The 117,767-nt window shown below is 38.8% G+C and overlaps 1 protein-coding gene and 2 pseudogenes across 2 annotated transcripts; 2 read left to right on the plus strand and 1 right to left on the minus strand.

Moving 5' to 3' along the window:
* The first annotated feature begins 13,540 nt into the window (after positions 1 to 13,540).
* On the plus strand, positions 13,541 to 109,245 carry CUL5 (cullin 5). Of its 2 annotated transcripts, none has more exons than XM_066371601.1 (19): positions 13,541 to 14,009; positions 39,144 to 39,253; positions 53,720 to 53,819; positions 58,014 to 58,190; positions 64,011 to 64,152; positions 65,937 to 66,082; positions 66,164 to 66,244; positions 77,217 to 77,310; positions 79,048 to 79,178; positions 79,431 to 79,538; positions 82,390 to 82,454; positions 96,356 to 96,488; positions 97,314 to 97,445; positions 102,076 to 102,199; positions 102,875 to 103,050; positions 103,595 to 103,756; positions 104,462 to 104,580; positions 105,466 to 105,589; positions 108,306 to 109,245. In XM_066371601.1, the coding sequence occupies exons 1-19, from the start codon at positions 13,986 to 13,988 to the stop codon at positions 108,498 to 108,500; spliced, it is 2,343 nt and encodes a 780-aa protein (XP_066227698.1). In that variant the 5' UTR covers positions 13,541 to 13,985; the 3' UTR covers positions 108,501 to 109,245. The 2 variants fall into 2 exon arrangements, with proteins under 2 accessions (XP_066227698.1, XP_066227699.1); XM_066371602.1 differs by lacking the exon at positions 13,541 to 14,009 and adding an exon at positions 14,052 to 14,390.
* Positions 52,510 to 52,876, plus strand: LOC136388956 (small ribosomal subunit protein bS6m pseudogene; annotated as a pseudogene).
* LOC136389709 (heterogeneous nuclear ribonucleoprotein A1-like) lies at positions 61,528 to 62,948 on the minus strand (annotated as a pseudogene).
* Positions 109,246 to 117,767: the final 8,522 nt, after the last annotated feature.

Consider the following 117,767-nt stretch of genomic DNA (forward strand, 5'->3'; position numbering starts at 1 on the left):
CACTGCGCCACCGCCTGGCCAGGCCCAAAATTTCATTTTATAATCACTCCTTTATTGAAACCCTTCTGGTAACAAACTGTTAAAGGACGGAATTTTCAGGAGGGTGACTCTGGGACAAAGTTTGGCTGAGACGGCCAGGCCTTGATTCCTTTCTGTTGTCAGAGATGAGCCTTCCAGAAGCGCTGTGGCACTGCGCGAGGTGGCTTTTTGTAGCTGAAGCAGTCCCCGAGGGAACTGATGGCCGAATCAGCGTGGGTACCCCAGTGCCTGCCAGAATGGCTTGTAAAAGAGACTTAAGGGAGACAGCAAGTATATGTGTTGTGCTAGTAATATGATCCTGGTTCAACTATAAAAAATATTATGTAAGTCAGGGAAAACTAAATACTACACAATGAAATTTAGACATGCTGATTTTTTAGGTGTAATAATGATATACAGTCATATTTTTTAAATGAGCTCCTTCTTACCTTTTAGAGATACACACTCAAATGTTTATGAATGAAATGATAGGCAAGCTTGGATTTGCTTCAAAGTAATAGGTTGAAGCAAGTGAGAGTATACACGGGACAAGAGTGACAAATGAGTTGTCGGTATGGACAGAAGGCAAAATGATGCCTCGCCCCCCCCCACCCGACACACAGAGATGGCCATACTCTCATCTCTAGAACCTGTGACTATGTTAGCTCACATGGCAAAAAGGATTTTGCAAGTATGATTAAGTTAAGGATCTTTAGAGGGGTAGACTATGCCGAATTTTTCCAGGTGAGCCCATATAACCATAAGAGTCCTAATATGAGGGAGGCAAGAGGGTCAACGTTAGAAAAAGGAGAAGAACCTGTCACAATGGAAGGAGAAGGAAGCAGAGTCAGAGAAAGACGACGCTGAGGTTAACTTCGAAAATGGAGGAAGAAGCTCCAGGCAGGAATGATGGAGAAGGCAAGGAACAGATTCTTTCCTGAAACCTTCAGAAAAAAATGCAGCCCTGCCAACACTCTGATTTTAAATGTCTGACCTCTAGAACTGTAAGAGAGTATATCTGTATTGTTTTAAGCCACTAAATTCATGGTAGTTACAGCAGCAATAGAAATTTAATACAACAGATACGCAAGAATTTTATGTGCTACCTTTTCTATTTTTGTGAAATGTTCTATAATAAAAGTTTTCTTAAAAAAATAAAAGAAAGCCTGACCTGTGGTGGCGCAGTGGATAAAGCGTCGACCTGGAAATGCTGAGGTCACCAGTTCGAAACCCTGGGCTTGCCTGGTCAAGGCACATATGGGAGTTGATGCTTCCAGCTCCTCCCCCCTTCTCTCTCTCTGTCTCTCTCTATCCCTCTCTCTCTCCTCCTTAAAAAAATGAATAAATAAAAAAAAAATTAAAAAAAATAAAAGAAAACGAGCATTAAAAAATAAATCCGGCCCTGGCTGGTTGGCTCAGCAGTAGAGCGTTGGCCCGGCATATGGAAGTCTGGGTTTAATTTGTGGTCAGGGCACACAGGAGAAGTGACCATCTGCTCCTCCACCTCTCCTCCTTCTCTCTCTCTCTCTCTTTCTCTCTCTCTTCTGCTCCTGCAGCCATAGCTCAAATGATTCAAGTGAGTTGGCCCCGGGTGCTGAGGATGGTTCCATGGCCTCGCCTCAGGTGCTGAAATAGCTGGACTGTTGAGCAATGAAGCAGCAGCCCAGGATGGGCAGAGCATCGCCCCCTAGTGGGCTTGCCAGGTGAATCCCGGTCAGGGTGCATTTGGGAGCCTGTCTGTCTGCCTCCCTGCCTTTCACTTAATAAAAACAAAAAAATAATAAAATAGATGCAATAGGGGTTGATACATAGTTGGGCAGTCCTTTTTTGCTTTAAAAAAACCTTTTTTTTTATTGGTTGATGTTAGCAAGGAGGGGATGCGTGGAGAAGCAGATGGTCACTTCTCCTGTGTGCCCTAACCAGATATTGAACCGGGGACTTCCACATACTGGGCCAATACTCTACTGCTGAGCCAACCAGCCACGGCTTAAATTATTTTTTTTTAAAAAACTCCTCAGTTTTTTTTTTTTGAATGATTTTAGAGAGGCAGAGGTGGGGGTGGGGTGGGGTGGGGAGAAAAGGAAGCATTCATTTGTTGTTACACTTAGTTGTGCATTCATTTGTTGCTTCCCATATGTGCCCTGACCAGGGATCGAACACACAACCTTGGTATTTAAGATGACACCCCAATAGACAAAGCTAACGGTCCAGGGCCTCCTTTGCTTTTATTTTTTAATTATTTTTTGCTGTTCTTACACAGTTTATCTTGCAAGTATATATATTTTTTGCAAGTATATTTTTAATCGGCTTGTCAAGCTTCTGTAAAACATGTCAAGAATTTTATCAGAATTTTATTGAAAATACAAATTAATTTGGAGAAAATCACATCAAAGTTGAATGTAACAGGATGTCCCTGCTAGTCGAAGCTGGGTTTGCATATGTTGAGTGGGTAGATTCTAGGCTATAGACCCTTCTCAGTTACAGGGGTTAAAGGAGCCATGCCATCTATGACTGAGTGGGCAAGTTCCATTGAGAGAGAGGAGAGAAAAAAATGACACTTGGTCTCCCTTTCAAAACATTCTCCAGGATACCTTTACTACCAAAGTGTAACTTTTTTTTTTTTTTTTGTATTTTTCTGAAGTTGGAAATGGGGAGGCAGTCAGACAGACTCCCGCATACGCCCAACCGGGATCCACCCGGCATGCCCACCAGGGGGCGATGCTCTGCCCATCTGGGGCGTTGCTCTGTTGCAACCAGAGCAATTCTAGTGCCTGAGGCAGAGGCCACAGAGCCATCCTCAGTGCCCGGGCCAACTTTGCTCCAATGGAGCCTTGGCTGCGGGAGAGGAAGAGAGAGACAGAGAGGAAGGAGAGGGGGAGGGGTGGAGAAGCAGATGGGCGCTTCTCCTGTGTGCCCTGGCCGGGAATCAAAACCTGGGCTCTTGCACACCAGGCTGACGCTCTACCACTGAGCCAACCGGCCAGGGCAAGTGTAACATTTTAAGCCCCTTTTGTTCCCTTACATTTTTTCTCAAAATCAGTGTCTAATTTATTCTTGGAAATTACTGATACACTGTAGATGGCTGACTAGATGATGAAGCTGAGTGGAGCAGAAGAACACAAGGAGAATTGGTCCTTAGCATTTTGAAGCTGCCCTGGAAACTAGCATAATAAGACAAAACCAAAAAGTGAAGAAGTAAAGGCTGGTGGAAGAAGTAGAAACATTTAGGTATTAATATTGATGTGACTCATTGTCTAGATTTGTGAGCCCAGGGAATATTTTAATTTTATAAGTAGTAAGTAACTTAACCAAGTTAAAATACAGCGGGACACATTTTGTGTAGCAACTACAAGATTGCTTTGGCACAGAAAAAATACTCTGACAATTTACTTCAGATTTAAGTCTATTAAGAAATTGAGTTTTGCCTGACCAGATGGTGGTGCAGTGGATAGAGTGTCAACCTGGGATGCTGAGGAGCCAGGTCTAAAACCCCGAGGTTGCCAACCTGAGTGCAGGGTCACTGGCTTGAGTGTGGAATCATAGACATGACCCCATGGTTGCTGGCTTGAGCCAAAGGTCACTGGCTTGAAGCTCACAGTCGCCAGCTCAAAGCCCCAAGGTCACCAGCTCGGCTAGAGCTCCCTGGTCAAGGCATGTATGAGAAGCAATCAATGAACAGCTAAAGTGCCTCAACTACAAGTTGATACTTATTTCTCTCCCTTCCTGTCTGTCTATATCTCTCTTGCAAAACAATAAAAATAAAAATAAAAATTTATGTAGAAAGTCTAGATTTTATTTATTTATTTATTACAGGGACAGAGAGAAAGAGTCAGAGAGAGGGATAGATAGGGACAAACAGACAGGAACGAAGAGAGATGAAAAGCATCAATCCTCAGTTTTTCGTTGCAACACCTTAGTTGTTCATTGATTGCTTTTTCATATGTGCCTTGACCGCGGGCCCTCAGCAGACCGAGTAACCCCTTGCTGGAGCCAGTGACCTTGGGTCCAAGCTGGTGAGCTTTGTTCAAACCAGATGAGCCCATGCTCAGGCTGGCGACCTCGGGGTCTCGAACCTGGGTCCTCGGCATCCCAGTCTGACACTCTACCCACTGCGCCACAGCCTGGCCAGGCATTATTTTCTTTAAAAAAATTTTTTTAATCATTTTAGAGAGAAAGAGAGAGAGAAAGGGGAGGAGAGCAGGAAACATCAACTCCCATATGTGCCTTGACCAGGCAAGCCTGGGTTTCAAACTGGCAATTTTAGCATTCCAGGTCAACGTTTAATCCACTGCGCCACCACTGGTCAGGCAAAATTTTGTTGTTTTGATAGTCCATGCTTATCTTGTAAACTGCCTGAACTGAGAACATTTTAAAATTAATTAAATAAGGTTTTTGAATGACAGTAGCTTGAATAAAAAATACTGTTATAGAATTTTAACATAAAATTCTAATTAGATAATGTCTCCAAGTGATAGCATAAATAAAAAGGTTATAATTGGCCAACAGCTGCTAATTTTAGTTTCTTACACTAATTAGATGAGATAAAGTTGTTTGTTTTTTCTGGTATTGGGAAAGTGAATAATTATTTCTGTAATTATAGATAATAAAACAAGTATTAAACTGTGTGTGAGTGTTTCTTTCCAGGTCTTTAAAATCTTCCTTAAGCCAAAAACTCAACGTGAGCTCAGACGGCAGCTTCTATCACTGTAGTTAATGGATGCACCACTGGGAGGAGCAAGAAAGATAGTTTTGATTGTCTTTTTGTTTTTAAACAGAACATGATTATATTTCAATACACAACTTGGGAACAACCAAAAAATAAAATGCCACAGTAAAATAATAACAAAAAGCATACCATTTCATTTGCAATGCATGGGAAAAGTTTAACATCTTTAGTCAGCCCTTAGAAGAAACAATAACAAAGACTAATAATCTGAGAGAACTGGAAAATAAGAAAATTAAATAACACAAATGATGGTTAAGGAGTAAGAATATGCTGACTGAGCTGATAAGTGGCAGGAGAATAATTTCTCTAATATTACACTGTCGAAGAATAAAAACACTGCTGTCTATAGTGTTTGCCAGTTCTGAACAGTGTTGTACATTTTGAAGTCTCATGAACAAACACTGGAAGACAGATTGAGGAGTATCTCCAACTAGGTAGAAAGTTACAGTTTTTACTCAAAGTATATATTTTGGATATCCTTAGCCTTAAGCATTGAAATTATTAAGACAAATCAGTTGAACGAAATAGAGTGATATAGAAGCATTTTTTTAAAGAGAGAGACAGAGAGAGGAATAGACAGGAAAGGAGAGATATGAGAATTAACAATTCTTTGTTGTGGCACCTTAGTTGTTCATTGATTGCTTTCTCGTATGTACCTTGACTGGGGGGCTTCAGCAGAGCGAATGACCTCTTGCTCAAGCCAGCGAGCTTAGGCTTCAAGCCAGTGACCATGGGGTCATGTTTATGATCCCACGCTCAAGCCAGTGACCCACACTCAAGCTGGTGAGCCTGCACTCGTCAGGGTTTCGAACCTGGGTCTTCTGCATCCCAGGCTGATGCTCTATCCACTGTGCCACTGCCTTGTCAGGCAAAAAACCATGTTTACTACAGAGAAAATAGGTAGCCAGTATATGGGCCTCTAAACACTACTTTCTTATCAATTTGTGAGTTGTTTTTTTGTTTGTTTGTTTGTTTTTGGCAGAGACAGAGAGAGTCAGAGAGAGGGACAGACAGACAGGAAAGGAAAGAGATGAGAAATCAATTTTCGTTGTGGTTCCTTAGTTGTTCATTGATTGATTTCTCATATGTGCCTTGACCGGAGGGGGGGGCTACAGCAGACTGAGTGACCCCTTGCTCGAGCCAGTGACCTTGGACTCAAGCTGGTGAGCCTTGCTCAAACCCAATGAGCCTGCGCTCAAGCTGGCGACCTCGGGGTCTCGAACCTGGGTCCTCTGCATCCCAGTCCGACACTGTATCCACTGCACCACCACCTAGTCAGGCAATTTGTGAGTTTCTTGTTTATTTTTTTAATTGATTTTAGAGAGAGGATGGGTGAAAACGAGAGATACAGGAACATCAATCTGTTCCTATATGTGCCCTGACTGGAGATCAAACCAGCAACCTCTGTGCTGAAGAACGATGCTCTATCCGGACAGGGCCTTATCAATTTGTTTAACAACACAATCCAAACGGTGTGCACAAAACTGTTAATAATGTAAGTAATACTGTACACAAGGAATACTGTAGAGCCGAAAATATTGTGCCCAACCCATCCCAGGGTCTGCATTCCCAGCAGTGGTCTTTAGAGGGCAACAGTCTGCAAAGGTGAGGAGTCCAGAATTAAAACCTACAGATTTGTCTACTCTTTCCATGGAGACCTTCTAGTTGCTGGAGAATCTAGCTAGCAGGCGAGTAAGGGAGAAAGGGTGAGCAAACAAGTCCAGTAAAAATGTCAGAAAACCTGGAACCGTCTCAGGTTTAACCACTAACCCCCTATGTGAAGAGAATTAGGGTAACATGGAAATAAGGCGGAAAGAGCCACAGTTGCAGACCGAGCAAAGAGAAACTAGTCTGAGTCTTTAGTGTGGCAGCCTTAGATGAGGTAAGAACAACCAGGTCCAGAAGTGAAGGTTCAGCCTCAAAGGACAAGCAAAACATTACTTGAGATTTTTGTCTGTTTTCTTTGATGCTTTAAAAAAAAAAACCCATCCTTCACACAAGAGCATTAAATATCAGACCAGAGGACTTGAATCTAGTCCCAGTTCTGTCACTCAACAATACTAACTGATATGGTAGAACATAATTTAACCCCAAGCAAGTTCATAAGATGCCAGTTGGTAAACCCAACAAGTTGGTTAACCTATTTGTTCCACAAATCATATACCTAACCACTGTTTTTTCAAGAATTAGTAATTCTGGGGACTTACATTGTTGTTTTGCAATATTTTAAATCTTCAGACACGTTTCCTATTTTTCAGAATTGGGTGTTATTTTCCATTATAGCAATATAATAAGTCCCATGTTATTTAATTTATTCTTATCTAGAAAATATAATTGAGGCATAAGCCTCAGGCATTGGTTAAAATGAATAATAATAGTGAATAAGTGAATAGGTGGCTATTCACCAAACTAGTTATTAAATTTTGTTTCTCAGAATTCTCAGTACTTCAGATAAGCCTGTGTTTCTCCCTGGGTTCCCTGCCTCCCCCAGTAAGGGTCAGGAGAATTCCCCAAAACCGGGTGGATTGTAATGGAGTAGGAGTGCCCCTACCCAGCTCCTATACTTTGAATAGCAGCAGAGAAGAGGGGGCCCTAGAGCAGCGGTTCTCAACCTGTGGGTCGCGACCCCGGCGGGGGTCGAACGACCAAAACACAGGGGTCGCCTAAAGCCATCGGAAATACAGGGGTTGCGACCCACAGGTTGAGAACCGCTGCCCTAGAGGTTTGTTACTGGCAAAATGTCCCTCCCCATTGCCTGTCACACCCCCACTATCTGCCCTTTCACCAATAAGACCAATCTCATTATGCCTTTAGCTGTATTTCAGTCTCTGCAAGAAGCCCCAACACCTAGGTTACCCCTCAACTGAGTACAACTTGGCACTTAACCATTTCTGAGTTCATCTCCCATTTCTCCAATCTCCAAGCCTCCAGATAAGCAGTAAAATCCTCTGCATCCTCAAACATTTCTCTAATGGCTCTTTTACTTAATCTAAGTGGAACTTCCCTATAAATAAAATACAAGCACTCAGCTTTGAGTCTGGTGTCAGTGGGCTATCCATTCATTAACACCCCAGGTCATAATCCCTCATTCCTTAATTAATTCAGGTCCTGACTCACTATCATTCTCTCCAACACAACTCTGTGTAATTCTTAACTGATTTCAATATTCATATAGAAAAGTATTAATACTCTGGTGTTTTAGTAAGGTTTCTCCTGAAAGTGGACCCTAAAGCAAGGGCTTGGGGGTGTAAGTGGTTTATTTGGGAGATAACCCAGGAAGCAGGAACCAGGGAGCAAGAAGAGTAAGATAGGGAAGGAGGAAAAACCTCTGTAAAGGTATGGCATCAAAGTCACTACCATGAACAAAGGGGACTTGAGTCCATTGAGATCTCTGAGAAGCATCCTATGTGCCCCACAAAATGGTTTGCCAGAGGACCAAAGGCCAGAGAGCTTATTCAATCATTGGCTTCTGATCTTACTGGTTAAGGATTGTTCCCTAGAGCATTATCTTCCCCATGCTTTACTGTACTTGCCAGTGAATGTAGCAGGTTCCTGGGCCTTTGGAGAAGACCTAGGGTGAAAGAAGAAAGGAGAGGTGCCCTTGTCAGGTGGGAAGCTGTCAGGGGAAGTCTGAAATGTCTACTTGAGCTGCTGTTGAAATCAGAAGTAGGTCCAGAGTATGGGACTAGGCCACCCAGAGCATCTGAAATGCCTTGTTTCCCAGTGATCCTGTTCTCTGCTACACCTCAGCTACTCTCCTTTGAGCTTAACTTAATCCTTGTCATTACCAATAACTGCGACCAGTAACAACCTAAGCTCAGTTTCACCCTCCAGCCACCTCCTTCTATCTTTCCAACTCACACCCCTCAATACAGTCATTCCATTGATAGACTCTCACCTGGGCAGACAGGACTTTGATTCTAGTATCTTTCACTGCTCTTCACCCTCCAGATTCAGCTTTAATCCCATAGTCAATCATCATACTCTCTTATATACAGTGTATGCACAGCTCCCTGCAACATCCTCCCTCAATAAAATCCCAGCCTGGGTTACATTCTATTCTACACCTTTTCAGTGTAAGCACCTGATGCAGCTTTAGAACTAGACAGGTCCTGCCACGCCCAAGCCAAGAGACCTTGGGCGCCGTGCTTAACTCTGCTGTGTCTCAGTTTCATAGCAATGCCAAGTGGTCTCAACTAAAATTCACGATTACTGCTCTCAGCTGGATATTTGGGACTGCGCAGGAATCAAAGCATTTCCTCTGTCCCTTCACTCTCCTTCTATCATAGACAATAATTTCTTACTTCTTTTCTCGTTTCTTCTTAAACCTCACATCTGTTGTTGAAGTTAGTTGCAAATTATGTAATAAGTATAAACTGGACTGTGGGGGTTTCACTCCTGACCTAGTCCCATGGAAATCTTAGGATGGTTCCCTCTGGTTTCTCATAGTTGCTAGTGGGGCCTTCCCTTCTTTACCTCTTCCAGTCACCCATCTTTTCCAGGGTCCTACTTTCTGGAGGTGGAAGCAAAGCTTAGAAGTCTTTTGGACCATGGGAGAGAGGGTCATCCACATAGAGTAATTTTGTGGGCTGAGTGTAAACTTAAGATACAGGTGACTATCTTATAGGCAATATGGAGAAGGCAGATAAATACCTCTGAGATACCCTTTCCCAAGAAAGACAACTCACACAGCCCTCAGGACAGGCAATATGTGGCATGAGCTGGCACAGCAAAGACAGATCCGGTTTAGGAATAAGAACAGAAATTGATATAGGAGTCTGATTAGATTCTGGTTAGGGTTAGGCTTAGCATTGGCTCCCACATGTGCTCATGGTGACAGGAAGTGGAGTAGTCTTTTGAGACAGACTCTTTTTATTCCATGTGACAGAGCTGGAAAGACTCAAAAGCCACCCTCTTCCATCTCTGTCCTCCCTCTTCCAATCCAAAATCTTGTAAACCCTTCGTGCCCCATTTAGTTTTTCACTAATTCTCTAAATAATACACATCTAGTTTATTGATTAAACTTTACATGTTATCTTTACATGTGAAAAAGCTGTTTGTTTTTTGCTTCTTACAAATCAAAAACTTTGACTTTATGGCTATTGTATGTATTTAAAATGGACTTCAAGGATCTCTTTTAACAATCCCAAACATCCTGGAGGCAATGGATGCATTGGGACCTGCCAGTAAGTGTTTGAATTTCTGTAACAGAACATGAAAAAAAAAAAGCACAAACATATTTTCAGTGATTTAGATCATATACCTGAATGAAAGAATAAAATGTTAAGATTATAAGTAGTATGCCATCATTTGTGGGGAGAGAAAAATACATACATGATAGCTTACATATGCATAGAACATCCTAGGGATTCACAAGAAACATAACTGCAGTTGTCTCTGAGAAGGAAGAACAGGTGTCTGGGGGACTGTGAAGGGAGGGAGGACCATTTAAAAAAGTTTCCCTGAGCCAGTAGCTCAGTTGGTCAGAGCGTTGTCCTGACATGCCAAGGTTGTGGGCTCGATTCATACAAGATTCAACCAATGAATTCATAAATAAGTGAAACAACAAATCGATGTTTCTCTCTCTAAAAATTAATATAAAAGAATTAGAAAAAAGTTTTCCCCACCAATGTCACCTCAATAAACTCAATAATAATAATAAAAGGAACATGAAGACATTAAAACTGCTGTTGTGGACGAAAAGTCTCCTCTAACATTTAGTTATAAAAAATTTCAAACATAGACAAGCTGAAAGATTTTACATAGAGAACATAAGTATACCCACTGCCTCGTTTCTATGTATTAACATTTTACTTTACTTGCTTTGTCAGCTTGCTTATGCAACCATCAATCCATCTCTTTTTTTTTTTTTTCCATCTCCTTTTTGATATATAACTTTATTTACCCCTAAATTCTTCAGCATAAATATCATTAACTACATTTCAATTTTTGTTTACTATTTTTTCTTTTGAATAAGATGCAAAAATCTTAAGGGTACATGGTTTTTTTGACAAATGAATACATCTGAATAACCCAAATCCCTCTCACAATATAGAACCATTACATTACTCCAGAAAGGAAAAGGAGGCTTACTTTTAACTGTATTCCTTTTATCACCTCCTGAATTTTATAAGATGTGCTTGTGTTCTCTATTTTTAAATAAAGTATTCGAGTATTTGAAATATTTAAACACTGTTATAATGATTGACTCTAAAATCTAAATTGGATGAAGAAGAAAGTGAAAACAGGATGGGATAATAGATAACAAGGAAGTGATGAGGGTCAAAGAATGGAGAACTCATTGAAGTCAGACTTACAGCAGTGGTGTTGCCAGAACAAGTGAGTTTAGAATGGTATGTCTTGTTAGTGGGATGTTTGAAACCGAATTTTCAAAAGTATTCATGAGGCCCTGGCCGGTTGGCTCAGTGGTAGAGCGTCGGCCTGGCATGCAGAAGTCCCGGGTTCGATTCCCGGCCAGGGCACACAGGAGAAGCGCCCATCTGCTTCTCCACCCCTCCCCCTCTCCTTCCTCTCTGTCTCTCTCTTCCCCTCCTGCAGCGAGGCTCCATTGGAGCAAGGATGGCCCGGGCGCTGGGGATGGCTCCTTGGCCTCTGCCCCAGGCGCTAGAGTGGCTCTGGTAGCGACAGAGCGACGCCCCGGAGGGGCAGAGCGTCGCCCCCTGGTGGGCGTGCCCGGTGGATCCCGGTCGGGCGAATGCGGGAGTCTATCTGACTGTCTATCCCCGTTTCCAGCTTCGGAAAAATACAAAAAAAAAAAAAAAAAGTATTCATGAGGTTCAAAGTGTGGCCACAGAATTATGGCATACATTCATTCTCAAGCACACACTGTAGTTTTCCTTTGCAGTAGTATCACAATTCTCATTAAGTAATATTTGATTTATGTAACTATGCTTAGTATCTGGCTTCCTAATAAGATTCCCAGAGGGCATGGTTCTCTGTCTTATTTATTTCTTGTATTCCCAGTGCTTAGTACATATAGACATACCTCAGAGATTTTGGGGGTTTGGTTCCAGACCACTACAATAAAGTAACAAGGAATCTTTATGCTGGTGGAGGGTTTTGCCTTCAGTTTGTTTCATTTCACATCTGTGAAATGGAATAAAGTGAAGAGAAATAAAATGAGGTATGCCTGTAGTAGGTACTCAAATAAGTATTAAATACTTAATTGAATTCTTCAAGTGGGGTCATACTTTCATTCATTCATTCGTTATATCACAGCTTGTCATCTACCTTTTTTTAAAGAGTACATAAAGCTGATTAATCTAGTGTTTTACATTTTAAATTAAGCAGAAGAGTTAAGATAGCATACAGTTTCACTAGAAAAAGGGAACTATAATTATATAAAGTTTATTCTGAACTAGAATTCTCCAGACCCAGATGAGTGACCCTGTCCCAATCACCTCTCTGAACCTCATTTTTCTCATCTGTGGAACAAAGATGACCTGTAACAGTCATCCCTATGTTAACACTCTGCCAGGACATCACGGGTATAGTTTCTCTGAACCGTTGTTCTACCACTTATTCATTGTTTAGTGCCTAGATTGCTAGGTGGCATGATTATTGTGTTGACTTAATTAATGAAATATTACAAAAGCTTTCTAAATTACCCTTCTGCTTCTATTCATTATGCAACAGTCACAATAATCATGTTAAAATGGGAGTTTGACCATGCCATCCTCTGTTCAAAAGCCTATAATGATGCCCCATTTCACTCAGAATAAAAACCAGTCTTTACAGCAGTCAACAAAGTCCTCTACAATTTCTACAAGTCTTTACTTTCTCTGCTGTGAACACACCAACCTTCTCAGTGTTTCTTGGAGATTCTGGGAAACCTGCCACCTGTGAGTCCCCATCTGCGATGCTCTCCTCCCACATAGACCTGGCCTTCTTCATTACTTCCTTCCAGTTTTTGTTCAAATGTCATCTCAGTGAGGCCTACTTGGGTCACTCTGTTTAAAATTTCAAACTTCATCCCAGTTCCCTGGTTTATACGCCATAGCTCTTATTTACTTCTAACATATAATGAATGAATACTGTTTGTAAATATGCATAATACAATATCAGGTATATAGTAGGTTCTATATATAAATTATATTGTTTTCCCTTGGCCAGTGGCTTGTGTTCTGACGGGATAAAGCTTGGGACCTTATGGTTTAAGATCCTCTAAAATAATGTGCCTTCAGAGAGCATCTGCCCAGATGGGGGTTGCCAAGTGGATCTCGGTGGGGGTTCATGCAGGAGTCTCTCTATCTCGCCTCCTCTGACTTAGAAAAGAAGAAAAAAAATTAAGTGCCTTCAGGAAATCCAAGATAAACATTCATTGCCTGATCAATCTTTTACAGATTTCAGTACCAGGCACTGCTGAAAACAATAGTTAATACTTTTGTGTATTCATTCATTCATTCCTTCATTCCTTCCTTCACGTGTTTCTTTCTTCCTTTCTTTCTTCCTTCCTTCCTTCCTTCCTTCCTTCCTTCCTTCCTTCCTTCAATTCATTCATTCATTCATTCATTCATTCATTCATTCATTCATTCAGGTATTCATTCAACAGATATTAATTGGGTGGCTTCTATGTACCAGTTCTTATTGAAGGCAGCTGTTACTAGCATTTCATTCCGGGTAAGGTACTTCCCTTAACACTCAGCCGCCAGATTTGGGGCGGGGGATGAGGGGAGATGTGTGGTCCCGCCAGCAGAGGGCGCGCGCCACCCTCTTCATCGCCTCCCGGCCCAGCAAGGCTTCACGGCTCCCACGCTCGCTCCTGAGCGCGCCCCCGCCCGCCCGCCGCGTCACGTGATGTGACCTGGAACCTGAGCTGCAGGGCCTAAGCCGAGCTAAATTTGTTGCCGGTGGCCGCTGCGGGTGCAACCACAAAGGCTAATCCGACAGACTGAGTAAGCTCGTGGAGTCGATGCTTCTCTCTTCCAATTCAGGTCGGCTCCCGTTACCTTCTCACCGTTCGCCGCCGCCGTCTCGCTCAGCATTCATATGAGCTTTCTCGAGTGTGAAGCTCCAGTGACCATGTAGGGAGAACGAGTGAGAAAGCTCCACGTTCCTGGGACGAGGTCAGCACTGTCGGCACGCCGCCCGCCTCCCACCACACCCCGGTGCGGGCCGGTGGGCCCTTCGGACCCGGTGGGAACTCCGGCCTGCAGCTGTGGCCTGGGCCGGAGCGCCACGAAATCTCGCGCGGTCTCGCGAGATTCTAAGTTGAAGGAACATGGCGACGTCTAATCTGTTAAAGGTAAGACCCTCTGTCCAGTTTGGCTTTTACTCCGTGACTGCTGGGTTCAGCGATTCGGGAAAGGCTGGGTTCAGGGTCAGGGCGGGAATGCGGGAGTTGTCTACCGGAAGGGAAGCCCGGGAGGCTGCCGCCGAAAACCGGAACGCGGGTCGCTGGCCTTGGGGTCGACAGGCTTCGTCCGGGGACTGACCCGCGCAAGGAAGGCCCGGCTGTGGGCTGACGGGAGCGGTGCTCACCGGCCGCGGGTCTGGCCTCGGCGGGAGGGGGACGTGGTGCATGTGCCCTGACCGATGAGGCCGTTGCTACTCTGAGGGTCTCAGTTTCTTCTCCAGCGAAAGCCTAAGACGCATCAAAGGAAAACCCAAGAAAATGCTGCCGAACGTAGGTTTCTGCCCCTCCTCCTCAGTGTCTGTCCTGAGCGCGAAACGCCGCGTCCGGCGGCGCGCTGTGCCCGCCTCCCGGCTTCCCTGCACCCCGGCCGGCCTCCGCGTCTCCCGGCCCCCCGGCCCCCCTGCCCGCCGGCCTCCGCGTCTCCCGGTCCCCCTGCCCGCCGGCCTCCGTGTCTCTCGGTCCCCCGGTCCCCCTGCCCGCCGGCCCCCGCGTCTCCCGGTCCCCCTGCCTGCCGGCCTCCGCGTCTCCCGGCCCCCCGGTCCCCCTGCCCGCCGGCCTCCGCGTCTCCCGGCCCCCCGGTCCCCCTGCCCGCCGGCCTCCGTGTCTCTCGGTCCCCCGGTCCCCCTGCCTGCCGGCCTCCGTGTCTCTCGGTCTCCCGGTCCCCCTGCCCGCCGGCCTCCGCGTCTCCCGGTCTCCCGGTCCCCCTGCCCACCGGCCTCCGCGTCTCCCGGTCCCCGGCCTACGGACCTTCCATTCCCAGTTTGCCCTTTCTCCTTAGGGAGCGGCGCCCCCACCCGCCGCCCGCGCCCGGGAGCCGAGGCAGCTCCGTGGTTTGAGGGCCTGGGCGCGTCACCCTGCCCGAGACAGCGGTTCCGAGCTGGTTTGGAGTATTTGGGACAGCAAGGGAGATGGAGGCCCAGGGGGCAGAGCGTCTGCCTTACTTAGTGAAAGTGTTGGGAGGAGAATGTGGAAGACAGGGCACTCGTCTGCTTAGTCTGTGCTTGTGTTCGTGGCAGGAACGACTGCCTTGAAAGTACGTGGTTACAGAAATGGGGGTCTTTTAAGCTCAGGGAACGTAAACACAAAGGTTAAAGTACTCCGGGCTCAAACCATCATTCCTCCTTCAGCCAGTGCGGACGAACAATAGAAAGTAATCGAGTAGGAAATATGTTAAAATATACTGAAGCCTCTCTAGTGTTTTCTCTAGACTATTTCTATTAACTGCCTAATCGATGGGACTGCCTTAAAATGTATTTTTGCAAATAGATTAAAACCTATTTTTATTCACTTCAGAGGCAATATATCTTCTTCCTAAAAGTGGAGGGACCTAGAGCTAAACTGGATTTTGGCTGCTTAGTAGCGGTATGACTTTGGGCAAGTTTCTTAACTTCGTTGCCTAGTTTCCCATCAATGAAATGGAATTATTAACAGCACTCGTTTCATAGGAGCGTTGTGAAGGTTGAGTTAATGAGTGTAAAATGCTTAAAACAGTGAGTGGCAATTAGTACACAATATGCATAAATTACTAGAATTACTGCTCTTGCTGTTTTTCTAATAAAAAATAATTCATGGGAATTTAGTGATCAGCCTACTCTTCTCATGACTATAGCAAAGTTCTAAGATATTAGTTCAGAAAGAAAATTTGTTTGACTTCTAAAGACTACGGTGAATGCATCCACAGGTAACATAAGCAATAGCTTGTTATTGAAATGTGTTTAAGAAATAATTCCTGCCTGACCAGGCGGTGGTGCAGTGGATAGAGCGTCGGACTGGGATGCGGAGGACCCAGGTTCGAGACCCTGAGGTCTCCAGCTTGAGCGCGGGCTCATCTGGTTTGAGCAAAAGCTCACCAGCTTAGACCCAAGGTCGCTGGCTTGAGCAAGGGGTTACTCGGTCTGCTGAAGGCCCGCAGTCAAGGCACATATGAGAAAGCAATCAATGAACAACTAAAGTGTCTCAATGAAAAACTTAATGATTGATGCTTCTCATCTCTCTTCGTTTCTGTCTGTCCCTATCTATCCCTCTCTCTCTTTCTCTGTCTCTGTAAAAGAATAAAAAAAGAAAGAAAGAAATAATTCCTGATTCTTTGTGAATCAGGTCTTTTCCCCCTAAAAATTCTCTATCAGAAAATAACAGAGGATAGACTGGAGGAAATAGAAGTCTGAAGCTACTTCAGTCAACACTAGTGAGTGCTTACTTGTAGAGATGAGGAGTCTACATCTACTGTACACACCTATAGATTGAAAAACTGCCTGAACGTATAGAAATTGAGCTTAGTGTTTAGGTTAAAAAGATAACAAGGATCCAAAAGTTTTGTAATTCAAACAATTTTTATAAGTAAAAGGAAGGAAACAATGCTTTGAAAAAACTAGCCAAGGACTCAGTCTCTTTAGTGAACATGAAAACAGATACCAAGGACACTCTGGGAAAATTTCGATAAATTATTTCATGAAATGTTAAAAAGAGAAGAAGAATTTTTAAATATTATATGTGGTTTTAAATATGTATAGCTAATGTAATATAATGGACATTAGAGAGAGACATTTGATTCTTTTATCTGTATCACCAAAAGTTTACATATTAAAATTGCCCAGAATACTTTTTTTTCTTTTTTCTCTCCTTATTGGGGTGTGGAGATAGCCTTATAGTCATATATTTAGAAGCAGCTAATAAAAACTGGGAAGTTTGTCTTCCTGGAGAAATGTAGTGTGATCTTTACAGGGTAGAGCCATAATGTAATTTATAGGATCATTTAATGAATACTGGTGGTACCTTGAATAGAGATAGTAGTGGCTAGGGTGTGGTCAGATTAGCCTCAGTTCCTTTTTTTGACAGGATGAATAGACTGGTTCATTAGAAAAATGCTTTAGACATTGTGCAACTAGATTTCATCAGAGCACATTTGACAGACTTTTCATGTCCTGTGGTCAAAATGGAAATATGTGGACTAGATGAGAGTATAGTTAGGATTGGATTCATTATCAGTTAAATAGTTGTACCTGCAAACTGATGACTAATAACTTATCAATCCTAAAGAGGGACCTTTAGTGTCCTGCTGAAGAAAAATGTCCTCTTCCTATTTACCAGTAGCTTGCATTAAGTTTATTGAATTTGTGAATGACAGAGTTAAGAGAGTAGTAACATGTTGTGAAAGATAACAGGACTATCAAAACCTTGGTATGAAACTTTCAAGTCAGGACAATGCAACCAAAACCACCTACTTTTTTCAAATTGGAATTTGTAATAATAATTGTATTTTTTATTTAAAGCAGTAGTAGTCAACCTGGTCCATACCGCCCACTAGTGGGTGGTAGTGGAGCAACCAAAGTATAAATAAAAAGATAGATTTAACTATAGTGTAAAGCCAGTGTCCACGGCCACCATCACAGCAGCCCTGCCCATGCAGGTTCACACTGGATTCGGACAGTCGGTAAAGAAACAACGGAGCCAAGAACTGTTGGGCCATCATCTTTAATCCTAGCTTGCACCCGGGGCAAGTAAAAACACACACTGGGCTCCAAAACCCATTCATTCAGTGCTCACAAAGCTACTGACTTATCCGAGTTTCCTAGCTCACCAGACTTATTCACCTCTGTTCTCCATCTCCTTCCTTCTCCCTGCACAAACCGCACAAACTGGCTTCTCTCTCAGCACTCCACCATCTTGGATGCTTCTCCTGGCCTCCTCCACGTGGCCTTTCTCTGCTCTGCTCTCTAATGCTAATCTCAGGAACCGAGAGAGCAAGCTCCTGGTCTGCCCCACTTTATAGTGCAGAAATCAAAACCTTTAATCCAATATACAAAATACGGAAGTCTCTAATACAAGTCACTTATCTGGGGCATGATGGGATTGCACCACCCCACATCAAAAAGGGTGGGAAAGGCTTAGTCCTAAAACCAATCTCCAGTCTACAAGCATCTTGCCTGCCCACAGCCCGCCCCCAACACACATCTTTATTATATGCGGCTTAAGTGTCTGTTTGTCGCTGATAGCTTATTGGTTGCTTGCGTAACTGTACTAGCCAATGGGGTGAAGTTGCCACGGCTGAACACAAATTGAGTGGGTCAGGGGGAAGGTGAACATTTGTTTGCATTGGCAGTCATCTGCTTTTGAAACAATTTAAGGCTGAACGCAAATTGAGCGTGTCAGGGGGAAGGTGAACATTTGTTTGCATTGGCAATCATCTGTTTTACATAAAAACTATGTCTTAACGTAATTTCTTTTAAGAATGCTTCCTAGAGCCTGACCTGTGGTGGCACAGTGGATAAAGCATCGACCCGGAAATGCTGAGGTCGCCGGTTCGAAACCCTGGGCTTGCCTGGTCAAGGCACATATGGGAGTTGATGCTTCCAGCTCCTCCCCCTTCTCTCTCTCTGTCTCTCCTCTCTCTCTCTCTCTCTCTCTCTCTCTCTCTCTCTCTCTCTGTCTCTCCCTCTCCTCTCTAAAATGAATAAATAAAAAAAACAAAAAAAAAATTAAAAAAAAAAAAGAATGCTTCCTAGAAAATACAGCACTGAAGAGGAGAGAAAAGGAGCTAAAGCTGCACAAAAATGGCTTTCTCGACAAAAAGAAACTACTGAGCAGAGAAAGACAAGGCTTGCTTCAGTAGCAGAGCAAATGCGTCTTTCAATTAAGACGTAGACAATTTCCTGTAAAACTTGCCTTTGCTATGACCATCAATAAGTCTCAGGGCCAAACACTTAACGTGTTGGCATTTTTTTACCTGAGCCTGCATTTGGATACGGTCAACTTTATGTTGCCTGTTCAAGAGTTCGTGAAAGAACGGACGTAAAATTAAAAATAATTGATGGTCCTCTGCAAGGCGAGCTTAAAAATGATGGAAAGATCTACACAAGAAATGTGTACAAAGAGATCTTTGACATGTGAATTAACATTTTATTATTTAAATCACCTTTGTTTATTGAGCTAGCGGTGGCTTTTAAGAAATGTACCGCCAGTGGTTTCCTTCATTGCACTCTACTTTAAGCAGTTAAGCAAGTAGAAGAGGGAAACCCCGTGGGGCACTAAGCAAAGGGGCGTCCTTGCCGCCTGCCCTGGGTAATTCAGTTTGAATTAGCAGACACCTTTGCACAAATCTTTTTAATTACAATTTATAATATCTAGAACAGCAGTCATTTCGTATGACCTCCAGGCTTTCTAGTTAATATTACCTGGGCAACAGGCTTCCATGTGGGCAGCACCATCTTTAACGAAGTGAGCATAATATATTTATATTTTATCTGTCCAACATATAGTAAGTTGTTTTATAAAGATTTATTCTGCCAAACAGCGAAAATCTGACATAAAGTACTTGGTAAGTAATTATTATTATATGCTTTAACTTGCTGTAATTCTGCTTTATAAATTTTATAAAGTAAAGTTACTTCCCTACTTTATAAATCACCATTACTGTGGAACCGGTGGGCAGTTAGAAAATTTTACTACTAACAGATTCAAAAGTGGGTAGTAGGTATAAAAAGGTTGACTACCCCTGATTTAAAGCAAATGGACTACTGTTGGATTTTAGAAATCTTTTAGATAATACAAAGATTTGTGTTGTACATTTTGACATACAGTTATCAGTTGCTTGGGCACTTTGTAACTTTTTAATACTACTATGTTAACATTTCGTTTCAGTGTTTAACTCCACTTGTTCCTTGACTTTTGCAATTATCATCTAGGCCCCCAGTGCTCATTTTCTTTACTGTTTATCCAATTGAGTATCCTTTTCCAAATAGCAATTGTTTACATCTTATTTTGCAACACTTAATTTTTAGCGTGTTACTTTACCCAGTTATTTGGCATATCCTTAACTTCCTTGGTTGATACTACAAATTTTCCTAGTTTCCCTTATGTTTTCATTTCCAAGGCACCTTCTGTATTGCCTCCTTTCCACTTGTTCAGCCTTCATTTCACCCCCAGGACTTGGCAGTATGTCTCCTGTTATTTTGTTTCAGTCTCCTTTATTCTATGGGAATAAAAAAGTTCATGTAACTCCTCATATAAGCTTAACCTGTGCTTTGCTTTGGACTCAAACTTTTGCTCTTTTCTCTCTTTCTATTCACTGTCACAGTTCTTAGAAAAACAGCCCCCACTTGCTGCTTTTATAATTCTTCACCTTTTCTCTTTACATGACCTGGCTCTCTCCCTGCCCTCACAGTTATATTGAAGCTGTTGGTCTTAACAGCTCTAGCAACCTCCTGATTGCCAAATGAGATCCTTCTCATACATTCTTCCACTCTTCTGATATTGTTGATGACTACCTCTGTTTGCCTTTTGGTTTTTATTGCATTCTCTCCTTGGTCTCCTAGCTCTCAAACCACTTGTGTTTTTCGCTGACCTCCCTCTTCTCCTCTCCTCCCCAATATAATTATTTCTCAGGAAATCTTTAGCCCTTTTCTATCTTTCTACTTCATTTTTTCTGGGATAGTCTCAACTCCCATGATTTCACTGTTTTTATCTCTTAACTCTGATCTGAGCTCTAGACCAAAACAGTATTAACCACATTACTTTCCTGCTCAGATACCTTTGATGGTTCAAATTCTTTGTGATCTTTCTTTCTATCTGGTTCTTCTCCCTAATAACCATTTATATTTCCTCTTTCCCCCTTTCCCCCTCTTTACCCCTCTGTCCTCTCCCGTCCCTTCCTCTTTTCCCCTCCCCTTTTCCCTCCCTTTTCCCCTCCCCTTTTCCCCTCCCTCCCCTCCTCTCTCCCCACCTCTTTTCCCTTCTCTCCCCCTCTCCCTCTTCCTCTCTCTCTTCCCTTGTCTCTCCCCCTCCCTCCCTCTCTGGCTGGTTATTTTTTGGTTCACTAGCATACTAGAGTCTTCAGCACTCTTTATGTTTGCTGTTTTTTCTATTAAGGAATGCCCCTTCACCTCAGTGTTTGCCTGTTAAAATCTTTACTCATTCATCAAGACTCAGCTTCAGATACCACCTTTCTTTTTTGAATGCTCTTATTTGGAATTAATTGTAGCCTGCTCTGCACACCATATCACTGCAGCAATCTGCAGTAGCACTTATATTATGTCTTATGTATTAGTTACAGGACCTTTTTACATGTATCTCCCTTTCTGTAAGCCCTATTAGTGCCAGGACTTTGTTAGTCTGTGATATCTTAACCATCTCATGTAAAGGAATGATTCAAAGTTCTGTAGGATTTATTCATTATTGAAATATTAAATAAGCTATTAAAATGATTTTATTAGACACATGTGCAAGGCCTCATGAAGGATACAAAGATGTATAAAACAATGCCCAGCCTATTTGGGAATTTACCATATACTAAGAGAGTAAAAAATACTAATGATTTGCTTGAGTGGTGGTGGTGCAGTGGATTGAGTGTTGATCTGGAACGTTGAGGATCCAGGTTCAAAACCCCGAGGTTGCTGCCTTGAGCCCAAGGTTGCTGGCTTGAGCAAGGGGTCACTGGCTCAGCTGGAGCTCCCCAGTCAAGGCACTTATGAGAAAGCAATCAATGAACAACTAAAGTGACTCAAGTACAAGTTGACCCTTCTCATCTCTCCCTTTCTGTGTGTCTGTCTCTACTTCTCTCTTGTGCACGTGCAAAAAATAAAAATAAAATGTACTGATTATTTGCTCTCAGGCAAGAACTTCAAGAGTATTACCATTTGCTGAGATAATTTCTGGTAGGATCATCAAGAAGAGTTTTATGGTGAAAGCATTGGAATTGGATTTTGAAGATCAGTAGACTTTATAGGTGGTGATTAGCAGAAAATCTGGCTGGAATGGAAACTAGATCAGTATGGCTATATTGTAGCAGGGGTGCATGCTGTTCCATTTCTTTATGAATGGTTCTCCTTGAAATCTTTGCAGCATAGTAGCCCAGAATATGGGAAACACTGGGAGACAGGAATACAAAAGAAAGTCAGGGTTAAATTGTTAAAGGTCTTCAATGCTAGACAAGAAAGTTTGAAACCAAGTTCCACAGATAATGAGGAATATTTGAATTCTTGGCCTTCATTACTTCTATTTTGTGTGTATTCAAAATCTAATTTGTGGGGTGGCCATGAATAAGGGACATTTGTGCTAATGAAACCATATTCATTGAAACGGAACATGGTGCAGTCTTCTTAAGTCTGAAAATTAATTCAATCAACAAGTATTTAGCATTTTCTAATTCCAAGTAGATAATGATAATCTAGGTAGACAAATTCTTGCCCTTAATGTAACTTGTGTTTTGTAGTGGAGAAAGACAAACATATAGGCAAATATGTACTGTAAGGTCAGGTTGTGATAAATCTATGAAGAAAAATGATCAGGGTAAAATACAGAAAGTGATAGATGTTGTTTTTGATAGGATGATCAGGGAAGGAGATGACATCTGAGGCAAGACTTGAATGAAGCAAGAGAATGAGCCATGTACATATTTGGGAGAAGAGTTTGAGGTGGAGGGAACAGAATAGCCAATGCAAAGGCATTCAGTCAGGAACAGATTTGACAAGGAATATGGATGTGGTACCAATATTTGAATGTTGTCAATGAATGTAGTTAAGATACACACCTGGGTAATTCTTTTAATTGCCTACTTAAACATAAATAAGAGCCTTGATTATTTAGAACCTTACTTGTCAGGTTTCATTGGGTTGATAGAAATTGCCCTCTTGAATGGTCATCTAAGAGGGGCGTGATCATTAGGGCTGCTTTCCCTCACTGTAGTGTCTTGTTCTAGAGACATGGTTACATTTGACACTCAGGGAGAAAAGGAATCCAGGGGTATGTATGTTGACCTTGGGTAGGGATGAGAGTGTGAATAGTGAATAAAATAACTTTCTGTAAAACTGTAATAAATGTGTGAGAATTTATCATAGTGTGTGAAAATAAATGAGCGAATAGTTACCATAATCTGTAAAGCTGTTAACTGGAAATCACAATTCAAGATAAACTTTGAGAGATCAGTCATTTACCAGTGGATTAGATGAGGAGACTTAGACTGAAGGAGGGTATCAAGAGGACACTAGGCATCTATCTGGTGAACAAAGAAGAAGGGTGGAGAAGAAAAGTGGACAAAGGCAGGTGTTTGTTTGTTTTTTAAGATTTTATTCATTTTAGGGGGGGAGAAGTGGGGGAGGAGCAGGAAGCATCAGCTCCCATAAGTGCCTTTTAGGCAAGCCCAGGGTTTTAAACTGGCAACCTCAGTGCTCCAGATTGACACTTTACCCACTGGGCCCCCACAGGTCAGGCTGATAGGTTTTTCTTATTAAATGTTTTGCTAGGGTCCTGGTGAACCCGTTGTGTCAGAGAGTCATCTGCCTCTTGCCTGGGCATAGTAGGTAGAGTAAATTGGTGCCTGATAGGCTCTGTGAACAAATCAACAAATTACAGCCCAGGTTACAACGCTGGGCATAATACATGGACTACAAACAGGTAATATCAAGAATATTTATCTCTATAATTGGAATTTGGTCATTCCACTAATGTGAGCATCTACTCTGTGCTGGATACTATTCTAAGTGTCAGTGATAAAGTAGTGACTGTGACAAGTTAAAGAAATAAGTAACAGCCAGACTGGTGGTGGTGCAGTGGATGGAGCATCAACACAGAGCACTGTGGTCCCTGGCTCAATCCTGGGGTCACAGCTTGAGCCCAGAGTCGCGGGTTCAGTACCCAGTCGAGGCAGGCATGAATGATAAGTAATCAATGGGATGCACAATGAAGTGGAGCAGTGAGTTGATGCTTTTTTCCTCCCACCTCTCCCCCCTGTCTCCTCCCCTCCCCCCTCTCTTCTCTGCCCTCTCTCCTCCCTCTCCCTCCCTCTCCTTCTCTCTCCTTCTCTCTCTTTCTCTCTCCCTTCCTCTCTCTCCCTCCTTCCCTCCCTCTTTGTCTTTCTCTTTCTCTTTCTCCCCCACAACTTTCCTCTCTTAAAAAAATAACACATTGAGTAGTTTTTGTAGTAGTGAGGGCTGTGATGAAAACAATATAATCAAGAACAGTATAATCAAGAGTACAGGTATTCAGAAGAAGGGGTTATTTTACTTATTTACAACAGAAAATAATTTTATTTTTTCCCCTAAAGATTACTTTCAACTATTTTCTGTTGAATTTTCCTTCCCTGCCACTAAATGACATTTCAGTCAGATCGCATAGCTTTTTGGTATTCTTTAAAAGTACTGTTTAGCCTGACCTGTGGTGGCGCAGTGGGATAAAGCGTCGACCTGGAACACTGAGGTCGCCGGTTCTAAACCTTGGGCTTGCCTGGTCAAGGCACATATGGGAGTTGATGCTTCCTGCTCCTCCCCCTTCTCTCTCTCTCACTCCTCTCTCTCTAAAAAATCAATAAATAAAATATTTTTTAAAAAATAAAAAAATAAAAAAAAAATAAAAGTACTGTTTAGGCCTGACCAGGCAGTGGTGCAGTGGATAGAGCATAGGACTAGGATGCAGAGGACCCAGGTTCAAGACCCCGAGGTCCCCAGCTTGAGTGCGGACTCATCTGGTTTAAGTAAAGCTCACCAGCTTGGACCCAAGGTCGCTGGCTTGAGCAAGGGGTTACTCGGTCTGCTGAAGGCCCATGGTCAAGGCACATATGAGAAAGCAATCAATGAACAACTAGGGTGTCGCAAGGAAAAACTAATGATTGATGCTTCTCATCTCTCTCCGTTCCTGTCTGTCTGTCCCTGTCTATCCCTCTCTCTGACTCTCTCTCTGTCTCTGTAAAAAAAAAAAAATTGAAAGTACTATTTAGTCTGAATTAAAATTTTAGTCTCATCAATCTCAGCAAATCAAAGCAATTTTCCTACCAGCTCAAGACCTTGAATTTGGATATGCATAGAAGAAAGGGAGAAGGGCATTATTTAGATTGTGTAGGTAGTTCTCTTTAAAGTGACATGGAGACTGAGGCCTGAATAATCTGCATTTTAGCCTGACCTGTGGTGGCGCAGTGGATGAAGCGTCAACCTGGAATGCTGAGGTCGCCGGTTCGGAACCTTGGGCTTGCCTGGTCAAGGCACATATGGGAGTTGATGCTTCCTGCTCCTCCCTCCCCCTTCTCTCTCTCTCTCTCATTCTCTCTCCTCTCTAAAAATTAATAAAAGTAAAAACTTTAAAAAAAATAATCTGCATTTTAGGTGAAGGTCTTGAAGTGCGGTGGTGAGCTTGGCATATTTGAGGAACACCTTTAAAAGGGCGGTGTGGCTAGAATGTAGAATTGCCAGTATTCAAATGTATTCTGTAGTTGGTGGTTCCTTTGGTCAAAGGGGATTGCAAATGTGGTTTTAAAATCACATAACTGAGCGCACTAGTGGCTTATAAATACTATGGGAACCCACATATTCAAATAGCTAACCTCATAGTTTATATGAGACTTAAAATATACAAATTGGATTCTTTATAACTTATTAGAATGTCAGCATTGGATATAATCCATAATCAATAGATTAGGAACTTCAAAGAGAGAACAAATACAAAATTTTTTTAATGTTTATTTTTTATTGATTTTAGAGAGAAAGGAAGGGAGGGAAAGAGAGACAAACATCAATTTGTTCCTTTTTGTGCCCTGACTAGGGACTGAACCAGTAACCTCTGTGCTTGGGGATAATGCTCTAACCAGCTGAGCCATCCAGCCAGGGCCAAATACAAATCTTGAAACAACTAAACGTGTTTTGTGGTCAAAATATTATGCACATGAAAAAAATCCAAATGCTAGAAAAAAATTGCTGTTAATTGTGTAGATGTTTTTATTTCTTATTTTGCCTTCCACTTGTCCTTTTGCTATAACTCTTCTTTCACTTTTGTCATCATGAAGATGTAGCAAGATGATGGACAGTGATAATAGCTACATTGTTTTCTCTTAAAGGCAACATTTGACATCATTATAAAATATTGTACTTATAATATTGCACCTAGTATTTGATAAGGTATGACTTGTTCCATATATTTTATAGGATTTCCAGATGTTTTCAGGAAAACCAATAGGTCAGTATTTATATTTTTGTTTCAAGTAAGTGAGTCATTTAAAAATGATTGTGTTACTTTTAAAACATTTTGTAAGCCAGTGGACTTCTCTGTTAATTTACTTTTATGTGTTTATTTAAGCATTTCTATTTTTTAACATGATACCTAATAGTATAAGCAATTATATGTCTACTTTTTTCTTGTGATTAAATAAAATGGAATTGTTGTAGATGAACTCATTGTTTGAAAAAGCACTCTTAAATTTCAATGGGATGTGTACAGATTTTTTAAAGTAATATATTCTAGAATTCTGTGTATCATCTTTCATTACTGGTCTATAAAACATGTCCCCACACTCCAAACACATTACAAAAGGTTAAACTTTTTCTGTATTTACTTTCTTCCTAATGCATTTTTTCTTTTTTTAATTTTTAAACAGCCATGGCTATAGATAAGAGATTGTGAGATTTTACTGTCAATCTGTTTCAAAACTGATTCTTTCATTAGGGAATACTTTTCTGTTAAAGCTGCATATATTTTATTTGGGTCTGGGTAACCAACATGTTATATTCAGACACTCTGATTTTTTTTGAATACTGATCAGAGCAGGGAAAGGATGCTGAACCTTTGTTTATTTTCTTCCATCTCTTTTTGTTTCTGAGAAACTGACAGTGATTTTTCCGCTCAGCCCTGTGAGGGAGACATTAAGCAAGCCAATTTAGTAGTAAATAAACTTTTATTTAAATAAAGGGAGAACACAGAAAAGAAATGAAGGCCAAGAGTTCAACATTTGTTTTTATCTGAGAATATTTCCAAAACTGAACTCACCTCTTCTCCTAAACCATCCAACTCAAATGTATTTCTCCCCTGGCATTTCTTTTGCCATTTGAAGAAATAAGCCAAATGTTTCCTAAGTTGATGAAAGATAAAAACCCACAAATCTAACACACAGAACAATAAAGTGTCAGAACCAATGAGTTGGAGGCTCTAGGAGAGTTAAGAGTATTGGAATAAGAGCATTAGAGTGAGATACAAAGGCAGGAGAGGGTAATCAAACTAGAATGCTTGAAATGGAGGTTATAGAAGGATGGAATTTTTAAAACTTTCTCATATTATTATTCTTTTGTTTAATCATTCTACTACTTTCATTACAAATATATAGCATTTGGTTACTCTGGGTTAATAGAGGCCAACACATTTTGTACATGTTATATTTGTGGTATAAAAGAGGATTTCTTTTTATTTCTCTTCAAATAGTTTCCTTTACAATTCCATGGGTAGTTCAAATATCTGATATCTAAATAAATTTGAGTTCAGTTATTTATACTATTTTTTAAAAAAGATTTATTGATTTTATAGAGAAGAGACGGAGGTGGGGGCAGTGACAAGAAGTACCAACTCATAGTTGCTTCACTTTAGTTGTTCACTGATCGCCTGTGTGTGTGCTAATTCCACCAGCCATTCGTTCAAGTCAGAAATTAAGGACCCTGTTGTATTATGAAATAGGAGAACAAGCACATGTTTAGGATACCTTACCCCCACAGAAAAACATGTTGTGTGGGAAGGTTATATTTCATACTTTTTAAAGAAAACCTTTGAATGTTTGTATTTTAGAATTTCGTATCCTTTGTATATTGAGTTTTATTGGAGAGTACTGGTGATGAGGAAGACTATACTAGTCATTTGAGAGCTTAGGGCCCTAATACTGCTTTTGTTGAGTCTTTTCAACAAAAGACGATCATTCCCTCATCTAATTGATCACCAAATCCTATAATTGTAGGACAAGTAGAAGCAGTAGTGGTTCTAATATCATAATAATGATAGCTAACACTATATTTTTATTTATGTCAACCACTTTTCTGAACACTTTACTTGTATATCCTTACAACAACCCTTTCAAATACGTACTTATTGTATATACAGATGAAGCTGGAGCACAGAAAGTTTAAGTAATTACTCAAGGTCACGCATTTGGCAAGTTGCTAAGTCATAATTTTATTCTTGTAAAGTCTGCTTCCTGATCATCTTTTCTTTCTGTTTCGTTGCTTCAGTTTTCATTTAGTGCCCATGTGAACTATTGCAGTAGCTTTCTGTTATATTCCCTTTCAATTTTTCCTTCAATTAATTTATAGATTATCTTACTAGAAATTAAATATAATAATGTCAGTAGCCAATGGCTATTATTCTTCCACCATCCAAAGAATTATTTAATGTGTTAAAAATTGTTACTGCCATTTATTTTTGCTTAGATTGAATACTTTCTTACTTGCTGGCACAAAAATGTGTTCCAGGATCATCCCTGCCCCAACCCTGGAATTAAATGTTCTCTAAGGAGACTTTTCGTGGAATAGGATATTGAGGAATCAAAATCTGGATGCTAGGTATGCTAATGTCTATTGAGCTATCCCTCCTTCAGGCCCTCTCAGTGGATATGCACGCATGCACATACACACACACACACACACACACACACCCGCGCCCCGCGCCCATACTTATTTCCATATCTGTATTATTGAAGCCAATGAGTTACCCCAATTCCTCCAATTCTAATAAATTGAATTCTGTCATTTTCTTTTTCTATATTTATAATTTCCTTCTCATATGGTGAGATTATGTGGCTTTTGGACTGTATTATTCAGGGAAGAGGGATGAAGGGATGGAAGAAAAGAAGCTATTACAACATTCTTAGTATGTAGTATAGATATAAAACTTGCTTTATATTTCTTAAGCTCTGAATTCTTTAATAATTAAAAAATAGATGTACCTATTACTCTGGATAGCTGCTCAGTGGATGGAGCGTCTGCCTGGAATGCTGAGGTGACTGGTTCGAAACCCTGGGCTTGCCCAGTTAAGGCACATAAAACAGGCGACAAGTGCGCCACCGCCTGGTCAGGCCATTTTCTTCATTTTCATTGCCAGCACCCGTGTAGTTGAATGTTGCAAAAGAAAGAGACTTGATCATACTATTTTTCACTTTAAATTCATGACCACAGACTGTAATTGAGCCCAGTCACACTATACTTACATAGTAATTTATTCTTCCACTTTCCTAGATGTCTGTTTCACATCTTTTCTCTCAAAATTTCAGTACCCCTTTCTCCCATTTCCCAAGCGTTTTCCTTAATTCCACATAACTGAGAAATTGAAGCAATTAAAAAAACTCAGCATGGTACTTTTTTTTTTTTTTTGGTATTTTTCTGAAGTGAGAAGCAGGGAGGCAGAGAGACAGACTCCTGCATGCGCCCCTCCGGGATCCACCCGGCATGCCCACAAGGGAGCAATGCTTTGCCCATCTGGGCATTGCTCCATTGCAACCAGAGCCATTCTAGCACCTGAGGCGAAGGCCATGGAGCCATGCTCAATGCCCCGGCCAACTTTCCTCCAGTGGAGCCTTGGCTGTGGGAGGGGAAGGGAGAGACAGAGAAAAAGGAAAGGGGGAGGGGTGGAGAAGTAGATGCGCACTTCTGTGTGCCCTGACCAGGAATTGAACCTGGGACTTTCACACGGTGGGCCGACGCTCTACTGCTGAGCCAACTGGCCAGGGCAGCATGGTACTACATTTATCCTCCCTAACCAGTGTCTGTTTATTACCAACATCTACATGTACATACTTTGCCTTCCCCTGTTAGCATATAGCCAATTCCTCCACCTGTGCATTAGATTTCATTTCCTACTTCCTCCCAGGACAATTTAAATTCTATGACAATTTTCTCTTTTTCTCCTATATCATCAATTTTATGTCACAGAACAAAACCATCAGTATACAAAACTTTGTTCCATCTTTTTTTTTTGGGGGGGGGGAATGAGATAGAGAGACAGGAGGGGAGAGAGATGAGAAGCAACAACTCGTAGTTGCATCACTTTTTAGTTGTTTACTGATTACTTCTCATATGTGCCTTGACCCGGGTCTCAAGCTGAGCCAGTGACTCCTTGCTCAAGCCAGCGACCCTGTGCTCAAGCTGGATGAGCTTGTGCTCAAGCCACGACCTTGGGGTTTTGAACCTGGGACCTCAGTGTTCCAAGTCAATGTTCTATCCACTGCACCACCACCAGTCAGGATATCTGTTTCTTAATGTTGGATCCCTAAGGACTCAGGGTTTTATTCTCCACTTATATTCACTCCCGTAGTAATCTCATCCAGAAACAAGTTTTACAACCTGTCTGTACTGTGATGACTTTCAGATTTTTATTTCCTGATTAGACCTTTCTTTTAAATTTTAGATTTACTTATAAAATTGCCTATTTAATGTCTTTAAATGACTGTTTAATAGGTATATCAAATGTAACATGTCTGATACCAAATTCCTGAGCTTTCCTTCTTAATCCTGTTACATCTACAGTTTTTTCCATTCCAGTTAATGGTAATGCCACACTTCTTGGACATATCAAATCACAAAACTAAAACAATTTAGTAACTGGTTTAATGTCTTTTATTTGAGGGAAAATAATTCACAAATTGGGTGAGCACAGTGCCTAACAAGCAGTGGAGCATTCTTCCTGAGGGCTTTTGGGCAAGAGCGAGTTTTGCACAGTATTAGAATAGACAGTGTGGAGACAGGTCATGACTGTCTAGAACAGTGGTAGTCAACCTGGTCCCTACCGCCCACTAGTGGGCGTTCCAGCTTTCATGGTGGGCGGTAGCGGAGCAACCAAAGTATAAATAAAAAAATTTAACTATAGTAAGTTGTTTTATAAAGATTTATTCTGCCAAACAGCGAAAATCTGACATAAAGTACTTGGTAAGTAATTATTATTATATGCTATAACTTGCTGTAACTCTGCTTTATAAATTTTATAAAGTTACTTCCCTACTTTATAAATCACCATTACTTTGGAACCGGTGGGTGGTTATAAAATTTTACTACTAACAGAGATACAAAAGTGGGCAGTAGGTATAAAAAGGTTGACTAGCCCTGGTCTAGAAAGTCAGGGATTTTTTTTGTAAGGTAAGAGGGCCTGTTTTGTTAGTAAAGGTTAGATGGCTAAAGCTGAGTTGGGGGATTGTGATTAGTGTTCGGTTTTCTTGACAGTGAGGCATTTCCCAGTTGTGCAAGTTGACTTAGGTTTAGTTTTTGATGTGGGCTGGACCCCTTGTGTGGTCTCCATATTCTGGGTCCTGATGTATGGATTACATTTATTAGAGACATGCTTTAATCCTTTCTCTCATCTCACTTGCATACTGTCAGGAAATCCTATTAGTGACACCTTTAAAACAAAGAACTACTACTCACTACCTCTGTTGCTAGTACAGTGCCCTTGGTCCAAGTCATTATCATCTTTCACCTTGCCTCTTCCAACACCAAACTTTAAACCTTGACCCTTGTGATATCTTTTCAACACAGCAATCAGGGTGATTTTAAAATGTAAAGCAGGGCCTTTTGGTCAAGATGGCTGCATAGGTAAACAAGGTACTTGGCTCCTCCACATCTAAATTACAAGTAAACTACAGAACAACCATTATTCAGAACTGCCTGAAATCTGGCTGAACAGAAGTTCTGTGACTAGAGAATTAAAGAAGAAGCCACATTGAGACTAGTAGGAGGGGCAGAGATATGGACAGGACAAGTCCCACAGTCATGTGTGACAGGTAAAAATTGGGAGGGATATTTTGACTGCACAGGTCTCCCTGTAGGAGTGAGGGCTCCCAACCCCACACCAGACCCCTCCAGCCCAGGGTTCCAGTGCCAGGAAGAGAAGTCCCCATAATTTCTGGTTGTAAAAACCAGTGAAGATTGAGGCTGAGAGTGATGGAAGGATGCTGGAGTCCCAGACAGTTCCTTTTAAAGGGCCCACACATCAGCTTGCTTTGACTCACTCCCTTGGAGCTCTAGCACTGGGGCAGCAGATCTAAAGGCACCAGATGTATATGGCAAGGAACTGATTTGTCTGGCATCAGTATGAGAGCTTGAGGGGCAGCTTTCTCCTGGACAGAAGTGCTGACAAAGGCTATTATTCGTTTGATGAGTCCTCCCTCAACAGAGTTGGCAGGTGGGTGCCATATCTGAGACTACACCAACCTGGCTCACACTCTTTGCCCTGCCCCATCCAATTTTCAGGCCCACCCAAATTGTTCTAGTATCTTTTCCATACGAATGACTTTTTGTGGTTCAGGCTTCAGATTTTCCTAAAATCTCGCCAACAAGCAGCATCAGGCCTCAGCATGCTCCCTACCTCTCACAAAGTGGCCCCAGGCCTGGCACTAGCAGCAGCCAATGTTGGTTTGCAGCTTGGCCTCACCTGGGTACCTCTAAGCCCAGCACAATTAGCAGCAATCTGCAGGTGACCCCTGCGCAGACTCAGACAGCATTTGACTTTAGCCTGCACATCCCAGGAGGCCCCAGAGCCAGCGCACCTAGTGGACAGCTTCAGATTATATCTAAGTTATCACCACCCAACCACCTCCACAAGTGACACACTCAAGGGCAGACTCAGTAGTCACCAGAGCACTGCTGAGGTAAGTGCTGCTCTGTTGGGTGTGCCCCTTCACATCTGACCCTCCGTGATGGTCAGTGGTTGCAACCTGCAGCTGCTAGGTGCAGCTGATTAGCCTGGGGTAAATCTTTCCCATTGATGTTCCAACAGCAATCAAGGCTCCACTACAAGAGGAGGGTGCACACAGCTCACACAGGGGGTGCATCTCGAGTGCCCAGCTTGGGTGATCAGGGAGGTCGTGCCACTGGACCCTACAGAACACCTACTATATCAGGCCACTCTACCAACCCTGGAAACATATGATAGTAGCTCTAGCACATAGAAACAAACACAGGGAGGCTGCCAAAGTGAGGAGACAAACACATCCCAAATGAAAGAACAGAACAAAACACCAGAAAAAGAGCTGAACAAAGTGGAGACAAGCAATTCACTGGTTGAAGAGTTCAAAACACTGGTTCTAAGCATGCTCAGTAAACTTAGTGAATATCAACAGCATACAAAAAGACTAGCCAGAAGTGAAGGATACGCTAACTGAAATGTAGAATAATTTACAGGGAATTTACAGTAGATGAAGCAGAGAATCAAATCAGTGATTTGGAATATAAGGAAGCAAAAAATCCCTGTCAGAACAGCAAAAAAGAAAAAAAAAAAAGAATCCCCCCAAAATGAGGGTAGTATAAGAGCCTCTGGGACAACTTCAAGCATACTAACATTCACATCATGAGGGTGCTGGAAGGAGAAGAGAGAGAGCAATTGAAAACTTATTTGAAAAAATAATGACAGAAAACTTCCCAAATCCAGTGAAGTAATAAACACATAAGTCCAGCCTGACCTGTGGTGGTGCAGTGGATAAAGCACCGACCTGTAATGCTGAGGTTTTCGATTCAAAACCCTGGGCTTGCTTAGTCAAGGCACATACTGGAAGCAACTATAAGTTGATGCTTCCTGCTCCTCTCTCCTTTTTCTCTCTCTCCTCTCTCTAAAGTCAATAAATAAAATCTAAAAAATTAAAATAAAAACAACTCTAGAGAGTCCCAAACAAGATGAACCCAAAGAAGCCTACACCGGGACCCAGCATATTAAAACACCAAAGGTTCAAGACGGAGAGAACCTTTAAAGCAGCAAGAGAAAAGTTGTTAGTTACCTATAAGCGAGCTCCCATAATACTGTCAGCTGATTTCTCATTAGAAACTTTGCAGGCCAGAGTGGTTGGCAAGAAATATTGAAAGTGCTGAAAGATAAGGACCTACAACCAACATTATACTGCCTAGCATAACTATCACTTAGAATTGAAGGACAGATAAAAAAAAAAGCTGAGCAGTTCATCACCACCAAACCAGTATTATGAAATGGCATGTGTCTTTAGGAAGAAAAGGAAAAAGATTAAAAATATGAACAATAAAATGGTAATAAATACGCATCTGTCAACAATTGAATCTAAAAAATAAACAAGCAAAACAGAAACAGACTTATACAGTGTGTCCGTAAAGGCATGGTGCACTTTTGACCGGTCACAGGAAAGCAACAAAAGATGATAGAAATGTGAAATCTGCACCAAATAAAAGGAAAACCCTTCCAGTTTCTGTAGGATGATGTGGCAGCATGTGCGCATGCGCAGATGATGACGTAACACCGTGTATACAGCGGAGTGGCCCACGGCCATGTCAGTCAAGATGTGGACGGTACAGAGGAAAGTCCAGTGTGTTCTGTGTCTTGCTGAATTCGAATCCATGACAAAAGTGCAATGTGAATATTGGTGCGTTTATAACAAAGTGCCACTACATCGGAATAACATTACCTGGTGGGATAAGCAGTTGAAGGAAACCAGCAGTTTGGTGGAGAAACCCCGTTCTGGTAGGCCATCAGTCAGTGACGAGTCCGTAGAGGCTATACGGGATAGCTACCTAAGGAGCCCTAAAGTATCTGTGCGTGAGCCCACATCGAACTGCACTGAATAGGTATGAAACTGAGAGAGTTTACCTTTTATTTGGTGCAGATTTCACATTTCTGTCATCTTTTGTTGCTTTCCTGTGACCGGTCAAAAGTGCACCATGACTTTACGGACACACTGTAGAACATTTTGATGGTTGCCAGATGGGAGGAGTGTTGGGAGGGAATGGGTGAAAAAGGTGATAGGATTAAGAAATATAAACTGGTTTTTGCAAAATAGTCATGGGAAGGTAAATTATAGCATAGGAAATATGGTCTAACTTTATATGGTGTCAGGTGGGAGATTTATATCGCTTAGTAAGTTATGTAATGTCTGATCACTGAGATGCAGACCTAAAACTAATAATGTATGTCAACTTGAATTGAAAAATAAAAATGATTTTAAAAATAAAATACAATAGAATAGAAATAAGATAATATCACTTCTTGCTCAAATTTTTTTAATTCTTCCTCATCTTATATTAAAACCAAAGTCTTTATGTCTTTTAAGGCCCTGCCAGATCCAGCCCTCTGTTGTTCTATTGACCTCATCTGCACTTTCCTCTGTCCTTGCTTTTTTCTACCCTGAGTACATCAAATATTCTATGTTTGGATTAAGGTCTTTACAATGGCTGTTTCCTCTGCCTACATACTTTTTCCCTACATATCTTCCATGTCCATCTCTCATTGGCTTCCCCATGGCCCATTTGTGTGAGAAGAGTGCCTGTAAAGCAGTGGTCCCCAACCTTTTTTTTGACCACAGACCGGTTTAATGTCAGAAAATATTTTCACGGACCAGCCTTCAGGGTGGGATGGATAAATGTATCACATGACCAAGACAAGCGTCAAGAGTGAGTCTTAGACGGATGTAACAGAGGGAATCTGGTCATTTTAAAAAAATAAAACATCGTTCAGACTTAAATGTAAATAAAACGGAAATAATGTAAGTTATTTATTCTTTCTCTGTGGACCGGTACCAAATGGCCCACGGACCGGTACCGGTCCGCGGCCCTGGGATTGGGGTTGGGGCCCACTGCTGTAAGGAATTAGTTGTGCCATAGGAGTGAATGGTATAGAGGCAGGTTTATGGCAAATGAACAGCTCTGTTGAAAAAGAGCCAGTGGGTGGGATAATGCTAGACTTACTGGTAATTGGTGAGTTCTGTGTAGTAATGTAATTGCTATTCTGAGTAATAGTGAAAGAATTAAAGCAGAAGACACATTGTGATACATTAATAGAGATGAAGCAGCCTTCAGTTAACCATTGGAAACATTCATAAATCATGGTTCATAATTTGAAGGTCCCTTCCCTTAATTGTAGATTAATTAGTGAATTGCAGATTGTAGGTCTGATATCCTGCTGCCTAGTTATGATATAATATACTCTTCAGTTTAACAGCAAATAGGTCAAAGAACTAGTTTGATTATCATTTTTGGAATCTATAATAAAAGCTTAATAGAAAACATTTACTTATTAAATTCTGTCCTTTAGGAGAAAATGTTTCTGTAGTTAATCTTATATGTTTCATCAAATAGGCGTAACAAAAGGTGTTTGGAACCAAAAGGTATTTTGCCATAGCTGATAGATTTCAGAGCCTAACCAGTATTTATCTCAAATACCTGTTTACTCTAGTGTTCTGTACCTTTTTGATTTTTAATTGAAGGATTTATATAATTTTATAAAGTGCCAAAATTGTTTATGGAAATAGACTTAATTGACATTAAAAAGTGATCTTTTAATAAGAGGAAATTATGATTCTCCATGTCAGAGTCAAGAAAAGATTTGTATGTTATGTTTGTTGTTTCATATTTGTTTGTATATCCCTTCCTCAGAGGAAGAATAAATGAAGAAATGAGGGTTATAGGAAAATAATAACAGTAGGGAAAGATTAGTACACAACTTGTATGCCATAGGATCACAAATCTCATTGAATTTTTCATTCCCTGATTAAGTCCATAAGGTAAGAACAAACTAAACTACTCACAAAAATTAGAGGATAAGGGGATGTGCAAATACTCGAGAACTTTTAGCCTTTTGTATACTGCATTTCACCAGTGAAATAAAAGTTGGTTTTGCATCTCACTTGCATAATTGAACAACTTTCTTTGATTTGTTGTTTGCTTTTCGGATGTTCTTGTTTAATTAAAAATCAAATGCTTTTTTAAATCATTTCATATTCATTTTGAAATATCTTCTAATTTTTGTGACAAGTATACTTGTTCAGGGGAAAGCACAGCTAGTCCTGTGCTAAATTGTTTTTTTACATTTTTTTTTTTTTTTTTTTTTACAGTGACAGAGAGAGAGTCAGAGAGAGGGATAGACAGACAGGAGCGGAGAGAGATGAGAAGCATCAATCATCAGTTTTTTGTTGTGGCACCTTAGCTGTTCATTGATTGCTTTCTCATATGTGCCTTGATCGTGGGGCCACAGCAGACCGAGTAATCCCTTGCTCGAGCCAGCAACCTTGGGTCCAAGCTGGTGAGCTTTGCTCAAACCAGATGAGCCCGCACTCAAGCTGGCGACCTCGGGGTCTCGAACCTGGGTCCTTCCACATCCCAGTCCAACACTATCCACTGTGCCAATGCCTGTTCAGGCTCCTGTGCTAAATTTTGAGAGAGTTATCTTCTGTGGTCCTTATAATAAACATACTGTATGGTAAAAATAGGTACCTAGAGCGTGACAGTATAGTAACCTTTAGGATCAAAAATATTTGTTGATGTAAGAAGCATCACTTGCTTTCACAGAACTTAATATTAGTTAGTGGTTCCTAACCTTTTTGAGTCATAAATCCTCTTAACATTTTCATATACTTTTATCATGAATTTGCTAAACTTGCAAATTCTAAACTCACCTCAAGAGATTCTGATCCAGCAGGTCTGAGGTAGGTTTTAGAAATCTGTATGTATAACCAACCACCATCCTAGCTGATTCTCACTTAGGTTCTTGTCAGACTGAATGTTCAAAGCTGCTTCTGGGTAATGATTTCAAGCAGTTTGCAGATTCCATGCAGTCAGTACATGAACTTATCTGATACAAGTGAACAACTTATCAACAGTCATATAGTAAAAACAATAGTGGGTTTCTTAGGGATATGTGATACTGGTATATTAGAAAATTAATGATTTTTGTTCGGATTTATTGGCAAAAACAAGTCACGTGGCCATATCTAACTTCAAAAGGAACAGTACTGATGATAACACATATGGGAGTCACTCTTTTTCTCTTTTTAATAATGTAATGAATAGATTTTTTTTAATTATTGAATCACTTTCACATTCTTGGGATAAGTCATGCATGATTATGAGGTATCATTCTGTTGATGTTCCACTTGTTTAATTTACTATTTATTTAAGATGATTGCTTCTGTGTTCTGTAGTTAGATTGGTTTAGCATTTCCAGCTCTTCTCACCAGTTTGGTATCAGTGTTTACTTAGCATTATGAAATGAAATAGGTATCTTTCTGTATGGGTTTGTTTTTTGTTGTTGTTTGGGGAGGTTTTTTTATTTTTTGGTCTCAGTTTTCAGAGTTTGTGTAAATTTTAAATATACTTTCTATGAGGAGTTTAGGGCAAACATATAAAGGCCATATTCTCCACATACAAGACCACTCTCACTTATGACACCAGCTGCATATTTGAGGTGCTCTCAAAACTAGCATGAGGTTTCATAATTCATTAGAAAAACCCATAGATCTTACTGAAAGCTGCTCTGCTCATGGTTATGGTATATTACAAGGAAAAGCAAGATTAAGATGAGCCAAAGGAAGTGGATATATAGGGCAGGGTCCAGGAGTATTTGAACACAGAACTTCCCTTGCTCTCTCCCATGTAGTTGGGTCTCATTTCTCTCCTTGTCTCAATGTGTGACAGTGCATGTAGAGTACTGTCAGCCACAGAAGCTCACCCAACCTTTGGTGTCCAGCACTTTTAGAGGGACTTCGTCATGTAGGCATGATTGACTGATTGCTCACATGGGTCATCTTGGTCTCCAGGTTGGTTGACCCAAAGCCCCCAACCTAATTCACCATTGCTGATGTTTCTGGATTGGCCAGCCCCCACTCTGCTCCCTAAATCACATTATTATATTATTCAGCATGATCCAAGATCCCCAAGCAAATACTGGCATAGCATTGCAAGGGCCTAGAGCAGGGGTCCCCAAACTTTTTTCACAGGGGGCCAGTTCACTGTCCCTCAGACCGTTGGAGGGCCAGACTATAAAAAAAACTATGAACAAATCCCTATGCACACTGCACATATCTTATTTTAAAGTAAAAAAAACAAAACAGGAACAAATACAATAGTTAAAATAAAGAACAAGTAAATTTAAATCAACAAACTGACCAGTATTTCAATGGAAACTATGCTCCTCTCACTGACCACCAATGAAAGAGGTGCCCCTTCCAGAAGTGCGGTGGGGGGCTGGATAAGTGGCCTCGGGGCCACATGAGGCCCGCGGGCCATAGTTTGGGGACCCCTGGTCTAGAGATTACCTAGTAGAAACATGGCAAAAGGGTAGACCTTCACGTTGGACAAGACCAGATTTTACATCATATAGTTTTATACAGTTGATTTCTTTTTTATAATTGTCTTCCTGTGATTCCTTCATATTAGATTAAGTTTATAGGGATTCCATTATGGAAAACTAAATTATTTTCAATTTCTCTTGCTATCTCTTAAAAGATAAAAATAACACTTTTGATATAACTGCATTTAAATTAAACTATTGTTTATTCTTTCTTTTTAATCAAAGAATAAAGGTTCTCTTCAGTTTGAAGACAAATGGGATTTCATGCGACCAATTGTTTTGAAGCTATTACGCCAGGAATCTGTTACAAAACAGCAGTGGTTCGATCTGTTTTCGTAAGTAATCCATTAATTCTAACTTTTTGCTAATATTAAGAAAATTTTGGTGGTGCATTTCTGTATCCAATTTTTACTCTAAATAGCTCTGTTTACTTGTTTAAAATTATTACTACTTATGTTGAGGGTTCTCAATACCACCCCCAGTTTCAGTGATTTGCAAGGAAGACTCCAAGGACTGAACAAGTAGTCATACTCACAGCTATGATTTATTACAGCAAAGACAGCAAAGGGGAAAGGCACATGGGGTGAAGTCCAAGGAAAAACAAGAACAAAGTGCCAAGAGTCCTCTCCCAGTAGAGTCACATGGGGCACACTTAATTTCCCCAGCAGCAAGAATGACAAAACATGAAGTGTCGTTGTCTACCAGGGAAGCTCACTGTAGACTCAGTACCTGGGATTTTTATTGGAGACTGGTCACATAGGTAGCTTCTGTCTGTCATGTACCAAAATTTCAGATCCCCAGATAAAGAGAGCAGGTGTTCTGTAAACCATACTGTTTTTACAAACATTATTAGGCACAGTCATTCTTACCGTTTTAGGAAAGTTTTGTCAGTGTAGGGAACTCTTAACCATTTAAGTTGTCAGATGCCAGTCAAGGCCAAGCAGGCTTTTCTAAGGAATACAGCCTGAGGTCTGCTGTATTAACTCTTGGCCTTTGTTAACTCTGGCCAAATGTCTTCACAGCAAAACTATTATCAATAGGATTTCTCACAGCAAGGCAAGACCAGCCTGTAGTCTTGATCTCAGTTACACCTTTTAAGGGTCCTGGATTTAGCTAGTTAAAATAAATTCCCTTTACCATGAGGTTTATCTTAGAAAACTTGGTGGCTTTCTCCTTCAGTTTCTGTATGGACCTTTTTACATGGCCTGAAGTATCAATTTAGACCAAGTACAACTCTTGTCCATAAATTGATGCAGACCTGAACACTTTCCAGGGTTCAGGCAGTGTCAGGACAGAGTCCACACATAAAGAAGTACAATCTCAGGTGGTATACATGGTACCCTTGGAAAGTTTACTATTGTTAGGTACCCCAAGCAAGACATACATTAGGTAGTGTAGGTTAAGAAGGCTCCCAAATATGCCCTCCTTCCATGGGGCCTTTTGCTCTATAGGTCCTAATCAAGTCCAGTTAATTCAGTTCAGGCCTTAATTTCAGGTGGACTGCCTGGAGGCAATTAATTCCAAATAGTTTTATTTATCTATGACACCAGTTCATTTACCTCAGTAGTGCAGATGACATTCAGAGGTGTTCTTTGTAGAAAGTGTAAGACTTAAGGTCGCTCCCTGGGGTCTCAGCACACTGGTGTGATTGGAAGCGTGGCCAGTAGGCGGTTTGAGTTTAGAGCATTCACAGCAGTGTGGAAAATCTATACCAGGAATTTTGTTTTGTTTTTGTTTAGTAAGAGGGAAAAGCTTTCAAGAATAGTTCTGAAAAACTAAAATCATTAATATCCTTTTCCTCCCCTAATGCTGGGTTTTATTTTCTCTCACTTATAAAATCAATATGTCCAATTCAGTACTGAAAACTATGCATTTTTTCCCGTTACCCAGACCTGCAAGAGGAACAAAAGCATTTGTACAGATAAACATTCCTATACAACCTAACTAGAAAGACATATCATGTTTAGGAATTGGTCTGGACCTGACCTGTGCTGACGCAGTAAATAAAGCGTCAAGGTGGAACACTGAGGTTGCTGGTTCGAAACCTTGGGCTTGCCTGGTCAAAGCATATATGGGAGTTGATGCTTCCTGCTCCTCCCCCTTCTCTCTCTTCTCTCTCTCTCCCTCCCTCCCTCCCTTTCTCCCTCTCCCTTCCCCTCCCTCTCTTCCTCTCTCCCTCTCTCTCTCTCTTCTCTAAAATGACTAAGTAAAATCTTTAAAAAAAAAAAAAAAAGGAATTGGTCTGGATAAAATCCTGAATTTTCAAAAACTTTCAAGATAGGTTTATGTCACCTCCCACCCCTTTTGTCCTGATGATTTATCTGGTGAGCAGCCTGAACAAGATCAGTTCCTCTGAAGACAGCTGTGTTTAATAACCAAGTCGCCTCACTATGATGTATGTTTAGGGAGGAGTGAGGTTAAAGGTAAGAGAAATGAAATCAGGTTATTAATATATTGTTGAAAATCGCAACTAATTCAGAAAGCTGAACACAAGTCAATAGCAGTGAGAGACCTGAAATGGGTAGAGAGTCCAGTCTGTAGGGAGTGAGTAGTCTGACCTCTCCCAACTTGCGGCTTTGTCAGTAACCACAAATTAGGAATGTATTTAGTCTCTGTGTCAGATAGTAGAACCAAGCAACAGCTCGATTTCAGATGATCCATCAGAAATTCTGTGGCTGTTGGAAGTGATTCAAATGATTAGGCTGAATGCATGATGTTTTCAGTTTATGGCTCCACAGAGTATGTATGTCTTAAATCTTCCACAATCCTCAAGTCAAAGTCATGTTCATTGAGGACATGCCTGCTTTATATCAGTACAGCTTGTGTTGAGGTTTAAACAGCCCAATACCAGACATTATTGGGTTTCAGCTTAAATGCAGATCTAGGCAATTAAGATCTGTGAATTCAAGATTCCAAAAAAGGCAATGACTGCTCTTCAGCATCAGCAAAGGCAAGATATGGAAGAACAGACAGCCATATTGCAAGTCCAAGTGACTTTTCTTTTCTTTTTTTTTTTGTATTTTTCTGAAGTTGGAAATGGGGAGACAGTCAGACAGACTCCTGCATGTGCCCGACCAGGATCCACCCGGCACGTCCACCAGGGGCGATGCTCTGCCCATCTGGGGCATTGCTCTGTTGCGACCAGAGCCATTCTAGCGCCTGAGGCAGAGGCCACAGAGCCATCCTCAGTGCCCGGGCCAACTTTGCTCCAATGGAGCCTTGGCTGTGGGAGGGGAAGAGAGAGACAGAGAGGAAGGAGAGAGGGAGGGGTGGAGAAGCAGATGGGCGCTTCTCCAGTGTGCCCTGGCCGGGGATTGAACCCGGGACTCCTGCACGCCAGGCTGATGCTCTACCACTGAGCCAACCAGCCAGAGCCCAAGTGACTTTTCTAAGCCTACGAATCTTGTCAATCTTAAGAGTCCAAGTTGATCCACTCAAAATTACGCACATCAGGGTTGGATGATCACCCACCTCTAAGGGTCAGATATCTGATTTCAAAAGAGCTCAGCAGCAACTAAAGCTGCTTATTAAAAGGCCAAAAGTATATTGCTGTTTGGAGATTTTCTTTGTTTTCATGTTGTATCCATTTTCTCAGAGACATCAATAGGTAAAATAATACAGGTAGTAAATATCACTCATTACAGAAATTTATTATGTTTCCAATACTTAAGCAGTTTAAATTTCAGTCTCCTCACCAGCAGTAAAAAGCAAGGAGATTGTGTCTCACGTTTTATTTTGCAGCTTTCCCTGATTGATACAACCCCTCTAGCATTTATGAGAGTACAAACATATATTTTATATCTTTATCATAGATCTAGATCATACAGCTATAAAATACAAATCCATATTTTTGAACCTCCTTTGTCCTGTCCCTTTTTTCTCACTAAAAATTTACTTAAATCCCAACAGTAAAATTTATCATTTATAACATTAACATTACAGTTGCTGGGAGATCTTGACTGGAATGCAAGAAGTATTGAGGGGTTGCCTGACCAGGTAGTGGCGCAGTGGATAGAGCATCGAACTGGGATGCAGAGGACCCAGGTTCAAAACTCCGAGGTTGCCGGCTTGAGCGCAGTCTCATCCGGCTTGAGCATGGACTCACTAGCTTGAGCACAAGGTTGCTGGCTTGAGCAAGGAGTCACTCACTCTGCTGTAGACCCCTGGTCAAGGCACATATGAGAAATCAATGAATGAACAACTAAGGAGCCACAATGAAGAATTGATGATTTTGGTTTTTTTTTAATTTTTTTTTAAAATTTTTTATTTATTCATTTTAGAGAGGAGAGAGAGAGAGACGGGAGGGCGGGGGGGTGAGCTGGAAGCATCAACTCCCATATGTGCCTTGACCAGGCAAGCCCAGGGTTTTGAACCAGTGACCTCAGCAAGAATTGATGATTCTTATCTCTCTCCCTTCCTGTTTGTCCCTATCTGTCCCTCTCTCTGACCCTCTCTCTTTGTCACAAAAAGAAGTATGGAGGGATTAATGCAACAGCATCCGTTAAGCTGACTAAAACAGTTGGGGTGATTTCCTCTCCCTTGATGTATCTAAAGCTTTCTCCAGCCCTGGGATCTAATTTGTTTTCTCATGCTTGGAGGAGAAAGTAACACAAAAGTTTGACATTTGGGGTCTACCTAACACTTGGCTTTGGGAATTTTGGGGACTTTTCTCCTCCTACTTAGAGGCCAACAAAAACCAAAGACACCACCCAGGCTGTACTTTTTGTCCTCTCATTCTAATCAACATGGCCAGAAGCAGCCAGGGAATTCAGCAAGCCCCTCTCCCGGGTTAGCGCTATTATTTCTAAGTTTCATCAGTAGCTCTTTGCTCTCGCAGCGGATACCAGCTCAGCTGCTGTTTTGTTTTTTTGTTTGGTTGGTTTTTTTGTATTTTTTACAGAGACAGAGAGAGAGTCAGAGAGCGGGATAGATAGGGACAGACAGGAACGGAGAGAGATGAGAAGCATCAATCATCAGTTTTTCGTTGCGGCACCTTAGTTGTTCATTGATTGCTTTCTCATATGTGCCTTGACCGGGGGCCTTCAGCAGACCGAGTAACCCCTTGCTCGAGCCAACGACCTTGGGTCCAAGCTGGTGAGTTTTGCTCAAACCAGATGAGTCCGCGCTCAAGCTGGCGACCTTGGGGTCTCGAACCTGAGTCCTCCACATCCTAGTCCGACGCTCTATCCACTGTGCCACTGCCTGGTCAGGCACTCAGCTACTGTTTATAGCTACCCAGGCAGGAAAGAGTTGTTGTCCTACCATTTCCTACTTCCCAAACAGTGCTTCCCCTGGTTTCCATGAGTCAGAGCTGTTCTAGTGGATCTGTTTTTGACACCATCATGTCAGCAGTCTTCAAAGATTGCTAGGAAGACCCATAGGACTCCGCATATAGTTGTACTCATGGCTATAATTTATTGCAATGGAGAATACGAAACAAAATGCCACGAAGATGCATATGGCAAAGTCCAGGAGAAACCAAGTGTTTTCTCCCAGTGGAGTCACACAGGATATACTTAATTCCTTCAGCAACTCCTTGTTACAACACCTGTGAAATCCTGTCTACCATGGTAGCTCATTAAAGACTCAGTGCCCAGGGTTTTTCCCAGGGTCCGGTCACGTAGGCAGCCTGTGCCTGACATGAACCAAAATCCCATACTCTTAGTTGAAAAGCAAGTATTTAACATATATAGAGTCTTTACATAAACAGTATAGTTACAATGAGCCATTCTTATTGGGAATTGCGAGAACTTTTCGAAAATCCAAGTTCCCAGATACCAGCCAAGGGTCAGGTTTGCAACCGTGTCTTCCTAAGGATAGCTGTCGTAGACTTGTTGAAATTTTTTTGTGTGTTTGTGCACTAATGAAATATATACTACATCACTGAGTGTAGATGTATAATTGAATAGTCTATACATATACATAAGCTATTGTGCTCCTTATTTTCCTTATTACATAAGAAAATAATTTGATTTCCCTAAATAACATAGAATTTGTTGCATAATATTGTTATATCCATGATTCTGCCTTTGACAAATTAGCATTCAATAAGAAATAGCAGAGATCTTTTAAAACTTCAAAGCATTTAGCCTGACCAGGCGGTGGCACAGTGGATAGAATGTTGGACTGGGATGCAGACGACCCAGGTTCGAGACCCCGAGGTCGCCAGCTTGAGCGCGGGCTCATCTGGTTTGAGCAAAGCTCACCAACTTGGACCCAAGGTTGCTGGCTCGAGCAAGGGGTTACTTGGTCTACTGAAGACCCGTGGTCAAGGCACATATGAGAGAGCAATCAATGAACAACTAAGGTGTCACAAAACTGATGATTGATGCTTCTCATCTCTCTCCATTCCTGTCTGTCTATCCCTATCTGTCCCTCTCTCTGACTCTCTCTCTGTCCCTGAAAAAGAAAATTGCTATATAAAAACTTCAAAGCATTTATATATACATGTACTTTTCTTAAATTTGATTGATTGAACTATTTTATGAATAGTATGTTGAATGTGGTAGGGTTTCTTTTTGTTTTAACTTTGTCAATTTTTGTCGATAACATGCTTCATCATGTAGAATAATGCTTGTTCTCTGTGTCCTGCTGACTGGGTATCAGAGCATAGTGTGATGCTGTTCTTGCTTAATGTATACTTCTAAGCAGAAGTAGTCAATAACCTCGTGCTTGCTAAAGTTAGTGGTCTGAAAATACTGTTTTTAAAAATCCTTGATCTCCTTGGAGTTACCCGAGGCAACCCTTTTAGGATTCTTGTATGTCTTATCAATGCCATCACCAAAATTGCAAGACTTACATTAATTAAATAAAATCTTTCCAAATTTTAGCCTATTTGACCATATTAGTAACAGACGTTGCTCATATTTAAATCTGATTGATATATTTAATGTATTGATATTAAACTACATTGATTATTTACTCTCATTTTCTCATCTACATCCTTATTTTTCTTGGGAGTGCTATAGACACTTTCGATGATTATAAAAGACTGTTCTGTATGTTGTGGGTTATTACTCTGGCCTTCAGCCTCATAAAGTCTTTTAGTGGACATTCCTTATGTACTATCCTTCCTACCCCTCATTATTGAAAGAAAAAATGCTCTCATGTTTCCAAATGTCCAGAGGAGGCAGTACCTCTCTCTCAGTTGAGAATTGCTGCTTTCGATACATATTGTTTGGTTTGACTCTGGTGTGTGAAATGGAAATCAGAATTAAATAATAAATTATTTCAACTTGTGAGACCTTATTTTTTAGAAAATTTTTCTTTACTATAAGTTAATTTTTTTATTGATTGCTTTTTAGAGAGAGAGGGAAAGAGGAGGGAGAGGGAGAAGCATCAACTCATAGTTGCTTCACTTCAGTTATTCACTGATTGCTTTTTTTTTTTTTTTTTTTTTGGTGATAGGGACAGACAGGAGGAAGAGAGATGAGAAACATCATTAGCTCTTCGTTGCAGCACCCAGCAACCATGGGGTCATGTCTATGATCCCACGCTCAAGGCAGCAACCCTGTGCTCAAGCTAGTGACCTCAGGGTTTCAAACCCTGTTCCTTTGCATCCCAGTCTGATGCTCTATCCACTGCACCACCGCCTGGTTAGTCCACTGATTGCTTCTTATGCGTGCCTTGATGAGGGGGCTCCAGCCAAGCCTGCAACCCTCCCCTCAAGCCAGCAACCCCATCCTCAAGCTGATGAGCCCATGCTCAGCTAGTGATCACAGGGTTTCAGGCTGGGGATCTTAGCATTCCAGGTCGATTCTGTGGCCACTGCATCACCACTGGTCAGGCTATAATAAATACAATTTTTGTAAAGATTTTATTTATTGATTTTAGAGAGAAGAGAGAGAGAGAGAAAGAGAGGTGGTGGAGGGAGGAACAGGAAGCATCAACTCAAAGTTAGTTGCTTCTCACATGTGCCTTGACTGGGCAAACTCAGGGTTTTGAACCAGCGACCTCAGCATTCCAGGTTGATGCTTGATCCACTGCGCCACCACAGGTCAGGCAATGATTTTTTTTTTTTAATGTTTTTCGTGGTTCTGGCTGGTTGGCTCAGTGGTAGAGTGTTGGCCTGGCATGTGGATGTCCTGTGTTCAATTCCTGGTCAGGGCACACAGGAGAAGCACCCATCTGCTTCTCCATCCCCCTTCACTTCTTTCTCCTTCTCTCCCTCTCCCCTTCTCTCCCTCTCTTTCTCTCCGGCAGCCATGGCTCAATTGGAGCAAGTTGGCCCCGGGCCTCACCTCAGTTGCTAAGAAGAGCATGGTTGCTGAGCAATGGAGCAATGCCCCAGATGGGCAGAGCTTGCCCCCTAGTGGGCTTGCTGGGTGGATCCCGGTTGGGGGACATGCAGGAGTCTTGTCTCTCTGCCTCCCCTCCTCTCACTGAATTAAAAAAAAAATTTTCTTATTCCTTAGTTTTTATGACACCACTGTCTCCTGGTTTTTCTCTTCTATCTCTTGTCTAAAGTCTGCCTGATCTCAGTGTTCTTAGCTGACTCTGTGCCCCCTAACCCACTTATGCTGGAGGTTGAAATTTTTGAAATTCAGTTCTTCAAAACTTTTCTGAAAATTCACACCACTTTTTGACAAGCTCGCAGCATGCTAGTATCTGCAGTAGTGACTAACTCTGAGCCATATGATAGCATACGTGTACCCTCAGGCAGACGTGTGAAAACTCAGACCTCGGCGATGACCTTGAACAGTAGGATATAAATTACTCCCATGTCACTTCTGTTGCAATAATGAAACATGAGGCATAAATGGGGTAAATGTTGGTTTCCTCCAGAGTTCCATTTTTTTCGTTTCTTTTACTGGAGTTTTCATCTCTATATAAGCAATTCAGATTCTTACTCTGAGTTAGTCTTCTAGACTAATGTTGCATTTTGTTCCCTGCATATGTCTGTCTTTTAAATTATGTAAGTACTCCAAATTTAGAATCATAAAAATCTGTTATTCATAGTCTCAAGCCAAAAACCTGTCAGCTATCATGAACCGCCTATGGTTTTTTACTTTGTTATATCCAGTTGGTTACTAGGTTTCACAGAATTTTATTAAATATCTCTTGAACTTTATTCTGTCCCAGCTGTCTTTTCCCCAGTCATCATCTGAATGATTACACTAGCCTTATATCCCTCTACCTTCTTCGTTGTATCTATATGTGTATTTGTTATCTGTTGCTGCATAACAAATTGCTCTAAACCTTAGCAGCTTAAAACAAACCATTATCTTATATACTGCTCACAAAAATTAGGGAATCAGGGTACATGCAGATACTCCAGTATTTTCAGCCTTTTGTATAGTGCATTTTCACCAATGAAGTAAAAGTTGGTTTTGCATCTCATTTGCATAATTGAACAACTTTCTTTTACTTGTTTGCTTTTCTGATGTTCTTTAATGAAATCAAATGCTTTTTTTCGCTTCATGTTTATTTTGAAATATCCTCTAATTTTTGTGAGCCGTATATATGACAGAAGTGATCGTTTGTCACTTCCAAAATTATGTTATAAAACACCACAATTTCTGTCTTGGGAACTCTCTTTCTCACTCTGGGGAAAATGAGCTGTCATACTGTAGATGGCCTTATGGAAGGTTCCACCTGGTGAGGAACTGAGCAGCTAGTGAAGAGTTGAGACTTGCCAACTACCATATAAGCTTGGAAAAAGATTCAGTCCTAGTTGAATACAGACCCAGATCTTTTGCCAAGAGCTTGACTGCAACCTCATAAAAGACCCTGAGCTAGAACTACCCAATTAAGCTGCTGTTAGATTCCTGACCCTCAGAACTATATACATTTTTCAAATATATGTTTCTCAAAATGTGTTTGAAAATTGGCCAGGCCTGACCTGTAGTGGTGCAGTGGATAAAGCATCGACCTGGAACGTTGAGGTTCCAGTTCGAAACCCTGTGATTGCCTGGTCAAGGCACTATGAGTTGATGTATGAGTTGATGCTTCCCGTTCTTCCTTCCACCATTTTCTCTCTCTAAAATCAATAAATAAAATCGTTTCAAAAACTGTTTAGAAGATTGACCAGACTTGACGTGTTTTTATCATGTGCTAGTATTGTATTTTGAATAAGTAAGAGTATATATATTGAGGACATTTTTCCTAATACAGCAACACATGGAATACCTGGAGGTTAAGAAAGGGGAGCTAGAGCCCTGGCCGGTTGGCTCAGCGGTAGAGCGTCGGCCTAGCGTGCGGAGGACCCGGGTTCGATTCCCGGCCAGGGCACATAGGAGAAGCGTCCTTTGCTTCTCCACCCCTCCGCCGCGCCTTCCTCTCTGTCTCTCTCTTCCCCTCCCGCAGCCAAGGCTCCATTGGAGCAAAGATGGCCCGGGCGCTGGGGATGGCTCTGTGGCCTCTGCCCCAGGCGCTAGAGTGGCTCTGGTCGCAACATGGCGACGCCCAGGATGGGCAGAGCATCGCCCCCTGGTGGGCAGAGCTTCGCCCCATGGTGGGCGTGCCGGGTGGATCCCGGTCGGGCGCATGCGGGAGTCTGTCTGACTGTCTCTCCCTGTTTCCAGCTTCAGAAAAATGAAAAAAAAAAAAAGAAAGAAAGGGGAGCTAGAGAAGGTGTATTAAATCATTAATGAGTTTGACTGACTTGGGTAAGATTTTTTTGGAGCTGCCCATCCTTCACCACACTATTCCCTCTTGCCTTATGAGAAGCAAGTCACATTTGAGCCCTTCTGACATGTACCCAGCAGTGGTTTGAATATGCAGGGAGGCTAAGATAGCCCTATTTTAGGTAGACCTGGATCCCCTCTGATGAGTGACTTGTTCCAGAACTCTCCAGCTTTATCAGATTTCATTAGAACTGCCCTGCATGCTAAGATTCTTGCTACCCAACCTTCCTTTCTACTCTTCCCTTCAGGAATTAGACCAGCATTGTAGGCTTATCCCTTGCCCAGCTTCCTGTAGCTCATTTTCTGTTTTCCCTCCCAGGCATTTCCCTCAATAAATCTCTTGCTTTTCTCATCCCATCTGCTTCTTGGAAAACCTAAACTAACACAAGTCGGTATATGTAAAGTGCCTGGCACATAGTAAGCAGTCAATTCATAAAGATTTTTGTTACAATAAACAAGAGATGGTGGTGAATTTTATTATGATAGTGGTGATAAATGGAAATAACCAAATTGGATTGACATTATGTAATGGGTACAGTAGGACTGATTGAATGTAGGTGCTAAAATGAAGTTAGTTTGGCTAATTTCTTGCTTATCACTCCCCACATCACATGCTAACATTGATTTGTCTCTAGTTCACTGCAGACGCCATAGTGATCCACAGTCTTTTGCTCATTGTTACTTCATAGAATATTTTTCCACCACAATCTTACATCTTGTCTTTGTATGCATAGTAATAGTGTTAACAGGGGTAGTCAACCTTTTTATACCTACTGCCCACTTTTGTATCTCTGTTAGTAGTAAAATTTTCTAACCGCCCACCGGTTCCACAATTATGGTGATTTATAAAGTAGGGAAGTAACTTTACTTTATAAAATTTATAAAGCAGAGTTACAGCAAGTTAAAGCATATAATAATAATTACTTACCAAGTACTTTATGTCAAATTTTTGCTGTTTGGCAGAATAAATCTTTATAAAACAACTTAGTATAGTTAAATCTATCTTTTTATTTATACTTTGGTTGCTCCACTATTGCCCGCCATGAAAGCTGCCCACGAGTAGGTGGTATGGACCAGGTTGACTACCACTGGTTGTAAAGGTAGTGAATTATAAACTGTTTTTCTATCAATTTCTTCTTTTCAACTCTAGATTCCTTTAGTCATGAGGTGAGATTGTAGCCATATTATAGGGGTCAAGTAACTATTTTGTACTTTATTCAAAAAACAATGGAGACCCATTGGAGGATTTTAAATGTAGATGTAATATGATGTGATTTTTGAATTTTATAGAAATTATTTTGGCTACTCTTTATTAGACGATTGAAGGAGTGTAAGACTAAATTTGGGGGAAAAGTTTGGTGTGGGCTCTGGATCTCAATTGGCTGGTTCCAACATATACTAGTTGTATAATCTTGGTGATGTTCCTTAACCTTTTAGCCTCAGTGTTCACATCTGTAAAGTGGTGATAAAAATAGTACTCTTTCAAAGTTCCTGTGAAGGATGAGTTCAAACAGCTTAGAATAGAATCTGCACATATTAAGCAGTCATATGTTACCAGTTATGTTGTTATTTAACAGATATTTGTGTCCTTACTGCATCCTAGGCAAATGATAAAAGCAAGTTTAAATTAATATGCAGACATAACTTTGGGTTATAATGATGTTCCTAAGAATCTGAATGTAAAACAAACTATTTGGCCATTGTTATAATGTTATAATTTTGGAGATGTTTTATTTAGATTTCTTTGACATTTTTTATAGCAAGGACTCCAGAAGACACTGAACGGGTCACTGGGGAGCATTTTTGAATAAAAGAATCCTCTAAGACTACACTTTTGTTATGTTTCCTTGCTCTACAACTTGGTAATTAAGAAATTAACTTTGTGGCCCTGGCCAGTTGGCTCAGTGGTAGAGCGTCGGCCTGGCATGCAGAAGTCCTGGGATGGATTCCCGGCCAGGGCACACAGGAGAGGCGCCCATCTGCTTCTCCACCCCTCCTCCTCTCCTTCCTCTCTGTCTCTCTCTTCCCCTCCCACAGCCGAGGCTCCATTGGAGCAAAGATGGCCTGGGCGCTGGGGATGGCTCCTTGGCCTCTGCCCCAGGCGCTAGAGTGGCTCTGGTCGCAACAGAGCAACGCCCCCTGGTGGGTAGAGCGTCGCCCCCTGGTGGGCGTGCCCGGTGGATCCCGGTCGGGCACATGCGGGAGTCTCTCTGACTGTCTCTCCCCATTTCCAGCTTCAGAAAAATACAAAAAAAAAAAAAAAAAAAAAAAAAAGAAAGAAAGAAATTTACTTTGTGCGAGAGGCGGTGAATACACAATGCAATATATTTCCTAATGAATGTCCTTTGGGTAAAATGTCAACTTTTAAGTAGAGTTTTTGTATACTTGTTTATGAGAGCTTTTGTTTTTGGGTTTTTCTTGGTTGTGGGTTTCTTTTTGTCTTTTTTTAATTTTTATTTATTTATTTATCTTTTACAGAGACAGAGAGTAAGTCAGAGAGAGGGATAGACAAGGACAGACAGACAGGAGCGGAGAGAGACGAGAAGCATCAATCATTAGTTTTTCATTGCGCGTTGCAGCACCTTAGTTGCTCATTGATTGCCTTCTCATATGTGCCTTGACCATGGGCCTTCAGCAGACCAAGTAACCCCTTGCTAGAGCCAGCGACCTTGGGTTCAAGCTGGTGGGCTTTTCCTCAAACCAGATGAGCCCGCACTCAAGCTGGCGAGCCTGGGGTCTCGAACCCGGGTCCTCTGCTCTGCATCCCAGTCAGACGCTCCATCCACTGCGCCACCACCTGGTCAGGCTTTGTCTTTTTTTTAAATAAAGGAGACACAGTAGTAATTAATGTGTAAATGTAATGAATATAGACTTTCTCCACCCAGGAACCTTCTAGTCCAAGTTCCCGCCTCTCCATCTTCCTGGGAGCTGGCTCAGTGGTCTGGAGCGGCACCACACATTTGAGCATGCCCTGCTACAAGCTGGCTTTGATCCTAAAAGCGGCCAGAGACTGCTATGCTTTGAAATGGATGATAGGGGACATCCTATGATTTGACAGAGGGGCCATAGTGCGGGCCTTGGAAACCTGAGTGAACAAATGCTTCCTCATAAAATCTCTCCCACAGCCAGTGCCACAGTAGAGGAGGGTATTTCTTGGTGGGTTTTTATGCACCAACAACTGTTGGAAGCATAATGGAACATTTGTCTCGAGACATTAATGTGATTAGACCTAATATTATAAAATACCCTCTGACCCAGGAAGTAAAAGAGTGTGAAGGGGTTGTTCCTGTCCCACTTGAAGAAAAACTATATTCCACAAAGAAGAAGAAATGAGAAGATTCACCTGATTTTAGACTTACATTTAATTCTCTCACTTTTGAGCATCATGGATTAATAATTTATAATCTTGACCTTTATATAAAAGTTTTTTAGGGTTTTGTTTTTTTTTTATCTTAATCCCCTTTGCTGTGAGAGGTGGGAGAATGCCTTGTTTGAAGCCACTTTGTAATCTGTGCGGTACCAGCACATTGTTCTTGATTTTGTTAAATGTAACTTTTTTGTCAATAAGGTCTTTTTGCCCTGCAACACTAACACCGTTTTGGACAACAAAACAAAACTGTCTTGGATTGTGAGCTAGTCATTTAGACTATATAATCATGAGAAATAAAATATTCAGATTGTAAAACCATGCTGTATTGTGTGAGTAACTTTTGATTAGAGTAATAAACATGATTTTTAAAAACTTGAAAAAATAAATGTAATGAATGTGTGGAGGAAGCTAGGTGATTATAACAGCATTTAAATTACTATATTTTTCTAAAAGATAGACTGTTTTACATATACTGTGTTAAAGAATTAAAAGGATTTATACTTGCTTTGAGCAAGAAAATAGAAGTAGTTCATATTGGGGAATGGAATTGGGAGATAGTATACTTTTATAATTAAAAATATGCAATAACTAGCAGAGATTTAAAGAAAACAATAAATCTCAAAGAATTAAAAATAGAAATGAATGTGAGACAACTTATCAAAAAATGTTTGGTTTATGAATGGATTCAAGCACTGTTAGCTTGTCTAGCATGATCCCTGAAAACTGTATTTAAACAGGACTTAACATGAGTTTGTCTTTATTCTTGTTTTAGTGTTAATGTTTGCTTACCTGCTTTATTTTTATAGGGATGTGCATGCAGTCTGTCTGTGGGATGATAAAGGCCCAGCAAAAATTCACCAGGCTTTAAAAGAAGATATTCTTGAGTTTATAAAGCAAGCACAGGCAGTAAGTTCTGAATCTTTATATTAAATTTACGGTTGTACTCAATACTATAATATATATTATAAAATATATTAATATTTTAAATGTAAGACTTCCTGAAGTAGTTTTAAATATAACATTGACTCTTGACATACCTGTTAAACAAATTTTTAATGAAATGATTATCATATTTTTTCCCCCATCAGTGACATTTTTTTCTAGAGAGTAAATTATTATCCTCAATTAAAAGATGCAACAACAAATGAACAAACAAAACAAACTCATAGACACAGATAACAGAATGGTGGTTACCAAAGGGGAAGGGGTTTGGGAGGAGGTTGAAAAGAGCGTAAAGGTGGTCAGATATATATGGTGATGGAAAGAGACTAGGTTTTGTTGAATACACAGTGCATTATGCAAATAATGTCTTATAGAATTGTACACCTGAAACCTATATAAATGTTATTGTCAGTGTCACCCCAATAAGTTTATTTTTTTAAAGAAAGAAAAGACATAAAGAAAATCAGTTTTTTATAGGTCCTTTAGTCAATGTTTTTTGACCATGAGTCTGTCAACCAGTGCCAGTCCACCAAAACTGCCATGCCAGTCTGTGAGAGAGTTCATCACAAGATCAGGGTGATAAATTTTCGTAGACCAGCACAAAATTTTTGGCCAACCGACAGTTGAAAACCACTACATTAGATGTCCTCACCACCATTTATTTTTCACCATATGTCAGGCCACATAAATCTTTTTTTATTCTCATGACTAATACCTTTTCTCAAGCTGACAGTAATTTTCTTCAAATTTTATTCATGTTGTTCCAAATGGCAAGGCATTTTTATGGCTGAATAATATACTGCTCACAAAAATTAGGGGATATTTTATAGCTTTATATTTATTTTGAAAATATCCCCTAATTTTTGTGAGCAGTATATTTCATTGTGTCTATATATATATACACCACATTTTCTTTATCCACTATATGTACATGCAGGTTGTTTCCATATCTTGGCTATTGTAAATACTATGCAGTGAACATGGGGGTGCTATAGTCCTCCCTCAGTATACAGGGGGGTTGGTTTAAGGGTACCCCAGCAGATAACCAAAATCCATGGATGTTCAGATCCCTTAGTCAGCCCTTGTATCTGTGAGTTCTGCACCTACAGATTCAACTAACTGCAGATGCAGAACCCATGAATATGTAGGGCTGACTATATTTTTTCAAATTAGATTTTTCCCCTTTGGATAGATATCTAGAGGTGGAATTTCTGAGTCATCTGATAGTTCTATTTTTAATATTTTGAGGAATCTCCATACTATTTTCCATAGTGGCTGCACCAGTTTATATTCCCACTAACAGTGCGTGAGGGTTCCCTTTCTCCACAAGTTTTGCCAACACTTATTTCTTGTGTTTTTATAACAACCATTCTACCAGCTATGAAGTAGCATCTCATTGTGGCTTGGATTTTCATTTCCCTGATGATTAGTGATATTAAGCATCTTTTCATGTACCTGTTGCTCATCATCTGTATGTTTTCTTTGGAAAGAGATCTCTTCAGATATTCTGCCCATTTTTTAATTGTTTGTGGGCTTTTGTTTGTTTTGCCTTTTGTTTTTGTTTTTCTTGCTATTGAGTTGTATGAGGTTTTTGTCTATTTTGGATATCAACCCTAGTCAGATAGGATTTGCAAATATTTTCTTCCATTCATTAAATTGCCTTTTTATTTTGTTGATACTTCCTTCTACAGATAGCTTTTTAGTTTGATGTAGTCCTATTTGTTTATTTTTGCTTTTGGTATCAAGTAAAAAAAACTTACTCCAACACTGATAGGAGATTATCACCTATGTGTTCTAGGAGTTTTATGGTTTCAGGTCTTAAATTTCAGTCTTTAATCCATTTTGAGTTAATTTTTGTATCCGTTGTGTGATAGTGGTCAAGTTTTATTCTTTTGCATGTGGTTGTCTGATTTTCCCAACACCATTTATTGGAGACTGTCCTTTCTCCATTGTAGATTTCTTTGGGAGTATATGAACATTTTAATACTATAATATTCTTCTAATTCATAAACACAGACCATCTTTTCACTTTTGTGTCTTCAGTTTTTTTCATCAATGTTTTATAGTTTTCAGTATAGATCTGTCATATGCCTGGCTAAATTTATTCCTAGGTATTTTATTCTTTGTGACGCATTGTAAATGGAATTATTTTCTTAAGTTCTCTTTTTGATAGTTTGCTATGAAACAGACAGTATAGAAACAGCAATTTTTGGGTTTTGATTTTTGTATCCTGCCACTCTACTGTATTTGTTTATTTTAACAGTTTTTTGTGGAGTCATTAGGGTTTTCTATATATAATATATCATCTTCAAATAGTGACAGTTTTACAACTTTCTTCCCAATTTGGATGCCTTTAGTTCTTTTTCTTGCCTAATTGCTCTGGATGTTCTAATGTTGTGTTGAATTGAATTGGTGAGAGTAAGCATCCTGCCTTGTTTCTGACCTTAGAGGAAAGGCCTTCAGCTTTTCACCATTGAATATGATGTTAGCTGTGGGCTTGTCATAATATGCCTAATTGTGTTAAGGTACGTTCTCACTATACCCACCTTGTTGAGTTTTTATCATAAAAGGATATTGAATTTTGTCAAATGCTTTTTTAGCATCTATCAAGATGATCCTATGATTTTTATTCATTTTGTCAATGTGGTATATCACATGGATTTTGATTTAACAATGTTGAACCATTCGCATTACTGAATAAGTCCCACTTGATCATGATGTATAATCCTTTTAATATGCTGTAAAATTAGGTTTGCTAATATTTTCAGGATTTTTGCATCTATTTTATCATGGATATTGGTCTGTAATTTTCTTATAGCATCCTTGTCTGATTTTGGAATCAAGGTAATGCTGGCCTTGTAAAATGAGTTTGAAAGTATTTCCTCATCTTCTAATTTTTTAAAGAATTTGAGAAAAATCGGTATTAATTTTTATTTAAATGCTTGATAAAATTCACCAGTGAAGCCTGACTGGTGGTGGTACAGTGGATAGAGCGTCAACCTGGGACACTGAGGTCTCAGCTTTGAAACCCTGAGGTCACTGGCTTGAGCATGGGCTTGCCAGCTTGAGTGTGGAATCATCAACATGGCCCCATGGTCACAGGCTTGAGTCCAAAGGTCGAGAGCTTGAAACCTAAGGTTGCTAGCTTGAGCAAGGCGTCACTGATTGGCTTGAGCATCCCCCCCCCCCACACAAGGCACATATGAAAAACAATGGAAAACTAAAGTACTGAAGCTACCAGTTGATGCTTCTCATCTCTCTCCCTTTCTCTCTCTCTCTTAAAAAAATAAAAATCTACCAGTGAAGCCATCTAGTCCTGGACTTTCGTTTTTTGGATTTTTTTTGTTACTGAATCAATCTCCTTACTAGTAATTAGTCTTCAGATTTTTTGGTTTTTTATGCTTTACTCTTAGTAGATTGTATATTTCTAGTAATTGATTCATCTCTTCTAAGTTGTCAAATTTGTTGGCAGATAATGTTGTAGTCTGTATACTTCTGGTATCAGTTGTAATGTTTCCTTTCATTTCTGATTTTACTTGAGTCCTCTCTTTTATTCTTGGTGAGTATTACAAGTTTTTGTGAACATATTTTTATACATAGATATTTATAGCTGCGTTATTTATGATAGACAAAAGGTTTAAACAACTCAAATGTCTGTCATTGCTCAAACATAAACAAAATATGAGACATCCAGAAAATGAAATCGTATTTAGTCATAAATAGAAATAAAATACTGATGGATGCTACTACAGGCTAATACATAAATACAGAAAGTAAGTTAGTGGTTGCTTAGGGTTGGGGCATGAGAGAAGGAAGAGAAAGAGGGAGAGAAGGTAATAGCTAATAGATACAGGATTTTTTAGAAATTAAATTTAATGGGGTGACATTATAGGGTGTTTTGTTTTACTTGATATATTATTGACAAAACATTTTATTTGTTTCAGGTATACAACATGATTTGATATATGTATTGTGAAATCATCACAAGTTCATGTGAATATATTTTAATTTTCTCTTGGATATATACCATTGTTTTCATTTCTTTTGAGTTTAAGATATTTTGTACAATAAATAAAATATTTAAAATTTATAGCATAAAAAATTTCTAGTATTCTTTAAAGCACCTGTATTTCAAATTGGTACAATTCTGTTTTTCAGCGAGTACTGAGCCATCAAGATGATACAGCTTTGCTAAAAGCATATATTGTTGAATGGCGAAAATTCTTTACACAATGTGATATTTTACCGAAGCCTTTTTGCCAACTAGAGATTACTTTATTGGGTAAACAGGGAGGTAATAAAAAATCAAATGTAGAAGACGGTATTGTTCGAAAGGTAGGTCAGTTTTCCTAATTTTTTCCTAATATTCTTCAGAAAGGGTGATTTGAATACTTTTGAAAGTAATTTATATATAAAGTGGGTTTTTCTACATCACATATATATATTTCTTTCCAGCTTTTGTTGGGTTTTACTGAATAACACTTTTTATTTATTTAATCCTTTTTTTTTGCATTTTTCCAAAGCTGGAATATTTAATCCATTTTTAACTTCAGTTTTCTTTCATGTTTGTTTGTGCTATTAAACTAGAGATCTACATTGCAGACATTAGCTCCTTTGCTTTGCCTTTCACTTTCTCCTTTTCCTAGTTTTATGTTTGAGATTTTATTTTCTTATGCCTTCTTTGTACTTTTACATTCCTGTAAATTAAATTATTTTCATTCTTTTTCAAAACTTCCTCTTTTGGCTTTGGCTGGGTGGCTCAGTGGATAAAGTGTTGTCCTGGCACACTGAGCTCCAGGGTTTGACTCTAGTAAGGGCATCTACAAGAAGCAGTCAATGAGTGCACAACTAAGTAGAACAACAAGTTGATGCTTTTCTCTTTCTCCCTCTCTACTGTTCTCCAGCTCTCCTGCTCTCCTGCTCTCCCTCCCTTTCCCCCTCCCCCATCTCTTCCTCCCTTTACCCCTTCCTTCCTCCCTTTCCCCTCCTACCTCCCTTCCCCTCTCCCTTTCTCCTTTCCCCCTTCTGCCTTCCTCCCTCCCTTCTCCTCTTCCTCTTTCCCCCTTTCCCCCTTTCCCCTACCCTTCCCCCTTTCCCTACTCCCTTTCCCCCTTCCCTCCTCCTTCTTCTCTTTCTCCCTTTCCCACCTCTCTTCCCCCCTCACCCTTCCTCCCTCCCTTCCCACCTCCCTTTCTCCCTTCCCCCTTCCCTTTCTCCCTTTCTCCCTTTCCCACCTCCCTTCCTCTCTTTTCCCCTTTCTCCTTTTTTCCTTTCCCCCCTTTCTTTCTCCCTTCCCCACTTCTTTCCCCCTTCCCTTCCCTTCTACCCTCCTTTTCCCCTTCCTCCCTTCCCCCCTCTCCCTTTTCCCCTCCCTTTCTCCCTTCTCCCTTCCCCCTTCTCCCTCTCTTCCTTCTTTCTTTCCCCCCTTCCTCCCTTCCTCCCTTTATTCCTCCTTTCCCTTTCCCTTTCTCTCTCTCTCTCTCATCAGTGGAAAATTAAAAAAAAATTTTATTAGATATACCTTCTGGTATCTTTGTGTTTAATCATGGGTAAGCGACTGTCGTCTTTATCAGTTTTTTTACTTGATTATAGTTATTATGAACTAAGTATGTGCTTTGTTTGTTTTTATATTTTGCTAGTAACAACTCATGATTTAATGGAAAAAGTTAAACTCTGAAATGGAGTCCCAGATTTTTGTTTCAATCGGTGATAACCTAACCTCTCTGTCTTCATTTATCGTGTATTTTCCTACTTGTAAGACTAAAAAGGAGCCACAAATTTAAAAAGTGAAAAAGACCATTTGAACTTTAGACAACTTACTTCCTACTGCAATGGTGATAGTAACAAGCTTGAGTATTCATATATTCAAATAGTGGCCTGGCCATTTTTACTCCAGCCTTAAAATTTGTACTAATGCTGACAGGTTACTATAAATTCAGATACCCAGTTATTCTTCAGTGGTAGAAATAACTTCACCCCCCCCCCACCAAAAAAACAAACAAAAGAGAAACACTTCCAGCTGCTTTTTAATTTGTAGTTCTATAATATTATTTGCTCTTGTTTTTCTATAATTTAAAAAAAAATTTGATTTTAGTGAGAAAGGAAGGGAGAGACAGGGAGGAACATCAGTTTGTTCCTGTATGTGCCCTGCCTGGGAACTGAACCAGCAACCCCTGTGCTTTGGGACAGTGCTTTAATCAACTTAGCTACCCGGCCAGGGCTCTATTATTTCTTTAATTCTTATTATTCCCTATGGATTGTGGGAATAAGCATCACTTAATGTTTAAGAGTATAGATTGTAGGACCACAGTTGTTGGATTTAAGTTCCATTATTGCCACTTATGAGCTATGTAAACATAGGAAAGTTAGCTTTCCTCTCCGTGCCCAAGGTTTCTCATATCTAAAGGGAGAAAACAGTACCTATATTTAAGTTATGAGGATTAAATGAATTATATGTGGAAATTATTTAGAGCAGTGCTAGGTACATAGGGAATGTTACATAACTTTTTTTTTTTTTTTTGTATTTTTCTGAAGCTGGAAACGGGGAGGCAGTCAGACAGACTCCCGCATGCGCCCTACTGGGATCCACCCGGCACGCCCACCAGGGGGCGATGCTCTGCCCATCTGGGGCGTTGCTCTGTTGCAACCAGAGCCACTCTAGCGCCTGAGGCAGAGGCCACAGAGCCGTCCTCAGTGCCCGGGCCATCTTTGCTCCAATGGAGCCTTGGCTGCGGGAGGGGAAGAGAGAGACAGAGAGGAAGGAGAAGGGGAGGGGTGGAGAAGCAGATGGGCGCTTCTCCTGTGTGCCCTGGCCGGGAATCGAACCCGGGACTTCTGCACGCCAGATCGATGCTCTACCACTGAGCCAAGCGGCCAGGGCTAACTTACTGTTTTTGATGCTGCAGATGCTGTTAATTAGTATATTTCTTATATCTGACAAAGTTCCTTAGAGTAATAATACTTACTCATGAACATGTATATATCATTTAAATAGAACATCTCTAAGATGATTTATATATTCTTTTTTTATTTTCCAAGAGGATATTAAATCAATTATTGATTATACATAATAGATGATACAGAAACTTCATTCCCATCTATAATTTTATCTGGTACCATAATTAAATTTAGGCATATTGCATATAGGATGTGCCAGCAATCATTTATAACCAAATAAACCCATGACTCTGCTTGGGTGACCCTTTTCATTGTGAACACCAAGTCACAACACAGTAACCGTCAATTCAACTACACCAAGGTTTTTGAAGATAGTTGATTCTGTGTCCAAGAATATTGTAAATATACTGCTCACAAAAATTAGGGGATATTTCTAAACAAATATGAAGCGATAAAATCTCCCCTAATTTTTGTGAGCAGTGTAAATTTCAAGTGGAACCTGGCATCATCCTGAAGAATTCTAACTTCACACTGTTGGGGTAATTTACCAAGATGGCTTCAGAGTAGACTAACTTTACACAGCACATTAAAAAAAAAAAACATTTATTCAGTGCCATGATCAGACTATTAACCTTTAACAATCAACAGTTTGGGTGAAAAAAAGAAAAAGAAACCTACATAAAACCCTTGTTGGAATGCTCTATGCTTTCCACAGAACAGAAGCTAAAATAAACTGTTATACAGTTAGTCACAAATACAGTCCTCAAGTATTTTATTGCCCATTCACATGAGTATTGTCTAAAACATGTCTTCTTTGTAGCAGCTAGGCTCTGCCACCACTGTGCTTGGCTCAGTTCACAAATCTGTGGCTCCCCTGTCACTGCTCTGCTCTCCTCTCCTCTCCTGCTAAGCTTTGTTTCCTGGCAGTAATTAAAACCTTCTGCCACTGCCGTAACTACTGCTGCTGCTGCTGCTGCTGCTGGAACCGCCATAGCCACCTTGGTTTCCTGGTTTGGCAAAATACTGGCCTCCACCACCATAGAGGCCAGAGCTTCTGCCTCCAAAGTTTCCTCCTTTCATGGTTCCAAAATTTGAAGATTGTTGTAATTGCCAAAATCATTGTAGCTTCCGCCACTTCCAAAATTGCTTCCATCATTACCAAATCCATTATAGCCATCCCTACTGCCACCATATCCACCTCCACCATGGCTGCCACCAAAGCCAGCTCCACTACTGAAATTTCCTCCACGACCAAAGTTGTCATTCCCACCGAAACCACCTCCATGACCACCTCTGAAGTTTCCAGAACCACTTTGATCTCTTGTTTGGATACAGCTTTCCTACTTCACAGTTGTGGCCATTCACAGTATGGTATTTCTGAATGACAGTCTTTCTACAGGGTCCTGGTTATCAAAGGTTAAAAAGCAAAGCCTCTCTTTTTGCCACTGCCTCGGTCAGTCATAATTTCAATCACTTCAATTTCCCATACTGTTCAAAATAATGTCTTAGGTGATGTTCTTTAGTGTCTTCTTTAATACTACTGACAAAGATCTGTTTCACAGTTAAGTGGGTACCAGGTCTTTGACGATCTTCTCTTGAGACAGCCCTCTTTGGTTCCACAACTCTTCCATCCACCTTCTGTGGCCTTGCATTCATGGCTGCATCCACCTCCTCCACAGTGGCATAGGTGACAAAACCAAAGCCTCTGGAACACTTGGTGTTTAGATTTATTATCACCACACAGTCTGTGATCATTCCCCATTGCTCAGATTGGCTCCTCAGACTTTCATAGGTTATTTCAAAGCTCAGACTGCCAATAAAGAATTTCCCCAGCTGTTTTGGCTCTTGGGGAGACTGACTTAGACATGATGACTGCGGGAGAGTAGACTTGACCAGTGCTTACTTGGTGACATCCACCAGCAGAAAGGAGTTTGTTTATTCCTTTTTTTGAGGTTCACTGTCAAACATGTTTCAGTTCTTTTCACAGTTTTTATTTATTTGTACAAATGTGCACATGAGCCCTGGCTGGTGGCTCAGTGGATAGAGCATTGGCCCAATATATGGACTCCCAGGTTCGATTCCCGGTCAGGGCACACAGGAGAAACGATCATTTGATTCTCTTCCCCTTTCTTGTCCGCCTACCTCTCCCCATTTCCTTTCCCCTTTCTCTTCATCTTCTCCTCTGGCAGCAAACATGGTCCCAGGTGCTAAGGATAGCTTGGTTAGTATGAGTGCGTCAGGCACTAAAAATAGCTTGATACTCGAGCATTGGCCCAAGATGGAGTGGCTGGGGTGCATGAGGGAGTCTATCTCACTATCTCCCCTTCTCTCACTTAAAGAAAAAAACAGGCCCTGGCCGGTTGGCTCAGCGGTAGAGCGTCGGCCTGGCATGTGGGGGACCTGGGTTCGATTCCCGGCCAGGGCACATAGGAGAAGCGCCCATTTGCTTCTCCACACCCCCCCCCTCCTTCCTCTCTGTCTCTCTCTTCCCCTCCCGCAGCCAAGGCTCCTTTGGAGCAAAGATGGCCCGGGCGCTGGAGTGGCTCTGGTCTCGGCAGAGCGACGCCCCGGAGGGGCAGAGCATCGCCTCCTGGTGGGCGTGCTGGGTGGATCCCAGTCGGGTGCATGCGGGAGTCTGTCTGACTGTCTCTCCCCGTTTCCAGCTTCAGAAAAATACAAAAAAAAAAGAAAAAAAAAGAAAAAAACAAACAAAAAATGTGCTAATGAATGTTCCAAACATTCTAATATTTCTGAAATTCAACCTTGGAACTATAGGGAAAGCAGCATTGTCCATATATTACCATATTTAATTTTTACAGCCACTATTCATGATTTTAAAGATGAAAAAGCAGGTAAACAACAAACAGCTGGAATTCAAATCTAATTATGTTTGGTTCTGAAACACCTATTCTTTACCATTATTTACTGTGTATTTTAACCACATTTAAACATACTGTACTACTTCCCTAAAGTATTCAAGTGAATGAAGCCTAAGAATTTGATTTCCTGTTTTAGTGTTTGTACTTAAGTTTTTTTTACTGTAGCTCAGCTGTCAAAATGTCTGCCCCTCTCTTTCCAAGACCACACTTATCTCACCCTTAACTCTTCTGAACTGCAAACTTGAGAGTCATCACCCAAGTCCTCCCCACATAATATAAGAAATTGCTCCATTGCTCCCCGGGCAAAAAAAAGAGGTGTGTGTGTGAGGTAATTTATATATTAATAATCGAGATGATTGCATATTTTTCTTTTTTGTAGCTCATGCTTGATACATGGAATGAGTCAATTTTTTCAAATATAAAGAACAGACTCCAAGATAGTGCCATGAAGCTAGTACATGCTGAAAGATTAGGTGAAGCTTTTGATTCTCAGCTGGTCATTGGAGTAAGAGAATCCTATGGTATGTTCTGAACTTTTATGATCATAATTTTCTTTTTATGTAAATTCTAAGAATTACAGAGTAGTACTATCAAAATTATGTTTATTAGCATAAAGTCATGTCTGCTTTTGATGTCAGATGCTTTTAAAAGTACACAAAAGGTATTCTCCTTTAAAGAAACCTATGAAACTTCATATTTGTGTGGTTAATATTTATTTTCTTCATCTCATTTTTTGGCCGGCAAATTCTTTTAGCAGGTTAAATTGAAGAAATGTAGATTTGAACCTATAGCTTATGAAGGACAACTGGTTTTGTACTTATATTTTAGGGATGTAAGTTAATTCCATGTGTATATCAGTCTCCGATTTTTCCTGTTTCTTACCATTACATTCTCATTTGTTCTTTCAGTCAGACATTGTCTGACTAGAATATTCATTTTCTTCTTTCTTTATCTTCTAACTCACCCTCAGCTTTAATTTTCTCATGGAGGTCTTTCCTAATACCAGACTAAGTTAAGTCCCCTCGTTGTGCTTTTATAGTACCCCCCATGCCTCCCTGCCATGATACTTTTTTTTTTTTTTTTGAGAAACAGAGAGAGTGAGAGACAGGGCGAGAGAGTGCAGGAACATTGAGCTGCAGGATCCTATATGTGCCCTGTACAGGGATTAAACCCGCAACCTTGTTTCGGGGCGGTGCTCTTAACCTACTGAACTGACCTGCCAGGGTGCCATGCTACTTTAGTATAATTAACTGTGTTGTTGACAGTGTGTCTTTACTGAATATGAAGTGCCTGGCACAAAATAGTTGCCAATAAGAATTTTTTATATTAATGAACCTTTAGTTTTGAGTTGTTTCTCCGTTGCCCTCATATTTCTTTAAGTATCAAATCTAGATTTTCATTAGCCACTGGAATTTTGGAACAGTCTTATAGGGATCATGTTGCTATGATTTTACCTATATATTGTTTACAAGATTTTTTTTTTTTTACAGAGAGTCAGAGAGAGGGATAGACAGGTACAGAGACAGGAACGGAGAGATGAGAAGCATCAATCATTAGTTTTTTGTTGAGCGTTGCAACACCTTAGTTGTTAATTGATTGCTTTCTCATATGTGCCTTGACCGCGGGCCTTCAGCAGACCAAATAACCCCTTGCTGAGCCAGCGACCTTGGGCCCAAGCCAATGAGCTTTTTGCTCAAACCAGATGAGCCTGCACTCAAGCTGGCAACCTCGGGGTCTCGAACCTGGGTCTTCCGCATCCCAGTCCGATGCTCTATCCACTGTGCCACCACCTGGTCAGGCAAGATTAATTAATTTTTAAGTACAATTTTATTGATATTTTTCTTATCCCATTTAGTGATACACCATGCTAAATTCACATTACTTACCCTGAGAGTTGAGGCTCCCCACAGCTAATTTAACCTTATCTTCTATTAACCTTACAATCTGTTCAGACATCCTAGTCATACCTTGACTTGGCCTTGTGCTTTTTTTAGTTCTGAGTGGTTAGTTACTTTAGATAGATCTGTCTGCAAATCCTACTTTATTCTTTAAGACTCATTTCAATCTCCTCTCTTTCCTATTCAAAAATAAAGTAGTCTATGTTCTCTATACTCTTTGTCACTTTACTGCTTTGTACTGTTATCTTTTTAAGTTTTTTATAAAGAAGATTTTGTCTTATATGTTTTTATGTTCTCTTGAGCGTTGACAGTCCCTTGCACATAATGCTCCTCTATATTTCATTTATCATACTCTAAATACTGATTTGAATCATAATTAGAGTAAAATTTTATTTTCTGTTTTTCAGTTAACCTTTGTTCTAATCCTGAGGATAAGCTTCAAATTTATAGGGACAATTTTGAGAAGGCATACTTGGATTCAACAGAGAGATTTTATAGAACACAGGCACCCTCGTATTTACAACAAAATGGTGTACAGAATTATATGAAATATGTAAGTCAGAACTTAGTATATGTGTTATTTGAGCTATTTTCTTGATTTTCTTAAAATGATTGCTATTTTGCCTCTGGACAGGCAGATGCTAAATTAAAAGAAGAAGAAAAACGTGCACTACGTTATTTAGAAACAAGACGGGAATGTAACTCTGTTGAAGCAGTAAGTAATTGTATAATTGTATATTCTGTGGGATTAGCAGAGGGATGGCAAATACATAATCAAGTGACATCATCTGTCCTTTCTCTGTCTCTATCATTGCTAATTGATTATAGTGCTCTTTCCCAATGAGCCAAAGCACAGCTTTAATAAACACCTTATTTAGAACTCATTGTTTCTCAGAGCTGATATGCAAGATAAAATCTATTTGCCATCCCTGCTTTAGACTTGACTGTATTTAATGTACTTAATTTTTAATCAGTCTCTTTTATTATGTGTTGTGTATATCTAAGGTTAACCATTTTAGTAACTTTCATGGATCAAGTAAGATACACTCATAGAGATAGTTGATTCTCATTATTCACAGTGATTATTCTATAGAGTGGCTGTGAACACTGAATTAGTGAGTATCTAGTCATTATTAGGGGATAATTCTTATGGGAGGATGTTTTTAAATGTTCTCTTGTCATGAGATAAAATATTATTGGATAAGCAAACATCAGTCTTTTATATTGTTTTATTTATTTTATATTGTAAGCTCCTCATTTAAAAAAACTGATCAGAAGTAGTAGCCATGCTACAATATCTATCCTGGGTGTTTTCTTTACATGGAGAATGAGCTTAGTGTACCTTAGTAAGGAAAATATAGCAGTAAAATTTCTCCAGTTCCTTTCAGACTTTGGAGCCTAGGAATTAGATTTAGATGTACATTCTAAGGAGTAACCCTCCAGATTGCCTTCAACCAAACATTTTTTAACTGATTATTTTTTTCCTTCTAACTTTTCTTTTGTTTCTTTCATCTTGAATGGCAGTCATGTTTATTCTTTGTTCAGGAGTTGGGTTGGGTTGGATCTTTTTCCCCCTTGTTTTTGTTTTGTGTTGCTTTTTTTTTCTTTTTAACATTTATTGTATTGATTTGAGAGAGAGAAAGAGAAAGAAAGAGAGGGAGAGAGAGATAGGAACATCGATCTGCTCCTGTATGTGCCCTGACCAGGGATCAAACTGGTGACCTCTGTGCTTCAGAATGATGCTCTAACCATCTGAGCTATCTGGCCAGGGCTTTGTGTTGCTTTTCATAGTATGCAATGTGTTTCCTCTTTCAAAGGTTAAAATAACTTCAATATTGGCCAGAGAAGGAGGGCTAACTTAGTGGTTGTGTGTAGAAGTTCTCTGAAGAAATTTAAAGTTGGCTTGGGCTTCATTCAGAAAGCAGGAAAGCCATTGAATGTTTGTTAAACAAGTATGCCATGCTCAGAGTTGTCTCTGAGGAAGAGGAATCTAGTGACAGTATGAAAATTTAATTGGATTGGCGAAGAGCTGGGAATATGAAGTAGGTAGGAGATTTTTATAATAATTCAAGGAAGGTATTAGGAGTACCAAATAGGGGAGTAGCGATGGGAATGGAAAAGACAAGGGTAGAGAGAAAGGCTTCCAGAGGTGGAACATTGTATCACATGAATGGGGCTAGATACTGGACAGAACTTAGTTTTATTTCTGAGGTTTTAGCTTGGGAGAATTGTGCTGCTACACAGAGATCAGGTATAAGAAATCTCAGTAAGGAACAAAGATGAGTTTAGTTCTAAGGATTTGAGTATTTTGAATTGATTTATGTACCAGTTTCCTAAGGTAGAATTATTCAGTTTATACAGTTTAATTTGATCACATCCATATTAAACATTTGGAAATTCAACTATAAAGGTCCAACTAAGAGCAAGAAAAAGAGAATGAGAAAGGTAGAGATAAACAAATACATACCACAACTTGAATAGGACAGTTAAATCTCCTTTTTCACTTTAAAAGACACATACAATATCCCAAAAACTCAGAAACATTGATACGTAAAGACACATGCAGCCCCATGTTTATTGCAGCATTGTTCACAGTGGCCAGGACATGGAAACAACCAAAAAGCCCATCAATAGATGACTGGATAAAGAAGATGTGGCACATATACATTATGGAATACTACTCAGCCATAAGAAATGATGACATCGGAACATTTACAGCAAAATGGTGGGATCTTGATAACATGATACGAAGCGAAATAAGTAAATCAGAAAAAAACAGGAACTGTATTATTCCATACGTAGGTGGGACATAATAGTGAAACTAAGAGACATTGATAAGAGTGTGGTGGTTACAGGGGGGAGGGGGGAATGGGAGAGGGATAGGGGGTGGGGAGGGGCACAAAGAAAACAAGATAGAAGGTGACAGAGGACAATCTGACTTTGGGTGATGGGTATGCAACATAATTGAACGACAAGATAACCTGGACTTGTTATCTTTGAATATATGTATCCTGATTTATTGATGTCACCCCATTAAAAAAATAAAATTATTAAAAAAAAAAAAAAAAAAGACACATACACACACACACACACACACACACACACACACACACACACACGAAAAACTTAAAATAGGAGATGTGAATTTGCTCTTGCCCAGTTACCAAATAGTGTGAGCATCTTACCAGCTGAATGATTTTAGAGTTTAAAGATAAGTTTTTATTCTGTTATTTTTCAACAAAGACACCAAGTGCAATTTAGAATGCTTGCAAAGAAATTGTACTTTAATGGGGATGTAAGAAGTTTGTTTGTATAGTTGGTTTTTATTTTGTTTTGATTTTCTGCTAATTTTTTAAAATCAACTGTTTGATTGAAATATGACATATATCCTGAAAAGTGTACAAAGTTTCAAGTTCTAAGTTAATCATCACAAAGTGAACATAAATATGAAATCACCAGAAAAAGAATTAATAGCAATTCAGAAAGCCTCTATTATGCCCCCTCTAAAGGACTATTGCTATCTTTTTCTTCAAAGGTTATCAATCCTCTTAACAACATAGATTATAGCAAAATTTGGTACAGAGGGAGACAACAAGCACCAAAACTCTAAAATTAATTATGATATTGGGAATATAAGGCTTAATGCACATGCATTACTACATTGTATTCTTCACTGAGCTAAAGCCATTATATTATATACATAATATTATATGTTTGTTAATTTACAATTTTTGTTTTCAAAGACATATAATGTGTTAAAATGAAGTATGTTGTAATGGAAGGAACAGTAAACCAAAAAATACCAAGTCCTGGGTTCTAATTTAATACAAATAAAGTGTAAACACTATTATTTGAATAGCTAGTAAGAAACAAGTCACTTTCCATACTAAAAACTGTTGAAAACAGACTTGCTCTTCTAAATTTTCTCGAAGAGGAATTTTCAGCCTTCAGAACATGTTATGCTATACCTTAATGCTCTATTGATACTAGTTTTAGTCTATACTTACCTATTAGGCTAGTCTTATTAATGAAGGACAGTTACATATCAGTTCATATGGGGCTAAACAATAAAGCACACCAAAATTAGGATTAAAATATGTACAATTTTGGCACTGTGTTTTCCTCTAAAAATTAGCAAATTATTGCCGTTTACCAATTACCTTTTTTGAATTTAGCTATTATGAGTCAATCTGAATTTTCTGAACCTGATTAGTTTTAAATATATGCATAAAAAATGTTTCTGGCCCATATTCTATACAGTAAAGCAAGTTTCACCTCCGTAGAACCCAGTTGTGAGGCCAGGCCTAATAAAGGCCAGATGTACATTTCAAATAATGTTCACAAAGTGCTTAGCAGCTCACTGAATTTTTTCATGGTTTATATAAGAGTTTTATTTCATTCCCTTGGGTATTCCAGGCATCTGACTATGTCATTTGCAAATGATGATGATGCTTTTCTGATATTAGTATCTTCTTTCATTGGATTAAGTTCACCTAATAATATTACATGGTTAACTTTTAGAAAAATGTTAATAATATTGGGAATCCTTGTCTTCTAATATTTGATAGGAATGCTTCTAAATTTTCACCATTAAGCATGGTGGATTTTTGGCATGATGTATGCATTTCACTATATTCAGTGAGTATTACTTTTCTTTTATCAAGAGTTCTATTATCAGGCCTGCTCTTTTACTTATGGGAGAGCAGATTAGCTCCGCTCAGATCCAATTAGACTCACAATTCTTTCTTTTCCCTATTCATTGAATTTATTGGGGTGACACTGGTTAACAAAATTATACAGGTTTCAGGTGTGCAATTCTATAACACATCATCTGTATGTTGTATTGTGTATTCACCATCCCAAGTCATGTTTCTGCCCATCACCATTTATCCCCACTGTACTTTCCTTCACTTCCCCCCACACCTACAGACATAAAATTCTAATAAGCTTGGTTATCATTGGATGGGCCTGTAGCAAAAGAGCAGCAGTATATTAGTAAAAATTGGGTAAGAGGTTTCAGAGCTGTGCTGCCGAAGAGGCATTATTGACAGTAAAAAGTGACACATAATAGTAAGAAAAGAGTGAGGGAAAAAATTTAAACCAAAATAATTTAACTTTTTTCTAACACTATTAGTGTTTTTTAGGCAATAGTCCAACATACCTTAGTATTCCTGAGAGCATTCAGTTAGTATTTATTATGCACCTAAAATATGTCAAGCCTTTTGCTAATTGGGGATAATAAGATAGACCTGGTTCCTGTCTTCAGAGTGGAACTAGAATAAAATGAATTATTTCTATAATAGAGTAAGTAGAATTGAGACTTAATTGGTGGTAGCAGGTCGTCCTCTCAACAACTAGAGCAGTCAGGGAAACAGTGACGGTGTATTATAGTAGTTAGCCACATTCATGTTGGAACCAGGCGAGGATTTGAATTCCTCTTTTTTTCATTTTACGAACTATGGGCTCTTTTGAATACAAAGTTATTTAGTCTTTGTAGTCCTTGATTTCCCAACTGTAAAATGAGGTAATACCTACTTATGTTATCAGAGTTCAATGAAATAACTACTGTATATGGAAAACATTTAAGCACTGTGTCTGGCGTGGTACTTTTTACTATTAGGACTGTGGTTTGGAGATTCTAGTACTGATTCTAGTACTGATAGGAACTATTTTATAGTCTATAAAACATTGATAAAACTGAATTAGAAATAGGTCACAGTCATAAATTATCTTTATTAAAGTGAGTACTTGTTAACCTTTAGTATTTTAGTAAATTAAAGGTGATATACAAAAAGTCAGGGTGAATTGGTCTGACTCTTTATTGTTCTACGTAAAGAGTTATTGTGTAACTAGTTTAGAAATGAAACAAGTAACTACTAGTTATAATGGTAAAAAGAAAAAAAGAACAAATCAATACCAAGCCAGAAGGTCTAAGAGAAATTAATTTTGAAAATAACCTACCACACATGGAATAAATTCATTCTTGACTACATTACAGATACTCATGTATGGTTAGAGTCATAGTTGATAGTAAAATGTAGAATCTTAACATGGAAAATTGTAGGATAATTTCTAGTTCAACTTCAATCTTATAGCTAGCCGAGGCAAAGCAAATTATTACTTATATAGAATTACCTAACGAAAGTCAGAACTGTTCTTGTTGCTTTTTACTAAACTGCAGTGAAGTAGAATTAATTGTTCAAATTGAATACCACTAAAAGAAGACTCTATCACTTAGCCTACCTATCCCACCTTTCATCTTCACAGACCTGTGCATTCATTCATTCAACAGTTACTGAGTGCCTGCTGTGTTTTATGGCAGGCATCATCTTTGAAGAGTTTTGCTATAGAGGAAGGTAAAACATCAAGAGCATTGATAGTTAAAGTTTTCACCTTGCAGACCTCTGGGGAGAGATTGCTATGGATTTAGAAGTTGTGCTCATCTCAGGCAAAATACAGGAGTTGATGGCATGTGGCAAAAAGTTTTTTTCTTCACGGAAGCTAGCAAAAGGAGACAGGGAATACAAGGTGAGAGAGATGGTTTATCACTATCCTTTCCATTCAAGATGTCTTTTTAAAATAAGAATATATTTAGGGTTGACTGTATATAGTACTTTGGTAAATGATGGGGATGAAATACAAAAGAGAAAAATAAAATGGTTTCTGCCCTCAAGGAACTTACCCTCTTGTTAAAACAACATTCATTTGAAATAACTCTTATCAAGCAATCTCCCTTTCTTTTTGCCTGCATAAAGTAGTTTTCCAAAGGATTTTTTAAACACATAGTGATCTGTACCATAATTATTCTTTTTTAAAAAAAACCTTTGTTGTGAAAGTTTATTAAAGTTGAGAAAAAAGCATAGTGAACCCAAGCCCTCAGATTTAACAGTAATCATCATTTTGTCATATTTTCTTGGTTGATCCCTCTTTTCTTTTCCCTCCCTCCCTGTTTCCTTACCTCCCTTCCTTTCTCTTTCTTTCCTCTAGCAGTTTAAAAGAAATTTAAAATGCATTATGCATTTTTTACTCTAAACCCTTCTGTATTGGCTGTGGCCGGTGGCTCAGTGAAGAGAGCATCAGCTGGGCATATGGATGGCCTGAGTTTGTTCCCTGGTCAGGGCACAGAGGAGAAGGCGACCATCTGCTTCTCTCTTCCTTCAACCCCCTTCTCTCCCTTTTTCCCTCCCACAGCCAGTGGCTTGATTGGTTTGATCATGGCCCCAGGATAGCTCTCTTGGTCCTAGAGAGTCAGCCTCAGGCACTAAAAAGAGCATAGTACTTGAGCATCAGCCAGACTGGTGGATCCTGGTGCGGGCACATAGGGGAGTCTGCTTCACTATCTCCCTTCCTCTCACCTAAAAAAAAGTATATTTCCCTGGCCGGTTGGTTCAGCAGTAGAGCGTCGGCCTAGCGTGCGGAGGACCCGGGTTCGATTCCCGGCCAGGGCACACAGGAGAAGTGCCCATTTGCTTCTCCACCCCTCCGCCGTGCTTTCCTCTCTGTCTCTCTCTTCCCCTCCCGCAGCCAAGGCTCCATTGGAGCAAAGATGGCCCGGGCGCTGGGGATGGCTCTGTGGCCTCTGCCTCAGGCGCTAGAGTGGCTCTGGTCGCAACATGGCGACGCCCAGGATGGGCAGAGCATCGCCCCCTGGTGGGCAGAGTGTCACCCCATGGTGGGCGTGCCAGGTGGATCCCTGTCGGGCGCATGCGGGAGTCTGTCTGACTGTCTCTCCCTGTTTCCAGCTTCAGAAAAATGAAAAAAAAAAAAAAAATTAACCTTTCTGTGTTATAACATTTTTAATACCTTTGTATATTTTATCATATATATTATAAATACCTAACCAATTCTCTAATGATGGACATTTTAATTTTCATTGTTATATTTCTTATAAATAGAATTTCCTGGAATACCCTTATAATGCAAAAATCTTTCTCATTTGTAGCATTCTTTTGGAATAAAATTTCCTGGAAATGAGATTGGTGAAGCAGAGAGTATGTGTTTTTTACAATTTGCTATATAATACCAAACTGGTCTTCAAAAATGTTATAATAATGCTTACTCCCATCAACAGTGTGCCAGTATCTATTGCTAATCTGGGTTTTGTCAGTCCATTAAATTTGCCAATATCCCAGTATCATAAATTGTTTATGTTCATGTATAAAATTATTAATGAAGTTTGGGCATCTTTATTTATATATGGACCATTTGTATTTCTTCTTTTGTGTATACAAACTAATCTTTTATAAACATCCCTTTCATTATTTTACTTCTTACTCAAAAAACATAATATTATTATTTCCTATCTCTGATTTTCAAAACTTTTCATAATTTGGCCCTACCTTGTATTTCTAATTTAATATTGTCACACAAGAGTCATTCTCCTTGGTTTTTGAGAGCTGTTCCTGTAGTCCAGAGTTGGTTTTTCACGCTGATTATTCCTAAATTGATTTGTATTCCAGTTTGGTGGTGAGAGCTGGGAGTCTGTGCGTCTGCCTACTCCGCTGCCATCTTCAGGTCTCTCTGTAGGCACACGATGAGTTGGATGGACTGGGGAGTTTCTACTTTTCATGTACTTCACATCAATCCCGTAACATACACTCCCAATGACATACAGCAGAATGATTTCAATTCACTGAAGTTCCATGGACTGTGAACACCTCTCATTTTCTTCCACCTAGAAACGTTTAGCTGTTTAGCTGAGCTTGGCACTCCGGACCATGGACAGCTGCCAAGAGTCATTCTCATATACCTCATTCTATTCTTTTTTTTCCCTTGGAGTCATTTATAAATAATGTTTTTACCTTTTTTATTGTTTTACATACTAATTTTTTTACTTTTTATCTGCCTGTTAAGTTCTTCAGAATCTTTATAGTCCATTGTGCAATTAAGTTGCCCCAGATTCTCTAGCTTTCATCAGTTTTCTCTTAACTTGATTTTCTACTGTACCTATTTATTGTTTCTACCACTTGATTTAGTAGCGTATTACAGACTGCTTGTTGTGTTATTTTATCAAACACCAGCTGTGTGTGAGGCCATGAATCCATAGCTATGGACAGAACAGTCTCTGTCCTTATGAAGTTGATAGTGTAGGAATGATGGATTTATTTCTCCTTCTTGGCTTTGTTAAGTTAGGCTAAACTTCTTTTCATATACTTCTATTATATATGAAGTTGCATACATTTTTAGTTATGTAATTAATTATATTTCCCAACTGGAGAAATCAACTATGCTTTTTTGTTTCATTTTTAAAATTTTATTTATTGATTGATTTTTAGAGAGAGGAAGGGCAAGAGAGAGAGACATCGATTTGTTATTCCACTTGTTTATGCATTCATTGGTTGATTCAGTACCCTGACTGGGGATTGAACCCATAGCCTCAGCATGTCAGTATTGATACTCTAACCAGCTGAGCTACCCAGTCCAGGGCTATAAATCATGTGCTATACTTCTGTGTTCTTTACAACACTTACTAACTCAACTCTGAGCATATAGTCATTACTGAGTGTATACTTACTCTGTTAATGTAGTAACAGACCTTGTGGACTGTGGAGTCACATACTTGACCGTATATTACAGCTCATGACTTTGTAAAGTAATTGTACAGCATTTTCAAATTACTTGGCTTCTCTAAGCTTATTTCCTGATATGTTAAATATCTGCTTCGTAAGGATTTGATATGGGTTAAATGAGATATTATGTGTAAACCATTTAGCACAGTGGTTGGTACAGAGTAAGTGCTTATTTAAAACATACCTGTTACTATAATTTAACTTCTCAAGCTAGGAAATACTTCATTAACCTTTAGTTTCCCTAAATCCTTTCATCTAAGCAGTTAACCAAATTCTGCTCAGTTTACTTCAATTATTTTGTCAATTTAACCACTCCCTTTAATCATTGTAACCCACAATAAAAAGTACATTTAATATTGTGGATATACTCTGTTCATCTGCAACTATTTGAAATGCACTCTGATTTTTGTTGTTGTTGTTCTGTATTATTTTTAAAAAGCTAGTTACAGTTAAAACTGATTGCACAACACTGGTCTAGATTTTTGGAATCTAAAATTTTGAATTAGTACTCAACTAGATTATGTTCAGGTGTAAATTTTCAATGATACAGAAAACAGATGAAGTAACTGGGGCTTGGAGCTTATCTCAGTTGCACTTTCTCCTTCCTCGCCATTAGTTAAATGTAGTTAATTTACCTGTTCTCAATATGGTTTTGCTGCTGTAGGTGGAAGTATTTAGGTTGTGCATTTTCTGCATATAGAATGGTATAGAATGAAGTTACTCAGCAGGTAGGGCAGAAATTTCTCAACCATTTGTAGGTGTATTTTTCTTAGAACAGAAATTGACATACATAGATTTTAAAGTCGTTAGCATAATTCTCAAGGACCTGAAATAAATGTTTTATTATGGAAATTTAAAAATATTCTTAGAAGTAGAAAAAATAATATAATGAGTCTCCATTTCCTAAATTCAACTTCAGTAATTATCAACATTATGCTAATTCCAAGAGGAATTTTTAGCGAACAACTTTTAAGGCACACATAATTTCCTTTCTTAATACAGATAGATTATCTGTTTTTCAGAAGAGATATAGCAGCCTTAGTGTACCTTGCGTTAGTGTCTACAATCTACTCATTTGATACCTGCAAGAAGACTAAATAATTATGTAAGTGAGCAATGATGGCGTAGGGTGGATTTTTTTGAGTGCCACGTAGAACACTAAACCCTGGCTATCTTACCTGATTATTTCAATAGCCTCATTTTCCCGTCTTCCTACTGTCACTTGTACCCCCTACCTCGCTGCCATTAGACTGGTCTTTTAAAAATGACTTGGCGGAAGTAGAAGCTTGTTACATGTGTCCTCTTTTTAAAATCTTTGATTCCTTTTTCTCTACTCAGAAGAAAATCCCAAATCATAGATTTTCATTCACAATCTGGCTCCAGCTGACTTGTCTAGTTTTCTCTTCCACTGTCTTTTCCCTATCGCATTCAGCTTATTGTTCCTAGAATACTCAGTCCTTTTAAGGACTTGTACTTAGTTTCAAGATCCAATTTAAATTTCATCTTATGTATGAGACCTTTTTAACTACCCCAGGAAGAAATTTGTGGTTCCTTTGATTGCTTTTGTTTGGTGGATGTGTTTTGCCACTTAACTGAGTCATATTTATTATTTTATGTTTGCCTCCCTCCTCACCCTTAATTAGTGACCTCCTCTGAAGCAGGGGTTATATCTTATTCTTTTTAGTCTACTAAATACTTCTTTGGTGTCTGTACATAGATGGCATCCAGTGGTGGTTTACTGAATGAATATATATGAATACTTTTAGAATTTTAGAGTCTAATTCCAACACAGGTTCTCTCCAGAAGAGTTTGTCAAAGTTTATTTTTTTTCATTTTGTTTTATATATATGTTACTTTTTTCCTCCCCTCCTTTGGAAACTTTTGTTAAAATTTCTAAAGAGAACCTAAGTTCTATAGCCTTTTACTTCGGGGGAACTATACTCTCGTAAACTAGTATAGAGTATTCATCTTCAACATTTCTGTAGTAAGTAAAATCTACTTTTAGTATACTTAATTTTTTGCTGTTGTTGAAAAATAGTTTTATGGAGCTATAAAGCAAAATGAAGTGGAATAAATTTGTGCTTATAATAGCCTTGACCAATTTTTGATATATTTCAGCTCATGGAATGCTGTGTAAATGCCCTGGTGACATCCTTTAAGGAGACTATCTTAGCAGAGTGCCAAGGCATGATCAAGCGAAATGAAACTGAAAGTAGGTAAAACACCACTTAACGTTCTCTTGTAAGAGGCTATCACTGAGGCAGATCTCTTTTAATAAATTGCTCTTAGATCATTCCTTTATATATAGGTATATTTATTAAAGTACATTGTGCTTAAAGAAAATGATAGAATATTTAGCACAATTAGAAGCATTGTGAAGAAGGTTTATAAACTTATATGTTAAAAGCATTTTCCCCCCTTAGGTATCAGTACATGCATGAACACACATTCGTGTATTTCAGTTTGTCCCCCAACATAGGACTCTGCTTTTAAAAGCTAATTTAAATGATAAACACATGGTATAGGATAGCAGTAGGTATCTGACTTTTGTGTGGAATTTTGCTATGAATATTTTTAGAAAGTAATAAAACACTCCATGTTAATCTTCATCCCTCTCCCCAAAAATATTTTATAATTTAGATTTCAGAAGTGTTTTTTTAATCACTTAAATATTTTATTAATAAATACAGATTTGAGGGCGTGGTAAATACATTGCAGTGAAAAAGAATGCGGTATGAATTATCCATATCCCTTCTACCCAGAGATAACCACTTAAAACATTTTGATGTGTTCATCTCTAGATATTATTGTATATAATTGTAAGGTTCCACTTAATCTCTAGTTACATTTAAAGTGAGGATTTCCATTTACTTAAGTTCATACACTTTTTAGAAGTAATTTTGTAGTGAAAAGCAAGCTGCTCCTTTGCACAAATGAGATATTTGAATTTCTGTATGTAAGTAGAGTTATATCTGATCCATTTTGCATTCTCTCTAAAAGCATTTATGAAATAGTAATCAGTTCTGTGAAATTAGATTTTTGTGAAGGTCGATTAAATGGTATAACATGATAAAATGCTTTTAAGCAATGAAAAGTTAATGAGTATAGTTTATCTCTAATATACTTGTATTTTATAATCATTACTCTAAACAGTCTGGTGACATGATTTTTTTTTTACTGCTTGGTAATGTGGTTTTGTATTTCATATTATGTCTACTTCATAAAATGTGCTAATGTTTCACATAATCTTTTGTACTTCTTAGAATAAAAAATATTCCATATATTGACAAATGACTCACTTTTTAAGAGTTGGGTTTTGCAATGTGCTGTCAATCACTTTTAATTAGAGTTTTTTTCTCCTCCTTTTTCCAAATGAGAAGAGGGGAGATAGAAAGACAGACTCCCACATGCTCCCCAACCATGATCCACCCAGCAGCCCCATTTGGGGCTGATGCTGTGCCCATCTGGGGCCATATTTGTAACTGAGCTATTTTTAGCACCTGAGGCAGAGGCTCCAAGAAACCATTCTTAGCACCTAGGGCCGATGTGCTTGAACCAGTCAAGCCATGACTGAGGGAGGGGAAAAGAGAGAGAGAAAGAAGGGGGAGAAGGATAGAGAAGGAGATGATCACTTCTCCTGTATGCCCTGACCGGTAATCTAACCTGGGACATTCACATGCTGGGCTGACAGTCTACCACTGAGCCAAATGGCCAGGACCTAGAATTTCTTTTAAAAGTAATTTTTATGAGACTGATAAGTGGATCAGGAAGTTATAGTACTAAATATAACAACTCCTGAACTAACTGTACCTGCAAAATACTGTCAACGTCAAACTAATATTTCTCTGAATTCTAACTATCACAGGCATTCTAGAGCCATGATACATATCAAAGAGAACATTTATTCTGATGTTTGAAATGATTACATGAGTGTGTTTTATCCTTTCAGAATTACACTTAATGTTTTCATTAATGGACAAAGTTCCTAATGGGATAGAGCCAATGTTGAAAGACTTGGAGGAACATATCATTAGTGCTGGCCTGGCAGATATGGTAGCAGCTGCTGAAACTATTACTACTGTAAGTTTTCCTTAATGGCAATGATAGATAAATATCAAGTTTATTTTTTAAATGGAGATTTGGGTATTTAAAAGAATAATTGGTGGCAAAGCAGTGATGTTGGAACAACTTTTAATTTTAAGAAGAAAAATTTTCAGAAAATTTCCCAAATCTTAAGGCTTTCGTGTTTTATTAAAATTATGTTTATATTTTCTTTTTTTGTATTCTTTTCTTTTTAAAAACTCAGTTGAATATAAAACATTTTATTTTTAGGACTCTGAGAAATATGTTGAGCAGTTACTTACACTATTTAATAGATTTAGTAAACTCGTCAAAGAAGCTTTTCAAGATGATCCACGATTTCTTACTGCAAGAGATAAGGTATATATTCCTGTATATTAACACTACTGTCATCATTTACTTTGTGTTTACATTTGGAAAGATACTGTTTACTTCTAAAAGCAAAGCACAGAACAATTTTATGAATCTGTTTATGGAAAACCGAAAGGATACACATTTTATACTTACCTGTAGTTTACCAAAACATTTATCTGTAATGAGAAACAATGAGAAACTTGCATCATTATGCTATTAAATTACAAACTAAAAACCTAGGAACTCTGATTTCTCATGAGTCAAGGGCAACCATATTTATTATATATGATTTGTTCTGTTTTTGTAAGAATTGGGTGTCCTTATGAACTAGAATTTAGTCAGAAAGTCACTCTTCATTTTTCTAAGAATGTTTCTATTTTAATATTGATTATTGAATTTCTATTCAACCTCCTTTATGACCCAGCTCAAAGTGTACATCTGGAGCTTCCCCCACATCCTGTCCCAAGTAGAGTTGATTCATCCATCCTTTCATAGGGTCCCTATGAGAGTTATATCACATTTATCCTTGATTCTCATACCCTCTTCTCCTATCCTCACTAGTAGGGGAAAATGATAATGAAACATAGTATTGTCCTTAGAGTTGTATCTTTTTAAACATCATAAATCTGTTACTGGAAATTACCATTGGGTTATTTTTTTTGTTGTACCCCCACCGCCTTTCACCTACTTTTCTTGACTTCCCAAGTTAGGTTTTTCTTCTATGACTAAAAATATATCAGCGTCCTCTAGTAGGCGTTTGTTCTCATCTGGTTTTTACATTTTAAGATAGATAGTTAGGGTTACAGATAGATGGATGGAGTAGGAAAGGGGTTAAGGGAGAATGGAAATAACAAGATGGTTTGAAATATTAATTAAATGGCCTGCAAAGGCATCTTTGAGGTGACATTTGAGTCAAGATTGAGGGTGATTAAGAATAAACCATGTGGCTATCTGAGGGAAGAGTGTTCCTACCGGAGGAGGCAGAAAAATGCAAAGGCTCTAAGGCAGGAATATAGCAGTCATGTTCCAGGAACATAGAAGGAGGAGGTCTTTTTGGCCAGAGTAGGTTGAGAAATGGGGAGAATAGTAGAAAATAAAGTCAAAGAGGTTAACAGGAAGCCAGGTCATGTAAGCTCTGTGAACCATGATTTTACTCTGAATAAGGTTCAGAAAGTCATTGAAAGCTTTTGAACAGAGTGACAGGACCTGACTTACATTTTAACAGGATAACCTGACTGCTATGTAAAGAATAAATTGAAAGGGGTAAGAGAAGAAGCAACATTATCAGTTAAGAACCTGTTTAAGTAATTCAGTTAAGTAATGGTGGAAAATTGGTCCAGAACAATTGTGAGTAGAGCAGTGGTCCCCAACCTTTTTGGGCCACGGACTGGTTTAATGTCAGAAAATATTTTCTCGGACCAGCCTTTAGGGTGGAACAGATAAATGTATCACGTGACTGAGACAAGTGTCAAGAGTGAGTCTTAGACGGATGTAACAGAGGGAATCCGGTCACTTTTTAAAAATAAAACATCGTTCAGACTTAAATATAAATAAAACGGAAATAATGTAAGTTATTTATTCTTTCTCTGCGGACCAGTACCAAATGGCCCACGGACTGGTACCGGTCCATGGCCCAGGGGTTGGGGACCACTGGGGTAGAGGTAGTCAAAAGAGGTTGAATTCTGATTTCATTATGAAAATAGACTATACATGATTTGGGAATGAATCAGGTGTGGAATATGATAGAGATAGTTTCAGGATGATACTCAGATTCTTGATCTGATCAATTAGAAGCATATACTTGCTGCAATGGGGGAAGACATTGGAAGAATCATGTTTGGGAGAGATGGTTGCAGAGAGATTAGGAACTCTATATACATGAACTTGGAAGTGATTGTAGAGTGTCAACTCTGGAGTTTAAATTTGATACCTTCAGCATATAGATGGTATTTAAAGCACTGACATTGACTATGATTGCCACTGTAATGAGTGAGGGTAGAAAAGAGATCTAAGGACTGGCTTGGTGCATTCTAAATTTAGTTATCAGAAAGATGAGGAACCATCTCTCATGAGGGCAGAGGAGAAGGAGTGGAATGGTCAGGAGTGTGTGGTGTGCTAGAGAACAAGTGGAAAAGCACTTTCAGGAAGAGGGCATGATTTGCTGTTTTAAAGTGGTTCTGACAGGTCAGATACAATAGAGATTAGATTAAGCATTGTCTTCAGCAACAAGAAGATTGTGATTTTGACTGAATGAATGAGTGGAGTCATGGTATAGAAAGCCTGATTAGAATGGTTTCCGATAAGAATGGCAGTAGAGAAATTGTAGAAAAGGATTTAGATTGTTCCTCCAGGAGTTTAGCTTAAAGAGAGAAATGGGGCAGTAACTGAAGGTAGACAAAGCCAAGAGAGAATTTTTAAGATTTAAAGAATAGCAATATGTGTGCTGAGGCTGTAGAAACAATGGACAAGGAAAAAAATTGGTGATGCCAGAGTAATAAGAGGATATTTTGGTTATTAGTTTTCTCAGTGAACTAGGAAGTTACCTTATCAGCCAAGAGTGTACATGGAGAAAAGAATATTGGAAGTGTGAAAAGAGATAGTATGAAAACGATTTCCAGGATAAGGTATGAACAAGAGAAAATGGTATGGTTGACCCTAGGCACTTGGGAGGAATAGTAATCACAAAATGACAAAAAGTATGCTGAAGTCATTGACTTGAAAAATCCTATAAGGCTGGATACATCATTAAAAATAAAAACTAATTTATATTTTATATGGGTTTTTTTTGGAATTATAACAATTTAACTATATAAATCAAAAAGAATGTTTATATTTTATTTTAAATTATTATTTGCAGGCATATAAAGCAGTTGTTAATGATGCTACCATATTTAAACTTGAATTACCTTTGAAGCAGAAAGGGTAAGTTTTTTAAAAATCATGTTTAAAATTCTTAAATTTTTTAGAGTGTCATACGGTTATTGGGTATGCAAAGTGCCTTATTTTTCTAATTGAATTAGTTGTGTTTTTTGTTGTGTTTTCTTTTATGATTTTTGCAACCTTTGATTATTAAAAACTGTCTCAATTTCAAAAATTTTTTTATTGATTGATTTTAGGGAGGGAGGAAAAAGAGAGAAACATCAATCTGTTTTTCCACTTATTTATATATTATTCACTGGTTGATTCTTGTATGTGTCCTGACCAAGGATCGAACCTGCAACCTTGGCATATTGGGTTAATGCGCTACTGCACTACCCTGCCAGGGCTATCACAACTTTTAATTTTGTATTGTTACCTCCTTTTATGATCAAAAAAATTAAACTTTATTTTTAAGTAGAAAAACTTTTCTGTTCTTTGTTTTTGCTTTTTAATTTTATTTTTCAATTATAGTTTACATTTAATATTATTTTATATTAGTTTTAGATGTAGAGCATAGTGGTTAGACAGTCATATAGTTTGCAAAGTGTACCCCAATATTTCCAGTACCCACCTGGAAAATGTTTTGTTCTTTTTCTTTTAGAAACTCTACTTGATTGCTTTGCCTTCCTTATTAGTCACTAAAGTTCTTTTATTACCCATAAAAGCATAAAATTCAATTCAGCATAAGGATAAAAAAATGAGAATCAGTTTTAAAGTAAATATTTATTTACCATTTTTAAAAATTGATCTGTAATTGGTAGGATGAATTTACTTGTGCTAAGTACTATTATATAAAACCTGAAAATCAAAATTTAATGAAATAGTACTAAATCTGAGCTATTTAAAGATTCTTGAGAGTAGTGCTAAGTAGAACTAACAGTTAATTAGAAATATTTTGATATAATTTCTAGCTGAAAATTGCTATTTTAAACAAATTTTATACTTAACGCCAAAAAAATTTATTTTTGTATTTTTCTGAAGTGAGAAGCAGGGAGGCAGAGCGACAGACTCCCACATATGCCCAACCGGGATCCACCTGGCAAGCCTACTAGGGGGCAATGCTCTGTTGCAACCAGAGCCATTCTAGTGCCTGAGGCAGAGGCCATGGAGCCATCCTCAGCACCAGGGGCCAACTTTGCTCTAATAGAGCCTTGGCTGTGGAAGGGAAGAGAGAGAGAGAAAGGAGAGGGGGAAGGGTGGAGAAGCAGATGGGCGTCTCTGTGTGCCCTGATCGGGAATCGAACCTGGAACTTCCATATGCTGGCCCGATGCTCTACCACTGAGCCATCTGGCCAGGTCCTAAAATATTTTTAAAATAGCATTTTTTAAGAAAAGTTTAGAGTTTTAAATTTTATTTTAACAATTTTAGGGGTTTTTTTTAGTTATGTAATTTATTTGAGTTATGTTACAATCTTAGATACCTGAGTATTATAGTAACTGACATTGTTTAGAAGGCATCTTTTGTGTTTTCTATAAATTGTGAAATATATGAAACATATAACACTATATTTTGGAGATATCTTCATGTTAATACATAAAAGTCTTCCACATTCTCCCCTGCCTCAGCATTTAAAAAAAAATATTTCAGCCCTGGTTGGATAGCTCAATTGGTTAGTATCATTCTGATGCTCAGAGATTGCCAGTTCAATCCCTGATCAGGTCACATACAGGAGCAGATCTTTGTTTCTCTCTCTCTCTCTCTCTCTCTTTCTCAAATTAATAAGAAATGAAAAAAATTTTCAAACTTATCATAGTCACTCTGCTGCTTTATTAAATATGTATCTCTCTGTACATTTATTTATTAGTCAACTTTTTAAATACATTTCAGAAGAAGTTTCAAGCATCAATAATGTTTACTCCCTCAACACTTCAGCATGCAGTCATAAGTTGAATTGAGTGTTTATTTTTTAAATAAAATTTACCTACATATGCATATTACATCTTTTTTCTTTCTTTTTTTTTTTTTTTTTTTTTTTTTTTTACAGAGACAGAGAGTCAGAGAGAGGGATAGATAGGGACAACAAGAACGCAGAGAGATGAGAAGCATCAATCATTAGTTTTTCGTTGCGACACCTTAGTTGCTCATTAATTGCTTTCTCATATGTGCCTTGACCGTGGGGCTACAGCAGACCAAGTAACCCCTTGCTCAAGCCAGTGACCTTGGGTCCAAGCTGGTGAGCTTTGCTCAAACCAGATGAGCCCGCGCTCAAGCTGATGACCTCGGGGTCTTGAACCTGGGTCCTCCGCATCCCAGTCCAACGCTCTATCCACTGCGCCACCGCCTGGTCAGGCCGCATATTAAATCTTAAATGTACAATTTATGAGATTTGACAAATGCCTACACTGCTCTTAAGGTATACAATATCTTCATCATCCTTGAGTTGCCTCATGCCCATTCTCAGTCAGTCCACCTCCACCCCTTCTAGGGACAACTATTGTTCTGATCATTTTAACATAGGTTAGCTTTGACTGATCTAGCACTTTGTATGAATGTAATTAAACAATACATACTTTTTCTTGTAAAGCTTCTTTCAGTTCAGCATAGTGTTGATTTGTACTGTTTTACATTTACACCAGCAAAGTGTGAGCGTACCAATTAATCTTCCCTCTCCAGTCCTTTAGTATTGTCATTTTAATTTTAGTCATGTTGGATATTAGTAGTGATATCTCATAGCTTTAATTCAAATTTCCCCATGACTGTTGATGTTGAGTCCTTTTTCATGTATTTTGGGGCATTATATTTTCCTTTATAAAGCATTCAACCCTGGCTGGGTTACTCAGTGGGTAGAGGTCCTCCTGGCACACTAAGGTCATGGGTTCGATTCCAAATCAGGACACATATGAAAAGCAACTAAGTGGAAAACAAGGTTTATGGTTGGTTGTTTTTTTTTTTAGATTATTTATTGATTTTCACAGAGAGAGGAGGGATGGGGCGCAAGAAGTACCAACTCATAGTTTCTTCACTTTAGTTGTTCATTGGTTGCTTATTGCATGTTCCTTGATTAGGCAAACCCAGGTTTCTAATTGGAGATCTCAGCATTCCAGGTCACTGCGCTACCACAGATCAAGCAGTGGAACAACTATTGATGTGTCTCTCCCCAATGTGTCTCTTCTTCTTTCTCTCTCCCTCCTTTCCTTTACTCTACCCTCCCTTCCTCTCTCCAGTTCTCTTTTTCTCTCTCACCTTTCCCCCTTTATCCTCTCTCTCTCTCTTTGGAAAAAAAAATTTTTTAAGCAAATTTACTTTTTTTAATTTATTTTTTTATTTTTATTTTTAGTGAACTATAAGAGTTCTTATATATTCTGTATACAGATCCTTTATAAGATATATGGTTTTCTTTCATGATTTTTGCTCTTTGTGTTTTTTTTAGCAGACCTTTGTCTACCTCTGTCATCTACCCTTAGGTCATGGAGATAATGTTTTCTTCTTGAAACTTTCTAATTTTTGTTTTCACATTATATCTAAGATTCATCTTAAATTAATGTTTTTGTATAGTGTACATTAGAGGTTAAATTTCTTTATTTCTTTTCCATATGAATAGCAAGTGGTTTCATTACCATTTGTTAGAAATACATACTTTCCATTCCCTACTGCATTGCTTTTGGTGCCCTTTGTCAAAAATCAAGTGACTTAAATATATATTTATTTTCTGGGCTCTCTATTCTATTCCACTGATTTATTTGGGTATCCTTAGGCCATTACCACATTGTCATGATTATTATAGTTTTGTAGTCAGTCTTGAGGTAATTTTGGTTCTTTCCATGAGTGCCTTTGATAGTCTAGTATTTGCAAGTATATGGAAATATGATTAATTTTTGTAATTTATCTTATATTTTGTTACCATGTTAAAGTTATAATAATTGTTTTATAGATTTCTTAAGAGTTTCAGTGTAACAATCAAAATAATCTGTGAATAAAGACAGTATTACTCCTTCCTTTCTGATATTTATAGCACTTATTTTTCTTGTCTTAATGCGCTGGCTAGGATCATAAATATAATGTTGAATGAAAGTATAAGAATAGTCATCCTTGCCGTTTTGGGCAAGCTCAAGGGGAATTCCTTTAATATCATATTTCATCATTGAGTACAAAGTTAAATGAGGATTTTTCACAGATACCCTTGAATGGATCACTTTTTACTCCTAATTTAACTAAAAGTTTTTATAATGGGTGTTAACTTTCACTAAATGTCTTTTTCTATGTTGAGATAATCATAAGATTAGTCTTCCTTATTCTTTTGACGTGATAAAATACAATAGTTTAAAGAAAAACACATTTAACAAGTTTGAATTCCTGGAATAAACTCTACTTAGTCATGATGTATTTTTATGTATTCCTAAATTCAGTTCATAGTTGTTTTTATTTTTGAGTTTTAGATAAGTATAGATTCACAAAATGTTGTAAAAATTCACTAATGTTTTCTTAGATTATTTCTTGTCTATGTTCACGAAGGATTTATCTTCTTTTCTGGTTTTGTGCCAAGTACAGATTTTCATTTCTGTAAATTTTTTTTGTCATTTTCTGGTATCAGGATTATGCTGACTTCAAAAAATGGGTTGGGAATTATTTCCTATTTTGTATATTGGTATAACTTCTTCCTTAAATGTTTGATAGAGTTCATAATTAAAACCCATCTGGGCCTGGAGTATTTTTATGGGCAGATTTTGATTATATGTTCAATTTCTTTAATAGCTACTAGGCTCTTCAGATTTTTTATTTCATCTAGTTTTGATTTTGCTAAGTTGTAGTTTTCAAGGAATTTGTTCATTTTTTTCTAATTTGTCAAATTTATGTACATAAAGTTATAAGTATTATTCTTTATTTTCTCTAAAAATTCATTAAAACTTTTTCTCTAGCCTCACCAGGCGGTGGCACAGTGGATAGAGCGTCGGACTGGGATGCGGAAGACCCAGATTCGAGACCCTGAGGTCTCCAGCTTGAGCGTGGACTCAACTGGTTTGAGCAAAAAGCTCACCAGCTTGAGCCCAAGGTCGCTGGCTCAAGCAAGGGGTCACTCGGTCTGCTGAAGGCCCGCAGTCAAGGCATATATGAGAAAGCAATCAGTGAACAATTAAAGTGTTGCAACACGCAATGAAAAACTAATGATTGATGCTTCTCATCTCTCCGTTCCTGTCTGTCTGTCTCTGTCTATCCCTCTCTCTGACTCTCTCTGTCTCTGTAAAACAAACGAACAAACAAAAACAAAAAAATTTTTCTCTAGAACCATTTGAGAGTAAGTTGTTTATCATTTTCTATAAATACAATCATAATATAACTACCAAAGTCAGGAAATTGACTTTGATGCATACTATCATCTATTTCTCAAATCCTTTTAAATTTCATTTATTGACTATATATAATGTGGGTATTTTTAAAGATTTATTTGTTGATTTTAGAAGCGTCAGGGAATGGGAAACACTATCTCATAGTAGTTGCTTCTCATCTATGCCTTGACTGGGCAAGCCTGGGGTTTTGAACTGATGACCTCAGCATTCCAGGTCAACGCTTTATGCATTGCACCACAACAGATCAGGCTATAATGTATTTTTTAATAGGAAAATCTAGCACAGAATCGTGTGTTGCATCTAGTCATATTTTGTTGGTCCTCTTTAGTGTAGAACCATCTCTTAAATTTTCTTTGACTCTCGTGACATTTGAAGATTACAGGCCAGTTATTTTCTAGTGTCCCTTAGTTTGAGTTAATTTGATGTTTTCCTGTAATTAGATTCAGGTTTGTATCTTTGGCAGAAGCGAAACTGTTCCTGTCATTGCATCTTATCTGAGGGTGCACGATTTTGATTTATGCCATTACAGGTCATGTTTAGTTTGATTAAGTTGCTGTCTGTCAGACTTTTCCACTAGAAAGTTATTCTTTTTCTCTTTGTAATTATTTTGTGACTGGTACCTTAGAACTATGTAAAGATTCTATTGCTCATTATATTTCCAATTTATACATTGATTTATCATATCAATATGAACTCATGGTTTTCTGTTTAATCATATCCTAGATTTCACTATTGGGGGCTGATTTGGAGTCCTAATTTTTAACAGTAAACTCTTCCTTTTTTGGTACATGAGGATTTCCAGGTTCATTTTGTACTTTCTCTTTCCCAGCCTTGGCATGAGCTATTTTTTCACAGAGCTCTAGTCCTTTCAGTGAATGGTGGTATTTAGTGGACAACATCTGGTGCTTGGTATATTCACATTTGGGTGTCACTGTTTCTTGGCCTCCTCAGTGGACAAACTAAAAGATACACATACATATTTCCAATACAGCGCATGGCCTTGTTTTCTTGTGGATGCGTTCCTCACCCTACTGAGACTGTGAATCTCCACCTTGGGTCCCCCTCTACATGGATGCCTTCCTTAACCTGCTGAAACCTTAACATCTACCATTGTGCCTTCCCTTACATGGACAACCTCCTTACCTATTTGCTCTCACTTCATACCTTGCCACTTTTCCATGTCAGTATGCCTCTTACCTATTTGGACTTTGACATCTGATGCTAAGCCTTTCTAGTGGATGTCTAACTTACCCAGTCTAGGCTCTGACGTCCCGTGCAAGGCTGCAATTCTACATGGATGACTCTTTTACCCTGTCTGGGCTTCCATGTCTTTGGGTAAATTTATTCCTTGGTCTGTAATAAAGAAACTTTTACTTTTTCCTTTCCAATTTGGATGCCTTTTTTTAAAAAAAAGAGAGAGAGAGCGAGAAGAACAGACAGATGAGAAGCATCAACTCATAATTGCAGCACTTTAGTTGTTCATTGATTGCTTTCTCATATGTGCCTTGAACAGGGGGCTCTAGCTGAGCCAGTAACCCTCTGCTCAGGCCAGCAACCTTGAGCTCAAGCCAGTGACCATGGGGTGGGTCATGTCTATGATCCCACATTCAAGCCTACAACTCATCGCTCGAGCTGGTGAGCCCACACTCAAACCGGCAACCTCGGGGTTTCAAGCCTCGGTCCTTAGCATTCCAGGTTGACACTCTGTCCACTGTCCCACCACCTGGTCAGGCACCTTTTTCTGCCTAATTGTTCTAACTGGAACTTTTAATACAGGATGAGTAGCAGTAGTGAACATGGGCATCCTTGTCTTGCTTCTGATTGTTGGGAGAACTCTCTCAGTTGTTCACCACTGAGTATATTCACTCTGGGATTTTTATAACTTCATTTTTATTCATGGCAGCATGGCATTCTGTCTGATAGATTAGCATAGTTAACTGATCCTTTATTGCCACACTGCATAGTTTCTGATATTTTGCTCCTACTAATAGTGTTCCAGAAAATAATATTGTATATTTTTTATTTTATATGTGTGAAAGTGTATCTGTGGTCTCAATTCCCCGAAGTGGGGATTTCTGGGTTTCTCTTTATTTTCTGATTCTAAGATCACCACGTCCTCCTACCTTAGCCTCCAGATTAAAGTAGAAAACTTCTGTGGAATAAAATAAGTATGATTAGCTGATCCAAGTATCAGGCATGGGTGTTGTGGCTATTGGAAGTGATAGAGATGATGTTTTAGAAAAATAAAACTGCTGGTAACATCCAGTTATTCAGGAGACTCACTTTCGAGGAGGAATGGAGGAGTTTGTGATAGGCTAACACTTGCATTGATAGCCAGCAGAAAAATCAGATAAATTTAGAAAGTAGTCATTTTAATATTTCCAAAGAGCTACAGAAGCAACTAGGACAAAAGACTGGAAATTTATTTAAATGAGAGAGAATCTTTCAGAGGTTAGCTGAGTATTTGTAGTGTGTTTCCCTGAAAAGCAGCTGAGAATTAGGTTTAGCGTAGGCTGAGCAATCCTGCTGGAGGACAGTAGAGCTTTTGGTAGTCATACAGGACTGGAATGACAAAACCCACTAGACTCTTAGTCAAAAGCCCAGGAGGGACCTTCCTTTGATACACTGGCTAAGCAGACATAGACTGATCAAACCAACTCAGTTTCTAATTCTATTAAAGTTATCAGCCTCTTTCATAGTAGAACGAAGGGTGAATCACTTTTGGTTTCTCAATTACAGTATATGTTCAATATTATTTTGTATTACTTTCATGTGTACATCATAGTGGTAGGCAATCATATACTTTACAAAGTGATCCCCTCATTATTTTCAGTCCCCACCTGGCACCCATACATACCATGTATAAGACACACCCTTTTCTGAAAAATTTGGGGTATAAAAACTGGGTGTGTCTTATACAGTGGTTATGGCATTTCAAATGCCATAGATAGTACTGAGGACAAGGCAATCAATATATGAAGACAGTGATTCGTCATCAGACACAGATGAGCACAAGCTAATTGATAGGAGTTTTGGCAGTGATAAAAAGTTGTACGAATTTTATGATGAATAAAACTTGAGCTTAATAACTTTATGTAATACATTTTTTTTCCAAAATTAAGGTGCATCTTATACATGCAGAAATACAGTAGTTGTTACAATATTATTGACTATAGTTCCTAAGCTGTATTTTATATCCCCATGACTGTTTTGTAACTTTAAGTTGTAGTTCTTAGTCTCTTTACCTTTTTCTCCCAGACCTCCAAACCCCCTTCAGTCAAACTATCAGCCTGTTCTCTGCTTCTGAGAGACTTTCAGTTTTGTGTGCTCATTTATTTTGTTCTTTGGAGTCTACATATAAGTGAAATCATTCTATACGTAAGTGAAATCTGTCTGACTTATTTTACTTAGCATAATACCCTCTAGGTGCACCCATGCTGTCACAAATGGTAAGATTTCATTTGTTTTTATGGCCAAGTAATACTCCGTTGTGTATGTGTGCCACCACTTTTTTATTCACTCATTTTTATTTGTTTGTTTCTTTTAGAGACAAAGAACAGTTTATTATAGCAGTAACATATCCACTCGTTTATGATGGGCACTTGGGTTGTTTCCGTATCTTGGCTATTATAAATAAAGCTCAATGAACATAGGGATGCGTAAATTCTTTTGAATGAGTGTTTTGGGTTTATTTAGATACATACCCAGAAGTGGAATCACTGAATTATAAGGCAGTTTCATTAAATATTTTGAGGAACCTCCATGCTGTTTTCCATAGTGGCTGCACCTATCTGCATTCCCACCAACAGTGTACAAGGGTTTCCCTTTTTCTATATCCTTAGCAGTACTTGTTTGTTTATTGATGATAGCCATTCTGACAGGTGTAAAGGAATAAGGGTGAACTCACTCTTAATGGAAGATAACATACTCTTTTGCCTCTTAAGATTTTTTTAATGTGCAGTGCCTAGTATTTAGTCTGACATACTAGTCCTATAAAAACAGAAAAGCTTATGATCAATTAAAAAAATCATTTTAGGCCCTGGCCGGTTGGCTCAGTGGTAGAGCGTCAGCCTGGCGTGCAGGGGACCCGGGTTCGATTCCCGGCCAGGGCACATAGGAGAGGCGCCCGTTTGCTTCTCTATCCCCTTCTCCTTCCTCTCTGTCTCTCTCTTCCCCTCCCGCAGCCAAGGCTCCATTGGAGCAAAGATGGCCCGGGCGCTGGGGATGGCTCCTTGGCCTCTGCCCCAGGCGCTAGAGTGGCTCTGGTCGCGGCAGAGTGACGCCCCCTGGTGGGCAGAGCATCGCCCCCTGGTGGGCGTGCCGGGTGGATCCCGGTCGGGCGCATGCGGGAGTCTGTCTGACTGTCTATCCCCGTTTCCAGCTTCAGGGGGGAAAAAAAAAAAAAAAAAAGATCATTTTAGAAGCAAACTCTCAGATGATTCTAATATTGGAGTTAGCATACAAGGACTTCAAAATAATTAAAATCAATCGCTTAACCACTCACACCCACTAGGATGGCCCAAATTAAAAAGGTGTTAGCAAGTTTTAATGAGGATGTGGAGACATTGTAATCATATGTAGTTTGTATGCAGTTACTTTGAGGTGGTTTGAGGGGGGTGTTATTGGGGTTTTTGTTTTTTTGTTTTGTTTTGTTTTTTGAGAAAGAGGATAGGAGGGAGAAAAAGAGAGAAACATCGATTTGTTGTTCCACTTATTTATGCATTCATTGGTTGTTTCTTGTATGTGCCCTGACCGCGAATGAAAAACCTTAGCATATCAGAATGACACTCTAACCAACTGAGCTACCCGAACAGGGTCATGTGCAGCTACTTTGAAAATAGCTTGGTAGTTTCTCAAGAAGTTAAACATAGGGTTACCATATAACCTAGCAGTTCCAATCTTCGGTATATACACAAGAGAAATGAATATATACAACCAGTCAAAAACTTGTACTTACTATGAATGTTTATAGCAGCATTATTCTTAATAGCCAAAAGAAATAGGAACAACCCAGATGTCTATTTTCTGATGAATGGATAAGTAAAATGTGATATATCTATGCAACAAAATATTATTCAGCCTTAAAAACAAGTGAAATTCTGATATATATGATTACATGAATACAACCTTGAGAATATTATGCTTGGTAAAATAAGCTGGACATAAAAGGATAAATTTTGTATAAGTTCACTTATATGACTTATCTGGAGTAGTCAGATTTATTGATAGAGAATATAGGATAGACTTACCAAGGATTAAGGGGACAGGGAGTGGAAAGTTATTATTTAATGGGAACAGGACTTCTGTTGGGATGATGCAAAAATTCTGGACATAGACAGTGGTGATTTTTGAAGAACATTTGTGAATGTGCTTCCATTGATTTGTATGCTTAAAAATGGTTAAAATGCTTTCTTTTCACCACAATAAAAAGATAAATTTTTTTCCCCCACCTCCAAAAGATAAATGTTTTTAGAAAGGAATGAACTGACACATACTATGACATGGATCAATCTTAAAAACATTATGCTAAATAAGAGAAATCATTCACAAAGCCCACATATTGTGTGAGATGTCCAAGATAGGGAAATCCATAGAGACAGAAAGTAGATGAGTTGTAGCCAAGGATATGAGGAAGGGATAGGTGGAGAATGGCATGTAACTGCTAATGAATATGGGGTTTCTTTTTGGAGTAATGAAAATGTTTGAAAATATTATTATGATGATAGTCTGCAACCTTGTGAATGTATTTAAATGACATTGAATTGTACATTTTAAGTGCGTCAATTGTATGGTGTATGGATTTTATCTCAATCCTAAATAGATTATAAGTATTAATAATATTCATGGACAAATAGGTGGAAATCATTACCTGAGAAAAGGTAAAATATCTATAACAATATGTAATTGGGATCATAGAAAACAGAATGAGGGGCATAAGCAATAATTGAGGAGCTATTGATCAAAATTTTTCAAAATTGTTAAAGATATCAACTCTTAGATTTAAGCATCTGTTTAATCCCATGCAGGGTACATACAAATTGAACCATTCCTGAGTATATCATAGTAAACAACAGTTAACTAAAAACAAACAAAAAAAAGCTAAAATAGCCAGGGCATAAAATGACACACTACTTTCAAAGAAACGACAATAAAAGACAGCTGTCTTTACAACAGGTTGAATTGGAGAAAGGGAGATAGACAGACTGCTGCAGTTATTACAGTAGTTCACACAGGAGCCAGGCATCGGCAGAATGAGTAGATTGGAACACTTGGATAAATTGTGAAGTAAGTTAGTGAGTGATCTTCAGACTGGTATATGTGTACCTTGAGAGATACAGAAAATTTCTCCTAGAATATGCCAGTGTGGATACTTCAAATCAGTTTCTAAATCCTCAACTCCTACATCTGTCTTTTCTAAAATTGAGCCCTCTGGTGGGAGTATCATTGCAATTTCTCCTCACTTTTCCTTTCTACTATTACTCTTATTTTGCAAAGAAGACATACCTCCCTTGGTTCTTACTGTGATACGTTACATCAAAATATAAAAAGCCTCCAAGTTGCATAAGAAAGGAGTATTTTGAAATATTGTTATTGTTGAACCGAAAGTTGATTTCTAATGACTAGGTATCAGATTCTTTAGTGAGTAGATGGTTTCCATTTCCTTGCTTTCAACACAATGATGGTTAATTTGATACATTATTAAAAATAACTTTTTTGGCCTGGCCAGTGGTACAATGGATAGTGTCATCCCAAAGCACAAAGGTCACCAGTTTGAGCCCAGGGTTGCTGACTTCATCCCGAGGATGCTGGCTCGACTCCGAGGTTGCCAGTTCGAGTTCCGATCAGGGCATGTATGATAAGCAATCAATGGATGCACAGCTAAGTGGAACAATGAATTGATGCTTCTCTCTTTCTCTCTCCCCCTCCACCTCCCCTTTGTCTCCCCCCACCAACTTTTCTTCCTCTGTCTCTCAAAAAAAAGCTTTTATTAAACTACTTCTCTTGCCCTAGCTGATTGGCTCAGTTAATAGAGCATTGTCCTAGCATGTGGACATCCCGGGTTCGATCCCCTGTCAGGGCACACATGAGAAGCAACCATCTGCTTTTCTCTTTCCTTCCCTCTCCCCTTCTCTCTCTCTTCTCCTCTCGCAGTCATTGGCTCAGTAGGTTTGAGTGTTAGCCTCAGGCACTAAAGATGACTTGGTTAATTTGAGCATCGGCCCTAGATGGTGCTTGACATGAGGACCCCAGTTGGGGCACATGTGTGTCTGTCTCTGTCTCTGTCTGTGTCTTCCACTCACTTAAAAAAAAAGGTTAGAAAGAAAAACAACTTTTCTTGTTAGGTCATTATGGGGTGTGTGTGTGTGTGTGTGTGTGTGTGTGTGCGCGCGCGCGCTTTGGGGGGGTTTTTTGTTTTTTTGCAAATAGCTCAGAAGGTGGTCAACAAATTGAGTAACATCTTAAGAAAAAACTTTTTCCAATTCTACTTACTTATGTGACTAAGATCTTTCAGGGCAAAGACATAAATTTATAAAAATCAAATCAAATAAAATTGTGAGTCCCACATTCATAATTGAAAGGGGAAAATGTTTCAATCACCTCATAAGAGTTGACACAGTAAAATTTTTCAATTTATATGCTTTATATGCATACACACTATAATTATGTTGTTTTAATAAGTTGTGTACTTAAAATGATTTAGATAACTCAGTTCTGGTAGAATAACACTTAAATTTTATATACACAAGACATTTAAAAATCTGAAATGTACATATATAATGTAAAGAAGTAGGATAAAGAAGAAATGCAAAACTTTCCAGCATAGAGGTTCAATACATTTGTTTTAAAATGTTGAAAAAATAAAAGATACAAGTTCTTCATTATTTAAGGAAAATGTATTTACTTTTTTTTTTTTAAGATTTTATTAATTGAATTTACAAAGAGAGGCGAGGAGAGGGCCAGGGGTGTGAGAAGTATCAACTCATAGTTGCTTCACTTTATTTTTTCATTGGTTGCTTATCGTATGTGCCTTAACCAAGTGAGCCCAGGATTTTGACCCAGTGACCTCACCATTTCAGGTCAATCCACTGGACCTTCACAGGCCAGGAATGCAGTTTTTTAAAATGGATCATAGTAGATATTACATCAGTGTGGAATTTCAGTTACTTTGGAGATTTTCAGAAAGTGAAGGAAGAGCTCTGTGTTAACTTATTAGTAATGGAAAGTTTTAAATATTAACATAAATATGCATGGATTTACACAATGCAATATACAAGTGATGTATTATAGAACTGTACATTTGCAACATAATAAATTTAGTAAATTGTTTTTAATTTAAAAGTATTTTAGCAAGTACATGAATAAGATCTTTCAAAGATCATTGGCAAAGCTACCCTAGAATGAGGTAAGGAGGCACCTAGGGTGCAAAATTTAAGGTCTCGGAGAATATAAGAGTGAGTGCCTCCTTAAATTGTGTACCCAGCTGTCTTCTTGCTCACCCTAGTCCCAGCCCTGATCACTGTATTAATACATGAGAAATTTGTGAAAAACTTGGTTTAAAAAAATATATTTGCAAATATCAATCATTTTTTACTAACTGTTTTTAATTTGTTTTATAGGGTAGGATTAAAAACTCAGCCTGAATCAAAATGCCCTGAGCTGCTTGCCAATTACTGTGACATGTTACTAAGAAAAACACCATTAAGCAAAAAACTAACTTCTGAAGAGATTGAAGCAAAGCTTAAAGAAGTGGTACATAAGTTTCTTTTGTTTTAAAATTTTTAATGACCTTAGTTTGAATTTTTTTATAAGACTTTCTGTCATAGTATTAACTTTTTAAAACATATAACTATAAGCAACTAATACGAAATTTTACAGTGCAAGATCTCTATAAGGCAGTTTTTATCTTCCTAAAAATTTTTATTCTGTAGCTTCCAGAAAGGAAAGTAGCATTTAATTCTTTCCTTTTATAGGTTCTTTTTAGGTAATTAAATTCTAGCACCTATTAAAGGTCACAAAAAAGGTGAGAGGAATGGTGCTGATAGTGATGGAATGATTGTTGAGAGACTGGGAGTTTCACTTTATTCTTTTTGTGTGAGTCCAGAATAGCTAACTAGGGAGGAGTGAGTGTACATAAACAATTAGTTGCTTTCATTTTTGTTTTTTTCCTGGTTGTTAGTGTAATGTAATATAAGCCCAGGAATACGAAAAGGAAAATAATAAGTAAAGATATAGAGAGAATATAGACAAAAAGACCCAGAGAGAAGATTAGTATCAGAAAAAAAGTGAAGCTATATACTATTTTTCATGTAAACTTTTATCACATTTTTATAAAAATTGAAAGTTTTATGTTTATAGGAATTAAAAGGTTATGTGATTATTGTCTCAAATTTGTTAACTTGTAAAGTAGTATGTAAGGACTGGCTATTTTTCAGAGATGGGCAATTTAGTAGACCTCTCTCTGTAAATGCTTATATAAATCTCTGAATTTTGACCATTGGGAAATATAGAAAGGTCTAAATGACAGAGAGGGCTGAGTGTATATATGAATTAACAGTAACTTTGTTTTCTATACAGCTCTTGGTACTCAAATACGTGCAAAACAAAGATGTTTTTATGAGGTATCACAAAGCTCATTTGACACGGCGTCTTATATTGGACATCTCTGCTGATAGTGAAATTGAAGAGAATATGGTAGAGTGGCTAAGAGTAAGTAAATATTTTTTACTATTTGGTTTTCTTAATATAGCACATGGTTCATATGATTGGTTAAGTAATACATTTAGGTGATATCTTTAATGTTGAAGAAATAGGGAATATTTTATAAACCTATACCATCAATTATATAAAATAATGTGATCTCTAATAAACTTTATTTTTAATAAAGACGTTTAGTGAAGCACCTTTACTCTCATTTGAACTGACTTATTAAATAGGCTACAGAACAAATTATTTCATTTATAAGGTGTTTTCTATACTAAATACTTAACTATAGGGATGTTTCTAAATAAATACTTCTGTATAGCAAAAAGAACCAATAGGTTAAAGATGACGGCTTCTTTAGGGTAATCATTGCTAATGTGACTAAATTCCCCTATCAAAATATTTTATTCATTTCTTTCAGTTCATTTAATGGAATTTGTTATATAAAAATGTTTTTCGTTTATATATGGTATTATATATTATATAAACAATAAAATTATATATGTGAATTATATAAATTATGCATACTTTTTACATATGTCTTACACACACACACACACACACACACATATATATATCTCAAATTGCATATGTACAGATAGCCCTGCTTTGGGGTAGTAAAAATTATTGTGCAAAGTGATCTTAATCTTAACATCAGTGGGAAAAGTTACTGTTTTGTGACTTATTTCAGAAATTTTTGTCAAAACCTTAACTCTTACTGTCTAAGTATGTTTGAAAAAGTAAAAATTGGCCCTGGCCGGTTGGCTCAGCGGTGGAGCGTCGGCCTGGCGTGTGGGGGACCCGGGTTCCGGCCGGGGCACATGGGAGAGGCGCCCATTTGCTTCTCCACCCCCGCCCCCCTCCTTCCTCTCTGTCTCTCTCTTCCCCTCCCGCAGCGAGGCTCCATTGGAGCAAGGATGGCCCGGGCGCTGGGGATGGCTCCTTGGCCTCTGCCCCGGGCGCTAGAGTGGCTCTGGTCGCAGCGGAGCGACGCCCCGGAGGGGCAGAGCATCGCCCCCTGGTGGGCAGAGCATCGCCCCTGGAGGGCAGAGCGTCGCCCCTGGTCAGGCGCATGCGGGAGTCTGTCTGACTATCTCTCCCTGTTTCCAGCTTCAGAAAGAAAAAGAAAAAAAAAAATTAAAAATGAAAAAGTAAAAATTAACAATATGTATTTAGCACACTAATTTTTCAGAGTTAAAGTGTTTTTATTTCTCTGTGAAAAAACTTTGTTAGGGAAATATTTGCAATTTATATGTCTCATATTGTGTCTAAAATATATTAAAAACTCTTATAACGCAAAAGGCAACTCATGCCTAACCAGGCAGTGATGCAGTGGATAGAGCATTGGGCTGGGACGCAGAGGACCCAGGTTCAAGACCCTGAGGTTGTTGGCCTGAACGTGGGATTATATAGACATGGCCCCATGGTTTCTGGCTTGAACCCAAGGTCACTGGCTTAAGTAAGGAGTCACTGGCTCAGCTGCAGCCCCCCCAGTCCAAACATGTATAAGAAAGCAGTTAATGAACAACTTTGGTGCAGCAATGAAGAATTGATACTTCTTATCTCTCTCCTTCCTGTCTATCTGTCCCTATCTGTCCCTCTGTCTCTCTCACATTAAGAAAAAGGCAACTTATTAAAACTATGCAGAGGATTAGAATAGACATTTTTCTTCATTGAAAATATGCACATGGCCAGTAAGTATATGCATAGATTTTCAACATCATTAATCACTAGGGAAGTACAAATCAAAGCCATAATGAGATGCTACTTTACTTCCACTAGAATAGCTAAAATTAAAAAGGAAGATGAGAGAAGGAGAGAAAGAAGAGAAATTGGTACCCGTATGTGTTGCTAATGAGAGTATAAAGTGGTGCAATCACTTTGGAAAACTGTTTGATAGTTCCCCAAAAAGTTAAGCATATGTTGACCTAGCAATTCTACACCTAGGCAGTTCCTCTCAAGAGAAATTAAAAAACACATGACCACACAGAAACAGAATCTTATACATGAATGTTCATAGAATGCCTAACCAACCAGAGGCACAGTGGAAAGAGCCTCTGCCTGAGATGCAGAGGACCCAAGTTCGAAAACCCAAGGTCGCTGGCTTGAGCACAGGCTCACCAGCTTGAGCGCGAGGTTTCTGGCTTGAACAAGAGTGTCACTGGCTCAGCTGGAGCCCCTGGTCCAGGCACATGTGAGAAAGCAGCCATTGAACAACTAAGGTGCCACAACAAAGAATTGATGCTTCTCATCTCTTTTCCTTCCTGTCTGTCTGTCCGTCCCTCTATCTGTCCCTCTCTGTCACAAAAAAAAGATGTTCATAGAAACATTATTTATAATAACCAGAAAAAGTCCAAAATGTTAACCTGATGAATAGATAAAATGTGATTCATTCATAAAGTGGAATATTATTTGGCAGAAAAAAGAAGTACTGATATAACCTACACCATGGATGAACTTAGAAAACATTATGCTAACTGATAAGCCAATCACAAAAGCCTACATATAATATGATTCCACTAATACAAAATGTTTGAAAAAGCCAATTTTGTATAGACAGAAAGTACAGCAGTGGTTTCCAGGAGCTAGAGGGGAGGAGAGTAGGGAGTGACTGCTAATAAATATGGAGTTTCTTTTTGGGGTGATGAAAATGTTCTAAAATTAGATAGTGGCAGTGATTGCATAATTCTGTAAATGCTTTACAAAATCCACTTCATTATACACTTTAAAAAGGTGAATTTTGTGGTAGATGAATTACATTTCAGTAACACTTCTATTAAAATGAAGAGTACATGGACTAGAATTTGCCTTTCTTATCATGTGCCCTCCGATACAAAGTAAGCATCTTCTGTATGCCTTGGAGAGTTGTCATACTCTGTCAGTTTGCATCTGCTTCCAGAATTTAGTCTGTTGGCCTTTCAATGTTGTGAAAGTTTTTGCTAGCATCACTTCCTCTGGGGCATATTGTCACTACAATTTTTCTCATTAATTTTGATAGTTTGCAGTAAGTTCCTATACCTCTGCATATTTAGAGTTTTCAGCATTGGCAATATCAACATTACATTCACAGTCAGTTCTTTTCTTCCATAACTCCATTTATGGTCTATTTTTATTTTTATTTCAGAATTTTCATTTCTTTGGTATACTTTTATCATCTTTATTGGCGAGTTACCTCTTCTGATTATTCATTTTTGTACATGTCATGTGGATGTATCACTGGCAGACAGAGATGCAACAGAACTATGTATTTTGCTGTCTGCGGGTGAACTGAATCATGATTAACACATTTAGAAAGAAGTATTGTGATTGATCACTGACATAATGTACTCTCTTATTGGTATAGTGATTCATAGATTGAGGAGCTAGAAATGGAGGTTATACTTTATGCATTACTAATATTTAACATATAGTGTTCACTGAAAGTCGAATTGTATTGTTGGGAGACTGGTGTTATAGTGCAGTAACTAAATTCAAGCATATGGGAATTGTGCGGAGAAAGCCAAGATTGCTGGTACTATTCTATTTAGTTTCTAAGAATCAAATTTAATAGGTATTAGCACTGGCCAGATAGCTCAGTTGGTTAAGAATGTCGTCCTGCCTGGCCAGGCGGTGGCGCAGTGGATAGAACGTCGGTCTGGGATGCGGAGGACCCAGATTCGAGACCCCGAGGTCACTAGCTTGAGCGTGGGCTCATCTGGTTTGAGCAAAGCTCACCAGCTTGGACCCAAGGTCACTGGCTCGAGCAAGGGGTTACTCGGTCTACTGAAGGCCCATGGTCAAGGCACATATGAGAAAGCAATCAATGAACAACTAAGGTGTCACAACAAAAAAACTAATGATTGATGCTTCTCATCTCTCTCTGTTCTTGTCTGTCTGTCCCTGTCTATCCCTATCTCTGACTCTCTCTCTCTGTCTCTGTTTAAAAAAAAAAAAAAGAATGTTGTCCGGAAGCACATGGGTTGCTGGTTCCATACAGTGAGGACACATACAGGAACAGATTGATCTCCCTCCCCCCTCCCCCTCCCCCTCCCCCTCCCCCTCTCCTTCTCCCTCCCGCCTTCCCTCTCTCTCCTACCCTCTCTCCCCCTCTCCATCCCTCTTTCTCCCCCCAATCCCTGCCTCTCTCACTAAAATCAGTAAATTTTAAAAAGATTTTAAATAGGATGTTTTGGAGACTATAAACATTGTAATAAATTAGAGGAAGAATTTTTTATTACATCTTCTAAGATTAAAACATCCAAGTTTTCTATTTAAAATTTTCCTGCCTGACCAGGCAGTGGCGCAGTAGATAGAGCGTTAGACTGGGACGCAGAAGACCCAGGTTCTAAACCCTGAGGTTGCCAGCTTGAGCATGGGCTTATCTGACTTGAGCACAGGCTCACCAGCTTGAGCGCGGAGTCTCTGACTTGAGCCCAAGGTCTCTCTGCTCTAGTCCCCTGGTCAAGGCACATATGAGAAAGCAATCAATGAACAACTAAGATGCTGCAACAAAGAATTGATGCTTCTCATCTCTTTCCCTTCCTGTCTGTTCCTCTCTGTCCCTCTCTCTGACTCTCTGTCCAAAAAAAAAATTTCTTTTTCCTAATATATCAAATTATATATTATTTTTTACCTCTTCTGTCTTTGGTTTTCACAGGAAGTTGGTATGCCAGCAGATTATGTAAACAAGCTTGCTAGAATGTTTCAGGACATAAAAGTATCTGAAGATTTGAACCAGGCTTTTAAGGAAATGCACAAAAATAATAAATTGGCTTTACCAGGTATTATTTTATAATTTATGTATATGATACACACATATATATCTTTTTTTAATTTTTTTAAAGAATTTCTTTGTTTTCTAGTAAATTAAAAATAAACTATGGCAGTAACAGATACAAAAATGTAGCAAAGAGACCCTGGTGGGTGGCTCAGTGGATAGAGTATGGCCTGGTTTATGGACATCCTGGGTTCTATTCCCATTCAGGACACACAGGAGGAGTTACCATCTGCTTCTCTCCTCTTCCCTCTCCCCCTTCTCTGCCTCTTCCCCTCCCACAGCCAGTGGCTTGATTTTTTTCGATTGTGGCCCTGGCACTGAGGACAGCTCTGGTGGTCTAAACACTTCAACCTCAGGAGCTAAAAAAATTAGCTTAGTTGATTTGAGCATTGGCCCCAGATTGTTGCTGGATGGATCCCGGTGGGGGTGCATTCTGGAGTCTATTTCCCTGCCTCTTACCTAATTTAAAAAAAAAAAAGATGTAGCAAAGACCACATTCCTTGAAGACATCTTGCAAAACAGATTTGCTAACCCTTATTTTGGAAATAAAGGTACACTTTTAACAAAATCTTTAGTCTTTTATATTTTACCAGAGCTTACCATGTATGTATGTATGTATGTTTATTTTGAAGTTTATCCATTGTCAAAATTTATATTTTTCTGATATTCTTGCCTATAGCTGATTCAGTTAATATTAAAATTTTGAATGCTGGTGCCTGGTCAAGAAGTTCTGAGAAAGTCTTTGTCTCACTTCCTACTGAACTGGAAGATTTGATACCTGAAGTAGAAGAATTCTATAAAAAAAATCATAGTGGAAGAAAACTACATTGGCATCATCTCATGTCAAATGGAATTGTAAGTAGATGATGTGTTGGTTAAGATACTGATTTGGCTGGAAGTAGCAGGACTCTAAGAGTTGCTTAAATGAAGTAGATTTGCTTCTCTCACATGGAAAAGTTTAAGCAAGAATAATGGATCTCTTCATGAACTTGTTAGAGATACGGACTTTTGTTTATATCACCATCCTTAAGATATTGCCCTTATCTGCAGAATTCAGTATGATCCTTACAGTGTCTATCAGCACAACAGAAAGATGAGGGTTATACATTCAAGGGCAACTTCTAGAATTTTCCCTATCATTTCCACCTATATCTCATTGACCAGAATGCAGTCATATGGCTACATTTTGTTCCACAGAAAGTTGAGAGATAAATCTTTATTCTGGGCATTGAAGTCTTTCAAAAATTTTACCACCATGTAAGAAACTGAAGAATGGATAATGGAAGACAACTACCAATAATATATATATAATCTTTTTCATATATAATCTCATTATAAGAGGTATTTTGTAGACAGATGGTAATCATTATGAAAAGATTTCTTTTTTTATCTATTATAGATAACATTTAAGAATGAAGTAGGTCAATATGATTTGGAGGTAACAACGTTTCAGCTGGCTGTGTTGTTTGCATGGAACCAAAGACCCAGAGAGAAAATCAGCTTTGAAAATCTAAAACTTGCAACTGAACTCCCTGACGCTGAGCTTAGAAGGACTTTATGGGTTTGTTTTTTTCTTTTCCTTTTTTTTTAAATTTTTTTATTGTATCCTGTCACATAGCAGAAAATATGTTGGCTCACTTGCAATAAATTTAGGAATTCATAACACACTCTAATGAATTTTAACCAAGAAAAATAAGCCGATGAGATATTTATGGAATAAAAGAAATTAGAAATAAGTTATAAAATGTAGCAGGCAAAAAGGAAAAAAAAAGGAGAGAATGATAAAATATTTCATAATGAGAATGTATTCAAAGATTTTATGATGACCAAAAATCTAAGAATTATACAATTTTGGTCCTTTTGTGGGCCTGTAAAATGTACTCCTTAGCCTGCTGTTGGTAACTGCATTTTATTCCTACCTCTTAGACCTCATATAAATTCCAAAATAAATTTATTACGTAGAGAGAAACAGCTGGTATATACCTGGTAAGTGGTGTTTTTGTGGGTCATGTATGACCAGTCCTCTAGTTTCTTATCTTATGGTAAAGAGAACATGTATTGCTTCCTTATAGCCAACTCTTTTCTCCTCATTCTCTCTGTCCTCATTATGCATTACATTATTATATTTGTGAAGGTATCAAATAAAAGTTTGAATTCTGAATTTGTGCTTATATTTTTTTCTCACCTCTATTGGTCTGTTGGAAAATTAATCTTAGTATTTAATGCTGTTAATAAATGCTAATTGTTTTCTCTTTATTCTTTATAGTCTTTAGTAGCTTTCCCAAAGCTCAAACGGCAAGTTTTATTGTACGAACCTCAAGTTAACTCACCCAAAGACTTTACAGAAGGTACCCTCTTCTCAGTGAACCAGGAATTCAGTTTAATGTAAGGTTTATGATGGTTGATCTAAAATAAAAATACCTTGTTTTAGTGCTTTATTTTTAACAAAATAATTTTTTTACATGATATTTAAAACACATCTGTATATTTTCAATCACCTAGATCAGCGATTTTCAACCTTTTTCATCTCATGGCACACAAAGTAATTACTAAAATTCTGTAGCACAGAAAAAATATTTTTTTTCCCCATCTGACCAGAAATTAGTTACCATTTTGATTCATTCACTGAACAGCTGTTGTGTTGGCTGTGGTCATTCTTTATCTGACAATCTAAGCGAAGAGAGGTCAGTGCTCCTGACTTATAGTCGGGTATCGCATGTGTTAAACTTGCGGCACACTGGTTGAAAATTGCTGCTCTAGATTTAGTTGTTTATTAAACATGAATGAACTGGGATGTTCATGTTCTCCATGAACATATTTTATGTACATACTTTTCATGGGGACGTTTTGGTGTCTGACATTATACTGTATTCCTTTTCATCTTTAAAGTAAACCATCCTTTTGATTTTTAAAGCAGCTTTATCCACACAAAGCATTCTTTTCCTTAAGATCCAGTTAGAAAATAATACTGAATTACAGCACATACATATATCTTCAGTTATCTAATTGCTTTTATGGCACTATAAATTATATTTGTTATTACAGAAAGTGTAGTCACCCATATTTTATTAACAGAGCCTTTATTGTGTTTGAGGGAAATCATAGGGTTCATTTTAAATAAAGCTAGGTATATTGGCTATTTGTTACTTTTTTAAAAATAATTCTGGATATTTTTAGACTATTTCTAACTTTTCCTCTTAGACATTGTTACTATAATATTATGTTACAAGGTCTCTCACTATAGAATATTTGATTCAATGTTTTTTATAGAAAAAATGCAAAAGTTCAGAAAAGGGGTAAAATAAACTTGATTGGACGCTTACAGCTCACTACAGAAAGAATGAGAGAAGAAGAGAATGAAGGAATAGTTCAACTAAGAATACTAAGAACCCAGGTTTGTAATTTTAAGACAAAATGTCTAAATTTTTAAAAACTTTGGCCTTTTTGTTGTTTAAATCTTCAAGCATTTTTTAAAATTTATAAGCATTCAAAAACATTTTGTAAGGAAGAACAAATTTTCATTTTACTAGAATTTAAAACTGTATTGATGGCATTCTCTTAGCTGCTGAAGGAGATGCTGTCTGTATGGCTTGGTGGAGTGTGGTACTTGGGCAAAACCTTGGTTTTAAGTTATGTCTTCACCCTGGCCAGATTGCTCAGTTGGCTAGAGCATCGACTTGGCATGCAGAGGTTGCAAGTTCCATCCTGGTCAGGGCACATACAGAAACAGGTGTTCTTGTCTCTTTCTCCTGCTCTCTCCCTTCTCTAAAAAATCAGTAAAATAAAATAATTTTTAAAAATTAAAGAAAAAAAATTATGTCTTTATTTGATGCCCACACCTGATTAAATGTATCTCAGCAGTAAATTACAATTATATATTTAGGTTTGATATATTTATATTTTTATTTGCTAATTTCATTGTAGTATGAAATTAGGGGAACTTTTACCTATTTTTAAAATGTTTATTTTTAATTTATTGTGTTACCATGGTTTCAGTGGTCCCACTCAATATAATACCCTCTACCCACTACATTGTGCCCCCCATGCCCCATGCAACATCTCTTTCCACCCCCATTTCATCTCCTTTATCCCCCCCATTTCCATCCCCTTTTTCCCCTGGGAATTGCTACCCTGTTGTCTGTATATAGGTGTTTTATATATATAATTTGGCTAATCCCTTCCCCTTCTTTCATCCCATTCTCTCTTTCCCCTTCCCCCTTCCTACTGTCTCCCCTCCTCTCACCTTAAAAATAAAAATGCTTAGCCTGACCAAGCAGTGGTACAGTGGATAGAGCATTGTCCTAGGACACTGAGGACACAGATTCAAAAACTCGAGGTTGCTGGCTTGAGCATGGGGTCACAGACATGACCCCATGGTCACTGGCTTGAGCAAGGGGTCACTGGCTCGACTGGAGCCCCCCTGGTCAAGGCACAAATGAGAAAGTAATCAATGAACAACTAAGACACCACAACAAAGAATTGATGCTTCTAGGCCCCGGCCGGTTGGCTCAGTGCTAGAGCGTCGGCCTGGCGTGCAGAAGTCCCGGGTTCGATTCCCGGCCAGGGCACACAGGAGAAGCGCCCATCTGCTTCTTCACCCCTCCCCCTCTCCTTCCTCTCTGTCTCTCTCTTCCCATCCCGCAGCCAAGGCTCCACTGGAGCAAAGTTGGCCCAGGCACTGAGGATGGCTCTGTGGCCTCTGCCTCAGATGCTAGAATGGTTTTGGTTGCAGCAGAGCGACGCCTCAGATGGGCAGAGCATCGCCCCCTGGTGGGCATGCCGGGTTGATCCCCGTCGGGCACATGCAGGAGTCTGTCTGATTGTCTCCCCATTTCCAACTTCAGAAAAATACCAAAAAAAAAAAAAAAAAAGAATTGATGCTTCTAATCTCTCTTTCTTCCTGCCTGTCCTCGTCTGTCTTGCATGCTAAAAAAGTTAAATAAAAATAAAATGCTTACTTCTGAAGACACAGAAAACATTTTATTGAATCAGTACAAATTGAAGGTAATATTTATAACAAATACAATGTATTAATAAATATATAAAGAATAGTAATTATTGATGTGTTGAAACACACCAACTAGCCTCTACTACTATATAAAGAAATGAATACAAGGGAAAAGTATGTATAAGCAGTTTATTGTATCTTAATTGATTTTTAATACAATTACAATAAATTATGTTTTGGCACAGTTACGATAAATTATGTTCACAAGTAAGATAAATTTTTTAAATATACAATATCTCTGGCTGGTAGCTCTGTTGGTTATGAGTGTTGTCCTGGCCTGACCAGGTGGTGGCACAGTGGATAGAGCATCCACCTGGAACGCTGAGGACCCAGGTTCAAAACACAGGTCACTGGCTTGAGCACGGGCTCATCCAGCTTGAGTGTAGGCTCACCACCTTGAGCACGGGGTTGCTGGCTTAAAGCCCTAGGTCTCTTGAGCAAGCAGTCACTGGCTTAGCTGGAGCCTTCCAGTCAAGGCACATATAAGAAAGCAATGAACAACTAAAGTTCAGGAACTATGAGTTGATGCTTCTTATCTCTCTCTCTCTCTCTCTCTCTCTCTCTCTCTCTCTCTCTCTCTCTCTCCCTGTCCCTGTCTGTCACCTAGCCCATCCCTCTCTCGCTAAAAAAAGAAGTGTTGTCCTGATATGCCAAGGTTGCTAGTTCTATCCCCAATCAGTACACATATAAGAATCAACCAATGAATGAGTTAATATGTGAAACAACAAATTGATGTCTCTCTTTCTCTTTCTCCCCTTCTCTCTCTCTAAAATATCAATAAATAAATGAAAAAATAATAATAATAAAATGTACATAATATAGAAAAGGAATGAAAGGAATTGACCAGAACATTAGGTGTGGTTCTCTTTCAGCAGAGAGGTGGTAAATAATTTTCATTTTCATCATTTTTTAAACTCTTAACTAAATATGAGTATTGCTTGTTTTAAAAATTCTTGCAGCACAATGGTTGAAAATTGCTGTCCTAGTGATTGCTAATCATTTGGATAGATACTGGATAGAGGATGAAATACATAAAAAGTCATTTTTAGTTTTGTTTTATTTAAAATAATATATTAATTATCTTTTTTATTTTTTATTTTAGGAAGCTATCATACAAATAATGAAGATGAGAAAGAAAATTAGTAATGCTCAGCTGCAGACTGAATTAGTAGAAATTTTGAAAAACATGTTCTTGCCACAAAAGAAAATGATAAAAGAGCAAATAGAATGGCTAATAGAGCACAAATACATCAGAAGAGATGAATCTGATATCAACACTTTCATATACATGGCATAATTTTGGATATCACGGACAATACTAAGAACCCAAATTTTGGAGTGCTTGGGCAGAAAGTTGTGACCGTTTGTGCTGGGGGAAGGTTTATTTGGACTTTGATTACAGAAATATTAAAATCTCTGCCTTACCTAACAAAACAACTATATTTTGCCCATCACATTAGTTAGCATGATGGCATTCCCTTCATGTTACACACTCTTTAATAGCATGCTGTTTTGTGGAGACATTTGCATTCATGAGAGCCCTTTATGAACTCTTCAAAGTACATTTGACTTATACCCACCAGAAGAAATGCATTTGGGAAGGGTGAGGGTGGGGTTCTTAATTGCTTTTTTTTCTCCCTTTTCCTGTCTTATAAAAATGTACTTGCACAAGGAAGGATCTTCAGATATTTGTGCACTGAAAAATGCTGTTATGTTTGTTTTAAAATGCAATTAAAACTAGAAATAGCACTCTTGGTTTCTTTCGATCAAAAGAGTGAGCTGGTCTACACAACATTGGGAGGGCAGTTGTAGGTGAGAAGATAGGTAATAAGTGTCGAATTATTTGTTCACACACTGCTTTCATGTAATAACTGGATTTTATTGGTGACCTAAAAATGGTATTAAATTTTTCCAACTTACAGATGTGGCTTTCTTTAATCAGGAGACTGCTGTTTTAGTTGTTTGTTGTTAAATGATAAGGAGTATTTTTTATCTTATATGGCTGGAGAGCTTGTTTTGAAAAAATGAAGCTTATATTGTTTCTTCAATTGTTTAAAAAAACGTATGGAGCTAGGTAAGTCATTTTGATGGCCAAGTTAAAATAGCAAAATTAAGTGTGTTTACTAATACACTTATTATATACCAAATATTTGTTATGTCCAAATATATTAAAAATAAAGCAGAAATCTCTTCCTCTCATATGTTACAGTTATGTAACTGATCCCTTAATTCTCTAGCATAGAAATATTTTGGTATTTTAAAGTCTCTTGATTAGGTTTCTGAAAAGGAAGACATTCTGTTTTAAAAGTAATAAGTACCAGTCACCTAGGAGGAAGAAAAAAACCACCACATAGGAAAGCCCTGAGAAGCATAAGCAAAATTGTTGCAATCTTAATATGAACAGTAAAATTGCCAAATATATGTACATATATATTTATATATTTTAAAAATAAACATTTTTGAAATGTTCAGAAGGCAACTCTTGTTCCTTTTAGTCAATTAAAAGCAATTAATAAAGTAGCAAAGATTTTCGGACTTAAGAACATGAACAACTTAAAAGAAAAATTATTCCCCATTGGGAAGTATGGTATTTTTATTCGTTATGGTACACATTTCAAATTTTCTTGCAAACTACTTTATATCTTGTTGGATGTTGAGTAAACTTTTTAACATATGAATTGAAGATAGTAGGGAATGGAGCTGGAGCGTTAAAAGGCACACAGCATTACTGCAGATGGCTGTGGGAGCAGTTCATGGGAGCTGCCCTACCCCAAGAGGCTTTGGGAGCTGCCTCATGAAAGGAAAGAAAACAAATTTTAAAACACTTAAGGTTTTGCTGGTTGTAGTCATCTGCTTGTTCTTAAATGCATAGGAAATTGAAATTTTGTTTCTAATTTTAAAATCTTACATTTGAACTCTATGGTAGCATATATCAATTATTAGACCAAGTACATTGTGAAAAATTAAAATAGTGCTCACCATTTTCTCTAAATGACTGCTAACAATGGATAAATTTTTTTAAAATTGTAATTGTGGTCCTTATGTTTAACAGATAGTTTGCTATTGGCATATTTGCTTTTCCAGTACAAGAATGCCAAAGGAAGAAACAATAGAAAGAAATATTACAGGCCATTTTTTAAAGATTTGTTGTTTTTAATCACAATTGTTCTCAACTTTTTTGGAATTTCTAATCTTTTTGGTCATTTAAGAGGGAAATTCATGATGTTTTGGTTTAATAAAAGGCAAATTTAATGCAAAAGTGGGTAACTCATAGCAAACTTTTCTATTAAATTTTATAAAATTTTTAATAGCTAATTATGTCCTTACTGTATTTTGGGGAATAGAACAGCAGTAAATACTGTAGACTCACAGTTTTCATCATTTTTTTTTGTTATGTATACAAAAGTTTAACCACTTTTTGGTGTTTATGAAAATCATTCAATTGACATGGTGCCTATATCATTATTAAATTTTTAAAAAATATGTTTTGGCAGTAGATTTGCTAATTTAAAGTTAAAGAACCTGAAAAAAAAGAAAACTTAGCAGCAATTTGCTAATGACAGTATTCTTTAACAGGTCTCTTTTCTATAATGTGTACTTAAAATTAGTGCTATCTGAGCAGGAATGAAACCTGACATAGTTAAGGGAAAAATATTAAATAGATTCTTTTTTTCATGAGTAGTATGGCAATAGAACTCTTCAGAGGCTGATTTAAGCTTCAAACATTCGTCTTCTAGTTTAAAAATGGAGCCATCTGAAAATTCATGTTAACATTGCCAGAGTAAATATACATAATTTTAAAATGTACAAAGTAAACCAGAGAACAGTTTTAATGCTTACAATGAGATAAGATATTAAACATTACCGTTCCAGTGATTTAATGAGGAACTTGAAGTAAATTCTGAAGTCTTCCAATTTTTACATTTATTGGAGGGGTGTCTGCATTCTGTCAACCTCTTTAAGTCTCTTACTCTTTGTGCATAACTGTTAAAATTTCCAAAAAATGAAATGTTAGCTTTCTTATTTTTACTTCCTATTAAATACAAAATACGACTGGGTGGTTTTAAAGTCTGATGCATTATTTGCAGTAGGATTTTATTAGCCTTGCTCAAAAGGGCAAATTTTAAAAATTCAATTTGGGTGAAAGATTTACTAGTTTTCCAGAAAGATTTGCTATCTTAAACTCAAGCTGGTTTTCTATTTTCATGTAAATGACTGGGATGCTATCTTATGGACTCTTTTAAGGTCATGTTTGTGAAATAAACATTACATGAGAGCTTTTCTGTTATCCACACTATATATGTTGCCTGGAGTGTTGAAGAAATTTGAATTCCTAAATTGTAATCCTCGTATGGTATATACTATTTTGATTGTGTGCCACTACATACTGAGATGATAACGCTGTACAAGTTTACAAGTTTCAAGAGTAGCAGTTTCTGTATGCAGTAGGCTGAAATATTTTGATGAACTGCATAATTTTTGGATTTTATTTTTTAAGTTGTATAATTTATTTTCTTGCAAAATAAAAATGTAATATAAAAGCTTTCACCTACCCAGGAAATGTTGATGTTCTACTGTAAAATAGTTTATAGAAGTTTAAATTTGTATAATGTATTTATATATTTCATGATAAAATAGTAAATCTCAGCCAGCCTTTGGAATAAGAAATATGAAAAGTGACCCAATTATTTCTTTTAGATTTCAAATTCTAGTTCCAAATGAAAGCTCTCAAGAATGTAGCTTTTCCATTGATGCTAACATATGGTTATCATTTCTGGAAGAGGTAAAAATTCTGTACCTAAAAGTAATTAATGCATTCATTCATCATTTTAGATAAGCCTTGTCGCAACTAAAATTTAAAATTTACATTAGATAAAAGTTAAAATATAAAATATTTCATGTTTTTTGTATATTTGAAAACTTGTGAAATAATTTAAGTTTCAAAGCTACAGATAGTTTAGTAATAAGATTATGAAGATGGACCATGTCCTTGTCATTGGCTGCTATAATAAAGTATAAAGATTGGGTCACTTATGAGCAACAGAAATTTATGTCTCACAGTTCTGGAGACCAGAAGTCCAAGGTCAGGGAACCAACATTATTGATTCTGATGAGCAGTCTCTTCCAGGTCACAGAATGCTGACTTTTCATTGTACCCTCACATGGCAGAAAGATGGTTTAGAATGCTAAATCTCTTTTATAAAGGCACTAATCTCATTCATGAGAACTCCACACTCTTGACCTAATCACCTTCCAAAGCAAAAACCTGACCTACCTCCCAATAACATCACATTGGATTAGGTGTTTTTTTGGCTTTTGTTTTTGTTTTTAATGTGTTGATTTTAGTGAGAGGAAGGGAAAGAGAGAAACAGGAACATCAAGCTGTACCTGTATGTACCCTCACTGGTAATTGAACTGGCAACCTCTGCATTTCAGAATGGTGCTCTAACCAACAGCTATCCAGCCAGGGCTCAACATATGACTTTTGGGGAAATATAGAATCCATAGCACTTCATAATGATCTTAAACCAGACCTTGGACTTTAACTGGATTTGTGTATAGGGAGAGGAGTTGACTTTAAGTGAAGACAGAAAAGTATGGTCTCAGTATAAGATTCATCAAAACCTAGATTAATCATTAAGTTTAAGCTTCTGGGCCTTTTACTTGCAAAAGCCCCCTCCATAGTCCTGGGAAGGGCCCTAGGAATTTTGTATTTGTAATTTGTGTTTTTCTCAGAGTCCCCAAAATGTCAAAGGTTGTATCCAGTCCTGCTAAAAACTTAATGAAAAGAGAAACTTGTTTGGCACATACACAGTAGGAATTCAGATATCAATCAAATGAATGAGAGAATGTGTGCTTGTGGGCAGAATAGAGTTCAATATTTTAAGTGGGGAAACTTTATTTTGTATTTATTTATTCTAAGCTCATATCCGGACCTTGTATGTTACTGTTTTGACCAATGGACAGTCTGAAGCAAGAGTCTTAAACTGTTGAGAAATTTCAGACTTTTATGAGCATCTGATTCAAGAAAGACGTGGATATAAAAGATATAATGTGTATACATTTTAAGTGTTCCAACACCCAAAGTTAATTAATTTATTTGTGTGATAGAGATAGAGGGACAGACAGGCAGGAAGGGAGAGAGATGAGAAGCATCAATTCTTCATTGTGGCACCTTTGTTCATTAATTGCTTTCTAATATGTGCCTGGACCAGGCGGCTACAGCAGAGCAGAGTGACCCCTTGCTCAAGCCAGCGACCTAGGGATCAAGCCAGTGACAATCGGATCATGTCTGTGTTCCCATGCTCACCAGCTTGACCAGGGACCTTGGGGCTTCAAACCTGGATCTTCTGCGTCCCAGTCTGACGCTCTATCCACTGTGCCACCACCTGGTCAGGCGAAACTTTTAGAGTAAGAAAAGAGTAGCAGTTTGCTCTGTGGATTGCTAATCCTAATATCACAAATTCTGATCTAAACTTTATTTTTGGGTGTTTATCTAAATGACAGGAGAATTCCCTGGGTGTTTTGTCATTTTCATTTTATGATAAATGCAGTGTGTTTTTTTACTGTATTGTGGTTACTCAAGCAGACTAATACTACTTAAGATGTCTCCTCAGCGGTGGTTGATGGTTGAATGTTAGCAACGGAAACCAGGAAGGTGAAGTTTGAAGAAGGAGCCAACTTTTCGATGAGCCAGGTTTGAAAATTAACACTCCTTGTAAAAGACCGTAATTACCCTGCCTAAAGGAAAGTATAGGACTTGGGAATACCTTACAAGGTTCTTTTCCTGTGGCTTGAATGTGTAATATCTCCCCCTATCTACATTACCCTCTCCATTCTCAGCAGAAGACTTTGCTTTGAGAAAACAAGGCCTTTGGCATGAACTTTCCTAACTTGCCTTCTCTCCACCGCTGAACTTTTTTTTTTTTTTTTTTTTTTTTTTTTTTTTTTTTTACAGAGGCAGAGATAGGGACAGACAGACAGGAACGGAGAGAGATGAGAAGCATCAATCATCAGTTTCTCGTTGCGCGTTGCGACTTCTTAGTTGTTCATTGATTGCTTTCTCATATGTGCCTTGACCGTGGGCCTTCAGCAGACCGAGTAACCCCCTGCTGGAGCCAGCAACCTTGGGTCCAAGCTGGTGAGCTCTTTGCTCAAGCCAGATGAGCCCGCGCTCAAGCTGGTGAGCTCAGGGTCTTGAACCTGGGTCCTTCCGCATCCCGGTCCGATGCTCTATCCACTGCGCCACCACCTGGTCAGGTTCCACCGCTGAACTTTTAACAGTGCTCATCTTCATCTGGCTCCCTGTCTTGGAGGAAGGAGATACCTCTCACTCAAGACCAACTATTTTACCTCTTCACTGAATCCCTTCTGCCTCCTATATCTTGCTCTAAAAATATCTACAATTTTGATATCTTTCAAACATCCTTCTTTGGTTATTTCCTCCGTAACCTATGCAGAAAGTTTTGGTCTACAAACCAGCAGCATTATCATTACTTGAGAACATTTTTGAAATGCTAGTTCTTGAGCCCCAACCCAGACCTACTGATTCAGAACTCTTCAGGTGGGGCCCAGCACTCAGTTTTAATAAATCCTCCAGATGACCCTGATGCACACTGAAGTTTGAGAACGACTGACTTACAAACATTTTCAAGTATCCACTATCTCTTTAAAAATATTCCTTCTTCTACCCTGATAATGCTCTGATCTTATTTTCCTCTTTCTTGTATTCTTTGCTAAACATCTGATCTCATACTTCTCTCTCTCTCTCTCTCTCTCTTTCTCTCTCTCTCTCAGCTTTCTGTCTCATTGTTTGGCTCTTTCTGTCTGCACACCTCAGGATTTCATCTTGGTTCTCCACTGTTGCTAAGCTACATGCTCTTCCTAGGCAATTTCGTCTACTTTTCTGGCTTCATCCACATCTGCATGTTGATGCTCCAGACCAGGGGTCCCCAGACTTTTTACATGGGCCAGTTCACTGTCCCTCAGACCGTTGGAGGGCTGGACTATAAAAAAAAACTATGAACAAATCCCTATGCACACTGCACATATCTTTTTTTTTTTTTTTTTTTTCATTTTTCTGAAGCTGGAAACGGAGAGACAGACAGACTCCCGCGTGCGCCCGACCGGGATCCACCCGGCACGCCCACCATGGGGCGACGCTCTGCCCACCAGGGGGCGATGCTCTGCCCATCCTGGGGGTCGCCATGTTGCGACCAGAGCCACTCTAGCGCCTGAGGCAGAGGCCACAGAGCCATCCCCAACGCCCGGGCTATCTTTGCTCCAATGGAGCCTTGGCTGCGGGAGGGGAAGAGAGAGACAGAGAGGAAAGCGCGGCGGAGGGGTGGAGAAGCAAATGGGCGCTTCTCCTGTGTGCCCTGGCTGGGAATCGAACCCGGGTCCTCCGCACGCTAGGCCGACGCTCTACTGCTGAGCCAACCGGCCAGGGCCACATATCTTATTTTAAAGTAAAAAAATGGGAACAAATATAATATTTAAAATAAAGAACAAGTAAATTTAAATCAACAAACTGACCAGTATTTCAATGGGAACTATGGGCCTGCTTTTGGCTAATGAGATGGTCAATGTCCAGTTCCATATTTGTCACTGCTAGCTGTAACAAGTGATATGACGCGCTTTGCGGCTCTGCCACATACAGTGCTCCTCTCACTGACCACCAATAAAATAGGTGGTCCCTTCCGGAAGTGTGGCGGGCCGGATAAATGGCCTCAGGGGGCCGCATGTGGCCTCCCGGCCGTAGTTTGGGAACCCCTGCTCCAGACTGTCTCCAACCCAGCTTTTCCTTCTGAGATCATAATGTTTCCAGGAAGTTCTTGGACATCTCTTTTTTTTTTTTTTTTTTTTTAATTTATTTATTCATTTTAGAGAGGAGAGGGAGAGACAGAGAGAGAGAAGGGGGGAGGAGCTGGAAGCATCAACTCCCATATGTGCCTTGACCAGGCAAGCCCAGGGTTTCGAACCGGCGACCTCAGCATTTCCAGGTCGACGCTTTATCCACTGCGCCACCACAGGTCAGGCCTCTTGGACATCTCATTGCCTGTCAAATATGCTCCACTTAATAGCTATCTGCCTCCCAGGTTAGTAACTTCGATGTAATCTCTATTGCTCCCCTCTGCACATTGTGATTCCACTTCTGTATCATCTCTAGAATCTGACCTTTGTTTACCTTCTGCTGTGTTCATGGAATGAGAAAGCATTTTATAGTACACTTACACCATCTGTGGTAGGTAAGGACTCACTGCTGGGTTGTTTGTTGGCCTACATTTTGAAGTAGACTAAATGCAAGTGTAGTCAGTAAGAGTATATTTGTTTTAAATCTGGCATTTCTAGGCCACTGACCTATCCCCATTTTTTCTTTTAATTGAGCCTGTACCACAGTGTCTAGGGTGCGAGACATCAGATGGGAAATGGATCATTCCCTTTAGCCTGTGGCTGAGGGATCACTCCAACAACTTAAAAGCAGAGAAAGTATTTTCATCATTTAAAAATTTCTCACACTTTTCTAGTGTAGTTCCTTGCTCAATTAGGGGCCCACTAATTGTAAAATTGAAATCATAGGCTTGGGACCGATGAGGCGGTGGCACAGTGTATAGAGTGTTGGCCTGGGACACAGAGGACCCAGGTTAGAAACCTGAGGTCACTGTCTTGAGCATGGGCTCATCCAGCTTGAGCGCTCACCACCTGGAGCACGGGGTCACTGGCTCAGCTGTAACCACCCCCCCGCCCCGCTCCCCCCTCTGCCCCAGTCAAGGCACATAAGAAAAAGCAATCAATGAACAACTAAGAAGCTGCAGTGAAGAATTGATGCTTCTCATCTCTCTCTCTTTTCATGTCTGTCTCTATCTGTCCCTCTCTCTGTCTGTCTCTGTCTCTCACTAAAAACAACAACAAAAAACCATAGACTTGGGAACCACTGTGGATGAAACCACATTCTCTGGACAAGTAGGACTTCTATCTTACATTCATTAAGAACTTCCTAAGATACCTTCTTTTGCATCTTTTGTTATTTTTAGGAACTGTCTACTATGTTTATATATCTTCCTCTTGTAATCGTTTTCTCACTCAGATACATGGTGTGAAGTAACAAAGCAGTTTAGTAACAAGTTTGATGTCCTTTATTCCGGGGCAGTGATAGGATTTAGCTGGTATGTAACAGTTCTGCAAACAAATACCTAATTGTTTTTTTATTTTTTAGATTTTATTTATTCATTTTTAGAGGGGGAGGAGGATCAATTCCCACATGTGCTTTGACCAGGCAAGCCTGAGGTTTTGAACTGGCAATCTCAGTGTTCCGGGTCCACTCTAACCATTGCGCCACCACAGGTCAGGCCTTAGTATATCATTTTTTAATACTTAAAACAGTCATTAGAGCAGAGAACTGGTTAAATTATTTGAATCCCGCCACTGATCTGCTCTAATTATTCTTCAATGAGTCTTTGAAGCCCCCAAGACACCTTACTTCATGGTAGCTTAGGAGGTCTTATATACTCATGTTCCCTTTCTGTCTTAAACCTCTAGTGCAGTGGTAGTCAACCTGGTCCCT

The sequence above is a fragment of the Saccopteryx leptura genome, chromosome 1, assembly GCF_036850995.1.
Source record: "Saccopteryx leptura isolate mSacLep1 chromosome 1, mSacLep1_pri_phased_curated, whole genome shotgun sequence".
Taxonomy (NCBI): domain Eukaryota; kingdom Metazoa; phylum Chordata; class Mammalia; order Chiroptera; family Emballonuridae; genus Saccopteryx; species Saccopteryx leptura.

Excerpts from the sequence above, each read along its gene's own strand:
- CUL5 (XM_066371601.1), top strand. The coding sequence starts at position 13,986 with ATGGCGACGTCTAATCTGTTAAAG. Across the intron at positions 58,191-64,010 it reads AAGACGGTATTGTTCGAAAG|CTCATGCTTGATACATGGAA; the intron begins GTAGGTCAGTTT and ends TCTTTTTTGTAG. Across the intron at positions 97,446-102,075 it reads ATATGGTAGAGTGGCTAAGA|GAAGTTGGTATGCCAGCAGA; the intron begins GTAAGTAAATAT and ends TGGTTTTCACAG.